The sequence below is a fragment of the Apostichopus japonicus genome, chromosome 8 (genome assembly GCF_037975245.1).
Source record: "Apostichopus japonicus isolate 1M-3 chromosome 8, ASM3797524v1, whole genome shotgun sequence".
Taxonomy (NCBI): domain Eukaryota; kingdom Metazoa; phylum Echinodermata; class Holothuroidea; order Aspidochirotida; family Stichopodidae; genus Apostichopus; species Apostichopus japonicus.
This window is the reverse complement of record NC_092568.1, coordinates 35,787,799-35,931,977: the sequence shown is the minus strand read 5'-3', so window position 1 is coordinate 35,931,977 and position 144,179 is coordinate 35,787,799. Positions and strand designations below refer to the sequence as shown.

At 35.9% G+C, this 144,179-nt stretch overlaps 2 protein-coding genes across 5 annotated transcripts in view; both read right to left on the bottom strand.

The window, feature by feature from the left end:
* The window catches only part of LOC139971873 (muscarinic acetylcholine receptor M1-like), an 82,763-nt gene extending 69,141 nt beyond the window's left edge, over window positions 1-13,622 (bottom strand). Inside the window, exon 1 of the mRNA XM_071978662.1 lies at window positions 12,794-13,622. The gene's annotated coding sequence lies outside the window, so the exon portion shown is untranslated. The remainder of the gene's footprint in view (window positions 1-12,793) is intronic.
* Window positions 13,623-50,113: 36,491 nt separating this feature from the next.
* Window positions 50,114-124,977, bottom strand: LOC139971798 (arginine-hydroxylase NDUFAF5, mitochondrial-like). 4 transcript variants are annotated; one of them, XM_071978536.1, is made up of 12 exons: window positions 124,843-124,977; window positions 120,197-120,635; window positions 116,868-116,908; window positions 114,859-114,922; window positions 114,175-114,222; window positions 108,766-108,872; window positions 104,364-104,403; window positions 100,453-100,563; window positions 94,676-94,762; window positions 65,854-65,995; window positions 60,641-60,723; window positions 50,114-51,653 (listed from the first exon to the last, which is right to left on the bottom strand). In XM_071978536.1, the coding sequence occupies exons 2-12, from the start codon at window positions 120,590-120,592 to the stop codon at window positions 51,567-51,569; spliced, it is 1,206 nt and encodes a 401-aa protein (XP_071834637.1). In that variant the 5' UTR covers window positions 120,593-120,635; window positions 124,843-124,977; the 3' UTR covers window positions 50,114-51,566. The 4 variants fall into 4 exon arrangements, with proteins under 4 accessions (XP_071834637.1, XP_071834639.1, XP_071834638.1 ...); XM_071978538.1 differs by having other exon boundaries at window positions 124,870-124,964; XM_071978537.1 differs by having other exon boundaries at window positions 124,702-124,943.
* Between the last annotated feature and the right edge of the window lie 19,202 nt (window positions 124,978-144,179).

The following is a 144,179-nucleotide window of genomic DNA, read 5'->3' as shown; positions in this document are numbered from 1 at the left end:
TTTCTTTTGGAGTACGCGTGGATTTTCTTCCTAATATATATACATGTGAACTTGTAGTTGAAACCTTTTATGTTTGATCTTATTAGGTCAGTATTAGACAGGTACAGACGTTCGGTCTAGTCGACATGATTCTCTGGTTGCTTCAGTCAGCCTTGTTCTCATTTTAACTAAACCAAGGAGACTCCATCCGAGATTAATTTCCTGATATCTGTACATGATGTGATCTGGTTTACATGAAGAACCGCCAAAATAGAGAAAAAAATATAGACTAATACATATATATGTACCAACGAAAAGTCATAAGCAAATATCTCATTTCAATTACATACAGAGCAATACCAAAACGCCTGACTAGCATGACCTGTTTGAAAAACGAAATATTAGGTAAACTAACACAAAATCGATCTTCTAGTTGAACTTGTTCTTGAAAACCAGTGGTGCTCTAATTGACAACATAAACAATGTGAGTCCCAGACTTATATCAACGACAAGAACGCTGCATTTCAAAATTAATTTAAAAATAAGTAAATATGATATGTGGATGCTAAATGTATATATAAAAGACATCTCACAATATCTGAGAAGTTTGTCTCGTTTTCGCAGACTGTTAAATTTTACTCCTGACATGAATTACTATTGAATTTCGGTTATGAAAAGCCAAGTATAAGAAAAAGTATATTAATTTTTGCAGTGCTGTTAGTGGTAGGCTATACGATTTGAGTCGGAGTGGGATGTAAACAGGGTCACTTGCAAACACGACAAGGTGAGGTGAGGAAGAGAAGGTGAGGTTTTCATTGAACTGTCAGTACAATGGTTTTATTATAGACATACGAAGTAAAATATGTGATCCTTGCAATAAAACTTTATCGTTTAGTACAACACTTCAGAGAGTACATATCACTTTCGTATGAATCATTTGTTAACATTTACAAAGTTTGGCATGACTTCATATAGCAGACCACACAATTGTTCACATCCTCGCTAGGCAATATCCATAGGAAATGTACGTAAGAATTGTGTTATTTTGTTCATAGAAATGTACTTTCTAGACGATGCCCTTTACAATTAAGCCTTAGCTGTGATAATAAGTTCAGCTGGCAAACACAAACACCAAACACATGGTAAACCAAAAAACTCACGCATGATAAACTGTACAGAATCATACCAACTATGTTTTTTCTTTTGTTTACAAAATTGTATGTAAAACTCGCATTTAAGTTTATAACTTAAGGATGCGGAAGTTCTGTTCCTCGGGATAACTTAACTTATTAGAATATTATAAGAATATTGACTGCAGTAAAACTTGGATAATCTAAACACGTTTAGAACCGGATGTGGATATGGATGTATTAGAATGTAGACGTGTATGTAGAAATATCCAACAACAACAAGTTATTCATCGTGCGCAACCCCCAAAAATGGTAATACTAATACTGTTGCAATAAATGAATTGAAGAGATTCGGTAATTTCTGGATTAATTACTTCACTCTATATGTAAAGCAGAATTGATATAGGAGAAGTTATCATTGGATTGCTCAAGTATGGAAACCGAAGGACAGTTTCCTGGTATCTTTTTACCAAGAATGTATCCGAGTAAACGCGAGAAATTGTTGAAGCTATCGCGTAATGTTTTTTAAACCTTTTTACCGTTATACATCTCAAGGGAACTTCGATGTATGAAACTCGACAATTCAAGCGTGTTCTTGTCTTTCGTCAATAAATAGAATAGTGATAGTCACCAGAACGAAAGTAATCCCGTGCCCTTGTGTTTTAAAGATTCACCCTTTTAGTCCCTTTCTTCAGATTAGGTCCGTCCAAAATAATAACTCCGTGTGACGAAAATAGGACTTGTTGGAGTGAAAGTAGACGTAGTGATTGCACATGAGGCACCGAAAAGGTGGGATTAAAACTGTTCATATTTTATGACTTTTTTTATCTATGCCTTTAGGGAAATCGGATTTTTTTATATTTTTTATATATTTGTTATAAGACGTATATCAAGGTGAAAATGACTTTATCAAATGTGACGTTTTATTCTGATTTGGTTATACTTGAATAGACATGTCGCGAATTTCTGCTTCATGATCCATCGTAATAGGATGTAAGATAAGGTGACCATATTTGCCTGACTGGAATCAGGGACATTTATTGCGTAACTGATATGGGGGAGGGGTCAAAGGGGAGGGGGTGTCCCCATCCCCTTTGGAAAATTTTCTAGTGCCTAAGGTGCTTAGATGTAAAATGGTGATACTTAGAAGCACTTTTTAAATCAATTTTATTTTCAAAAATGTAGCTTTTTCTTAGATGAAATTTATTTACTTTACGAAAGAGTGCTAGGCTAGATCGATCTAGCATATTTTACTTTACAATGGCCCACCTGAAATACTGTTTAGTTCCGTTCTGCGACTGCACACTTGAATAAATTGGTTTTTTACAATTATTTTACTAATAATGTGGGATATTTTCGAAATTCCTGAACATTTTGACGAATCGGGGACATTTTCGGGGACACTTGTTCATCGGGGACAGCACACTGTAATCGGGGACTGTCCCCGAAAATCGGGGACGTCTGGTCACCTTAAATTGTAGGACACCTTCAGGGTAAGGACACACACACACAAAGAATTCCTTAGAAAATTCAGCCATGCAAGGATAGACTTTTAAGGAAATTGGAAAAGTTTTGGCGACGTTAACACAAAAAAAAAATCCCAGACTATATAAGAAACGAAGAAGGGGTACCGTTCCGTTTCGATGCTAGTTTGAAAGATTTCTAATTAAGAGAAAAACGTTTTATTCCCAGAACGAGCATTATTTTACATTATTTTTTCTATGGGTGGATTTACTTGTGCGTCAAATAAAGCATTTAGTTGATTAAACTGTAATTACTTTTCAGCCCCCCCTCACTGCCCCGTCCAAACATATAGCAGGACAAAAAAGTCTTGACATTTTTTTAAATATTTATGAAGATTGGGTAACACTGTCATCGTTACACAAAGTAAGGTGATACAAAAAGTGCACCGAAATTTCGAACAAAAATTGCACGAAATAATGTAATCCGACCCATACCCCTTATTTTTAGGGCATGAGTGGGTGGGGGGGGGGGGTGAATTAGTACGTGTAAAAATGACATGTTGATGTTTAAGATGTTTACAGAATGTCATGTCATATTGACAAATATAACTAAGCTTCCGATGCTTTACATTTCCTTACCTTTCTCTGGTTTAAACAAGATCATTTTAAAGGGAAACTCAGATTTATTTCTCCGCCATTGGGGGGGGGGGGTTGAGGGTGGGGGAAGGTAAGGACAAGGTAAGAGGAGCCAGGAGGGGATCGAGGGGTCGGAAATACGAGTACCAGAATAATGAAGTTTGAAGAATTTACTCCATGGCGTAGTGATATGTGACTACAACTAAAGTAGGTAAGTGAAATCTTACATGAAAGGTACGTGATGTAATGTGTACAGCTTCACACTTTGTGTATGCTGCATTCTACATACGTGTTTGTGTGTGAGAGAGAGAGAGAGAGAAAGAGGTGTCATGTATATAAGATCATGTTATACGAAAAAATGTAGCAGCGATACACTTCATTATTCGGTGTTATGTTGCACGCTGTTTCATAGCCCATTACTTCAATACTTGTTGTGATTATTTCTTCATAATGGTTACGAGAGACAACATATATGCCTTTGCACTCATTGTCATAATACCTGAAACACGACCAAAAATGCTGGCACGTAAATTTGTTTTTTTTATTCAGAGTGTGTAACTCTGAGTATCGGTGATACTACCCACCTTAAAAACTGAAATATTTGGTGTAGAGGTCGCAAAATCTAAAACAAAGAAACTGGTAGATAGCATCTTCTCATTATCGAAAGATATGTTTGATTGACGTCTGTAAAGTGTCAACTTTCGTAGGAAACTATGCATTCCACATCTCAATTTAACACGCGATGGCTTATAGCTATGAATGGTTTCGTTTGAAACAAAGGTCTGTATGGGTTTTTTATTTTGTTTGATTTGTCTTAGCTTTCTAATGATACATATTTTGACAACTTTGTGAAACGTTTATTGCTTGGATACTTCTAGGTGATAATACAGAAAACCAAAATTAAATCCTTACATTATTGCCGTTTAACTAACCTGATGTATTGCTTCATGTAGAGATACTTAATTCCATCATCTTCAAAAGGATTATCGTATGATTATAAAAGTACGTTATATATCGGAAATCCGGATATCAGATATGCATTCAAGATCCCAACTTTACACAATGGCTATTCTAATCCTATTTCGGAATGAATTCTTAGCACTTGAAACCTTACAGCTGCCAATTAGCAAATACACTGTACAGCTTGCCAAAAGTTTCTTCTCACACGTAAACGTAGAATGCTTTAATCTATACGAATATTTTGCCCAACATATACAAATATCGTTTCAAATGCTCTTATTTTAAAAACATTAATTCACCAGGTATAGTTGGTGAGTTTATAAAGGTGCTTCCAATTTCTGCCTTGAAAGCAAATACATCTTTTTATTTACGAAAAAAAGTGTTGATGGTGAGAATCCTGCTTTGAAGGGGAAACGTAAAGGGAATTTAATAGTTGCATCTTTTCCCTCTTCTTTGGTCACGATTTACAACGCGGTTTACTACACACCAACAGGAACATTTTGAATGTATCTGTTGTGAATGCAACAGTTGTTAATGCAACAGTTGTGAATGCAACAGTTGTGGATGTTGTGAATGCAACTGGTTTCAGTTGCACCATTCAACTGGAAGTGCACTAGTCTTGTATTTCCGACATATGGGAAGCAACGAATCTACACAGGTTTTATTAATTCTTTTTATTATTTGACATGCAGGTCCCATGGTTAAAGAGTAAAACGACCCTTTTCAAACTCAACCGAAGTCGTTCGTTTCCCTTCCTTGACAAGACGCATCAAGCCTAAGACCTGATGACATTCTTATAAAACTGTCATTAGAGAAGATGAACATTAAAGTTCCTTTCAGCAAATCTTTATAAAGGCACACCGTTTTCAAGACTGAACCCCTGATAATGACATTTTAAAGCCCTTCTGGCATTACGGCAATATCTCCAAGAGCTGTCATGAGAACAATATAAAAATAAAATTTCATCCAGTTATTAAGTGTAGGAGGCATTAAAAGAATCAACGTTAAATGTACTCCTTTCAAGGATGAATGACATGGCATGCCTGTTGAAAATCATCCGACAAAGACCAGAGTAATAATTTGTCAGGGTTGTGGTATAAACACACGCTGCTTTGTCGCTGCGGGATTTTCAATCAAGTCTTGACCAGAGTAAATGGACAATATCGCTAACGGGATGGTGAAATAAAAAGACAAAAATGAAGGTAAGGTGGATGATAACATCCATGAGGTGGGTAATCATTGACAGCATATTTATTCTTTGGTTTTCTTCTTGTATTTTGAAACTTACGGCGTGAATATGAAACATTTTACATGTTACATTGTAATCAGAAAAGTTTTTTAGAGATAACTTTTACAGTTCTAAATGAAATGCAACTTTCTTCATGATAGTAACCTGTTAACAACTTCAACGTTTAATAGGTCGTACAAAAGAACATAATCTGTTTAAATATCATATTTCTAGGCAAACCTTACAAAGCCTGTACTTTCATTTATTTTCCCACCTTCTGTTCTGGTCGAGCAGTTTTGTAAGTCTTGAGAGGTATGACATACCAACGCACAGTTAATATTTCCTGTAATTTGTACATTTCGGTATTTTGCAATGTTTGGATACAAATTATGAATCACAATATTCTGCTATGAACCTCCCTTTTACCAATATCTGAAATAAGATCCATGCTAAGACTAGCGCTGGAAACAAGAAGAGATTTCCCCTGAGTGTGAAGCAGACTATCGATTTATCGCTACATCGTTTACTTTCTTAATCAGGACACATCAGGTCAAAGACACTTAGACTGCCTTTTTCTTTCTTTCTTTTTGTAATTTAAATATCTGCCTTTGATTCGACCACATAAAAAGTTTGAAAAGTTATAAGAAAAGAGGATGTACATATGGCTAATTTGTTATTCCCATAACTGCTTGGCGGCATGCCAAATGTGTCTTATGTACTCGTTTACATTGGCCCAGATAGAAAATGATCTGCCTCATCTGTTGCCGTGGATACTCTGATTGTGATACGGCGAGGTAAATGCCCTCTGTCTAAAAAAATTAAATAAATAAATAAACTTGTATAACAACCAGAAAATTACCAGAGACAAGTGAGTCACCTTTATATTTGATTAAAAATCAGCTACTTCTGACAGCAGGCAATTACTTGTATTTACACGATTCCTTTTTTTCTTCTTCACTCAGATGTAAATTCTGGACAAGGAAGTAACTAAAATATTGCAAAACGTGCATAAGTGACTCTGGCTGTATCGTATTGCTTTGATATGTGATAGACCTAATTTTCTATTGCAATATTATTTACTATAAGATCTCGGTTAGAAGATAACAAAAATATAAAAGTTGAAAAAACTTGCTACAGGCCTTCTCCTTTTCTCTCTTTTGTTTGAAAATAACTTTTCATCATTTTACGATATTACTTTTTCGGACATATTGACCAGTGAAGCAGTTCACAGGTTAACGTTAAGCTATATATACCATAACAATCATTTCTTTTTCTTGGCATTCAGTAAATGAAACTTGTACGTTTTTTTCAAAGGAAAAAAAAAGAAAGAAAAAAAGAGAAAGATACAAAAGTAGGACATTTTGATGGCAGAGATGGAAGATAGTATCACTAATCAAAATGTCAGCATCGCTAGTTTACTCAAGTTGCTTGTGAATTGGCAAGATGGAAGGATAAAGAAACGCCAAAAGGGTAGTATAAAAATAAGAAGACACATGATGTTTATTTAAAAAGGTCGAACTTATAAAATAGGTTATTTTCTTATTTGCGTTAATTCCAAGAGCAAAAAGTTTTAATAAAAAACATCAATGATTTTGGTAGTTGGTTACTTTGGTAGTTGGTTGGAAGCGTCTCAGAAGATATAACTCGCCAAATGTTGGCCTTATTCAATTGTTGTATGGAAATTGGAATCTACTGGGAAATGAACCCGTTTTTGCGAATTAAACTATGATATGAACCTAGTATCCTTTACAACGCTTTCGGGAGGAACGATCTATAGCTCGACAGACGAACGTTTTTTTTTTTGGTCTCTTCAGGTTTTTGACATTTTAATGCAATAATATATATTACATGGGGCATATGTGAGATATTGCCATGATGTGATTTGCTTGTAGTGGAGAGTAACTTTAAGAACGACAGTTCTCTCAGTATACCTTATACAATTGAAGTATATTAATATTTGTATGATTTAAATCACTCCAAAGAGTGCAACACTGCTGATGAAAGCGGCAACAACATGGTTAAACTACTCGCATACCTGTAACGCTTGGAATTCCCCTTCCTACACAGGGCAGCGGTAACCATTACACCCGTGATTACATTACTATAAACAATTGTCAAAGTTATTAAAAGAATGCAACTTTAACAAATGCAATGGTTCAAAAGTGTTTACGATAATGTAGTTCACTATGTTGAAACGTTACTATTGATTTCAGGACAACTTCAAGAGGGAGAAACAATACTCTTGAGTCGTTTGTTTAATCTTGGTATTGAAATGAAAATGTACAGCCTCCTGAGTCATCATCGCAAGAAAATGCTCGGCAGTTGACAAGTCATTAGTTATTTAGAGTGGTGTACAAGAAGTTTAAGTAAAAATTAAAGTTAGTATTTGAGCCTGCTCATACAGCAATATGTATCAGTTGACCTGAAGAACCATCTTGGATGTCATCAATGACATTTTTAAGAGATTATTTTATTATACCAAATGAGCGACAAAAGAACACGTCTTGTATAAATACTATATAAAAAACTTCGAATATCTCATTCAACATCCCTGTTGATGTAAATAAAATAAGTTGCCTCCTTTACAGGTCCCAGAATAGGGTTTATTGGGTGGGTTATACAGGTATATTGTAAATACGTAAATAGTCATTATTCATTCATAAGAGAGAGAGTTAACCTTCAAAATAATTTGGTTAACGAATATTAAGAGGGATGACCATGCGTGATTAAGCAATGTATGTTTCTAATTAACCCACAACCGTATTCATAGTTATGAACTTGACTAGTTTGTAGGCCTATGGGTGCTTTTTTGTTTATGTTTAAATTTAAGGAATTGTCATAAATACTTAAAGACTCTCAAAATATGAATGTTAAAATATTAGATTTAGAAGAAACTTTTAACGAATTTTCTTCTAAAGAATACTTTTATGAGCATCTGCGAGCAGTCTCGGTTCAATGGGACTGGAGTTGCGAGTGGGTCAAGTTGTTTTGGTCTTGAGAGTCCAGGCTCTACTCTGTTTTGGGTCAAGTTTCTTGGAAATAATAATCAGCAGTTATTTTTACGTCTCTTAAGCGACCACATGTGCGGTAGAAACCCGCAAAGGCTTATTGATTACAACTTACAGGTCGGGTGGCCTCCAAATTCAACAATGTAACTCATAATTTGGAATCTTTTCAATTTAGAAAGTCATTTCAGATGGGAAACCGTAGATTGCTCTTGGATAAAAAAAAACCCATCTTAGTGTGAACCGGCCGGGTATCGAACCAGGAACCTCCTGATTGCTAAGCCTCATTGCTTCAAGTGCCATCGCCTTTATCCACTCGGCCACAGCACCGGTTATTGTTTATTATAAATTATTGTTTCTGGATAAGATTATGTGTTCTATGTTAGATATGTTCTATGCAGATGCACAGTGCACTAGTAGATCGGTCGCCAACCATTTACCATGGTCAAGTGTAGTATTTATTCACTTTCGACGTAACATCGTTATTATAACATGGTTACAGTATGAATGTAGGCGACTGCAGGGGTTGAGAGTATAGATCAAGTTGTTAGGTTTTCCGTTCCCATGCTCGGCGGTTTGTTGGGTGACGTTCCTTAATTAAAAGTATTGTTTGGAGCTAAAATCAAATGACATGTGACAGTGCACAGTATAGGTCGCTCACCAGCTATTAGCCAGGGTCATGTGCAATATTTATGAACTTTCGAAGGGATACTGCACAGACGTAACACCGTCGTGATCACATGGTTACAATAAAAATGTAAAGGCATTGGGGTGTTTGAGAGTAAATCAAGGTGTTTGGTTTGTGCTCGGTGATTTTTTTATATATAAAAGGTTGTGTCTGTTGTGTGGCATTTGATTATGTTGTCCCAGCAATATGAGTCCTTACCAGGTACACGCTTAGAAACCTTATAGCCCTAAAGGACACAAACAGCCGCGAGATAGGCCTTCTGAAACCCTCAGTCAGAAATCTCTCCTGCAATCCCCACAGTCCAGAAGGGTGTTCAAAAGCAACGCAACGGTGTTTTGCAGTTTCTTTGCAATGTCTATATATAGCATATGATCAAGGGTGCGTACCACAAGTAAACTTGACAACTTAGAGACAAAGAAAGAGTGGAAGCAAGAGCAATAAGTCTTTTAAATAAAACTTATAACGACAAAGAAGACGATATAGAGAGTTCTAACCATTAACCTTTCTTCCTTAAAGATATTTGAAGCAATGTTTTTAGTTGCTACGAGTGACATTGGAGTTTGGGCATGTTCATAAAAGGGTGCAAAATTAATCCTTTATTTCAATTTTTAAGCCGACCAATACGACAAGAAACAGATTGGGTTTTTTCCCACTATTTTCCTTGCAAACCTTTCTAACATATATCTAAGATATATTAAAAACACTATAATGTTGATGATTTTGTGGAAGTTAATGAATTCCCTACGTAGGTACGTAATCAACTCTGATCAAGCTAAGACCAAAAAAAAAAAAATCGCATCTTTTAATGGATAATTAGTCACAAATATATTACCCACGTTTATTTATTTTTCATTCTTTAGGGTATCAATGAAACTATAACAAGAAAATAAAAACCATCTTCTTCTTATTTCTAGCGCTATCCTGTTCGTATGGTCTCTATTTCCGGTGTATCACGATATAGAATAAATAGATATGCACTATTACTGCATCGACCATACCCTGCCAATAAACTTAATAATACAAATATTCACAAGGGAGAGGTTAAGGATTCGAACGTAAAATTTGGGTATAGGCAGTAACCCAAAATCAACATTGGTGTTCAAATAAGCGTGGCATTTCGATATCTATAACGCATGCTATATATATATATGACGGACGTTGCAGGCATTCGTGTACGTTTACCATCTACAAATCAATTTTACGTGCAACGAACTATTACTCATATGGATATTTCATGGAAGTGTGAAATACTACATAAAAAAACCTTTAATTTGTCAGTACTTTGTTTCTCTACTTCTTTTAACGCTTTAACTAGATGTATACTATACCTTTACCACAAGTTAGAAGCGAATATTTTACCATCGTATTTGCAATTTGGAGACTATGTATAGAACTTGCAGTTTAATAACAACTGTCACGGGCGAGTGATATTATTATTTATTTTACGCCATTCTGTATTCTCCGCTTACTTAATTGTATTTTTACTTATGTGGGAAGGTTGTAGAATTTTTGAAAACAATATTGGCAAATTTAACATGCTATATATATAATATTAGCAAAATCGTCTCTCCGTTAACCCCAGGATATTGCACTTGACCTGCACGTGAAAAGGTGGTTGCATTGATTTCAAAAATTAACCAGAAAAAAAAACGCAACGTTAGTTGTATGGAATATCTGTTCAGAGTGTAAGAGGAAAAGTTTGGGGCATTTTTACCAGTTAAACATACACCTTAGCTATTATAACAAACTGTTGTTCTTTGTGGTGAAACAACACATGTTGGATAAAAATGGAGGATAATAATTAGACTTCAAATGGCTATGTAAACATGTAAATTCAAAGTTAGGATTTGACAGCATATTCCTGACATCTTGTCTATAAAAAAGCAAATAAAAACAAGATATGGAAATATACACAATTTGAAAGGGCAAAGAAGTTTTGGTCAGGTGCTCTACCAACTGAGCTATCCAGTACTGAATTGATAGCGATTTGTATATTGTCATTCATTGCTTGAGATGCCAGTCAGAGCCCAACAGTTACTTGTACACCGTGCAACCATGAGAAAACACCCCAAACGTTTTCATTACTAGCTTCAAGTCCTTATTTTAGGTTCCAATAATTATAGATTGCTAACCTATTAAAGTCATAAAAAAATTATACAAAGATAGTTTTGTATTCATATCTAATGATTTTGTTTTAATCTTCTGGTTTTCTGCAGTATACGTTTGTTCTTTGCACTTTCAAATTGTATAAATTTCCCGGTTCATGCTCTGTTTTGATGTACTATTTATAAACAAGATGTCAGGAATAAACTGTCAAATCCTAACATTGAATTTACATGTTTACATAGCCATTTACTCTACTTTTATATCCTTCATTGTTTCATCCAACATTCGTTGTTTCATACCGCACAAAAGTGACATTATGAGAATACACTCAAGAAATCAATGCTGTAGTTCTCCCTTTACAGAATGGCGTGTGTGGTCACCAACTCATCTGACGGGCAGCAGTAAACATTTGTACCCTATCATATACCGTGTCACTCAAAGATCTAACTATACTCTTGTGAGATAACTAGACGCTTGACATTAAAGGGATGGGGAAGGATAAACACACGTTTACATGTATATTGCCCATCTGGTTTGTTATGTTGAACCACTTATCACAATTCGGAGCTATAACTTAAACGCATACTTCATACGTGTGTTTCCCCCTTTTCTATAGGCTAAGGTTCTCTGGCCCGCATGAATATGGTTTTGAAAGCCTCGTCGCGTACTGGATACATTTGTTCGCAAGCTAAACTTTGGCCACCTTTTATGCTTTTCCGGTTCAGAGTTAATTCTATACGTGTTTGCTGAAGAAATTTGAATATCGTTAAGTATATGTAAACTGATATGTGGCGTCCTTCATTACCACGATGCAACAGGAATAATGTATAGGAGACAATATTATATTATATTTTGTCTGCCCTTTGTATGACAGTAGGAAATGGGAAGGTTGGCATCATTGACGGAGTGTAGTACACACACTAAGCACACGCAAACAGAAAAACACATATTACTTTGTAAAATACACTGTTATTGCAAAGTGTGTCGTTTGCGTAAATGTGGAAAAGCCAGTGTTCACAAGTATTAACTGAGAATAAATATAACGAAGTAGTTTAACGGCTAGATGTGGGGGGGGGGGGGAGCCCGAATGTTTGAACCACTTTAAAGGTATACTAGCGTAAAGGGTACATCGTCCTATATATTTTCCTATAAGCGAGTGCTGGTAGCAAGCTTTCCCGGAAAGCTAAGATAATAATGTAAACACGTGGGTGATCTAATATTGTTCTATGATACTCTTACAATTGATCATGTTTTATGAATACTCGAATGCACCATCAATTTACAACTGAAGATTCAATTGCCAATTGCGTATTTAGGATAGAGGGTCGGAGAGATTTGTTGTACCGTACATTAGCACTGAATGAAGCATACTCTACCTTACGTTGTCGAATGGTCTTCACCAACAAACACGTGTTACAACCCACCTACCTGAACAGAAAACATTAAGCAATCGTACGAGCGCAAAGGAAACATGATTACGAAAATAATCAGAACTTAGTAAGGTAAGAAGAAACATTGACGAGAGTGAAAAGAGTGATGGAGATAGACAAACAGAAATCGTTTTGCACAGAAAAGTTAAATAAAAGGTTCACACTTACATTATATTAAGCAGTGAAACGTCCAGTCTCGACAAATTCCGTTACGAACGAAGTATTATATTGGTGATTATAGTCCTGTTGTTTTAAGCCTCGGACTGTTTCAGGTTCAATGAAATAACTAAATCAGTTGTAGAAATGTAAAACGGGTAATGCTTTGTTTGAATCCATGCATGCAGATCTTCATTTTCATAGTCACTCAAATGCTGCATCAGCTACGAAGAACATCAGCCAAATTGTTAGGTTTCCATTTAACTACCTGAAATTTGTGTTCTTTGTGGTTGGATGAATCCGAAACCAAACAGAAATATAAAGTATTAGTTTTTCCATTTTCAGCTGTTATGCCATGACGACAGCGAGTATAGAAATGCTCCTATACATTGATTTACCCGCCACAGAAAAGAGTCAAACCTAGCGCAAGTGGGCCTTGAGTCCCGTCTTCAACGCGTAAAGGCCACGTTTGGAGGGGGGGGGGGGGGTACTTATACCATCGTATACCACAGACTTCAAAAAGAAAAAAGCGAAAACGAAAGATGAGTTTTCCTTCCTGAGAAAATCTTTCAGATATGGAAAGGTTGTTTTTCTTTCCCGTCTTAATTCAGAGAGGTCTGATCTTCTTTAAATCCAATAAGTCTTCTAATCTTCTCTTCTGATGCTTCGTTTTTTTTTCCTGACAGCATCGACTCGACCGCTCACTCCACTTCTCAATCATATATATGCAGCTTGTACGTTGAACGGCGTATGATTTTAATTCTCGTTCTTGCAGAATTTTGTCGCGTGAAATGAAGTGAAGGAGTCTCCACTCCTTTTAAATAATTGGCTATCGCCCGTTTCAAACCAGTCATCTGTGAGAGAATACAGTGTGAGAAGAGGACGCGCCAAATGAATGACGTCATAAAGACGAGATGCATCCTCAATGCTATAGCCAATAGCTCTTGCTTATATCTGGCTCAAATTAAAGTAAGACATTTCGAACAAAAGTAGAACCTGGATAGGTTAACGATCCAGAAAATTGTGGTAGGTTGACTATTGGCAATTTATGAGAGCTGACAAATTTTAAGAGCTTATCAGATAAGTGCTAAAACATTTTTGGAAAAGTGATGATGGAAGATTTTTTCCCATGGTCGTATCGATAAAGACAAATTGTTAAATGTATAAGATAAAAGACCGTTTGTCATTTGTACGGATGATGAATCTATATACTGTACGTTTAAGTGATTTAGACTTTAAAGAAATACAACAATAAATGTTGATTGGTTTTAAAGGCTACTCCTGCAGATATAAGACATTTACGATTTCACACTAACGAAATCTTAAATTGAAAGATTTACAGATAAATGTTATTTTGATATATTTTTGTACATGACACTTTAGCATCATAATTTAATTTTACACTCGTAATTGCTGTAAACGAGACATGAGGAACAAATATCGGGGAAGATGCGTTTCAAAACCTATTCAACTATTTATGTTTCGTATTAATGGGGTATGCATGAATTAGCATAATTAGGAATTCAACCAATCATTATTATGTTTGTAGTTAATACAATTAAAGGATTTTACACGAGGTTTTCAAAAGGTTGGAACAGCTTTAGGACGTGACTAATATTTAGTTTATTATCTTTTGCCTGTAGAATGAATGTACCAAATTTTCGAGAACAAATTCTCGTTGAATGTTTGTTGCATATATGAAAATTCTATCGGAATTTCTGACACGTTTAATTATGCCTCAATATCAAAAGAAATATATCTATATGAGTCAAATAGTCGGCACTGGTGCAACAGTGATAAAACTCATAATTTAACAACTATGTAGTATATAAAGTAACATGTAAAATTTTACATCGTTGCAAGAATGTGGTGGTCAGTTACTTGCTTCATTTTGCGTAGATCTTAGTCATCTTCATAAGACGATTTAATCCGGCCTACTTAGTACACGAGAACTTTATCTGTTTCTTTAGGAGATGTAACATAAAAATATGAATGGTACATAAACAAAAATATGACACGCCTTTGGAGATGCATTGATAATTTTTATTTCTTTTATTTTCATTATTTTTACGTGTAGTTTGCTCCCATTAACTTTTTTTCACCTGGCAGAGTTTCTCGTTACGGCAAAATCGACCGAAGTCTAGATCGAGCTACAGAAACAGTATCAATTCTAACCACTCAACCAATTTTGTCTCCACGTTCCTACAATGCCAATTGATATATTACATGATTGATTACATCAATGCTGAAAGCGAGAAAATCGATAGTAAGGTAATTAGACTGTATAACCTTCTCCTTGTAACGATTGATAAAGAAAATATATATGCTGCGTAGAGTTACGTTTATCGAATTCGACGTCATAGTAAACCAGGGTGGTAAGACCGGCAGACGGGAGGCGCAATTCAGTGTGGTTAAATAACGTCTTGACGAAAGTGTTCAACTTGAATAATGAACCTGTTTTCTCTTTAACATCACAATTTAATTTATCCAAATTTTGTTTTGTATTAATGACATGTTTGCTTGCTAATCAAGTGACAAGCTTAAGGTTAGAATACGCACATGAGAATGAATTGTTTACGGCGTTCAACTTTTTGAATGTTGTAATGCATGGATACGGTATCAATGTTTGTACAAAGATTGCAGATGTCCTGCATTGTATTGTCATATCTACGGTTAGCTTTTTAATAAGCCAGCCTAAGTTACCATATATTTCATATATATGAAAGACAATAGTTTTATGAGGGCGTTCCTAAGGATTTGAGAGAGAAAATAGAGAAAGAGAGAGAGACGTATTGCTCAGTCGACAATAATGGCTTTAAAATGGTCGATAAGTTGCAAAGAAAAATTGATTTTGCTGCAGGTATACTACGCCTGTCATTCAAAGATGATATAATTACCCGCATTTTACGTATCGACACTTGCAAACACATGATAATTTAAAACCGATATCATCTATCATAAGCGATCAGTAACCAATTGTCTGCCGGCACTGCATATCCATATATTGATTTCATCTCATCTAATAATAGCATCATTAATGACAGTCATGTGTGAAGACAAAAACATGTTGCATAGTAATATTTGTTCTTAACTGTGGAAATGTGGATGTTTTGGGGCTTTGCTATTTAGATTCCTCAAAAACACAGCAGATGGCTGCTGAATATTTATATACATTGTAGGCCTGCAGCCATTTGAGACATTGTTCAAATACTAATAACACTATTTCCTGTCCTTCCAGATAACGTTTGGAAGCAATCGTACTGCATACTGTGCACAATTCCTAACATTTACCTAATAGAAATATGACATTTGCATACTGCTCATACTGTCAGTAGGAGTGCTTTAAAGAGGGACATGAAGCGTACAATATAAAAATGTTTTCCCCAGCTGGATAAGTCCTGGGTTCCATTCTTCTATATATATGTAAACTAGTATTATTGTTTGTGACTGGGTCGTTAATTAATTTTACTTTATTGATTAATGTCATTATTGATTTGTTTCCTACAACAAAGTTGGTACTTTCCTTGACATTGTTACTCTTAATTGGATAAACTATTTAATACTGATAAATTAGAAAACCAAAGTTCTTTCTTCTATATAATTTCACTATTTTTGCCCGATAAAGTGTATAAATCTCATGTAGTCCCAAACAGATAATCAAATGTTTTAGTTTTAGTGGAAACTTCTATAATGTCGCTTTTCCCGTTGGTTCTTCTGTCGTGCATTTTTCTTTCGTCATCACTGAAGTGAAATACGTTTTGCAAGCAAATGTCTTACATTTTGCGCAGAATCATGTGCGTAACCACAGAAGTCTGAGAGAAATGACAGATATTTCCACAGAGAATGATTATATGTAGTTAGCAGCGGGCCCTTCCAACCATGGACAGAATAAACAGGGCGCTGTCATTCGGTTCTATCTAGTTCCGCGAAACCCGAAAAGTTGTAACTATTAGTTTTAGTATTATCTATTAGACTGTATAAATACATACTTATTCGTTCGCAGTTATCGAAGACTAAATCATTTAAAAGTTGCATCTGAAATTTCAAACCATACACACTATTTTAAACACCTCAACGTTTTTTTCTAAAACATGTTTCTCGTTACACGAAATAGCAAAAGTAGAACTAGTCATCACCCAGCGCGTCTGTATTAATGTTCAGCAGTCGTGTTCAAATTCTTTCACGCGTTGCTTAGATTCAGACTATGTGTATACACAGTAAAGATCACAGCCATAAGTTCATTTATGACAGCGCTCTTTCGTTGAAACGCTTGGAGAGCCCCACTGGTCATTTAATCAACATGTAGGCTAGCGTGTTGAGAAAAACCAATCCCACCTAACATGGCGTCAGTTGTGTCTATGTAACAACAAGGTTAAATCCAAAGCAATAACATCCTTTCGAAAACTAATAAAGGGTAAAACGAAATAATTGATGAACAACAGACAGCAATCAATCACCAGCAAAGGCGTATTAATGTTTGTCACTAATGTGTATGCAGTCTAGACAATGCGGGAAAAACCCCTTGGATGCCATAACCGCCAAATAATACTTATCCTTGAGTGGTAACCATTTATTTTGCAAAAGTTTATTGAGGAAATATATACCAGTGGCTGAAGATCATGTCTTAACAAGAGTCATTAGATTAAGGCCACATGAGTATAGCATTTGTATGGCGGATATATTCTTTAACCAAATTTGGTGGTATCTATTAATTAAGCACAAAACGTTGTTGCTTTCTACAGAGAAAGTTGCATTTCAAATAAATTCAGACAGTGAGTCAGAGAGCCACGAAGTTTCAAGCTACGGCAAAATACAGTGGTAAGCTATGAACCTGACTAAATCTCACCTAGCATAAACGGAGGGAAGTTGGAAGGGAGAAGTGAGATGAATGTCAAATCGATCTAATCTTCCATTATTCATTAACAATTCCGAATACTGGACATTATTTAGTTAGGTTAGGGTGATAGAAATGGGGTGCTGGTTCAAGGTTTATATTGTATCAGTGTACCATAACAGAACGCTGACGTACGAGTAAGTTTACATGTAACATAATCTGCTTCTAAATTCTCGGATCTGACTCACCTCATGAAAAAGAGAGTCGTTACCAATTGGTCGATGCATCGATTAAACCTAAAGTTTCTTTGGAAGTTGCACATATATTGTTTTCATACGGAAAAATCAATTCATGCAACAATGATCAAAATTACAATTAAAAATCTTCCCGATTTAGAAAGTAATAGGCCTCGTTGGCTTGTGCGAACAAAGGTCTGCAAAGGTGTTTCTGAATTCCAGTATTCCAGTCTAGAGTAATTACCACTTTCAGATCCGAATGCTCTATGTCGTGCACTTGAAAAGAACATATGTAGTATTTTCTGTCATTGTCCTTAACATAATCTCATTATAATATCAATACTGTTTTATGAAATTACCTAACTCAAACATTCCCCATGAGTCTACAATAACAAAACATAATGTTGTAAACGCTATGAGTCATGTTTGGAGATATAAATAGTGTACAGCCTTTCTGCCAACATCCTTAGTTAACACGACCCCATTCGAAAATCGTTTACTATCTTAATGAACAAATAACTCATGTAAAAATTCAAAGGAGAAAACTATAGAACCCCTCAAGTGTCTACATTCTCCCTATTTCTGTGACCTTTATAATTATATATTAACAACCCAAAGGGACGAGGTAGAGTTTATTTTAACACTAATTGAGGCCCAAAAGTAAACAAATGCAATATTTATCGTCACAAATGGAGGAAAAGTTATCTCTGTTCTATATAGTCTGCGATTTCCGTCAGTTAATTGTTAATCACGGGTAGATGCAAGGCTGAACGTCGAATGCGTTTGAAGGAGACAACATAAAGAATACGAGATTAAAGCAGCAGTTTGGATCGGCAAATTGTTCTCTACAAACGGTACCAACTATTTATTCAAATTAGCAACCTTAAAGTCAACATCAATTGATTAGTTTTTTTACGTATTCATTTGGACGGAGCCTTTACTACCATTAAAGATGATGTTTAAATGACATTACGTGGTAGAAATTTTAATAATAACATAATTTAGACATAAAATTAATTGAAAGTGAGCTCATTTTTGGACAGTTCGATTATCTTCGGCGTTATCATCACTATTTACCGACTGTTTCTTTACGATAACATCATCAAAACACGAATTATAAAGGCAGGAATATTATAAGGAAATCGAACCATGAAGGTCATCACATTTGATTAGTTAGATTCCTGAAATATATCAAAACCCTTTATCTTCTGTTAATATACGTTAATAATATGAAAGCAGGAATATGCAGGGCAATCACAATGGAAGCAGAAATATAGAATGCATACAGCATGACAGACGTGACAAGTATCTTTGGCCAGGTAGACTTCTTACGGTGATATCAATACTACTTTACTATACTGTTGCATTATGAAACACTGAATACTAAGGACAATCACCTTTGAAAGCGGGAATACTACAAGGGAATTGAATTTAAAACGGTTTTCTCACTTGGTAAGTTAGATTCCTTAAATGTTTCCTTCCGGCGATATCAAGAACCACTTATCTACTGATGCGTATTATAAATACAATGAAAGCAGGTGTTCTAACCTCAGACACACCTTGGAAGCAGAAATACTGAAGGGGAAATGAATCCTATAAAAGTCGATGAATGTTGAATGATAGAAATATGACATTGGACATAACTCTCAAAGAGCGACATCGTAAAAGCACTTTATTGGTTTTCTTCATTTGAGTACTGCTATATATGTGAGAATATTTGACGTAATTTGTATTACGGTACTTTATAAGTGAAATCCAATTATTATATTTTGAAATATTAATCTGTGTTCCCCCTTTTTGCATGCAATTGATACTAATGTGAATATGTATTTTGTAGAAATTTGTAGGAATCGAATAAATAAATGAGTTAATTAATTACACGCTAATTAACATTGATTTGGTGAGAAAAAAACTAGCTAGTTGTTAACGTGGAATCACATGTTTTGTATAGTACTTTGAAAATTTAAATTCAGGAAATTGATGACCAAAAACCCCGAATAGCTGGTTTACTAATATATTTTTTTTTTCATATATAATTATATGTAAAACAATACAATTACTAAAGACTAATTTTTTCAATGATTTAGCTTTCTTATCCCTGTCATGGCAGATAATGAAATATATATATATAAGTAAGGAGGCAAAAGGTCTACGAAATTCTAATTTTCTGCCGAAGAAAATGTTTTGCTAAAGAGAAAAAACCAATTTGTTTTCCGACCTTTTCCTATCCATAATGATATTGGCAAATGAGATAATTCCGAATGAATCAACAATCTGCAAGAAAGAAGAAGAAATTAATGTAGCTTGGCATGAGGACGAACAAATTTAGCTCTGACTTTTAATCGGTCTTTTCTTCTGCTCCAGAATTCGAAATGAATTCTAGCCTGTAATGCCAGTATAGATTAGTTTGATCCTATCAGCATTATAAGGATCAGTCAAAAGCTTTCACTATATTTTTATTCTACGACCTTTCGGCGCTTTCCCTATTCCGACGTGTTGTTTAATTAACTTGACAACTGGTTCTACATCGGTTTGATGTTGTGGTCGAAGCCTGATGATTTAATCAAATAGAACCTCTTCACTTTCTTCCTTTTCTTTGTAAGCACGGAGATTTTTGACCTACTGAGGAGTTCCAGGTATGAGACAATTGACTTTAAGAACATTTCTGGATTTATGCAAGAAATAAAGAAGTAAGCATTATACTTACTTAATTAAAACTTGACTTCTTTTAGGGAAATCGTCGTGAGGACATTCACCCGTCCTTATTAATCTATTTCTTGAATCTTATTAAAATGAACATGAATATCTGGTAAAATGTCTAAACCTGTATGCGCAATAATTCAGTACAACCTGATAACACTTGCGATTTATTTTCTGAAAATAACGTCTCGTAATTCGAATCGTCTCAATGCTGACCTCATGCATGAATTCAGAAGCAAAAGTGGTCCATTGGATCTCTCGAACAAACATCTGCCCAGATGTTCACCAATTTACACATGAAATGTTCAAAGAATGTTTTCATTCTTTATGCTGTCGCTTATACAGACTGATGGACAGTGCTTGTGCTGATGTGTACGTTCTGTGCCTGCGCCGAGGTATAGCTTGTGAAGAATATATTTTTAGATTTCACTCCTTTGTACGTAGTGGCGATGATTCTTTTTTTAGCAGTTATCACACAATTGAATGATATCTCTTTGTAATGTATACGGCTTTGTATCTAGATCGCTGTAACCATTCGTTGGACATACACTGCGTTATTATCACGGCTTCGGCGATAACGGCATGTACAAAATTGCCCACATATACGTGAGCAATATCACACTGACAACGTTTTCATATTTTTTTCTGTGCAATATATATATATATATATATATATATATATATATATATATATAATATGTAAATAGGGTAAGCCAGCTGTAATGAAAACAATAGACTATATTAGATACGAGTTAATATATTAACTTATTTGTTATTGTCACCCACCAAATGTTTTTTCTTGGTAACGCCTGTAGCACACATAATCATATTATTGTATTATTATGTTTGTCTATTCAATTAAGGATGTAGGAATTATGTTCGATATGACGCGATATTTCAGATTATTCTGCACGTTCATCAGAATCAGAATCTTGTGGGGAAATATCAATTTGGTCGATATAAGGGTAAACAATTGGCACATTTAACTTTCTGTCCATAAGTACCATAAACTGCTAACCTGTTACTATGTTAAGAGTTTCTACTGCCATGAAGAGTCATTGAACCGGTTTTGTCTGACCCAAGGAAATGTGTCATGAGATTCATTAAATGTAAATCATTTGTTAGTGTCATGTTTGCAAAGACTCGAGGTTGATTTCAAAACTATACCTCTTTTCATGCCGTTCACGAACGATCAGCAATTATGGCAAAATGATAATGACTGCTACGCAAGTAACTCCAATGTATTACCTAAAAAAAAGTTGGAATTATCTATTAGAGAGTGCCATGGTATGATGATGACTCTTTAAAGCAGTAAATTAAATCTTACAAGAGAGTGACGTCAAACCAACTCGTAAGGTTTGCACACTACAAGACTTTCAGTTGAAAGAAGTGCTCCGAGGAGAAATATTGAAATCACTCTTCGAACATATTGGCCAGTGTGGACACCCCAAAAATGTGATTTCGCACTGTTTAGAATTCAAAATGTGTAAGAAATAAGCTACATCTGACACAGTTGTTGCATTTCTTATGTGTTTCAAATGAACGGTAATATTTCATGATGAATTAAAGAGATAAGGTGAAAATATCGATGAATGGATACAAGTCTAAATGTGATGTTAAGTATTAATAAGTGAGATTGTTATTATGCACGCACAAGCGTGTACATCTTTATAACTTATAATCATATTTTAAAATACAATAGAATAATAGGATTTAAGTTTGATAATATATTTTATACATTCTAAGCAAAACAAAACTTTGGACATTTTGAATAGTTTTACTACATATGGTGTCAAAAGTCCGTTCCTCCTTCTGGAAATTATAAGCATAATAAGAATCATGAGCGTTGAAAAAGTGATGATCGAAAGATATTCTCAAGTTTCGATCTACCTCGAAGGTAAGAATGATTGGAATGGTTAAAAATCAGAAAAAGGGAAATTGACACTAGAACAAGAAATTACATAAATAAAGTGGTTGCACTTTGGCATGCTTCCTTATTTGCTTTCATCACGGCTTTATAAATAACGGAAGACCATTTGAAAATATCCACCATGATTTTTGTCGATTAAATTTTATGTTAAGCTAATTAAGTATAACACGAAGGCCATGTATAGATGCATCTGACTGATATTGTATCGTTGTGCCAAATGTATGAATCAGTATCATAACACAATTCAAATCAAATGCAGAGGACGTATTAATATATATATATATATATATAAATATATAAACATCTTAAAACACCTTATACTGACGCTGCATGGTTAATTCATCGAGTTCTTTCCGGCCCATTTGGCGGGCTTTTTTATGCCGCAGAAACTATGCTGAATCCCGTGGTCAATATTGGATTACTTTCTATAATTGGGCACAAGGCGATGAACAGCAGATTTGGTGGATTTTATCTGTTCGTATACTGACCTATGATCGATGGAAAGCATCATGTGACATTCATATCCTTCTAGATCACCCTCTGGCAACCACTTAAATTTTTGGATGCCAGTCAACCCGTCTAAAGTGGATGCATCTATCTATGTCAACCGGCGTTGCTATATTTACAAGAGTTTCGTAGTATCAATGCGGTAGTCATTTTTTCATAGCGTAAATCATAGACATCTCTCAATATATTTATTAAACCATTTAACTCTCTATTTGGAGATGCTAACCATCTCAAAAATCACGTAAAGTCATTTTTTCATGTTTATTTGTGATGCATAGTTCTGATTTTCAAAATTATGGTCCTTTATTTGGATGGCGGAGGAGTATTAACTCCAGCAAGTTATATTTACAAAAAAAAAAAACAGCTGCTTATTTTGTCACTACGTATCAATTACTATATTATATGATGTTATGATGTTTAATCAGTCTGATAATGTTTCAAATCGCTTCCAGAAAAACGTCTCAGGTTATGAAATATAGACCATTAAACATTGCATTAAAATTTCACAGGCATGTAAGTAAAACAGTTAAATGACTAAATAATTCAACTTACATATGGTTTACACATTATTCTGTTTCACACGAGATAATTCTAAAATGCAAAACTGCTATAAATTGGTACTATCGTCGAATTATAATATTGAGCAGGCTAACATATGTGTTAAGTTCTTGTTATGTAAAATAAGTGATGCGTGGATAACTCAAGATCATAATAAGCAATTATGCGCTTGCTTTACGTCGACGTCAAACATTCTATTCTTTAGTATGTAAGAAAGGAATTGTTTTTATATTGCGTTTTTCTCCGTTTAATATGCCACATGTTAGTATCATCATGTATAGTTGCTTAACGCTCATTACAATAATTATTCCATATCATGAAATAATTTACCTGTAAGTATGAGCCTAAACATCGTCAAAAGCTGTAAGCTTATATGATCGTCAACGTGATGGTTCACATGACAAACAAAAATAATTAGGTCACCCTGATTATAAATATAATTGACTCAGATATGATAATAAACATAACTCTATGAATGTAGACAAAAGTGCAGTATTATACTATACTAGTACTGCGTTGCAGTATAGTATAGTTACCCGGCGATTTTGAATACACCAAGTAAGGGCTAGGTAATGTTTTTCACGGTGACTACTAATAACACCACTAAATAATACTGTTATTTTGTTGCATTAGTGTAACAAAATATGTTAATCCTTTCAGGGGGTGTTAGCATTTATCTCCATGAGATATAGAGCATTCTTAAAATATATCCTTAGCTTGTTACGTTAGTGTTACAAAAACTGTTACTACATCTGGAAGTGTCAGAAAGCGCTGCTCTCCATGAAAACACAACATCTTTAAAATATATCATTGGCATATATCATAAGCTTGTTGACTTAGAGTGACAAAACATGTTGTTATTTTCTGGAAGTGTTTGCATCTAACTCCATGAGAATAGAGTATCCTTAAAGTATATCATAAGCTTGCTGCAGTAGTTTTTAGAACAAACCGTTACTACTTTCTCGAAGTGTCAGATCAGAGAGTTGTTATGGTCAGATCGCATCCCTCTCCATGAGAATAGAGAATCTCTAAAATATAATATTTGCTTCGTGCTTTAGTGTTTTTGAAAATATTTCACTACTTTCTGGAAGCCTATATCTATAGCCTCGAAAACACAAGTATGACTAAGAGCATCAAGGTTCATGGGAGTCTCTTCGATTTTGGTGCACTCTTTGCTTAAAAAAAGCAATCATTTCACATTCGTTTAAATAGTTAAAATGCCAAGGTCATAGGGCAAGTATTTCGTTTGTTCCTCAGCTAAAATCATTTTTTACCGACTCACTCAAATTTCATGCCATCGGACAGTTTTGCATTAAGTTCTGAATTTGTGATATCCTTAAGCTAGCCTGCTAGTTGATTTTCTGGTTTAATGACACCGAAGAAGGCTCTATATTAGCACACGATTCATCCCCAGGGATAAAGCTAATTAGGCGCATTTCACTCTGTGATATCAGCAGCATACCACATTTCTTCGGTGCACACAAATGTAAATGTTTGAGGAGACGGGTTTCTGTCCTTATGGAATAAACCCATCTTTGCAGGCATAAAGAGTTGAATAGACGAAAATAATCCATCTAGCTTCCGTGAAAAGAAAAAAGGGTTGACTGACCGAGATTAAATACATGCTACTTTAAGCTGCATATATGCCAATCCTTATCCGTTGTTTTTTTTTTTGGGGGGGGGGTTCTTTTTGGACGTTCGCAGGCTGGAGAGGGGGAATTGAAGGGGGAGGAAGAAATTGGTACATAGGAGAAACACATGCGTCTTATTTTGTCTATGTTTGATTCAACGAAGGAATGAATCAGTAAGTTATCGCTAGCTGTAAGAGAAGAAATCATGTCTTAAAGGTAGGTTTGAAACAAAACCAAGCGATCATTTACATCTAACCATGAAGAAATTAAATTTATTTTATGATTTTTAAATTCCATTTACACTGCACATTAACCGCATAAACTACACATAGGCTCACTTTAAATACAGAAAAGGAAATAAGGAAAGTTAAACATCATTTTATTTCTGTAACAATATATATAGTTCACGGTGAAAACGCTAAGCAAGGTCGGACTGATGCATAAATTGCTACTGGCTCAACAATCCAATCGGCGGCATTGGGGCTTTGAAGCAAACGGCACAAGTGGCGCCTCGCAAGAAGCTAGCACATTTCGCGACTTAGAGGAACTCCGACCTAGAGGCCCATTGGTTTCGAGCCGGTTAGCCGGAAGGCCAATTCTCCCCTAGCCTTAAATAAGGCTGCAAACACACCACCTACCTTTGGCACACATTAATAACGTAAAAGTAATAGTTCGTTGTTCCTCATTATCTCTGGTATAAAGCAACCTGCTGTTTGTTACAGGTGCTCAGCACAATTACTTCAGTTGTGATAGCATGTATGTAGCAAGGTGGCCCTCTGAACATTGACCATTGACACACAGTATACATAGTAACTGTCGGCAGGGAGTAGTTATGGAACAACTCCCAGCTGTAGGTAACAGTTCTCGTACCACATTCTCTCTGGTATACTTGCAACCAGTTGCATAAAGGAATGGTGACAACACATATAATTCAGTTGTAATAGCACGCAAACAGAAATGCGCGTATATCACCTGCTATTCCCCAAACAGTAAGAACTTAATAGTAAAAGTTCATGTGTTCTACGTTATATTGAATAACCTCGTAACCTGCTGTATGTAATGGTATTCAACACATACTTTTTAGTTTTGTCAGCACGCGTGCAGCAAGGCGTCAAAAATTCCATTTATAATTGACAAGCAGAAATAGCTGACAGTTATTAGATATACGTTCTACTTGTTGTATAAAGGACTGGAATGAAATGCATTCATATTGTTCGGAAACAATTATTCAGTTTTAAAAGCACCTGTTAAGTTGAACAATAACACATTAAAACGGAAAAAAAATCGCACAGATTTAGTGTCAGAATTTCAAAGAGGGTAAAGTATTTAAATATAACCAAAGTTTAAACGTATTGCCTTTAATACTGGTATACGTGGAAATTGCTGTATACCGAATGGAATGTATCCGATATATTTCAATTGTGTTAGAATGCAAAGATGCAACGCGGCACGTTCATCGTGTACCATTCACAAACAGTAATATCTAACATGTATCTAATATAGTCTTTCAACTTGTTGTATGACTGTTTAGAATTCAACACATACTTCCGGGAAATACAATATACTTTAGTAAGCCGTCGTGTAACTTCCACCTGGTTTAGTCATCAAGTATTCTAAGCTTTCCACTCCAAATGGTAAACATTAATGCAAACAAACGATAAACCGAATAGCGAATTGTTCGCAATTTTAAAGAGGATTTACTGTTTAACATATAACAGAATTGTAAAGCACTCTCTCTTTAATGTCAAAATCAAATAAAGGGGTCAAGTGATGAAAATGTCAAAGGTATTTGAGGGACCTATTCCATTTAAGCTTTACAGTGTGTATATGTCAAGAACTGGGCAGCTTTCGTCACTTCACGCAATTTGTCGCAAAAGTTCAAATAATATTTGCAGATGATTTCTCACTGATTTCGGACTGGTTGCCAATTTTTGGAGACACAAGTGCACAGATCACTGCAACTTTTACCTCTCAAGTAAAAGAGAGATATGTTTAGGAAGGTCATTTTTAAACAACCTTAAATGCGATGGATGTATTCTTTGGTGAACTAGTGTTTTATATGTTCTGGTGACCTAAGATAAATAGGAAAACTATTCTTTAAGATTTCATACAAGTATGACCATTTTCGTCAGAAAAGCATGCACAAATTTCAGATCTACTCTCAACGTGCTTTACGGTATGTCCGTGACACTGCGCCATTTTGCTACGAAAAATGTTGACACATATATATATGTTTCATACATGCATGCCGATGCAGATTCATCTTTGCCATATAATCTTGACGAATATAGACATGTGACAGACTCATTGTAACTCCCTATCCGTCTTAAGCTCACCACACACCTTTTCATCAGTCTAGCTGGTTTTTGCCTATAAAATGGTATACGGAGTATTATAAATAGTAACTTGTGTGAAATATCAGCTACACCAATTCCCGCACCGTGACATTTGAATGTGCGGATAGGGGAACTCATTTCCATACTTACGGCTGACAAGACGTATATTGCTCATATTTCGATCCTAGCTCTGCCCGATGGAGCGTGCCTAGACCATTTTCATGGAAGTTCTCATATTTCACAGAGAATATGATCTTCACCTTAGAAACATACAAAGTTAACGGTGTTCGTCAACATTTATATGATGTTATTTCTATGAATAAACGAAACACCCTCCCCCACTTCTTAGCATATCTGCCAAACTGATGAAAATGTTGACAGGAAATACAATATTTCGTCTCTTTTTGTAACGATTTGTGAGTCATTTTAGAACAAAGTGGAACAAATTTCATACTGATCTCTCCTGTTCGATATGAATGACAATGCACCGCCAAGAAACTTAATTGTCGTGAAAAACAACTTTGAGTCATACCTATATCACTAATGAAAGGGGTTTCGTTCTTTTAATTATAGGGATATGACGGTGACAGAAGTTGAAAGAGATAACTGTAATTTTGGAATGTTCGAAGTGCATGTGTAACTCAAAATCAGATTCGCATAGCATTTCATATAACGACAATAATAAATTTCGAAATTTGGTGGTACCTTTTCAATGCTCATCCAAAATTGTGCCCTCATTTTGCATTTAGGGTGTACATTTGATTTGTGACATGTTACGTCGTGTTTATGTTTTCTTTTAAAATTTATTATAATGTTTGTTAGATGGTAGATTCCGTTTCGAATAATTGTTTCACTTTTTGGTGCGGTAAACGATTCTGAAATTTCAACGCTTTTTGACAATTGTCAAGAAAAATATCTCTAAAATCCAACATTCATTTGTTGACATGGCTGAAACGCATTGTTTAAGAGTACCATTCTTCTCAGATCCTACAAAAACCTCAATCTTTTATATACAAATAATGGGAAGGGGGGGGGACGATACTGAAGCATAACTGGAGTGTTTCTCATATCATAAGGATTCTTGAGCACATGTGTTAAAGTGCACTTTCCTTACACATTAACTATATATGCACATTAACGCAAACGTGCCACCCTTTGACCGATTTAATGGCTGTATATATTTTACAGCGCAACACTAATTTGACACTCATATGTATTTGAAAAGATTGTAACTATGTGTCGTTCAACTGAATACAACAAGTGTCATCCATACCTTTAGAAGTGATGTCGAATATGACAACATTCTTATTATTCAATAGGATATATACAGCATCGGCGGATCTCTTAGTCGCTGCCACAGCATTTCCGTTTCTTTTTATATATTTGTTGGTATAATTGAAAACGAAGTAGAATGCTCTACCACCCTTCGCATTGTTGCAAATGATGCACCATCTTATCTTGCATTTGCCTCGTTAGTTCTATAGAGCAAATTCTCAATATCGCTTACGGGGGAATATATCAGTGTATTCCAAAGCTTACTCGGTGAGATGTATCAAGTTTATTCAACCACGCAATCCATTACACACTATCGACAATTCCTAGATTGCCAATCGTCTATGTCCTCAGGGCTTTCAAGGTGAATAAATAATTATACATGATGAATCTGAAACAAACAATAACAACCAAAAAGAAAAGAAAAAAACAATCAATCAAAAGTGACTTCAAAAGTTTCGAAAATTGTTTATTACTTTTCTAGGAGAAATTTCTCAACAACCATATAACCTGTAAGAGCTGGAGTTGAACAAGAAGCTGAAAAGTGCAATCAACTATACGGCAATGATGTTGATATCAGAAATATCCAGGTAAAGCCCCCACGGCAAGAATTAACTGTAAAATGGCTTAACATGGGTGAGGAAAGCTATATAGAAAACTTATCTTTGACGGTTGTAAGCTCCTGCGTGAATCAGCGGTCGAATTAAACTTGTATGAAAATCTTATCCCAAACTGTCGTCACGAAGATTAGCACTATGAAGACACGTGGGTAATTATACCAAGAAACAAACGACCTTTTGCTGTAAATACAAAACTGGGAGCTCAAAGAGGTTCATTCCCCTTTTCACGTCACGTGTATTCTATTAGATTCCGTATGTTCTATACGAGACTGTATTAAGTGTGCTAATTCAAGGAGCTACTGGATGATCGGAAACACTTATAGGCTACAGTCAAACTATATAATATTGCATAAAACTATGCCAATTGTCATTCGATATTTGACAACGTGTGCTGTGTGGCAGACTTGATATAAATAGGATTGTTAACGTGTAATAGAACTATAAGTGGAACAATCAGACGGATACTTAGATCGATTGACATGGGTAATACGTCAGGATCATTGGCCATGTCATTGATGTAAAAGTTTTTCATTGAACAACATTATATTCTGTTAATAGTATTATCTCTCCGGCTGGTACTGGAAAGTTCACACTGATGTTGTTTCCATTAAGGCCGATGAACTAACGAATTTCCGTCTTATCCATCGTCGTATTGTGTGGCTAGGTTGATAACTCTCAAGTACGGCTTTAATGGTATAGTTAAGTATAAGTTCCGTCACATTGCAAGTAAAAATATCGTAATGGTAAAAGGAAGTCAGTCTTGCAGTGTGGTTGGTTTACAACATGAAACATAGACCTACTGGTGAAGTTGATAAACGCACTAAGCTCGATTGTGGGTTCAACAGAGGGTTATCAACTTGTGGCATGGGATAGCTGGTTTAACAAACTGGCGAGAAATTGAAAATGTTACCCTTTTTCAAACTCTGATGAACTTATGGTAGCTCATCAGTAGCGGTTCAGTTTCAATGAAAGAAGAACCATTGCTCTACATGCAGTGTCGGATAATCAGATGAGGCAAGTGCCTATAGCATTCGCAACGGTCAACGGTTCCCATGGCCAAAGGCGCCCTTAGTGAACACTTAAAGGTCTGGCATACCAACTTTCATATTTGGGTTCTGCCTGCAAAACGTAAGGGGAAGTGTCATGGGCCTCCATTCATTGGATGCTAACTAGGCACTATAACTAAGTGACAACTGCTATATATGAATCTAAGATGCTAACATTCCAAGATTCCTACATTGGCTTCGATGTGTATCATCAGGACAAGTTTTCCAGAGGCACACACATATATTTCACAACCACTAGCATGAAACTAACGTGGGTAAGAACCCCAGTGTCACATAATGGACTTGCGACATGTCACGTGTATACATATATAAGAAAGTTGATGAGTGAGGACACTGATCCGTCATAATCTCAAGACTATGAAACTATCGCTGGTTACGTGTACAAAATTTTGGCATCGTGGGTTTGTTATCGATCTTTTTTGTTATCCGATATCTCATAAAATTCTCTCAAGGTATTGACAAATAGTAACTTGATCGGGTTACTTTTATAAAAGGCTGGGATCTCTTGGGAACCTTCTGACAAAGCTCATGTGTTTGTGAAGTATAGCCAACAATCAATTGTACATTAACATACATACGTTAAATCTAATACTTCTTATGTTCATTATATCAATTCAACATGTTCATACAGATAGAACTTACATTTCATCAGACACAGTCGAAATTCAAAACCCTGTCTTATAAGATAATGAACGTTCTAAGAAATACATAAAATGGTAGATTACATATGTCCTACAAACAATCAGGACATCGAGACAGGAAGCCTTTGGCCCTGATTAGAGAGCGAATTACAGTTTACGGCAGGAAATGGTAGAGTGTATCCGGTGCGTAAAATTCCTAAAACTATATATTTAAACCTGTTCATCTGAAATCAGATCTTTCCATTTCCTGAGATTAAAAGGGTTGGTCTCATTGTATAACATACTACCAAAGGATTCCAATGCACAATTTAGTGACCGTTGTATGAACTTTTATCGATTTTCGTTTTCCTAATGCTCTCTTATCAAGTTCGTTATCAAATTAAATTACAAGGAATTTACTACAGCAGGTTTGATAGACATTTTGTCTTTGAAGTGACCAGTTTTATACACATATATTCACGATGAGCAGTGAGAAAGTGGGTAATGTCATGATTTAAAATCTGCAGAAGAATTCGCTATTTACTCGGAAAACGTATGGCAATGTAGAACGAAAAATGATCAAATGTGAAAAACAGCAAGCAGTTCAAATTTAATTACCGATAGTTCGAAGCCCTGCATTAATTACCAGTGAAAGAGGTTCCAACGAATCATAAAATGCAAATTCAACGCACTTGCAATCACTTGGCACGATGAAGAGAAAGAAACTATACTGTTGTAACTTTATAAACAACAATATAAAAACAACAAAAATATAAAAATTAGCAGATGCCACCAATAGCCTCAGTTAACTGAGCATGATTTGATCTTCAGCTGAGTTATTTTAATATAAATAAACATGCAACTTCAACACAAAAATATCTTTCCCTAACAACTAATTTGCTTTGGCCACTTTTAGGAGATACAACTTAAATACATACTCAATAAGATATCGTTAATTTGATGTCCAACTGTATATTGTATATAGGATTTGAATAATACGCAGCAGGCGTGGTAAGTATTTCATGAACCCCTTCTTTGAGGACAGACTGTATTTCTTTTTACTTTTAAAGAAAGGATAAATTTACTTGGTAACTACTAACAAAATCAAAGAATTAAAAAAAAACAAAAAAAAAACATAAAAAATAGTATATACTGCTATACCTCTTTAAGATCAGTAAACTAATCACACGTGTACGTCATTGTTACTTGATAATTACAGGTAATACATAATACTTAATACTGAACTATTATTTCTCTTCGATTCCGGAACATTAACTTTGTTTTTAGCCATGCTCAGGCGTGACGGTTTGACCAAAATTCAGCTCATTTGATAATCAGAAAAGAGAAAGGTAATCTCGATCTCCTATCTTCTTATTGATCCCGATGACAGATTTTTCAGATATTGGTATAATACAACTTACGAGCTCAACGCACTCCCCCCCCCCCACCTAATCGTCTAGTTGAAAACACGGACAGGTCAAATATGACGTCATAAATGGATAATGTAGAGAATAATACTCTCTTATCTAGAATGCACAACCGAAGGAACTATATTTCCTTAAAAACAAGAAAAGGCTCAATACTTTGAAAAACCGCATAGAAATGAGACTGTTGATATACCAAACCAAACAATTTGTTTTATAAAAACAAGACGTAAGTTAATACGTCGGTCCATGAGGAAGTTTTATTGTGATTCTAGAGGAACTTCTAGAGTAAAAATTCTAGGGTTCATGACATTACACATCCTTAAGAGGATTGAATTACACTCTTACGACAGAGTGGCTTCATACAGAAGAAGCTCTAAATTCGAGAGGGCAATTTCTCTCTGTTTTGGAGCTATTAGTTAGTAGGATTAGTAGGAAGCAGAGGAATTCACCCCTCGAAGTAGTTATCCTTCTGGACACTCCCAAAGACTGAATTTTCACTGTTTGGAATGAGGACTGGAAAATGAAATAGAAACAGGAAGAAACTCGGACAAAAATGATGACTTTTGAATCGTAAAGAGAAGATAAAATATCCAAATTGGGTTATTAAAGTATATAGGACATAGCTCAGTGGGACGCCCACACAATGTTTCGCAGTTGCCTTCAAATGTTCCCATTTTGTTTTGGTCTTACGATCAATCGTCTTAGAATTATGGAGATGTATATGACTCAAGAGATGAAAGGAACTAAATTCTCTCCATGCCATGTTGGTCGGACGTGTTACTCTATTTTTGTCAGGAGTTAATTTCATTTTGTTCTATAAATTATACGGGAATGTTTTACATGAAGAAGAAAAACTCGGTACGGTACTATTTATATATTGTAAAGAATGAAAATCGAGGAGAGATGAACAGCTGAAAATAATTTTCCGAAGATATGTTTAGATTGGAACGTTAAGGTTGGACGAACTTGGCCCTTTTATAGGCAGTGTTGGAAGCCTAAAGGTAGTGCCTCATTATGCGGTTATCAATTTTCTAGCTCTTTTTTTTTTAGCGTGAACGCCTACGGAAGCGCCAGAGGCGAATGAATGATTTCCTAAAGGAGTGAGCGTACCCTTGTGTCATTGAAGCTGAATGCGGCGTATTGTGGTGTGGGGATCCTCCCTCCCTCCGTCGAAAACTTTGAATATTGCATTCCTTGGCATATTCTTGCATATTCCTAGACTATAACTTGGGTTAATGGTTAGCTCTAAAAGCCAGGTTATGATGACAAATTCACTTGTCTTTTTGTGTAAGGTTGTAAAGGAGATGCACACCCGTAGCAGTAGTCTAATTATTCACCGGCTGAATGTAAACATTCCCCACCGACTGACGATGGAAGGTACACGGGGACTATGAACCAACTTCTGCACATGCCACTGATTACAATGTTATCATAAAGATTGTTTATATTAAATATGACAATGGTTCTACATTCTCCCTCAGAACATGGAGGTAAAACAGAGTTTATAACTACCTCGGCCAGAAGCACAACACATGATGTCCGTATCATCGATACATATGACCACAAATGGTATTAGAGCGTTTGTTATGACAAAAGTGATTTTCTCTCAGCCTCTCGTAGTAGATAAGATATAAAAGCGTAAGGCAAAAAATTGAAGCAATTTGCATCTTATAAATGTATTCAATGTTTTGTTTTGGAGAGCTTCAGCTATATCCTGCGGATACGAAGACGTAGATAAAATTAACATCTCTTGGCGTTCATAAGCTAATGGTGACTATTTTCAGATTGCAATAAGAAATGAAAACACATTAAAATGGTTAAACTGATAGCAACATATGGCCGCGTAACCAAAGAAAAACTTCTCATAAAGAAGTGAAATACGTAATAATCATAATAATAAAAATAATAATCAGCAGTTATTTTTACGACGCTTAAGCGACCACAAATGTGGGGGAACCCACAAGGGCTTATGGATTACAACTTACACGTCGGGTAGCTTCAAATTCAACGTTTTTTACTCAAATTTGGAATCTTTTTAATATAGATGGGATGGAGAAACAGACGGGAAAACTTTACATTGCTCTCGGATGAAAAACCCCACCTTACTATGACCGGGCCGGGTACTGAACCCGAAACCTCCCGATTGCTAAGCCTCATTACTTCAAATGCCATCGCCCTTATCCACTCGGCCACAGCACCGGTATCCCTTAGACGGATCTTTCCCCTTTGACGGACATTGACTAGAAGATCCATCATCTCCCCTCCCCACTCCTTCAAAAAGAAGATATTTGGCTAACGGCAAACGTATATATATATAACTGACATTTGTAAAATAATAATAAAATAACAACATCCTATAGAGAAAAAAACTCTATATATACTTGACTATATATACGCACATCAAATAAAACAATAACATGTTCATTAATTGTTATATATAACTGACATTTGTAAAATAATAATAAAATAACAACATCCTATAGAGAAAAGAACTCTATAGGTACTTGACTATATATACGTACATCAAATAAAACAATAACATGTTTATTAATTGTTATCTATTGATATATTGAAATAAGAAAGTGTTGAAGCATTTTTTTCTGAAATGTTTACTCAAATATTTGCCAAAGCATGGTACGAAGTTCATTCCTGAATCGATTTATCCTCGTGACTATACTATATGAACTCATTCAAAAGATCAATCGGCTTTTTTTCTTGGCCCAATCACTTATGTAATTTGCCTTAGATTTATCTTTCTCATATTTTTTTTACAGCTGTTTTGGGATAAACAGGAAACCGATTTATTTGAACTTAAAAAATACGTTGATTTGATTACCACTGAGGGATCTATGAGGATCCATTAAGGCATCATGTTAACAGGAGATAAATTAAAGAGGCTCATTTCACGTCACACAGTTTCTTCGCTTCAAGTATGATCATGCATCTTAATTCATACTTTGAACTGGGCCGAAGGTGTAAATTCGTTTATGACCAAAACCGCATAAAGTACCGCAATTACCTCCAGGGTAAAGATGTAAGGTTTTCCAGTCGTGATTAAGCAAATATTATGCTTCTTATTCCAGGGATTTTTCTCGAGTCCCAGGTGGAAATGAAGAGTGCAGAGGTGTAAACCGCCCCCAGTAACTTAAGTAATGTGTTGATTCTCTTTTACTTGGCCTATCGTTACAGGAGTCACTCTTCAAAGGTCAAACCGTTTATGTCCGATCATCTCTTTCGGGGATAACCAACACACTTAACACTTCTGACAGATAGCATTTCCTATTTGGATGATCATGTATTTGAATTTCTAAATGAGAGCCTTACTCAGATAGGTGTAGTTTTTGACAGGTTGCCAGAATAGAAAATATAGATTTGTTTAAAAGAAAAAAAATCGAAGCAAGTTTTTCGACATCATGTGGATCTGTGTAGGTTTCTGTCCTTAAATTGTTCATACTAGTTGGCCAGATTATCCCCTTGCTGATAACGACATCGAGACAAACGTATAATGCCCAAAGGTTTGTTTTGCAACTGATGATGCAAAAAACTTTTTCAAAAGAAATTCCAATACGTCAGTAAACGTCCTACTTTAAGAAACATTTCCAGGTGCTAGTCGATTAAGAATACATAATGTTTAAGGGGAAGGTATGTTATTAGCTCATAAATTCCCCAGATGGGTACAGTCTGTGAATTTTGCAGTTGACTTCATAATTCTAAATTCTTCGTTATTTATAACTTAACCTAATTAACTTCACGTAATTGGGTTACTTTATTACAATTTAATGTCAAGCCACAGTGTAAAGAAATTTATCCTGGGAAGGGCTATAATTAATAGCAGCTTAAAATGACAAGTTTCTCATAGTGCTCCATAGGTTAGGTTGTATATTGCTGAACAAAGAATGGAAGAGTTTAACCGAAAGCAACTTTAAACGTGATTTAAACGATCAAAACTATCAACATGGAAATTGGTCGGTGTTTTTTTTCGGAGGAGGGGAAGGGGTAGGGAGGAGTTGGAAATCTAAAAAACCGGTCCCTTCTATATGAGAGCCTGAATGCTCTCGTGTAAAAACCTTAGCAACCAACAGCAAGAAAAACAACAACAACAACTAACACAAAGAGCCTATTCGATATTTTGCTCTAAAGATAGAAAAACAACAGCAATCACAGAAACGGATCTATTATAAAATCACTTTGTTGTTTCTTTAGGCTAGTTGATCAAATGAATTGATGCGTTTCATTACTTTCAATGTATTTGTCAAGACTGTTGCAGCATTGTGCTAGGCACAAAAAAAATACGTATCCGGGAATTCCTGTTGTTGCTAAAATGAATTGAACACATATCATCTTAATAAAATAGTCGCAACTATCTTTCCGTCCATCGAAGACGAGGATGAATTTCCATTGAGCATACACGAACGTTTACTGATCTGACATGCATGTGTTACCAAGAACGTGTCTTTGTGTCTGTCTAATATTGAGCAGTCGCACTCTACGTATGCACAACTACTTCCAAAATTCAATTCAATTATTAAAGGTCACCAGTCATTATGCAACAGATATAGATTAATTTCAAGTAGTGTTTAGGATCAATTTTTAAACGAAACATACAGTATTATGAAAGTTTACATCGACACACATATTCGCACAAACAGATACAAATATAGACCTACACGAACAGAGCGACGCACAAAGTAGCCGTTTCTAGTGCGGCCTTTAACTATAACTCGAGACATTATAAAAATTTTCCTTTTTCTTTTAGGTAACTGACGGAGCAGTTCCGTTCATGCCTTGACATTGACACGTAGCATTGTCCTCACGTACAAGTCCCTGGTTGACAAATTAGACTGTTGAATTGTACTATAACACGTCTTTTACATCAGCCAACACTATACAGTGTTCCAAATATTTAACATTTTTCTTGTTGTGGCAAGACCTCTTTCTTCTAAACTTGTTCCACTTGATTGGTAATAGAGATTTTTTGATCGACGAAGTGAACGGTCTGCTTCTTCGGTGAATGTTTCGCGCGAGAATGTTTACATTATCAGCGGTAGATTACAAGGAAATACTCACGTTGCGTGACGGTGAAGGAAAAGGTTATTTCAGTTCTTGAGTATAGCGACCTTTATATTTCACAAAGATCATTAACGATCAAGAAATGACGCAAAAACGAAGGTAACTATTCACCCGTAACACTGGACGAAATTATCAATAATGCAGTTCTTAACGTACACATCAGTAGTAATTACGACCATTAGTACCTACATGACCGCTAGAAAGTTCGTCAATTGATGGTTCATAAAACTTTAATTTGTTTTCAATAACATTTTTAATTTCCGGGGTGGTGGCTTGGATCTCTCTTCACAAAGCAATAGTGTGAAGTAATTGTCCTTCTTGAGTAAACAATTTAGACGCAAGTCACGGAGAAAGTAATGCTTGGAAGTCGCTGAGATGCAGGTCTCTTCATGGCATGGCCGTGAAGTTTTTGTTTTTGTTCGACATACCTGCTCTCTACACCTTTTGAAGCAAAACAAATTTTAACGAGGTGACGGCGGTAGGCCAGTTACTGAAAATACTTCTCCCAAATTTATAGTTATAGAAAATAGAAGATTCGATGGTTGGATCGATAAACTAAACCTCAATAAGTAAATAAATAAATAAATAAATAAAACGAATGCAAGGGGACTCTTGTTTTAACAAGACATGCAATCACCCTGACACGGTCTGAGTTCAGCATCAATAGCATATGTAAGCAAGCAATGACTTTTCTCTGAATAATCAAAAACAGAAGGGTTTTAATGAAGTGAATACAGTGAAGTGGATAAAATAGGACATGTCGCAAAATCCTTTCGGATTAATTCGGTCACATTGGGTATGAAGATGAGATTTGTGTCACTGGTTACCAATAAGACTCCGTATTGACTATAAAATCCTCATTCTAGTTTTCGTGTCAATAAAATTGGTACCCCAACCTACCTTAATGTTCTCTTACTTCAGCAAACTAAATGTAGATCAATATGTTCGCATTATCAAATTCAACTTCAGGTTCCAATGTCACGTACAAGATCTGTCGGTGACCGTAGCTTTCTAAATGCTGCACCACTTTTATGGAACTCCCTCCCAGTTGAAATTAGGTCTTCAGATTCTATTATTCAATTCAAGCGCTGTCTTAAAGCTTTTCATTTCTCTCACCTCTATCAGTTTTTGTACATTCAGCACCCGTTAAGCGCATTGAACAACTTTTGCTGGAGTCTGCGCTATATAAGACTAGTTATTACTAGTATTATTAATACTATTATAGGCTGAGCCCATTTATCAAACTCACGTTCCGTAAAAACTGAATCACAGGTTACAGTGCTGCTACCTTGTGTCACTTTGTAGAAACCTACATTGGAAAATGCTAAACGAAAGTACGATTTTCTGACAGGAATCAGACAATATGATGCTTTTATTTTCAGGTCGATGTCGTCTTCTCTACGTATTAGATACACTATCTAGGGGCGGATCTACGAAAGGGCCCTGGGACCCGGGTTTCCGCCTGTGACTTTTTTGGGGGCTAAAACTAACTGCTATCGTGTTTTGTTTTCTGAAAACAGGATAAATAAAGGGAAACCTTAGCCCGCTTTGCACACGGGCATTCCTCACTGCTTACAGATGGATTGGGACGCACAGCTATATCACGTGTTAATTTCCTTAACTACCGATGCTAGTCTCTCACCCTCCACCTTCCGAAATATCCTGGATCCACCATTGGCAACTACCTGTTGGTGTAGAGAAGCGTTTGTCTGCTTTTAATTCCAAGATTCTTTTTAAATTATATACACACAGGATACCAGTTCAATTGTTTATATGTGCAAAACATACGAAGCATTTCTTTTCAAAAACGTACAATTAACTAGTAATAATCCTCAGCACTTAATAAAGCCAACGTCTACAATCTACACTCTTGATTTTACACGATGCTGTAAGCTAGGCTAATTACGTCTACTATAAAATTGTGATAGGTCTATGTAATAACTGACATCTTTTTTTGCCTGGAGAGTAACCGAAACATAAAATGTCACACAAGATATATCAAACTACCAATTAACGTATTTTAGCGTTCTGGATGACAGGAAAGGTTACAATGTAAAAGGTACCAATATTTCTGTAGTTATAACTTTCATTTGAAAACGGGCACGTAAAGTAAATCCCATACGTCGAGTATTTTCCTCATTCAAGAGGGATTTGTTTGGCGAAAATGAGGGTTGGAAGAATACCAAACGAGAATCTGTTCGTGTTATCAGTAAACTCTTCGAGATCAATACAAAGAAACCTGGCGCAGCTCGTAACAAAACCTGAAAAAATTTACATCGGTGTTTCTCTAAACCAACTTCTACACGAAGTTTGAATAAGTTAAAACTATGCATCAGTCACTCTAGTGTATTTTAGTGTTGTAGGTACATTATCCAGCAAATATAAAGACAACGAAAACATATACATTTAAAACAATTTCGACATGAATAAATGCTCTGGGATTCTTTGTGGTTAGTCGTCATTGACCATTTATTGACTAACGTTTAGTTCTTCTTCAATAAGGCAATTCCACATTAGGTTTACAGCAAAGTTAACCAGACTCATAACTATACATCAGTCTTCCATTGATTGCTGTTTGACAGATTTCCAAGTTGCATTGACAGCATCCAACACATATAGAGACTGCGATAAGGATGTAAATTGCCTATCATGGTGACTGTTGATTTAATTACACTTCAGGGAGTTTCTTGTGTTTGGTCGGCACAGTCCCTGGTCGACTGGATTAGAGCATTTCTTTGGCTTTTAATTTCCACTATAGCATTGAAATGCAGCAGGTTTTGAGGTTTCAATAATTTCATAGACTGTTTTCTCGTATACTTAAGAAACGCTTGTGCAAACCTCTGGCTCGTTCATGCTGAGACTCTGTCTCTCTCTCTTTCTACAATAATTATTTCATAAATCCTTCAGGTATACTTCCCTTTTTATACTATCAAAATCAAAATTTCGTGTTCTATTTACTCTTTCAGCGCAAACCTTTGAATTCGTGCGTTTTTACTGGTTTAAGGGAAACGGAATAATATAGTTTGCCATGGTTTGGGTAAATGTAGTAAATGAAAAGCGTAAATGATAAGTTTGAAGGTTTTCTCATGAAGTAAGGTCATTGTCCGCGCGGTCATTAACCTTCCTTCCCCAAAAAATATGATAAACTTTCTCGAATACTTTTCTTTGAAATAAAGTGTGGAATGACCTGAAGCAATTCAAAAACATTTCGTCATATTTTAGCAGTGGAACAAAAAAATCCCTCCTTGAACTAGTCTGCTATCAAAGCACGCAACGAACCGCAAGTGAGACGTGCCTACATGGCTGTATTTCTACCATGAAACAATTCCACGCGAACACATTAGAACCAGACATGTTCAATTAGCTCGGTGCAAGCCGAAAGATAATATTTTCAGAGTGACAAACGAAACTAATCTACCCTAATTTCTATCTTCAAGGGTCTACAATATTAGAGTCTCTAATGGCGTTCACGTTAGGCAGAAGCTATGGTTGTCAACTGATTCAAGGGCTCTCATATTACTTGCTATCGCTTCAAAATGTCAACCTACTTTACTACACTTACATCTGTTATTAGGATCACTTAACTTCCATATCACTAGTGCGGCCAGAACAAGAAGATAAGCAAGTTTTCGTCTTTTATCCGTCAAAAGTAGAAAAAGAAATTGTTTCCGTTTGATAAGAGACAATTCTCTATAAATTAATGTGGTAAAACACGGAGGATCCTGCTGAAAATGTTCAGACTATTTTTTGTTCGAAGTAAAGGCGAGGTCAATTGCACAGACCATGAAGCACAGTATAACTGGAGAAGACACGGGGATACGAAATACTTCAATCCTTGGGATAAGATACTACAGTCTCCCGTTCTTGAGGGTAAGGGACAGGGGAGGGATGTATGAAGCTTATCTGGGTCACAGTTCGTGAGCCGTGCCTCTCAAAATGAGGATTTGGTTTGCCCTGATCAGACAAATTTTCTTCTATATTGTGATTTTAGTAACCGTAACTCTTTGCAACGTATCAGCTTGAGAGGGTTCATCATCATTTGTCAATTAAATGTCATTTTGAAGAGGAAAGGATTTGATTTCTAGTGCCTGGCTCAGACGAAAAGAAAAAGCGGAGAAATGACTTTCAAGAAATCAACCGCTAGCTCTTCTTTGAAGTTGTTTATGGTTGTAAGACTGACACTTCGTCTCATGTAATCTTACAATTCACTGACAGCTACTCCGTTTTTGTCGATATCATCTTTTGTTTTTAACAACGTCCGTCTCTGGCAATTCTGCCAAGGGCTCTATATGACCTTATGTAATGGAGAGGTCTATGCTGACGAAAGTGTTATAATTAAAGCACTTTGGCTTTTAGACGGTCTTTGAGGTACGCATCGAAAAGTCATGGATTGGTTTTTTTGGCAAACTTATCTTCGATTAAAGAAAACATTGAATTTTTTTGCAAACGGAAGTTACATAAATTGATACAAACGAGTGAAGCTGTGCAAATATCGGCAAGCCGCGATTCCTGGAAATTGGTTTTTACATAATTATTTCAAGATATTGTTAATTATATCACATGGATCCCCCCCCCCAGGAAAACCCTCAGCCTCTCTCTCTCTTTTAAGAGCAATCCATGAATTATCAGCCACAGAACTTCATTGCACTTCATATGATGTGATTGTTTGCCCCACAGTCTAATATAAAGAAAAAGTTAAGAAATTAATTTAATCATGTTCCACAATATCATGATGATCACTACTTGGACAAAAGGCTAGGTGTTATTAATAGATATGGAAGCTCATAAGCGCAGCTTAATTGGAGACGATTGTTGTTGAATCGTGATTTGTTCTCTGCTCCATTGATATTCATTAACGTAAATCATAATACAAATCACCTTATTGCCACAGTTTATATATGATAAGGATATCTCTAATAGAAAGTGAATATCCATTAACAGAAGAAGACTCTGCCTTAGCATATATCTTTCACTAGTGTAAAGAGCATTTCATGTGGACATTTTGTGCTTAGCGAGGGTGTAGATAATTCGGTGCTTTAAGAGTGTACTTCATACGATCTATACATGAACCTGCCATCATGATGGAAGTTTTCTGTCGGTCGGACATGCGGGTTTTGCGTGACCTCATATCCCAAACCGCAGGGAATAAAGTGTGAAACCATGTAGTACTTGTGCATGATATTATTAACGTTGAACTATATTAGTTATGTCTAAATATTTCGAATCAGTGATATTTGCTAACTATAAAGATAGCTTAGGCTTTCAGAACGAATGAAGATACGGGCAAATGCTCTACGGAAAGACCGCTAGGCATAAGAATGTCAGAAAAAGCGGAAGCACTTATGACGGGTGGGCTAGGTATTGCACTTTTAACGTTACGCAAGGTCCATTTTTGTATCGCTTTTTCTTGTTCGTTTATCAATGAATCATGCATGAATGGCATCTTCCAATTTTTAGACTATTTAAAAAAGATAGGACCAAATTTTGCATACAGAATGAAGGAAAGTCACGATCTATACGAAACCTTGTTGAACCATTTCGCATACACACACGTGCATCCAATCCACACTTCAAAGTGTTATCACTCCAGCCATATGACGGAATGCTAATTTTAACAGGAAGTGACGTGTGTGCAACCGACAGAATAGTTCGATTCCTAGTATACTAGAAAAGCATCAGATAAACCCATATACTGCTTGAAATTAGTAAATTGCACAGAGTTCGGAAACATCTACCAGGCGTCTTAGTGGTTGTTCGTATAGTATCGGCCGTTTTATGTTTCATTTGGCTGAAGTTTACTACTTAATGATTTTACTTGAAATTTATATATCCATATATTTATATATATATATATATATATATATATATATATATATATATATATATATATAAATATATATAAATAAACATGAAATGTTGTATTTAGAGGCATATTTAGGCTACAAATTAGGTTTACTATTAGGGCTACATGCAAGGTTGTGCTAATAAATGTTTTTTTTTCATCATATCGCTACTTGAGGTATAACAGTATATCATCATACGCGTTACGCAAACAACAGGACGTTTCTTGCCCCATATTTCAACACACCGGCAGTGGTGTATACAATTACAGCACGCACTGTTAGCACATGAGCAAATGGCTAATCATCCGTGGAGACAATTAAGTCAAAGATTAGCATCAGATAAATGGCTTGAATGAACACATTTTATTGATACATATGATAAGGAATGATTCGTGTCATTTTTAGTTTTAACGAGACGATATCAATATCTGTCAAGAATGATATCTGAGGTAAAAAAGTTGGAACTTTCAACGTATGTAAAATGGGTAAAGGTTGGTAGGTGTAACTTTACAAATTTGTATTCCGCTTTTCGTTCTAAAGATCTCTAACATATCGTTTGTGTATGTCGACCAAATTCCGAAAATAAATATTGACATTTTTGGTGAAATATCATTTGTAAATTCCTTACTGATCCCAGTAGACCTTAACGTTGCCTAATTTGATTTGCACAAATTGCCAATTCACTTAAACAAATCCATTTACTGAATGAACATTCTAACTTACTAACACATGTAAACAAAACTCTGAAAATAAGGAACCAGTCTTTGCGAGACACGTTTGAGTTTATTGCTATAGAAAATCAGAAGTTCAGAACATTTCAAAACGAATGTGTCATCGTAGTTAGTAAGTTAACCCGCTGATCTGCAGAATCTGTTCTGTGAAATCCGATTGTTCTACGATCTTCTAAGAACTCGCCGATGTTCTTCGCGGTATTGTTCACTTTCTCTGTGTTATCACATGTATATACATGGGAGATATTGAAGAGATTGAGGGGGGTGGGGAGAGAGATTAATGAGGGTTCGGGTGGTAATATATAATCGCATTAACGTACTCTTGATGTAAGCCAATGGGGATAAGGAAAATATTCTAAAGGGATTTTGCAAAGTCTATGCTGAATCAAGAGAAACTCTACTCAAACAACGTAACTTCTCTAAACAGTAACTCATTATGTGTGTGTGTGTTTGTGAGTGTTATCAACTTTACTGAGTAACACGTTAGGATATAATACAACATGGACTATAAGCACATTACTCTGGTACATCATAGCCTTGTGTTCTTGCAAACTCGATATTCAGCTTTACGATAGTACCTATGTGTTCACGTGTAGATCACATGTGTCGAGAGCAACTACTTCCATCTACTATCATTGCTTATAATTCATAAAGACGTTTGATGAAATCCTTGAACTATAATTACTTGAGTTTAGTCTAGATACTGTCACAATGAGATTCAACGGTTCATTACCTGCTACATATCGAATATTACATGTTTTTTCAAGGTTAACGAGACACATCATCAATATCGTTTGCAACCTGTTGGACTGACTTGAGTAATTTTGAATATCACGTGGTATGACGACATCGAAGACTCAAGCATCTTGGAGGATCTATGCAGAGTCCTACTCAGTAACTCTCTGGTGCATGTTATCGACTTTAAAGTGTCCACTTAACGACTGTTTGCATGTGGCTCCTTCTTTCGCACTAGATGGAACTCTAGCTAGAAATAACAATGTCAAGGACTGCAGGATTCCGAACCAAGAAAACATTCACAGGAGGAAATGTTACGCGAATGACCTTGCTATGGCGTCTGGTCTGACATGATAGCCCTACATCGACAACATCGGTTTGTCTTTCAAACCTAGATTTCAATGTAGAACCGTATTTTCTTTCGATAAAAGAAGTCTAGTCTTGCAAGAGGAGAAGGCGTGATGAGGGAGAGATCTTGCTAGCTAAAGTCAAAACGAAAAGAACAAGATAGTCGCACTCGCTATCTCTGATGGGTAAGAAATAGAACATGTTTGTTGTAAAAGTTTGCACGATGACAAATGACCTGTGACTTCGAAAGTATTCGCACTGCTTGGATTTGGGATTTAACCACTTGATATCACTTTAGAAAACAATATTCATATGCACCAGATATATATGTGTAACATATATATGTAAGCTAAATTCTATTGAATGATAAAATGCTCTTTATACAGTCACTTGTTATAATTAATACAAGATGGGCAACAAAATTTTTTTCAGTCAATATGTTTTGCAGTACAGATCAATAGATTGAGTAAAATAGTTAGAATATACAAACATTTATCATCTGTATACGGTACGTTAAAACATGTATGAGTTAGATATACATACAAGTTTACATCACACATCCATTGATATAAGGTATTCCCTCATCGTCGGGAATGGTGCCTATGGTACATGGCATCCGTTGACGTGAATTCTCTGTTTGAGGTTCGTCGTTACTGTGACATCACTGTCATTACAAAATGTAGGACAGAGGATGTCGCTAAAACCCTAGTCTAGACGTACTTCTGTATGGAAATGTTTTAGTGCCCTCCCATTGCATGAAAAGCTCAACCAAACTCTGAAAACAAGAGAATGATCGTTGTAGTCCCGAAACACGTTCTCAATTGAAATGCATCTCAAGCACGCACCAAAAAAACGAAGCCTGCAGTTATCGTAGCGGCGGCTGCAACATTCCCATTTTTTTCATTTCCATTTCGTGGATAATAAGCGAGGGAAAATTTTGCGTCTGCATGAACAGTCACCGATAAAGTATCGGGGGGTTTCAAATGTTATCATCTTAAATGACAAGTGAATCTCGAGCGAATTGAAGTAACATGCAATAGGCATGTACGATAGTAATGTTATAAGCCTTTTGCACCAGCCTCGCCCGAATAATGCGACTACTATATTACGAGATTATCCGTTGTTATTCTCTCAAGCTTAAGTGAAGGTCCCAGAATAATCTATGTTATAAAATCTCTATAGTCTATTTTTCCAAACTCTTTCATACTTTGGTTACATCTACAGCCGCTCTGTGACATAATTTGAACAACTCCCTTGACCAAAGAGACGTGACCAGAACGTCTATACCAACGATATACATGAATATGCCTATATGATAGGTTAAATATATTCTAGAGGATGTCCCTATTGCAATTCCTCGCATCAAAGCCTTTTAAATTAAACCTATACCAAACAAATTATCAGTAACGACCATATCTACATAGTGTTCAAAAATAATAGGCAAGCTTGTTTGAATAGCTGCTAGCGACCCTATTTCGTGAAAATACAAGACGAAAGAGATAGGTAAAATAAAAATCTTCATATCTGGTTGAAGTGATTAAGACAGGAAGTGGATTCACAGTTAATATATATAACGTCGGCCCGTCCAGGGAAGATATATGAAAATAACTTTAATAGTTCAGGAATTTAATTGAACGGTGATACATTCATCACGTAAGTTGTGAACTGTTGAATCCTACATGCACACCCCAACATACAAGAATGTAAGGGAACAATTTTGTTCCGTATATGAATTGACTTGATTTTACATCCACTACTAAATTTGAACATGCCAGGGAAGTTTTGCATTGGTCACTGACGACATCACTGGGGAAAAAGGAGATAATGAGGTCGGGGAGCATGGGACAATACATTTGCCGATTAAATACTTACAGGACTAATTTGCTAAGCCCATGTTAGTTGATATCACTTTACGCTCTGCGTCCCTGTAGGGCGAGCCCAACCTTCTCGTTTATCTGCTATAGAGGATCGAAATAAGGAAGATTGTAAGTGGACAATTTGTCTGTATATTTTCAAGGGTGACCAGGAAAGTTGACACCTTTCCTTTGTAAACAAGGGGCGGACACTGGCGCCGAAAGCGTCGGGAAAAAATATCACCCTGCCCCTTTATTGAATTCTTTATTTTGCTTTGACAGTAGATTATGAAAATGCTTGGAAGTATATTATGAAAATGAGAATAATCTTTTTTGGTCACATTTTCCTTTCGGTTCCTCTAAATGAGACGGGCCCCGGGCTGTAGCCCCTGACCGCCACGTTTATCATCGTTCCCCATTCCCCCTACTAGCATTCATCAGATCAAACTTAACAGCTTTTAGCGCTATGAAACACATTCGATCAAAGCAGTAGGCTTATATTTTGGGAAGCTTTTGGTCGTAGTATGGAGTTACAATCGGGATTGCACATGGGTAACCTATGCTAACCAATGAAATTGGTAAACCGGTCACGAACAAATGCTAAACTGAAATATGTCAGCAAGTGGAGCTGCAATACAGGAATCATATCGGTAGGCCCAAATGTCTGTTATCATGCATGTACTTCCAACAAACATGCATGTACCCTTACATTAACGTGGGTACCTGAATTAGTGATGCAAAGCCTCCCTTTGGCGTCAAGTTGATCCCAAAATGTTGACACAATGTAATACAGCCGACATTTGCAAGGAAACTTGCCATTAGCGTTAAATTAGAAAAATAACGAAACATGGCAGGGGCGCAATCACGTTTGTCTCTGGTGGAGGGGGTGGGGGGGGGGTTAGCTCCCGCAGAATCAAATCAGGGAATCACAAGCCGGGGCCCAAGGTCAATTAGCGGCCAAGGAAATATTGTCGTCCCACTTGATAAACTATTCAAGGGTTCAAAAAGGTGTTCCCCCCTTATGATACAATTGATCCCGGGAGTGACCCTGTTCTCGAAGCTCATCTAGAGACCCGTACATAAATAATCGGAATTGCAAACCTTTATTTACTTTATTCGGCATCAAATATATAGGCAGTGAAACAGCAACGATTGTAGAACCCCCCACCCCCACCCCCTCCCTTATTTTTATACTACTATAGTGGAAAGTAGGTGAAATTCTCCCTACTTTCTTGTCGTTTTTTTGTTAAAACTTTATAAGGAATGAAAAGCATTCAAAACAATTTACGCGGCTTGCCGCTCTGCAATCTCGCTGCTTGTTAGTGAGAAGACAAATTATCTTACTACACGAAATTTATCATATTTTTTAGTTTTGCGAGAACAGCATGTATCTCACATAATATAAGTGTAAACTGTTGGTACAAAGTAACATATTATGATCGCGCTTATAACACATACATACACTCTAACACAAATATACACATACAAATACAAAGTTGCCGTGAATATGTTTGAGGTACGTTGAATCTATTGAACATAATCATTGTATTAAATTAGCAATATATATGCAAGGCCTGCTTACTTGAAAATGAGAAACATTTCCTTGACTTTAAGGGGAATTTCTGTTACTAATGCATGAGGGGCATCCTAATGCTGTATGTATGAAATCTATCTAAGCTTAAGTTAAATATGTTAATGTCAAACCACTCAAACACCTCCGAACCAAGAACTGTATTGATTAGTAAATGTATATGTGAAAGCAAGTATTTAACACATGTATGCATTCAGATGTCACCACAAAGTGTCAAACTCCTATCACCATGTTACTACAATTATTCATCAATAACGTGGGGCGTTAAGCCGTTAACCAATTGAACTCAGACCTACTTAAATGGTTTCCGGACGTCTTGGGTGATGCATTCTGTTCATTTAATTCAAAAGTTACTGTCCCACTTTCTTGTATCGTTAAGGTGATACATTCCACTGATGTATCAAGATACATAGCAAATAGTTAATTGTTGCAAAGAAAGACTTAACAATGCGGTATACTTCTATCAGTTTGGACTTTAGTTCCCAGGGTAAATTTAGTTCCCAGGGTGAATTTAGTTCCCAGGGTGCTAGCATAGTGAATTAAGAAGTCTCATACGTCATATCTATAAACTTCTGTCAAAGGTTGCTGACTGATGTTGGTCATAACTCACTTCCACCACTCCCCCCCCCCCCAGATTTTCCTATAAAAGTACTATAAAAGTTATTATTAATATTTTTTTCTTTGGGGGGGGAGGGGAATCAGCCACAACATTTTCATTAACATTATTAAGCTTAATTGTATGACGTTGTTTTCCCTTTACAAAAGTAACACCTCACCCCCTCCCTACCCCATCACACCAAAAACCAAACCAAACACAGTTCAGTTTCAGTTGTCAACTACCCTGATACTACCATTTTCTAAAGAGCTGTGTTTTATATATTTTTTGATTTGTGAAAAATTTGATCAACTTCTCTGCAGCTATTAGTCAATATTGTATATAAAACTCAGTGATATGTGACCTTTAACCTTTACATATTTTGCATTTTCAGGATCTTCTGTACTTGCAAAGGTAAAAAAAAATAAAACTGTTTGAGTGATGCTCCACAGTACAAAAGATGACATGCTCATCTCTCAACAAAGTCGCTCCAGTCGAGTTTCTTCCCGTGTAATACGGCTTCCTCCAGATTTATCGGTGCATCACTCTCGAGGCCCCCTTCTGCGTAAACATCGGCATGGCACTAGGCGGTGTCATTAACGCATCATGAAGTCAAAATATTTGGCCTCCGGCACCTTAAATCACCTACCAGACACTGTCAGCCGGTGACATTGATTTTTTTACACCATCACCATCAATAGTCGTATAAGTTGGTAATGCGTAGGCTAATAACAAACACGGAATGCTATCATGTTACACCATGAACCCCAATCATCTTCGATAAATTAAGTACATCCGACATGTCTTTTCTTTTTTCTCATGAACAAACATGAACATACTCATTACTAATGTTCACTGACAAGAGGGTGTGACAGACGGAAACAAACTCATGCATCACTACAAACAGGAGCATAATATATGCATTTCAATTTCTTGTCATGGAGAACGATTTGTATTTTACTAATACAGTTCTCAACATCAACTGAGTACTAATTTACCCACTCCCCCCCCCCAAAAAAAAACTCTGCTTTGTTTCTTCAAACATGTTACCAAACATAAGTCTCAAAATATATCATTGCTACCTGGAAACGGAAAGTTATTGAAAACGCCAGGCTATTTTTAGAAATTGTTAAAGAATGGGTCTCAGGAAACATAAAACCTGCCATTCCGAAGAAAGCGTTTTTTATCCTCCCTTTTTCTTTCTATTGAACTAAAGATCTCCCAAAGTGGTTAAAATATTTACGGTGTATGGTCAGGATGCCACTACTTCAAGACTCCATCAAGTTCAAGAAAACCAGACGGACTTGTATTCAACAGACTGAGTCTAGTACACGCGCCATAGAAGACTATAGAAGACGCTTTAGAAGAACTGCGAAGTTAACACTTTTTTACCAGAATTATGCCTGCACAATCGAGACATGGACCAAGATACTGACAGTATACTTCAAGTATTAACAAATACGGATTTCAAAGCGAACTTTAACCAAATTAAAGAAGTATATATATATATATATATATATATATATATATATATCTTTTTACCATGTGAGTAATAACCCCAATAATCTGAGATATTTCCATTCAGTGCCAGGTTGTCATGAGAAGTATACTGAATCAGTATTAAAATCTACAAATAACAAAAAATGTCGCAATGTGTACTAGTTAGCATCATCCTCCACACACGACCCCTGTATCCAGTGAGAAAACAAAAACGACATTTCAACAAATTTGGCTTCATCTCCTGTAGCAATCTGAAGCCTCGGGAGCATACGAGTGATTGTCAAGGCATCAAAGAAATTGCATTAGAGTCAAATAAACATGCATCCCTGCTTTAGTGGAAGACTTCCGTTAGCTTACACGAATCTAATCTCTCAGAACCTTTGACAAATATGTAAATTGTACAAAGTCCCCATAGAGTTATGCAGCTTCGTTTATATAATGAAAGACAACACTTACATGAAACATGTTATCAGTGGTAGATGAATAAAGGTCACTGGAGACTGTACTTTTACTCACAGAGGTAACTATTATTATTTTAACACACCGCAGAAAATATCAACAACTCAACACATCAAGAAAGTAATCCAACTTGCACTAATATGATAGTTTATTGGTTTCTTATTCCCTTTCTATTATAGCATGACTAAGCTTTGATCACAGTTGTTTGGCTTTGCTTGTAAATTGTAGGATATATCAACAAACCAGTCTTTCAAATATAGTCTTATACTATTACGTCATACTAAAAGGTCTTCTGCGGTTTATAAATACAACAACTCTGTGATTATTTTGCTGTTTTTTCCACTGGGTTGTTGATGTTCTCCAAGTCTTTAAATGAGATTTCAGCAGATCCTCTTTTTGCTGGTTTAGCCTACCAGAAAGAAAAACAGAAGAAAGAAAACATAAGAAACATTGTATTTAGAATGAGGATTACAGTTTGACTTGAATACTTGGAGTTCTAAATCCAGCAGAAAAGGCAATTGGCAATTCGGAGGATTTCAGTTACTACAACATATAAATCGAGTATTATAGATTATTACTTATCCGAAAACAATATTAACTGTGACATTGTACTGCACTGTAAGTGATTTAATCACATTTAATCACAAAATGTAAACAATACCAATCACCATTTACATAATTATTTGCTCTCTTTCTCTTGTTACTCTGGTTACAAACAACAACACATGACTGTTTAGAACGAAAGAATGATTGTACCTACACAGGGTACAGTTCCAAGAAGAACTTTCCATGAATTAGAAACCTTCCTTTTTGTAACTTGCAATTTTGAGAAATAGGTACACTAATATCAATTTTATAAATGTCACATTTGTGTTTGGCAAAAAAGAACAACATTAATGCCACTTGTGCAGAACATTTGTAATACTTGCTATGAAAACTTGCAAAATTTCAATACTATAAGCTTGCATGAATGCCCTTTTGCACATTTTCTTGCAAGTTCTCTAATAATTGAAAGTTATTTCTGTATATATCTGGCAAACCCAGAATTATACAACAGAATTACGATATCAGTACGCTATTGCACCTCCCGTGTTGTTTGCTGTTCGTTCTCCTCAGATTCATAAACAGGAACACACAGAGAATCTTAGCTTACTTTCAAAATAATTACTACAGTGAAAATAATGATGTTCTGTAGCTGGCTTTCCATGGGAGAGTTTAGCACTATATCATTTTCCACGTGACTTGACTCAAGGATACTCTTTAATGTAGCTTACTTCAGTCCACTTTAAACTTCTCGTTCCTAACCTTGTCTCCGTTATTACATTTGAATTAAGTGAAATTACTGTATAGTACGTCATGAACAGGTACTTCACTATACTTTCATTGCAACATTGACATTAGCTGATTTTTATGTAGGACATAATTTTGTTGCTATCTCATTTTGTTGCTACCTCTTTTTTTGTTTGTAACATTTTTGCTAAAGTTTAGTTTACAAAACTTCAAAAAAGCCACTGGATCTTAATATACTTGTACATGAAAGTCAATGCTCGCCAAAACCTGCAAATTAGCATTTTTCTAGAGTCCTTTGTAATAACACATAATGATTACATTTAAGAAAAGAAAAACAATCACGTAAATAACTTGTTCACAAAATGAAGTATTTCTCTTCAATAGCTACAAGCATTTAATAAGAACAAATGACAAGAACACTAAATGAGACAAAATGCTTCAGTTTTACGATTTCTGTTCACATATTAAAATAGAATCTTGACTACAACTGTAAAATTAAAAGCAGTCTTGACCTCAGTTAACAAATAGTGCCTAAGGTTAGAATGTTAGCGCTGTTTTTTCAGCCAGCAACTTCCTCCTGAATTTCAATTTGTCTCTAGTCTCCAAGCAAACATTCTTTTGAAATAAAAAGGAGATGATCCTTTCGGATAATCAATATGCATATTTTTACAAGACAAAAACAGGTTACACCATTGGCTTGGAAGAAAACAAGCCAAAAGCAAGATAAAATCAAAGTGTAGTAACCACAAGCTTGAACATAAAAATCTTTCCAATTGACAATAAATTGTCAGGTCCCTTTTTCAAAAAATTTCCAGAAAATCGCCCATAGCAGTGGAATCATAAACCTTTGCTAATATACTTAGTTTAGTAGCTCTTGTTCTAAGGTAACATCTTCTCAGATAAGAGATTCACTCTTGCATTAAAATTAAGGATATAAATTGCCAATGAACTGTATTGAACCTTACAAGGGATATTAAACAAAAACGAAGCAAACGTGACTATAGAGTGAGTTAATTAATAAGGACTGTAAACTTCTCCAAATATAAATTAACATTCTTGCTGTGTTTCGCTTTTAACAGGCAGATGAATAGAAAAGGCATTTATGCAACAAGTGCCTTTGCAGAATATATCTTACTCTTTCAAAGGTAACCATTGAATAATTCTGTGTTAAACGGAATAGACAGCCAACATAATTACTCTCAATTCTACAGGCGGCTTTAAGGTGTGTAACTGTTCCGCTGAAATTATTTAAATAAGATTTCTGAAGCATGAATAAACTACACTGTAAGATTAACATTACATGTACTTGCAGCAACACACCAGGGTAATAACATACAACAAATAAAGATGATATGCATGGACCCGTGAAAAACTTTCTCAATGACCTTTTTCATTGCTTGAATGCGCTTATGACAAAAACCAGGTGCAGACCTTCACCGAAGAATTGATGAGCGGAACATTTTAAGCAATAGGTCAAATAAACTATATCATGTGAACTAGCTTTCAAGATAACAGGCTCCCATCTCTCATGGTTAATTTACATAGTGTCTTGGGTATCCGTTTGCAGGTTTATATCGAGCGACCAGAATCTATATTCATGCACTGATTTCTTACCTTCTATAAACAATGTTAAATGAACATGAAAGGAAGTACTAAACGGATAGAACATTAAAATAAATAGGAATGGTTTGATGAGCGTGCTAATGTGTTGACACTGTTTTGTTACTTTCAGTAAAGTGTAATGCTTTCTTCATTTATAAACACATTGAAAGTTATCATTTCGAGATGAACCCTGTTTGCATATGGGACTGTACACCGTAATGTGACTGAGATTGTGAGCTAAACAGATCACACAGCTCTGCATGTGAAGGTCAAGATATATTATCACACGTGAATCATAAGGAGTTATAAAAGTTATGATGAATTAGAGTTCAACAATGCATGCTCAGGAAATTCATATATACATTGCCTTTTTCAATCACTATAGAGGCAGGAAATCAAATGCATGGGCGGAAAGATTTGTCTTTGAAATATAATGCTGGTTAGGCCAACATTCTGAAATAGTACAATCTTTTCTCAATACGTTATTCTTCAAATTTCGGACATTCATTCAGTTAATCGCAATATATTTGCCTTTATCCTACCTCTGGTGTCAATATTGGCAGTTATCCAAACTGCTTGATACCTTTCAAGTGAAAATGAACTTAAACCAAAGGTCCGAAGTCATGCCTGATGAACTTGACAATTTCACAGAGTTTGCTTCTTCTTTTCGCCTGAGGTCATACCACAGTTTCATCCATCTTGCTGGTACAATTAGGTCTAGAACATCAGATGAGGTAACCGAATCAATATTGGGGCAGACTATATCATAGACATGTACTTGATTACAAGGGAGCTTGTTTCTTACTGACCTTGAAAACCAAACTCGGTAAAAATGACCACTGGCAAAACTGATCAACACTTTTTTCCCAAAGGGATTGACCAATCAAATTTCCTGCTGTTTTGCATTGTAAGCTGGATACTCACGCAATGATTGAAATGTTTACAAACCTTTAACATTGTACAGTCGTATTAATAGCCGACAATGTACCACTTTTTGTAATTTTTTTAACTCTACATACAAAAGATTTGTGTATACTCGCTCTTTATTTGACATGTATATAAAAAGATGTATGTATTTCTGTTGTTACTGTAAGCTGGATACTCACGCAAAAATTGAATTGTTTACAAACCTTTAACATTGTACAGTCGTATTAATAGCTGACATTGTACCACTTTTCGTCATTGTTTAACTCATTGCTATACAAAAGATGAGTTTATACTCGCTCTTTATTTGACATGTATATAAAGAGATGTTTGTATTTCTGTTGTTACTATCGCTTTGTATTTTAAAACAGCATTATTTGACTAGTTCGCAGCATTTTAAGTAACATTTGGACTGGTGCACAATTTCATCATGTGTGCACAGAATAATGAATATCATGAATTTCGCTTGAGTGCCTCATCAAGTTGCACAATATACTAGCAATCCATTAACATACAAGAGCATATTTGCAGGTAAGCTTTAAGTATCTCCTTTTTCTATGCACTTTCTTCTTTATATTCGACGTAAGATTATGAAATGAAAGAAAGGGAAATAAAAAAAAAGAAAGGCAAAAAAAGAAAGAAAAAAGGTTGTCTATATCCCTGCCAATTACTGGTTACTACTCGTCTTTTAAATTAGACAAGAATACAGCCTACAGCAAATACACATGGATGAATACTAGTTTGATTTACTTCAATTCTGGACAGGTGCAAAGATGTAGTCTTACAAGAGCTGTTTATCATTGTGAGATATTGTGTTATTAGTAAAGCCATAGCAACAGAGAATTAATGTTGCAACAAACCGTTTCCCCAAAAATCTAAGGAGCTATGATCGAAGGTTTTGAACACAAAATGTGAAAAATAAGAGGCAATGACAATAGCTCCCATTTGTTACTGTAATGGAAGGAAGTCATTATCACATCATCTTTGAAGCATTTCTCTGGCACAAAATCTAAAGGTGATAGCTTGAAAGAAAATTGAGTCACTGACATGAGCTATGATTGCACTTATGGTAGATCAGGCCTGCAAATGGATGTTTGCTTTTACTAGAATCCATGAGCACTTTATTTGTTTGCAACGTGTTACTCCTTTGAAAGGGATAATGTCAAATCACCAATGCTCGCTCTCTCTTTCCAGAGGTTCATTTTTGGGCTGCTCAGGGGCGAAATGCAAATAATATGAGACTCTTGTGTTACTTTCTTTCAAATGAAATACAATATTACACAAATGAAGAACAATGCCTTACAAGTGGTACAGGACAGGAATAAAATTGATAATTGAAACCGAACTCGTTTAAAACTAACAGAGAATCACAATTTTTTAGAAACCAGAATGTTTAGACCCTATGGAATTGAAAGATTGGGAAAGTTCAAGCATAGCTCTATGTATGGAACTCTTGTGAGCATTTTAAACTATGACCTAACATTTTTCAAGATGTCTCAACAAATTTTTCATTATGTATTTTTCCTATGTTGTAGCATGGTCTCTTCTGGTCAAATCCAAAATTCAATAAGGTACCAAATTTGGGACTACCTATACAAAAGTTTCCCACCATTACAAACAGCAAAACAATAATTTAATGCATACCTTATTCATCAAACTAAGTCACATGTTTTAAACTGCCATCCTGTAACACTTTGCATAAAATGTAAGTTCACAAGGACCCCATTGCAAACCATTCTGGAAAAATTCTTGCAAAGAGTGAACACTAACATGCAAACGGATTTTAAGGGACAACAACATCTCCTTTTTTGTCGTGCATATTGAGACTTCCAAACATTTATCAAAATTGAGTTCGAAGTACTGTACATCATCATCATCATTATCAAGTTTTCTTGATTCAACCTGTTTTCCACCTGCTAGCAATTTTGGCCATTTATTCAAAACACTTAAAGCTTTAGCCTTGTGAAATGTAAATATGAACTTCCAGTTAATATTTCCCATTGGAACAAAAACAACTGTAACAGGAGTTTGACATTTCTATCTTTAAAACAGCAAATATATTTTTAACATTTATTTGTCACAGAAATGATGGTACACAACTATAAACAAAATAAAACGCTGGCATTGTACAAACTTCTCTGAGTAAAGTTGACTTCAAGCAATTTCAAATTGTCCCCAACTGATAAGGACAAGACAAATCTGAACATAAAGGATCTCATATTTAATTATTGATAGAGATACAGCATAGGTCAAAGACTTTTCCATGGGTAAATATAAATAGCAACTTCAGGAGGTTTCAGAGGGAAATTGGTTTACCGTTCTCACCATATTTGGTCATCCACAGGATACCACAGTTTACTTGACAAATATTGGAAAGTATATTGAATTTAAAGGTGCATGCTATGCCAGTGGTTGCAAAGAGAAAGATGCTGTTTTTGTTTCATTCTTCTTCTGTTTTCTTGTAATCTCTTCATTCATCACTCCATTTCCATGCTATTGTAATGAAAGCTTTCATTAAAATTAGACTTGTCCTGTCAAACTAGAATATCAAACTTCTTTTCCAAAGAAGTCTGTAATTAAACATAATTGGCACTTGACATACTTTTCCTCCATGCATCTCCCATGAGAACCTCAAATTATGTGAAGCAAATCCAACCTGCCAAACATCAAGAAGTTGTACTATATGGACAAGGAGTAGTTATACTGCCTGCAGGGTATAACACTGTTCTAGATGAAGACTCCCAAAAATAGCTCTCTCTCTCTCTTCTGCCACAATGCTCTTAGCCTGACTCAAAGAGAGTACAAGTGTGGACTAACACCACAAGATTGAAGATATTACACAGCAATATTTGGAGGAATGGTATTGATTACAACTCACAATGAACAACAAAGCCCGAATAAAAGGATCTAAGGGGAGTTTATAAGTCAAGTTCTGGGGCGAGATGAATAATACAAAAAATATGACCATTTATGGCATTGAGCAGATACCAGGAGGGCATTGATGTAATTGTCAGGGGACAAAGCAAACTCTCATAGCTGTATGGTTACCAAAATAGGGTTATACTTCATTGGAAAAACAACAACAACAACTATGAAAGATTTAAGATTTAAAAAATATGCCTTATTCATAAAATTTAAAAACAAATTATGACACTTTTTCATCTTAATTGCTTATTGTTATTCTTTCTAAAGATGATCACACTGTTTAAAAGGTATCTCAAATTTACATAATAATCTGCCCGGTGTTCCAAAATGATTTAGTCATAAATCCAGTTAACACCTCTCATCTATATATGCTTTTAAAGGTGAAACATGTCCGAATCTATATGCTCAAAAGTTAAGTTGCAATGATCATCCAAGATCTTTTTCCATTTTACCTCTAATACTTTGTTCCATTCTTTAAAACAAAATCTCATTTTGAAGTAAAATCTAATTATGTCCACACAAATTAAGACAAAGTGAAGCGGGGATAAGACTGTTACGTTGTGACATTGCATCCCAACGTTCTATAAATCCTCATATGAATATTTAAAAAGGAATGAATAAATCATTTTTAATTTGGCTTCCAAATTGACCAAAGGAGACAGCTTCATGTCAATAAGGAAAAAAATTTCTAGGATCAACTTTGTGATGGTTGTATGATTGTGTACCTTCAGCAAAAACGTCTGCTTAAATTTTAAAAGAAACAAGGTTGTAATTAAATAAATGATATTAAATAAATGATAGTAACAGCACCTATATGCCAGTGTTGCCAATCTTCTCATTATCATTAAAAATGCAAGAGAAATAATAAATTAAAAAATGTTTAAAAATCTACTGCAAGGAAGCAGGTGTAGGAAAATACTCTATATAGCAGTCAGTTTATTCATATACAAGTTAGAGGGCCTGACATTTTGATCTGAGAAGGATCGGTTTGCCCCTCCAAGAAGATCCTGCTAGAATTTAAGGCCCTTTCAACTTTTCCATATTATGATAACTATTATGACAATTCAAACTATAATGACACTCTACTATAAACAAAAATCGTTAGATGAATTGGAACTTAAATTTGGAAGTTTTCAGCAACTCATGATTGCATACCAAAGCTAATCCAGAACGCTTTTCATGATAAATAAAAAATAATGTGTAAAGCCTTAATAACATATTCTCAAAATAATGACATATTTATTCACTACTTGATCCTATTAACATTCCCAATATGAGTTTTTGAGGCACTCTCCTTATTGAGTTGAATGATTTAAATAGTGGTAATAATTTACCCCAAAAAATGTTCAAAATGCTACTTTAAGTAATGAAATTGCCAAAACAGTTAGCTTCTGTGAGGTAAAAGCATGCAATATGTCATTTCATGTTAGTTTTCTCTGGTAAATATGAAGTTTATGGTGCAAACTTGACTAGATGAGCCGATGAGTGGTCATTGCTTATGGAGTTGAGAATAAATAAATACGTTAGACTAAATATAACATTTTCCCCAATATCAACTCAAAATGTAGTTTCAAGCAAATATTTTGTGAAGACAGTTTAGCCTGTATGACGTTTCACCACAAGCGCACTTTATTTCTCAATTTCTTTTCTCTGTTGCGAGTTATATATAATCCAGTGAAAGCAGTGAAATGTGCAAAACTCAAACAACAAATATTTAAAATTGTGTAAATGTTTATTCATTAATTGAAACAAACATTTAACTAGATGAGCTCTAATAAGATAGCCACCATTGCTAATTCAGTTGAATGAATTAACTATAGTGAAAAAATCATCTCAACCTCAAAATGCTACTTTAAGCAAGAACCAATTGTCAACAACAGTTAACTAATATAAAATACAGTAACATCATGGAATACATCATTTCTGGTTGAATATGATGTTACACTGAAAATAATTAATATCAATCATGTGCAAAACTCAAATAACAAATTTTAAAATTTCTTATTGTTTCTTCACAAATGGTATAAAAATGACTGTATGAGCTAATGAGGTACATTGCTAATTGATTTAAAAATGAATTAAATAGTACTGAAGAATATATCACAAGCATACCATCATTTATCATTACTTGTGCAGATAAACTCCATTGCATAAAGTTCAATGAAAATAAGCTAGGTCTATGCACCCTGCACTTAAGTTCTTTCAACACATCTGCTACAGTAGCTACAGAAGTACTTGTTATCATTGAAATCCTGAGTGCAACTCTCCCATATTCCCAAAAAGGCAAGGAAGTTTACAACAAATAAGGTTGCCAAAGAATTCTTTAGCAAAGAATGCAATCACTATTAAGTAGTGAAAACCTGACAATTTATACACAATCAAATATAAGTCCAAGAAAGCTTTCAGAGGATTAGCTAAGCAAACAATTTCAGCATGCCACTGTCCAAATATGAACATCCGGTTAAAAGATAGAACATTATTCTTTTAGTAACAGGTTATTCTTGGTTGCACTCTGCAGATGATTCATGCTAAGTCACATAGTCAGTAACGAATACCTATATTGTACCCACATTGCGAGTTTCATGATGGAAGGTTTTCAATTTGAAATTGGTTCAAGAACAGTTCATGGCAATTTCTGACTTCTTGTTAGCTTACCTGTGATATGTCTGGTTTCCATCCAATCATAAACAATATTTGGAAGGTAGCTGGTATAGAACCATCCTCATTACCATACATTTCTAGAAACGTGTTAAAAGAAAGGAGAAAAAGTAGATTTTATATGTGTGGATTTTTTTTGGCATTAAAATGGGGCATAAGGATTTTATAAGAAGGTGATTATATTAGACAGAAACCATATAACTTCTTCTTCGATATGTTGGCCTAATTGTTTTCGCTGAGTGATGTACCTGCTTTTAAATGCAAAGCACCATTAAAAGTAGCATGTATATATAAATAAATATATAAATAGATAAATATATATATATATATATGTATATCCTTTACAATTACGACGGAATCGGATTAAAATAATCCGACGAGGATTAAAATAATTCCAAATTTCTAAAACTTCTGCTCAATTCAGCAGAAATCAGTAAGTCGCTTTGCCTTTACAACCATGCAGACAATCTTCTCTATAAAATAGTTTCAATTCCTGCTACTCCTTATCACTTTTGGTGATCATGCACTGAAGAAGAGCTAGTTTTGCTCGAAAGCTCTGCAAAAACCAAACATTGGTTGTTTTACTTCCAATAACTTACCTAATTTAATTATTGTGTCTCACTCGAGATCCAGCCTTTCTCTAAATGCAGCATAGTTGTTTAACAGTTTTTCCGTTATTCCTATATATATATATATATATATATATATAAATATATATATATAATATATTCATATATATATATATATATATATATATTTATCTATTTATCTATTTATATATTTATTTATATATACATGCTACTTTTATATATGCTAATTCTATATATATATATATATATATATATATATATATAAACAGTATATTTATATATGTATTACATGTATACATGTATTACTGTTTTGAGAAAAAAAAATTGGGGTAATCTGTCTCCTATTTCAGTGCTATGTTCACATGTCATTGTACTTTATCCTATATCATAATCACCAACATGTCCGTTTCATAATTACTTAGCTGGTGAAGTATTCTTGAAACCTGAGAAGTAACAACTTGTTATCCCCTTAATATGCTCCCTGCATCATGAGTTTGTGTTTTGAAGATGCAAACATCTCCTTCCTGTATGCTAAAAATCTTGAAGAATATGAAGATTATTCAACAAAGAGTTAACGAGGCTGCTATGTTCAATGTTTTGTATCAATTTGGAATGACCTTGCCATCTATCACTCAGACAAAAAGAAAAAAACTGTTTTCCAATTCAAAACTTAATTACTAACAGAGTGAAAATGCTCCCAAAAGGCTTCTTTCTCTGTTTTTGAAAATTCAAAACAGGACAGAGAAAGCCATTTGACATGTCCTGAAAGCTCATTTAAAGTTCAAGTTATACTTCAGATGACTTGTTTCAATTACTGCTGTTGCATATAATTCATACACCAGTCTAGCCCGAGGGACGGTAATTTTCAAAAGGAAATGAATATATACAAGATATAATATATATATATATATATATATATATATATATATACATATACACACACTTCAGAGAGGGTACCATAATGAAAGCCACACAAACATGCAGGATTACTCACTTCATGATTCTGCATCACAAACTCTCCTTTAATGAGTTATTATCTTGCTCAAAACAGAAAAAAAAAATATCACACTGCAATTCTATACTCTTTGAAATGAATTCTCATGTGTATAACTGACTGATTGTAGAAAAAAAGGCCATATGTACACTCTACTACAGTGCTTGCATGGAAATTTACATGAAATGCAATCTATAAATAGAACGACTGCTGTCGTTTCGGCAATTGCAATGGCAATATTGTATCAGAGTTTATAGTGGGGGCCTCTACGCTTTTTGTTAGATGGGCTGTTTAATTGTGAAACACCCTTAATACATCGCAGGGTTAATGCATGAAGTATGAAAAATGCTCTGAACTCAAAAAGGTCATTGAAATATATGGCATACTAAATAATTCAAAAGAAGAGTTACACTAGCTGACTAGCACATTCATGAGGCAAAACTTAGGATACCTAAGAAATGTTGGCATGGAAGACAGTAAAAAAAAAAAAAAGGTCTGCAAAAGGTACTGTAAAGATTGCCTATGGTTATCAGCGAGGATAATGCTCTTATAAGCCATGCAATGCTTTTCGCAAACACACTTACACATTGTGGCATACTGTAAAGATACTTTACACCGTTTGTTTGATTAAGAGGATGTCATTTTCTCGCTCCATTCTACTGAGTTTTCATTCGGCAAATTATTTAATGTTTCACCTAACAAATTCTACAATGCTGCTTCATTATCATCAAGAACCTGACTGACTGACAGCATGCATAAATCAACTCGCTCAAGTCATTAAGGAACTTATGAATTAGAAAATGATAGTAAAGAAAATCACTGTTCTGTAGTGATATCAATTGATGTCTATTATTCATTTACTCAATTTGCTCATAGCGTTAGATTGAGGTCACTGACGTCACACACAAATAGACACCGTTGTTCGTTTATAGGCTTTGCCATTAGAGTTCACAACAAGAACTTCACGAGGTGGGGGGGGGGGGGGGAGTGTGACCGTTCCACTTAGTTGCGCTGTTGGAGCTAGTTAGTGCATATTTTGTTTTGACTGCATATAACTGTTGTATATTATCAATGTTTTTTTGTATTTTGTATCATTCATTGTATCAATGTTCTTTGTATTTTGTATCATTCATTGTATTGCTCACCGCAGATATGTAATTTCCTTCTGGGATTCAATAAAGTTGACTTACTTACTTAAAACCAGAACGACATTGACTGAGAATTTGATTGAACATGACGACAAACTTCACAACAAGAACTACCGGTTTCTTTATTCCAGCTAGACGAAGATCGCAAATGAAGGCCGCAGTCTTTGAAGTGAAGTAACATTGCCCTTGAATATGTACGATAGAGACCGAAAACGGTCGCCGGATCTAAAATCTTTTAAATCTCCTCTTTACGGCCGCGCAGTGACAGTTCCCGTCGAGACATTTCAAAGCGGATTATCGATGCATTTTCACTCTGTTTGAGAATACCGTTGAGATGTATACAGTCTACAGTAGGGTTACCGTCTGCACTTGGTCATTTAATACCCACTCAGACTATACACTGTGGATCAAGTTCTGCAAAGTATAGTATTTGCCCCCGATATGCTGCAGGCTGGACCAAAGATATAAACTCAATAAATCTGAAACTTCTATGTCTCCTTCACAATGTCCTTTTTGTGCCCCATCATCATGACAAATTCATGTAATCTTAACATGTATATTCTTCCACAATGGTTGTGAATTACTGTTCTAGTGAGAGTATATATACAACCCTCAGCTGAGCAATATGACTGTACCTGTTGATTGAAATCCAGTCTGTCTATGAAAAAGATCTTGCTAGGATTAAAACATCTGGCATCTTTTACTTTCATACAGGTATCTGGAATCCACTCAGACATTGAAATATGGCTATAGTGTTGCAATTTTAATATGCCACAGACAACCATGATGCATGCAAGATCCGAAACTAATTTCTACATGATCAACTTTAATACCAAACAGAACATTTTTAATATATCAGAATCTGAGAATACCGTACCTATGGACAGATACAACCTGTAGCAGCTACTGTAAATATTTTCCACCAGGTTTGAATATATCACCACTGGATCCATCCATGGGACATACTTTTACAATGACTAGTTGTTAGATTTATACACCAAATAGCGGCCTTTCATGACCATTGCCATTTCAAGGTTTAAACGTCTCTACTTTCACCATCTGCACCACCTAAAGGGATTACTAAATATACCATGTCAAATGTGGGATCCTGAGGGGGCTGCAGCCATGGCTCTTGTAGGACAAACTCTTTTGTGACCTGCAGTTCTACAGGCATTTTAAGGTTTAAACGTCTCAATTTTCACCATCTGCACCACCCAAAGGCTTGCAACCAACTGGATTACTAAATACCATGTCAAACATGGGATGCTTGTACAGTAGGAGAAACTCTTTTGTGCTCTGCAGTTACACAGGTACAAGATATATGCAGATCTGCATTCATAATCCCTATACAGTGTTATATTAGTTCATCCTAGCTGCAGGCCTTAGAGCAGCATCCTGCAGCTGCTGCAGCTCTTCTTGTTGAGACAGTGACTAAATCTATACAAACCGTATTATAACATAAGTGGTTTGGTTATCATGATGGACAATACTATACATATGCACTCCTATCAATATAGCTTATGAAAAACTGGTAACATCCTTGTACTGTGCCCAGACAACCCCTCTTAAGGTCACTGCCCTCTGATTTCTGAAACTACCCATTACACAAGATTCTGATACGGCATGACTTCCATTGTACATTTATATATTCGTTTCATGCCCTTCCTATACAAATTCCGAGTAAAACCTTCCCGACAATAGACATCTATGGCAAATATCACAGAGTTGCTTCACACCCATCACCAATATACTTTTCACCATCATTCTCCTACTCGCTCTCAGGTATGGAAAAGAGTAGACGACATTAAACTTACTAATTACTACATGTACCGACACTGCTTTTATGGAGATTGACACAAGACTAAGTAATCATTTGATGTCGATGCCTAGATTACCGTTAAGTGATCTTGTTTGACACTCTCGGGGTACCTCGAAACCGAAAGCAGTGGATGTCCAACTGTAAATAATTCCTACAGCTCAACATAAATAAACCATGATATCATGTCAATATATCGTGATATGTACATAGTGGAACAATAATGTGACATGTCCCTTGTTTCACAGCAGCAATTTATGGCCAAGCAACGTTCAGACACGAAAGTCAACAGGAGGATTAACTACTTTAAAGCTTCCAAGAGGAAATTGCTCTTGGTATTTTGTAGAGGTTGCTATGATGTGAGTCAACAAACTGCTTCCAAACAATAGAAATACTAAAATGACAGGCAAAGTGAGACCATCATGCATGGGAGGAACTATTGGGGATATATATCTTGAACGGATCGATGAAGGTGCTGGAAAGAATTTTAACATTTTATTATGTCTACAGAGTTGAATTATTGCTATTACAGAGTATCAAACAGTGACACTAGGAGCAGACTGAACTAATTTGGAGAAGCTGTTTCACATTAATTATAAACAACTGTTGCACTTTGCAATCCTATTTTGGCATTCATGACTAGGCAAAAAATTGGCCCAAACCTTTGTAGATGGCAGCAGCCGCCATGAGGGTGTCGCGATGAAGTATTTTTCGAGACCATGATGCGTTGTTCTCCGCCATTCCTTTCAAATCTATCAGGAGTTCAAACAGCGACGGATAGTTCACTGTAATTTCTTCAACATCCTGTTAACAGTAAAAAAAAAAAAAACTCTAAAAAAAAAATTTTTGGTTGTGTAAAGCAATCGTACAAAGTAGCAAATCATATAACCTAAAAGAAGAGATCCTTGCAGGAATCTTTATTCCAATTAAAAAACAAAACAAAGCAAGTGAATTATGCAATCAAAACAGACTTATGCAACTTAGATATAAGACCATCAGTGACATTTCAGATACATATTTTGCTTTCTGAAAATGAGAACCTCAAAGTATGTTTTTACTCATCCACTGACTGATTTCCAGATACAGATGACTCCATCAATGGCAACAGGAGTTAAGGCACCACCCCTAAACATACAACTCATCATCAGTTTATAACATACATTTACTTCAAATCATGACAGAATATGATATCCCTCCTGGGATGCAGTGTATAAATTGAAGAATAACAGTACCAAACCCTAGGGGACACCATTATCAAGACCCACTACAACTACACATTGGGTCCTTTCTTTAATAATGATTCAAACCACTTTTGGATTTGACTTTCCAAAATGCATTCAATTTCATAGCAAACTGGAAGTCAGCTATGATTGCCACAGGTTGAGATTATTGGCCATCAGCTGTATTTAGAGGCTATGGTTGCATTATACTCCAATGTTCTTCATGTTGTAGTTATGAAGTTTTTGGATTTCACCTCCAAAACACATACAATTTAATATCTTTATCTGCTAGTACTGCTAGGCTCCTGACAAAATGAGATTATGGGGATAATTCAGCTATATATAGAGGCTATATATGTTTGCACACTCCACTGTATGTAACAATGCAGCTCAGTGAAGAAAGTTGAACTTGTTTAGACAATTGTGTACAGTATCTCTGTCTCCTTAAAACAGTTCCATCGACCAAACAGATATCCCTGTTTTGCTGTTTAACTGTAAGATGCTATTTACATAAAATGCATTGAATGAGTGGATTCATGATGACGAACAAATCAATGACAATTTTTCCAACATTAACTCCAACAGCAAAAGCATCTCAGTCAAATGCCAAATGAACTAAATTGAAATGGGGATAAGAAGAGACAATGGGAAAAGGATTACATAATTAACTAATATAAGCATTCATTTTAGCATATTCCAGTAACAATAATAATGCAGTACAAAGAGAGGTCAAGAAAAACAAAGCAAGTAATATATACCAGTTTAAATTAACACAGTAAAATATCAAAGTTTATTATTATTATTACTATTACTATTATAAATTCTATTAACTCAACCAATGCATTGGTCCTTGTAATGTTTTGTAAAAGTGTTATTTGTGGCAACAAAAGTATCTGTTTTCCTATTGAGTTTTGTGACATAATTACATCAATTGGTCCATGTAATACATTGGTCCTTGTAATGCATTTTAAAAGTGTTATTTGAGGCAACAAAAGTATTTGTTTTTCTATTGAGTTTTGTGACATTACATCAATTGGTCCATGTAATACATTGGTCCTTGTAATGCATTGTAAAAATGTTATTTGAGGCAACAAAAGTATTGGTTTATCTATTGAGTTTTGTGACATTACATCAATTGGTCCATGTAATACATTGGTCCTTGTAATGCATTGCAAAAGTGTTATTTGAGGCAACAAAAGTACCTGTTTTCTATTCAGTTTTGGGACATCATATTGGTTCTTGTGCTGCATTGGTCCATGTAATACATTGGTCCTTGTAATACATTGTGAAAGTGTTATTTGAGGCAACAAAGGTATCTGTTTTCCTATTGAGTTTTGTGACATAACATCAATTGGTCCTTGTGATGCATTGGTACTTGAAATGCATTGTGAAAGTGTTATTTGAGACAACAAAAGTATTTGTTTTTCTATTGAGTTTTGTGTTAATTACATCAATTGGTCCATGTAATACATTGGTCCTTGTAATGCATTGCAAAAGTGTTATTTGAGGCAACAAAGGTGTCTGTTTTCCTATTGAGTTGTGTGACATTACATCAATTGGTCCTTGTGATGCATTGGTACTTGAAATGCATTGTGAAAGTGTTATTTGAGGCAACAAAAGTATTTGTTTTTCTATTGAGTTTTGTGACATTACATCAATTGGTCCATGTGATACATTGGTCCTTGTAATGCATTGCAAAAGTGTTATTTGAGGCAACAAAAGTACCTGTTTTCGATTCAGTTTTGGGACATCATATTAGTTCTTGTGCTGCATTGGTCCATGTAATACATTGGTCCTTGTAACACATTGTGAAAGTGTTATTTGTGGCAACAAAAGTACAGTATCTGTTTTCCTATTGAGTTTTGTGACATAATTACATCAATTGGTCCTTGTAATACATTGGTCATTGTAATGCATTTTAAAAGTGTTATTTGAGGCAACAAAAGTATGTTTTACTACTGAGTTTGTGACATAACATCTAAGAAACTGACCTGATAGTCTGTATGAATAGAATAAGCAGACCTGGCTGTTTAAATGATGTACTGTACCTCCGATGTTTAAAGGGTAATTTCTCAAAAATTAATATTGGTATATAGAATTACAACCTGAATTGATTATGCAGTGTTGCTTTGCAGTATGCAACATATGAAAATTAATATAGCGCCCAAAAATCATCTTTCAGAGAAGGCAATGTTGCATAATACAAACTAACTTAGGGAGAGTTAACGATCTATTGCCTTTTCATGGTTTTCACGGGACGGGGAGTTTGCTAATGATGAATAGCAATCAAAGCAAGGCTTCTGTTTAATTAAAGATATATGAAACCTCTTCCTCTCAACCCATCCAGATATCCTCTGGGAACGTAATAGACAACTTTCTTGTTTTGTGACCAACTCTTAGAAGAAGACAACAAAAAAAGAAGAGATGGATGGATTTGTGAGGATTAGGTATAATCTGACAAGTTACCACAGAAGTAATCACTTTGATTTATTTTGATTTTATATTTCTTTATACAATATGAAATTTTTGAATTAATTTCAAAAGATAAATAGAAAATAAGAAGAAAAGGCCACTGCTACGAAATAATGCAACAACAAAAACAATGAAATGGGTTTTGTTTTGTGTAAAAACCTGTGAGTTATTTTCGTCACAGGCACCTGTGGGGCCCTATGTCATATCGTATTCCTTGTCTCATTTGCATGATTGGAAAAGAAACATTTCCCAAGATGCAACTGAAATACAAATTTTGAGATTTATGGTTCTTTTGAGAAATGCCTTCCAGCAGTGTCTACTTTTTAAGCTTAATATTTTAGCTTTACAGTTTGGTTTTCCCTCTGTGTATGAAATTCTTTGCATTTCATGTCAACTTTTTGCATCACATATTAGGATATTGATGTAGTGGTTATGCTAGGTATATACAGCAATGCATGCAAAACACATTTGCTTTTTAACTATGTTATCAGTATTTAACAAGTCTTATTTAGAACATTGTATATAACAGGACATGCTCTCTTAAAAGGAAAATTCAGAAATTCATTGCTTCATAAAAAAAATATTCTAGAATTGAAAAAGTCTTCAGTTCACAAACTCAAAGCATTTGGTATGGTAAAGATATATATATTTTTTTTTCAAATTTATTGGCATTTTGTAAATTTTTGTATCTGGCAACACTATATAGTGAATGTTGTCATCGGGTCATTTCAGTTGGAATTTAGATTTGTTGGTTTCTCTCCACTTTGACTTACTTATTCACAGATGAATATAAGGTTAATTTCTACATAAAAAGTTAGAAATACAGATTATAGGGATGCACCGGATATCTGGTCCGGCCGGACTATCCGGCCGGATAGTGAGCAATTATCCGGTTCCGGACGGATCTTTCTCAAAATCCGGCCGGATCTTTTCAAAATCTGGCCTGAATTATTCCTTAAAAAGGTGTTGGTATTAACTTAAATCAATGTAAACTATTTCCAAAATTAATAAAAACATTCAAAGTAAGGAAAAATTAGGTTTAACATGTTTAATATAATTTTCTCAATGGTCTGACCCACTAAATGGGGTCTTAATTTCCCCTTCTTTATAATTTGCGTATACCTCACCTAACATTTACTCCTTGTTTCATACTTCTACTTCTTATTAATGATTTTCTTTTGTGTAATGAAAAACTCCGGTTTAAAATCTCCGGGATAAAATCCGGCCGGATTTCATGTACTATCCGGCAGAATCCGGTTCCGGCCGGATCCAAAAATTTGGATCCGGTGCATCCCTAATACAGAAAATACATTCACAGCTACTGTGAGCAAATATTCCAAATGTGTCAGATTTAAAGGCTAAATCAATAAGACGTTTATAATACAGAAGTTAGATGACTGTAGCAATGTCCCATGATGAAATGACAGCCCCCCAACCATGATACACTCCCTGTAAGAATTGAGGGTTTAGCCAGTCAAAGAAGGTTATATTCAAACAACCATATTTCAAGATAAGAACCAGATATTGACATGGGATTTTCAACGATGTGGTATCATACTTTTCTTTCTAAAATTTACATTAAAGAAAATGTCACATTTTCTGTCACCAGAATATCCCTTTAACTGATTTCTGTTAACATTCTTGATTTGGTTTAATACACATCCAGAATTCATGAAATATCAGATACTGAAGTAAAAAAAGTAGAAAAAAAAAGTTTGTATCAATCAGAGATTATTTTGATAAAATAAAAAAGTAAAATAATAAAAAACATGGAATATTTGTGAGTGTTCTTTGTAAACATCACACCTGTGTTGTAACTTTCAATCTTTGCTCTCTCTCTCTCTCACATTGAACTTGTTCACCTTTAGATCTGTGATTGCCTTCTATTTTTTGCATGAGTTTTACAAGAAATATATTTCCCCCTTTTCTGTTAAATAGTAAAAAACAAAAAGGTCCAGCACATGTCTCTTGATTCTGTTCACTGCCACACCACCCTTCTACATTCATCAACATGTTTTTGACAAATGGTTGTAAAACACTTTCCTTCCCTGAAAAGGAAACAAACAGTCTTGAAAGTTTTATAATCACAAAAACAGATTAGGTCAAGGCCAGTTGGACTGCTTGTTAGTCCGGGTTTCTCTAGAAGCTATTTATGGAACAGTGATCATGGGTTGCATCTGCCTGTATTCTAATTTGCATAATTATTATAAAAGCCCCCAAAAAGAGTCATTAGTAACCAATTCACAAAGATTAAATGATTGATTGGTATATAAATTTGCCATAAAATATTTATTTATAGTTTATTGAACTTTTTCCTGCATGCACAAACAAAACACCAGGAAGAAAAACTCTTTGCAGTATGATAATGGTTAAAACATAATTGGTTCATCATACTAAGATGTACATTGATCATGGATGTTACAATTAAACATTTCCATTCTCATATTTCCTTTGATTAAAAAAAATTCTTTGATATTAAAGCAGGTTTCTGCATAGATATTCATAAATGTGTGATATGTAATCAATATTGAATTCCCGAATGACAGTACAGATAATTAGCTTGACTATTAAACTTTGAATAATGCCAAAAAAGCCAAAGATTCCATGGCAACCTATATAGTAACAACATGGTTCATCATTCAGAGCTAAACAGCAAGCATGGATCTAGTAAAATTAAACATATTGAATTCTCATTTTCTTTGAATCATAAAGGCTTTGTGATATTTAAAGCAGCTTGTTTTACATTTGCATAATTCAGGACATTCAATTATTCATTGGATTATTATAGCTGGGCTTAAGAAGTTTTAATTTAAATGCATGATTTAGACTTATAGATATTTGTAGATTGTGATTGCTCTTATTATGTGATGGACAATTAAAGGAACAAAATGTCCATAAAACAACATTTTGAAAATCCAGTGAAATAATCACTCAATGTTTAAGGTACATTCTGGGGAAAATCTGGATGTGGGTCTTACTTTGCCCAACCTCATTTACAACAATATCTGGTACGTTTAGTAAACTTGGCAAATCAAAATGTTGCTCTACTCAGTACTCTAAGAGCTGATCAACCATGTTATGAAGATCTCTTTTAGTCTCAATCTCATAGGTACAATAACTTTCTCTTTTTTTTTCTTAAGAACTAAGCTTTGTTACTTTTACCATCAAATCATCTCAACGTTGAAAAAAATCGCTTGAGAAAGTATTAATTTGATTATAACATGGGTAAAGAGATTAATCTACTGCAAAAATGAATCATTAATCACAAAACAAGAAAAGGTTTCTCTGTTTGTACCACTAAACTATGACAAACAACCCAACCAAATACCCAACACACACACACACACATGTACAGACATCCACCAGCAATAGCTTTCCCTATACTAAAAATACTCACTATTGTTATTAGTATATATACCAGATGATGAAAGAAATTAATACCATGTAGTGAAAGTTCCAAAATCTTTTACAACTTAGAAATAGATACAAAATCATGTCCCTTGTAGAACTATTAAGGTATAATAATCTCTACCTATATAAGATCTACATTTATTTCAGCTATATCAGTGTCATTTTGTTTCAATTTCATAGGTGTATCGTATCACTTGACCATCTGTGCATGCACTTCTAATTATCTATGGCACTATTAAACAGTTGCTCCATGAGATTTTCATGGCTGTACGTCTTATCCATCCTGCTTAGAAAACAACTGAAGTAAATTAGACATGATAGATAAGCTGAGGATGGATATAAGCTGAGTATCACAGGTGGTGCTCTGTTGCTATCATCAATCTGATTGGATATATAAATTCTTTATGGTGGGAGATGAGATATTGAAGTAATTGTTGTGGTGGGAGATAAAGAATAAAGGCATTGTACAGTGGTGGGATAAGTGGTTGCCATGGAAACACTTGGGATGGGTCAGCTTGCTGCATTACTATAGTGTAAATGAAAAAATAAAAAAAATAAAAACTTTGACTGATGGTACTTACTTCAATAAGTAATTCATACATTAGAACCATTTCATGAAAATCTAGAGTATGGTTGGAAACTATCACTTTTTGGATAAACTGCAATTTTTCAGTTCAGTACAAAATTAAGAATATTTTAATACTGGATGCCATTTTTTTAAGAAGTTTGGGTGGTAACATCAGCTCCAAGTTTGCAAGACTTGTTCCTATTGACAAGGAACATATTAATAACCTTACAAAATATAATATTACAAAATGCATCTTTAAAGCTCAAAAAAGCATGGAAATTGAATTTCAAAGTTAAGAAAGGTGACTTAGATGACATTAGAATATCTTGCATTTTATAATAGTCAAAGTTTAGCTCTATCATGTATATTTTTCACAAGCTGAGCCTGTAAACGCAGGTCGCACATGGCACTGGTGTCTGCCGAAGTCAAACTTCTAGCCAGCCTTCTAAGTAATCCGATCAATACCTTTTACCTCTGTTGCAAATCATTAAAGTTGATTCTCATTTCATAAATGCACCAGTCTCTCTAAAGCCGGACACCGTAACGTTCCCATAAATGTGTTTTACTTCTTCCGCATACGGCGGCCATTTGTCTCAATTAGTAGACAAGATGGTAAAAAAAAAAAACAGGACAGAGCGAAACGCAAACATACACGTAAAAGTTAACAAATGAAATTACCAAGAGATGCTCTTCAGCCAGAATTAACCTGAGCACTTCCCTCCACAAACTGACATTTCAAAAAACCTAAAATAGCTCCTCAACTCTCCACAACGAGAATGGGTGACCTAGTGTATCCCTTAAATTGGATCAATTTATAAAACAGGTCAATAAGCCGGGATCTTACTACCTCTAATCAAAGATATGCCACTCTCGGCAAAGTGGTTTCTCTCTATTCGGCATTGATATAAACTGCCCAGATCAGGTGTATGATGTTCCCTTATTTGCAATGATACATTTTTTTTTTGCTCTTTTTTCTCTTTCTTTACTTTCTCTATTTTTTAAAATATTTTTTTATATTTTCCTTGACAACTGTTAAATTGCTGTCCTCTTCACTTCACACATGTGTCAATTTTCTCTCTCTGATAATTGTTTTGGCAAACAAATGCCAAAGATTGGCAACATTATGACCGGGAGACTATTAGTTGCTTCCGCAGATATAGCACAGGTGAAGTGGTTCACGTGTGAAGTTTAAACCGCTCTCCGGGTTCTGGCGTTGTGATCTCAAAACGGGGGAGGCAGGAGAAGAAAAAATTAAGGATTGGACTTCCTCATCTCACTCACTGGCTTAATGAACAGAACTTAGTAACATCAGAGACATTCCACCTATCCCTTTTTAAATGTAGAAAAGTTGAACACAGTTTGAAGTTTCCCTTTAATGTCAAAGGTAGGAACTTGTTCACAATCAACAACATGGTTTCCTCACTATATCCTAAAGGAATATTTTTGTTTGAAAAAACTATATACCTGATGAACTTACAAATATAGCAAGAATAAGAATATTAATCCAATTTTGAAGGCAGAAATTAATTTTACACATGACCAGTACATCTGTCTTCTCCGTGCAATTACATCCGTCGCGTAAGACTACCGATTACAATCATTTTATCTTTGCACCAAACATTTTCCAATACTTAAAGTGGGTGCTATTTTCATGACTGAGCTTAAATTTACTATGATATTTGGTAAAAAAATCACCTCATTCTGTGTTGCCATAACTACATTTGACACAACAAAAATCATCACATGCTGAAATAAAGAGCTGTTATGATATGTTGCTCATCCAGAAGGGGGCAGATCACTTTCAGAAAGTGCTGTCTTGATGTCGACATGGGGCGGTAACAAGAACATGCTGATCAATGAATGAGCAAGACGTATATATGTGCAACTATGGAAGTCAGTTCTTTCTTACAGTTATTGGGAATTCATATAGTGCAGTGTTTTATCTCTTCGCTCCCATGAGATGTTGTAGAACTTTCCTTTGCCAGTTGGACTATATACAGCTATGCCAGTTGCCAAAGCAACAGTTTCCATGGTGATGGTTAATTTTCCTGAGTAGCTCCTCTAGGGGGACTCGGGGAAATCACCCATGGTGGGGTACCCCTGAGTTACCTGAAGTCCATGACTGAGGGAGGGGTCAAATGGGTGTTTGTGTCCAATTTAGTGTCAAAACATCCTCCTAAACAGCTGGGCCGATTTGCTTCAAATTTGGTGGGAAGGTATCTCAGGGTAAATCCTTTTATATTGCAGGCCCCCCCCCATTGAAAAAAAGGTCAGAGGTTGAAGGTCAAATTTAGTAAAAATGTTTTTTTTTCTCCTATAACTCCAAGGTGAAACATTAAATTGGAAACCATCACATGTATAATGGAAATGTCAAGTACTATCAAAATATGTGGTTGCCATGGGAACCGAGGTCAAAGGTCACATGGTTCCAGTTCAAAAGTATACTTTTAGCGCAATAAAGTGTAAAACAATGTCCTCGGAAACAGCTGAGCCAATTTTCAGGGTTGTGTTGCTAAAAAATTTCTAAGAGACTATAATTTATTTAAGAGAGCATCCTTCAAGAAACATAATTCAATATACAAAACTGCATATCCTGGTAAATGGCTACTTGTAACACAATATGAGAAAATCGCATACTGTTCCTTATATATCTGATTTGATCAAACTTCCCTTGTTTACAGGGAAGGTGTCACGCATATACGCACCCACGTACGTCCTCATTCTTGTAAAGGTTACAATTTGTCATTTTAAACCAAATTTTCCCTCCTCCTAAAAAAATCAATTCACCCTGATGTAAACAAAACAGGCTGTTACACTGTGTTACATTGCTAGTTTTTTTTCATCTTTCTTCCTTTCTTGAATGATTGATAATTCTGATCGAAAAAAGAAAAAGGGAAAAAGAATCCTTTTGCTGACATTGATGGGTGTATATATAGTGTACAGTAGGTATAAATAATGTCAGTTTATGGTACACATGAGTTAAGCTAGGCGGAGAACCCAGTGATGTAGATCTGTTCAAATCAATGAACTTCTCATAACGAGAAACAAAAGCCGCATATTGCTCAGATCTCACGTTGACAATTCTTTCCATAATAAATAATGCTTCTGTCAGCTTTCTATTGCACTTCATCACAAATAATTATTCAAGCATCATGCACGTCTGAAGGCTTCATCCATATATTCTCTCTATCACTTCAAAAATTTCTTTTAATACTGATAGGGGAACACTTAAGGCGGTCTGTATAACCAGTTCCATGAACTAGATGAAAACACGTCCTGGAAATATCTTGCCTCGGTCATGTCGATGAGCCTAAATATCACCAGCTATATATATTTTGCTTAGGTTAAATGATATCCTTGAGAATAACATTAATGCTGCCGCCAAAAACGACTCTGTTAGACTTACCGAAAATAATTATACTTGCCTGGATAGAGCATCCTCTACATTGTGACTTGACTTCCCTACAGGTGCAGGTAAGACAAACTACGATTTCAGAAATCCTGAAATCACTCCAAGTTTTAGAATCACAAATTTTAGAAAATTTGCTTATTTATAGAGCTGCACTTTTAAGTCAAAATGGAGCTTTACATCCATTAAATTTTAATCCTTTGAAGTATTTTTAGATTCACACCTTCATATATCTTTCACTTTCTTTTCATCTCTGTTCTAATCACATGAATTATTTGTTTTTCATGTGTACATATAATTGGTTGTTTATAAATTTTAAATAATTAATACTAACATAAAGGAATTGATATTGAAATCCATTCCACATTTGTTTTGCTTTTCTGCTTTCTTTTTCTCGTTATGACCAAAGATGAAGACTCACATTTATTATTTCCATTTCCGGTCAGTTTGTTGTCTATCTTTAATGGCTGGTTGTGATTTGACCTGACTTGACCTAATCGTTTCTTTCTTCTAGACAATTTTTTTCTTCTTCAAATGATGTAAATTCTTCTTTTGAAAATCCATATATTCGCTATTCAGTCACTTTTTTTTGTTTTCATTTCTATTTTCTTGAGGACAAAATTGTCTTGCTAAATCAACAGACAAAATAGTGAATCTAAATTCACCCTTGCATGAATTTTTCCATTCCCCTCAAATTTTCAACATACACCACAGAGTGTACAGCAAAACTGTTTGGCACTATACTGTAGATAATTGTACATTACAAGTTAAAGCAGTAGCCACGAGTACTGTAACATATTCTTTTTGCAAATTATTTCACATCTTGGATTCAAGAATCCAAAGCAATGACGAAGTTATTTCAACTTTTTTAACTATGGTGACACTAAGGCAGATTGCTAATTAGTTAAACACACATGGCCAGTATACCTAAGGGACTCTATTTTGAGATCAGTGCACGTAGAATAAATATGTCTCCATATATTGACGCAGATGTTGAATAAACATGATTGGCAATTTGGCAATACCAGGCAGCAAAAGCAAGACTGGTTCTTGGCACCTGAACAGTGACAGTCCACGACAAATTGTTCACTCCTCCAAGGGATGAAGCCTCCCCCCCCCCTTCAACTGCCAGTCATGTGATATGAGGAACTGAAGTGGCAGAAGATATGCTAGAAAGTTCCTAATAATGGTCACTCCTGCTCAAGCAAACCAGGTCACAGTTTACTTTTATTCACATTGCATTTCATCTTGCTGGGGCAGTTACTGTATAAATCAACATAGGAAACATTCAGGCTCCTCAGAGTCTGGACTTAACTTAACTCATGCTGAAACATCAACAAGTGGTTTACTTTGTCACCTTTAAGGTCAGACCAAAAACTACTTCTGACAAAGTTCAACAATATTATCACCCAAATAATTAAGGGCAGTGTTACAACTCTGAAGATTTTGAACTGAGAATACATTTCTGATGAGAAACTTGATTAATTCAGAAGTGAAAGCACTCGTGACTGTGACTGGAAGCTTTCCCCTCATTGAATATTTGGAACATGGTTTAGTTGTTTAGGGGTTATCCACCCCCCCCCCCACCCACAAATCACCCCTACAACATTTCCCACATCAAAAGATAAAGACTGCCACCTAGATGCATTCTACACATACTAAAGTTGTCGAATTAGAGATAATGTTGTCAAATCAGGGAGAAATTTGAACCACCTCAGACGATATTGGCACACTCCATCCGGGACCCCACCCCTTCCACCCACCATTTCTTGTTCACTACTATGTAAAACAGATCCCTATTAGAAGCCAACACCATTTAATGGAAAGGCACTCAATATGTTCAAAGACATGATCCCTGTTTCAGTCAACTCTGCTTGAAGCATGCAGAAGTGTACAGTGAAAGTCTCAGAGAAAATATCCACATGTAGGTCTGTTATACAGATGCGATTGACCTCGCTGCAATCATAACCAGTTTTTTTTTCTTCATATTTCTAATGATCTGTGTACATTTTCACCAAAACCGGCGTTTTATACATCTTTGACCAAAACCAGTGCTAACGTCATTAAAGTTTGACTGCTGTTTCTCAAACATCACCAATTCTCATTATTTTGTACATGTATAAGTATGACCCACCCTCAGCTGATTTTGAACTTATATCTGGAACACTATAAACTTGCCACCTTCCATTTGTCACTCTCCCAAAGATATGACGTACTTGCAAAATTCCTTCATCCAAAATAAATGCAAAATATATTTAAAATGTAATTCTCATCAAAATCATGGCGGGACTGTCTTGCAGGCGGTGAGATCTGATGTGGAAAAGGCACAGTACTATATTTTCTATTTTCTTTTTCTTCTTTTTGAAAATGTCACCAAAAGTATTTCGTTACCTTTACCTACTTTTCGCTGCTGATGACGTTTGGAGAAACGCTGGTTATTAATATCTGGGGTGCAAAAAGTGCAACGGTCGACTACTTGCATCATTTTTGAGGCAGAAACAGGGGGTCAGTTTGGAGCACGTTTCTCATCCTCATACATTTCCGCTTGTCATTCTTAACCGAGACGTAAGAGCAAAATGCTCCATATCACTCTCAACTTTAACTCTAAAGTAAGAAAATAAACAACAACCTTCTCTTTTCTCTATGTATCCTTTGAGGTAAGGGGCATTTCTAGTAAAGATGTTAGCTAGAAAATTTGCTGTCAGATTTGTACCTGACTTGATAAGGTCAGCAAACTCTCTGAGGGACCCTGCACATTATGAACTACCGTAGAGTTGAGATAAACCATGTTAGAAATATATTTTACTCCAGGCATTGTCAAAAATGGGGAGAGAATGAAGAAGGATGACTTGAGTTTTCTTATTTCCCTCGTTCAAAAAATGTTTTTTTCTTTCTCTGAGCCAAAACATTTTTTGCAACATTTTATCATCAGCTGATACCATAATGCAAGTTGTAATTAATTTAATACTCTCAGAGAAGGGGAAAAAAGCAGTTGATTCTAGCTCGGTAAAAACGGCAGTCTTTGGGGGCCCGATTAGTCACTTACAATCTGAATAGGTTTAGCTCACTATAAAGGTCATTCCACTCCGAATGATCCGTTAGTCCGCAGGTGACCGATTCCAATTCTGCTGAAACTCCACCAGATTTTAAGTTAATATGTGGTAAATTTGTTATTGTAATTTCCCCCCCCCCCCCTAACATATATGTATATACATGATTGTTTTTGTGTTTGTGTTAGTAAGCATACATGTTTATATTAACATGGGTGTATATATATACAGTATATATATATATATGTACAGTATGTATATATGTGTATATGCATGTGTGTATTTGTATTCAATTGTATATGTATGCATATGTGTATATATATGTATTGTGGGTGGTGGAGGTGGGTTATAGCTGTTGGGTTGGTGTGGGTGGATATAAGTGTTACTGTTTTCTTGTATTGTTCTCTCTATGTACTTATGGGAGCGCTCTACTAGACAAGCCCTCTGGATTTTTTGGAGTGCTTCATTTCACAATTTTCCCTGTTGTTGATAAGTTTTGTCACTTAGTTAACTTCTCTGTATTTATATTGTGTAGAAACAAATAAATGAAATGAAATTGTGCTATATTTCTAAAAGGGCTGTTAAAGTTAACTACAAATCCATTTGGTTATCAGAGCTAAACATTTTTTGGACTGTCTTGCGTATAATGGCACAATTTGATGAAGCTTCATGCAACGGTGGAATCGGTCACCTGGCGATGACTTTTATGACAAAATTTGGTGATTTGACATGGAATGACCGTTACATCGGATTGAAGCTGAGCAGCCATCAGTCTCTCACAAGTATACACTTGTATTGACACCTATATCTCCACATTTAGTGTCCTTGCTTAGCTGCTTATCAACTCAAGGGATTAATCCTGCTTTCTATTCACATGGTACTGGCTTATAATGCCAGGGAAATGGAAAAGTAACTTTACACTTAGGATGATTAAAAAATCGCAGGAAACGTGGGACTCTGACTGAAACCAAATCTTCAGCGACTACACATATTTAGTAATGCGGAGACAATAGTCATACTTAAACATTTGACAGAGTATGGAAGGAAATGCTATGTTGACACTTATTTTCTTTCACATTTTCACATTGTAATGATTAGGTATTCAGTTTAAGCAGGGAGTTGTTATGGTTCCATAATGACTCCCTGGTTTAAGTAGGCAGCAATGGTTCCCAACCTGAGGCAAATTATTCCCAGAAAGGGAACGCACAGCTGCTTATAGAGAAAAAGTATAGCAGGAACTACAGGTAGATTAATGGGTTCAGGCCTGTGTGAAATGTTTAATAGCAGTTTACATACAGTAGATAAGACATATTAGGGGTTATGGGCAAGAGAGGATCTGGCAATTTGGGGGGGGGGGGGGACTCCCAGAGATTGGGTAACAATTTTACTACAGTACAAATGACTCTGATACTGTACAGTACCATCACCAAGGCTTATGAGATGTACTAACTTACAGTACGTTTATCGGATTACTATTTATGACAGCTTCACTGACATATTTCCACCTCATCAATATTATTTCCTTCTTAACTTGAAGTTTTCAAGACAATTTCAGAATGCTAAAATTGATATCTAAAGTGGTAAAAGTTGGTAAATCGAGGCATACAGGGAGACCACTGAAACCACCTTCAATCCATGAATACCTTCATACACAATGGAGTTGCCTTTACTGCAAATCTAAATAATTAACTGGTTACACCATTTTTGTGTACACGTTTGATTCCAAGATGCTATTTCCAGTTTGTATTTCGGTATTGTGTTACATTTCACGTCTAGCCGTTGAATGAGATCTGAAGTGTATTCGACAAATTCAATCCTTACGTGGACTTCACTACTTATGACTTAAAAGACTAGTGAACTTCCTAAATGTTAATAGATGAAGTAGGATTGATCAAATTTGACACTTAGTTTACAGCAGACGACATAGATCTGTTCTGTATGATCAGGTCTATACAATATGTAAAAGTATTTTGGCATGTATAGTACTTTCGAGGCCTCATACTGTATTCACTCACAAATGCCACAGAATATTTCTTGCAGGCTAGCTACCTTTATGCACAACACTTATAGCCAATACCGCATGTGAAACAGAGCATACGATTGGCGTTTGATATATTTATGGTATCTGAACTACTTTTACATGGATTTCTCTGTCACTTGTCAAGCTCAAAGTAAACAAAACATACTCATGTTGCAAATTTTTAATTACAATTGTTACGAAAAATGATTATGCTTGTTATTATGAGCGACACGCCCTATATCTCTTTCATAACGAATATAACCTGGTATGAAACAACTTTTGCAGTGTGTAATGTGTTCTAGGCGACTGTAGACATGTAACATGAAACATTACATGGACATATACATGTAACATGAAACATTACGTGGTCATATATATGTAGTCAAAATGATATAAACATCATTATGGTGAATGTAATTAATATATACACACATTCCTTGGATGTTTTATATAGAAAATGAAGTTTATAGTATATATATGTGAATAATGCTAAATTACTATATGAAAATCCCAAAATTTATAGGCAATATCACAGGAAGAGAAGAAATTCCATTCATGCTAATGTGTTTTACTTTATTATTATCATAATGATTAAGATTATGATCATTATTATTATCATTATTATTGTTATTGTTGTTGTTCTGGTCGTGGTCGTGGTTGTTGTTGTTACTGTTATTATTATTGTTGTACTTTTTGTTTTCATTATAAGTGATAAATTATCAATCTCCCGCAAAACCCACAGAAAAAATTTCACATCTGCTAAAAAAAAACGAAATAAGAAATGCATGGGAAAGGTTTGTATTAATTATGTTTAATCTAGTTAATACTTTTGAAGCTATTCTAGCATTGTCATCTAATACCTGTGACCAGGCTTGTAAGGTCAGCTGAATGTGTACACAAATGGTGACATTTGTATAGGATAACATTTTGAGAGTAAAAGAAGCAGAAAACAAGATAACACAAGTAACGGAAGATTTTTTGCCCGAAACATCAAATGATTTACTTACTGTAATACCTTGGTTCATCCTATCTCTTGATTTTAACTGTATTGATAATGAGGCCCTAGGTGGATATGCAGGGCAAAGAACCATGTCAAACATAAAACTCATGACAGGTCTTTATCTCAAGATGACAGCGAAGCCAAGTAACCATGTAACCTTCAACTTGATACCATGATTAAATTGAGTAATGGTACATAACCTGTAGATATATAATCCAAGACATCAAGCTACATCACAAATACTCTTTTGAAAATCAAGTCGGCATAAATCCAGTTCCTTTCACTCTATTTGATGGTGGGAGGTTTACTGCCAAAGGCGAAAAAGAACATTTACAGAATATATCAAGTTAAAAGTTGAGAAACAAAAATTGAGGAGAACAACAAGATAATCTCTTTCCTAAAAATGTACAACTGTGACTAAGCCACTTAAAACAATTAATGTTTGATTGAATCAACAGATTTATCTCAATCCTACAACATAATCATTAAATTAGGCAGAGAGCCCAAGGCTACAAAAGTCAGAAGGATATTTTGTTTTCTCCAAAACTGACATTCAAAACCCATTAGCAATATAAGCAACAATCATTCCACAGAGCTGGCAACAAATTTTAATGTAAAAAAGATGTGACACAGTTTTTTTTTTTCAATGAAACTGAAGTCAAACAGTAACCATGATTGGTTGTTGTTTCTGTGACTTACCATTTCTTAGTGGAAACTGTAGCCTCCTCAAATTAAAGATGTATAGGCTGTAAAGTGTTTCTGTAAACAAGTATTTCTGTCCTGCATGAGCTACTGTATATTAGGACAGGAAATTTCATAAAACTAATTTCAAAAGTGGCAGGGCCTCCTTGCCAAGCAGATTGTGAGTTACTCATTATTGTATTTCACAAAACTAATTTCAAAAGTGGCAGAGATTCCTTTCCAAGCAGATTGTGAGTTACTTATTGTGAGTTACTGTATGTCATAAAACTGACATAAACTGCCTGTTGGAATAATTGAATAAAGTTTACAAATAAAGAGTGAAAAAGCTTGAGACAGCTTACGGCCACTTTAAGTTAAACGTTCATTTCAAACTTTTTGGTAGTTCTATTTTCTCCTTGATCTATGTAAGAGTCAAAGCAATTACTCATTTTGGACATGAACAATTGTTCAGAAATTGTTCAATCTTATAAAAATGGAGATGCTGAGAGCCCACATCTTAAGGGTACACCGTAAAGTTCACTCAAGGTAACTTAGCAATGGCTGATACAATGTTTGGCTTCCAAAATCCCATAAATTCAGACTTCAAAGTATTTATTTACTTAACAAGGAAATTGAAAACCATCCCTTGATCTCCTTTTCTAATTTCTTATTCGGCTTTCTTCTTCCACAATTTTACTCTCTTAACATATAAAACCCCTGTATGCAATTTCTTTAAATTGAACATTGCTTAAAACAGTTATGTTACAGAAAGGCTGAAAAGAGGAATCCCATCATATCTTGGGGCAAACCGCTTTTCACAGGGGCCCATTTCCACCCTGACCAGGTTCAATATCATGGATAATACTGTAGCTGGAAGGTTAGGAGGATAATTCCCTTCACTTCAAGTAGGTTACAGGTTCACAGAGCATATTTACTGACAAATTTATCCTGAGGAAGTGGAAGCTCCCGTACTTTAAAAGAAAGTGACAAGCATTAATGGTGGCCAAACAAACCACCGCTTTTAAGTAAACATAGCTGGCCTCTAGTAACATCATCGAGATTGATTTGTAAGGTCTATCTTTGGATCGAGCGAAAACAAACATTTTTTGACCTCTTGAAGAATCTCCATAAGAGGTTAAAATATTATCCTTGAGAAAGTCCAGTTCTTTTATAAGACACCTTGTGGGTATAGAGCACTGATACAAACAAGAACTTTCAAATGAGACGGGAGAAAAAATGGTTATATACTATAACTGTTCTAGAAACATCCCCTCATAGGGCTTTTAATTTATTTTTTACCAAAAGTGTTTATACAGGACAGCAGACATCACCAAAGTTTCAAAGAGCAAGTATGCAACTTTTACTCTGAATGTCAATCAAAGCAAGCATTCAGAGATTGTGTTCATTTCCCTTTGTTCTCATATAAATGAATAAAGATAGTAAAATTAAGTGTTAGAACCAAAGCTCCGTAAAACTTTAATGGACGGTGAGCTCAAAATGATCGCCAAGCTTGTATAGTGACTCGTAAGCTGGGTAATGGAAGACAGAGATAGGAGTAGGCCTTTGAAATCTTTGGGTTACAATTTTCCAACCTTGGGAAATCACATACATACTGTACAGGCATCAATGGAAACAATTTGGTAACCAGAGTTAAGAGGAGTTAAGAGAAATTTATATGACTTTTAAATAAATAAGATTAACGTTTGATACAACGTTGTATAAAATCCATTTTGTCTTTCTAGAAAACAGCTTACATTCAATAGAGATTAAAATCGACCTAAATTGAAATGCATCTCCAATTTCTACTAACATTTATCCCTAATAATTTTTATACCCTCTGCGTGTTTTCAGCTATTTCATATATTGTTGTATTTACATTTCAACAGTCTTCATAACTGCTAACCATCTTAAAAGTCCACTACCTGTCTACTCGCAACCGACCGACAAGAGTTTCGTCCAAGCTTTTCCAGCGATTTGTGATCACTGTGCAATCACTTTGTTGATTATTCTACAAAAACAACTCCTTTGTCTATAATGTAAACACAAATCGCAGCGCAAGTGGTGTTTGCGATGACGAAAATTGCTCGACATTTGTAAGTTGTGTATGATTTACAACTTACTTGTCCTATAAATATCGCAAAAATACAAACTTGGCCACTTGCAATGGATGACTGATGTCCTTTGTTGCTTGTCGTTAAGGGATTTATGAATGATTTGTTTCAATGTGTACTTCTAGTTGCATGTTATGCAGTTTATACACAGTGTTCTTCAAACTATGGCAGTCATGTCTGAAACCACTGTGTGACTTTTACAAAAGCATCTCCATTTGCAAGAAAAAAAGGGATGGAATATTCATTCATCACATCCAATGTCAGAATAGATCATGGATTATATACAGTGGCATTCCATCTTTATACTAATAGTTTTGCCATAGCCGTGTAAAGTGAACAAATATTCTTAACATCTATGATTTGAACTATAGCTACCACAATTTTCAACCAGAATTGTGGCTTCCATGTCTACTGTGAAACTGATATTCAAGAATTTTTAAACATTTTAGAAATCAGAGAATAAATTGTTTTCTTTTTGTACATTCGTACCTACATTCTAATAAACATGAACCATAGACATTGTGATGGTACATAGCTACAGTATTACAGCAAGACCAATCACAACATCATATGCAGAGGCTCTATTGTGAAGAATTTGACAGGATCGAACCCCACTGCGTCAAATTGACTTGTAGAGTGTTGAAGGATATTTATGTTATTATCGGCATCTACAAGGGTCGAAGAAAATAGTACCAAGCTCCAATCAGGTTATCAGCTGTGAAGACAATACAGTAGATCTATATAAGTTGTCTGTAGAGAACATGCTGTCACCCTGACATTAAAAATCTGAACCATTTAACACCCCACCAGACAAAGAAATGGTAGAGCATTATTTAAAGAGAAGCTGAAACCAATCATCATCATGATTGATATTTGAAACGAGATGACTATGAAAAAACAATTTGCCCATACAGTAAGGAAACAGTTTATTCCATTTGCTTGTAAATTCCAAAATATCTGTTATTTAATTGGTTTCACACGAATATGTATCAAACTTAATGTTTCAAAAATGATCCTTTCATCATTTATAAATAGAAACTGTATAACCATATGGGAATGTTTACCTCTAAATCCCACATAGCAGGATTTTTCTCGGAATCGGTCTGTGAATTGGCGTAGTTGAGGTAATCGTGCGTAAACAAACATGTTCTTGTTTGCAACTCACTTAATAAAGATGTTGGACAATTCCATTTATAGTACAGGGAAGAATTATGGAAGTTTTCGTTCAAAATTTTCGTTATCAAATATTAACTGCCTTGCCAAATTTGTCCTAAACGAGTCACAAACTGGAGAACAATTTTGAGGTTTCCAACAAAACTTCATTCTGGCAAATGATATGTTTCACAAGTGTACGAGTCACCGGCTTCCAATTTTAAGTTCCCTGGACAAAAGTGACAGTGTTTGATATCAACTTTTTCCTCCTTTTAAAGGAGAGCTGAATTTGAATAAAAGTGATATAGTTAATGGAACAGCATTGAAAATGAAATTATAGATTGACACAATGGAGCAGAGTATTGGGGAAATTTATGCAGGTTACGTTTGTAGATTGCAAGGGTCATACTGTAGGCCGAAATCAACAGTTAGATCAAAAGGATAATCATAGTATCACTTCTTTTTTAAATGGAAATTGACAAGGTGTTTTCTCAAGATATTAGAATGAGACTTATAACAATTGAAAGAGAAAGGATTAACTTGTCCAATGATGAATGAAATGCGTTGATTTAGTTATATGCTTAGGCACAAGGGGCTCAGTGTCTGAGAAAATATACTATATATCTGATATCTATCAGAGTGAATCACACAGTTAAGGGGGTGAACCAAACACTTATGTACCAAACATTCCCATATGTTTTCAAGATTACATGATTTTGTACATTCCAACACATAAATTGCATGTAGGTAATCAATCTTACATTAATGTCGGCCATCGGTCACATAAGAATTCAGAAAATGAAGATGTCAAATATTCCTTCAACACTGCTTGCGCAAGACTCAAAACTGCAAAAAAACACTTCTCATTGCCACTTTCACCTTAGACTACTGTAAGTACTAAAGATATCCCCATAGGACAACCATAGAATGTCAAAAGGAATTAATGAACGGTTAGATGATTTCTGTTTTAAGTTCCACGATTCAATACTTACAACTTACGGGTCTGTCTTATTTAATTCTCAATTTATTCTACCATCTTACAAAATGTTAATTGCTCTCCCTCTCCTCCTCTACTTAATTTGATTGCAAAAAAAAAAAGAAAAAATCAAATTCTTAAAAAGAAAACTATGATTTGAAATTTCCCAGCCTAAATTGTCAACAAAAATTAGTTGTAACATTTGGCACCGTTGCCATTAGTAGTTAACTGCCAGGCCTTTTCTTCTTCCTTACAACAACTTTTTGCCTGATGATTCCAGAGATGTTAATACTGATAACAAGAGCAAAGTCACACACAACTCTCTGGTGTTTTATACTTGAAAGTCCATACCACTCACACATGATTACTTTCATAACCACATCAATTCATCCTCACAAGTTTCGGGGATGATGCGATATCACTTCACCTACTTCTTTCAGACGATATCAAATTTCGAGTATTCCAAACATAGATTGGGTACTATGGCGTATGATATATTATACTCGTTATTTCTTTTCCCGGTTGTCAAACCGACTTGTTCGTACCCAATGAATGAGAATTCTGATGCTGGTATTATAACATTTCTCATTTTCGATAAAAAAAATGGCGAGATTATTGGAAAGCTAGGAGGGACGCAAGTGGGATATTACGAGCATGAGAGAGAAGAAGAAAAAAACAAGAAGAAGGAAGAGGAAGAGAAGGAAGACGATGATTAAAGTTGGTAATACTTGAGTTGAATTTTAAGCACAGAATCTGGATTGTCATGGAGGCAATTTTATTGATACTTCAAACACTCAAACCTTCTTGGCTATGAGTAATGTAAACAACTGGATATTAATATACCCACGTAGAAGGTAGGAGAATACCATAATCGTGCCGTATCCAGGCATATACATATATCGAGTATCACGCTGACAGAATTTTTACACGACGATGCTCCAGGAATTTGAAACACGGGAATCGTCTTACAAAATACAGCACCTTCTTGCCGGGTAACTCCTTAAGATATACATAATATGCTATATATAATAGATGTCTTCATAGCTGCAGGTTCTGTTACAGATCAATATCAGATGAATGTATTTAATTGCCTTGAGACAAAGACGTAATCACAGTTTACCTAAGTACTAATTATTTATTCTTTTTTGTCTAGTAATAATTTTTAAACTTATGTCATATTTTTTTGTTGTCAGTACAAAACTTGAAGTTCTACTGTGTTTTAATTTTTTTTTTTTTTAATATCCTTTCATGTTGGAGAAAAGAAGGGTATTTCACACAGGCTTCCACAGTTATGGTAACCAAAGATCATAAAACAAAAAGATTTGCATAAAATGTGTGCATTTACATTTCACATAGATAAATAGTTACTGTACCTATTCAATATCACTGACAAGATGCTACTTTATAAAAGGTTCTAAGTAATTTTCAAACACAATAATTATTCATTTACTAGTGTTTTGTTTCTCCTTTCTTTTTCCATTCCAACAAAACAAATTTTGGAAGTCCTTTGTTAAAAACAAAAAATTCCAGCTCTCTCTCTCTCTCTTAAAAATATCCAATTTCCCTATGAACTAATATTCAATGAAACTGTACTTTTCCATTTCCCTCTATGTCATCTCTTCTTTGGCTTATACATAATGTGCCTCAGCATATGCATATGTGTCAGTCATATATGCTAGCATGCATACTTATACACATTATGCACAGTAAATATTATGACTTAATAGATTATACAGTACAAACTACACAGTGTGACTGCTCTCCTCTAAGGCTTCTCACATGCCAAAAGTAAAAAAAAAATAATATCTTCACATTCAATAAAAAATAAATAAATAAAAACAAAAATAAAAAAAAAGACAAAATAACTAACATTTCATGTGATACTGGATTCTCTTGTACAGAATTGTGGTGATAATTTATAATTTTGAAACTCCAAACTTGGATTGCCATTCTTTAGGCTTCTTCCCCTGTATGATAGTTGTCTTACAGTGATAACAATTGATTGATTCCTTCCCCCCAAAGAAACACTGTCAGTTAATTTGACATACCACAGCTTTAGCAGCTGCAATATAATTTAACAAGTAAATTGATAGATTCTTCCCAAATTATTGGTTTTTGATGGATTTGCCTGGACGCCAAAAAACCTGGGGTATCACAGAAGGAATGAATTAAATACAACACCATCAGGTACAAAAGTTTGCAGATGACTTTAACAGATGACCATGCCAACCCTTGCAAATTGCATTTTACAAGGAAAACTTGAAACTCAGAATGCACTGTTAATGAACCACTGCACTTCATATATATATATATATATATAAATATATATATATATATATAATAGTATATATAATATATATTTATATATATATATACTGTATATATATATATATATATATGGGTCTGTGAATATCGGTTATCAAAAGAAACTCAATGCATCGCTGCTAGATTAGTTTGGAGATCTATGACAGAAACCTGTCAGTTGTGAATATTAAATATTGCTAAACCCTAAAATTGGATATTTATATTAGTCATGCCTATAATTCATTCATAATCTATGATTAAATTTATAATTTATAGTTTAGAAAAAATCTTGATTCTTCTTCAATTCTCTTTTCAGAACTTGATGTTTAATAGTTAAAATGGTTTCTGGACATAAGATATTAGTGAAATTGAACGTTTCATAGATGATTAAACAATATATTGCACTACCAAAAACAGTCAGCTGTATCCAACAACTTCAACAAATGTAATGGACACTTTATAAGTAATGAAAAGTGCACATATGTTCATAAACGAGCTATTTAGGGTACGACCTTGGCTTGACTCCTCAACATTTCTCCACAAGTGTGTACAAAACTGTTTAATAATAATTCACTGGGGTCCAAAAATAGTATTGAAACTATCAAAACTACGGTTTATTAATTATGGATGAAACTATATGAGTATCATCAAACTATGGGTATGGAACAATTGTCATTAGCTATATCGGAACTTTAAAACCCTATGGTTATATGTTTAAACTACATGGGAATGGTCCAAACTTTGTGGGTATGGTCCAAAGTATGTGGGTATTGTCCAAACTATACAGGTATGGACCAAGCAATATGAATATGGACAAAACAATTTGGATATGGTCAAATTGATATAGGTTTTGTCAAACCTATGTGTACTGTCAAATTTATATGAACTGTCAAAACTATATTGCCAAGGGCTAAACTATATAGGGATGTCCTAACCAAAACAGTTATGGACCAAACTTTATGGGTATGGTTAAAACTATACCGCTATGGACCAGAATAAATGGATGTGGTTAACACTACAGGTATGGACCAAACTATATGGGTATAGACCAAATTTTATTGGTATGGACCAAACTACTGTATATTGGTATGATCAAAACTATACATGTATTGACCAAACTATATGGGTATGGTTAAAACTATACAGGTAAAGACCAAGCTTTACTAACAGGTATGGACCAAACAATATGCATATGGACCAAGCTTTATGGATATGGTCCAAACTATATAGGCATTGACCAATTTATATTGTTATTTACCAAGCTTTACAGATATGGTCCCAACTATACAGGACCAAACTACATAGGCATGGTCCAAACTATATGTTTAGAGTAGACATGTTGGAAAAAACTGTGCTGAAAGACTACCACATTGTACCTTTAAATTGTTGATGTTTTGTATCATTTGGTGAGACTGTTAATGTGTCACTAAGTCATCCCAATTAATGTACCATGACCACTCAGATTACAATCATGTCTATGTTCATTTCATGCATCGCATGTTTAGAAGAAACATAACATCCTCCTAGCAAAAGTCTGCCGATCGACACGAGAAGGAATTTCAAGAGACCAAGACGTTGACTGGAAATATTTCTTTGCATTGAATCGACAAAGACAGCTCTATTAAAAGCCATAGATGGAAAGATTAATTTTTTTTTTCAGTAATTATCCATAGTTTGATGGTTGTATCCCCAAATTAATCACAAATGTACCATGCAAGTCAACCAACATGTACAGCTGAACTTTACATGTCAGTGCATTTTACGTGTGTTGTATCTCTGTTTGATACATCATCAAAACACTTATCTAGTGCAGGTGAGAACTTACAGTCAAAGAGTCCAACCCCACCCCTTTCCACTCCCACCCATCTGGAAACATTTTTAAAATAGCTACATTGCTCTTAATTTCAAGTGCCTAACTTTAAAAAAAAAAAATTACTATTCATGATGTCAACATTCATGTCAAGAAATAAAATTATGTATCTAACAAAATACCTCACAAATCATTAAAAGTTTAAAAGGCTCAGCCTTTATTTCCAAGTATCATATTAAAGGCTCAACCTTTACGCCTCTCTATATTGAGCAGCAGACACGGGGTGACATCACAGACGATCAACTTCTGGGACTTTTCAAATAGATAAAAATTGATGAGACGGTGTCACTCGCTTCCTCTTAGTGACGAGCACACTCTCACGTGTCAGTGGGAGGTAACCACAGGTGTAAATTTTACAATTAATGAATATGACATGGATGGTGTAGAGAAAATAGTAACCCTATACATCACCATCATCATCATTATCATCATCATTAACAGCATGAAAAGATTCTCTGGTATTCCAAGAAAAAATCTGTGAATATTTTTGAAGGGGACGTTCTGCAGAAGCGATGCAGATAAGCAAAGGAATCTTTCTCGTAAATCCTCGGGATATTCACATAGGGTTATATTGGTCATCAATCCAAGTATCCAATCAAATTTGGCCCTTGAAGTTATCATCTATTTTTTTTTTCCCGATTGTGAATCTGGAAAGGAGGCTCCAACGATAAATCTAAGGAAATACTATGTACAGCTCAAATGGGATATTTGCCCCACATCTTAACAAGATAGAATAGTCAAAACTTTTCCCTAAATATACCTTCTCAAGGTCCCATTCTTCTGTTCTACAAAAATCATTTTCTTGAAGCCGAGAGGGATCAAATTATGCAAATTAAGTTCTTTACCAAGGAGAAAAAAAACCTTGAGACTGACAGTGACACTGAGCTTAACGTGTCTCTCTAAAGGATCGGTTTTTAGTGTTTTTAAGAAAGATACAAGTTTTGCTTGAAGATGCAAACCTCAGATTAGGCTGAGTGTCCTTGTATGCAGAAGGATATCAAACATTAAATAGTGGGTGTGCGGTAGCACCCCTCTGCCTTCTATGGCGCCCCTCTGCCTCCTATGGACACATGTGAAACGACAAAATTGATCCCAAAGATTTGATTTGAAAGAAAATTGGTAAGAAGGATTAAGAATTGTTATGAGGAAATGACTAAACCTCAAAACAATTCACTTGCCGCCTCTTCTAGTTTTATGGGGGGGGGGGAGTCTTTCAGAATTAAAGGCAACCTCATCCTCTCATGATATTATATGTCACTCTCCCAGCACAATGATTGATTTCTAGTGTTTTTTTTTTGTGTTGTTTTCTTTTGTAAATTGTGATCAGAACATGGGATACAAATATATTTTGTACCTGCATCAGGATGGAGGCAAAAATCCAATCTGTCTTTCAGGAAATAGTTGTATGAAATGCATGATTCCTTATTTCCATTCAAAGTATATACTGCAACAATTAAATCTACTCAGCCTATATTATCACTGATGTGACTTTAAATCCCCCAAATCCCTCTATTTTCTTTGAATACCAATATCTTCCTTTCAGTTGGACTTTCCCTGGCTCTCCCTAATTTTTCCTCAATCTTACAATATTTTGGGATGGAAACTTGTAAATCTCTGTTTTATTCTTTTTTTGTCTTAAGAGACATGTTGTCAGGTCTGTCACAGTTTTGACAGAATCAAAAGATGTAGTTGTTTAATAGTGCGCTTTGCTTTCAACAAACTGCATTACCTAACTTACTGGACTTAAACGTGTGCAAATCAATTATCACAGAGTTCCTGAATACCTATTCAGTAAATGCAGGGATTCAACTATCATTTCTGCCCTGGGGGAGGGGGAAGGTTACTTGAGATATTTCATCATCCAGGGCAGGGGTGCCCCTCTCCCATTAAATTGTTTTTGGTAAAATGGAAGCCTATTGATGAGAAATAGTGCTATATTTTGCAAATTTTGAAACAGTCTTGAAGAAGTTGTCAGTAATTACTACACACACATGTGTATTAGGACTTGGCACCTTGTCTTCCAAATAACAAATTTGTAATTCAATAGTATGTACTGATTACACTAGTTTCTTCTGTAATATCCTGTACGGAAAATTCTGTATTTACATTGCAAATTATGAAACAACTTCGAAGAAGTTTCAATTGTAACGTTGTACCACACATACATGTTGTATGTAAATTTACTGTAGGAGTTTTGCAATATTCTTTAAGCCATCCCCTCCCCTCCCCTTGATTTTGATTCTGGGATGGGCAAAAGTCTCTGCCCTCCCCCCTCATACCCCTAAGAAGAAGACATGGTCGTGCTCCCAAAGTTATGCTGCTTGTTTGAGAGAATAAATTATTTTGTCTCCCTGTACAATAGGAGCTAACTGCTACTTACATGCTGACACAAACTACCATTGAAACTCTGTACAAAAACACCTCAGAACACAGAACACAATGTTGGGGTATTAATGCTGTATAACCCATACTTTGCAACTTTTTTAGTACACCCCTTCAGTTTCTTCAAATCCCCAATTCCCCTTCCATTTCCCCCTCTGCACTCCCACCACAAATCATTCCATCCTCAGTCTGTTTTTTTTTTACCATGCTAATCCATTATTGATCTCCCTACTCCCCCCATTCATTCCATTCTCTACATCGAATTTTTTCACCCCTCTGAACATCTCCGGCAACCCTCTCATTCATCCTTCCTTTCATCTCACTTTCCCATTTGTTCAGTGCATTGACTATTAAGTGCACTCTTTCCACTATTTAATGTTCTAATTAAGCTGCCTAGTGTTAATCTGCCTATAAATTACATCATGTCCCATCTTTGTTGTCACTTCAGTTAATAGCCTCGGAAGCAGAAATCTGCTATTAGATCCAAAAATCAGGCCCTCTGAATAACCTCAGATCTATAAATATTTGATTTCAGTGGAACTTTATAAAAAGTGCATTAAGGCTGTGTTTCTGATAACATTAACAAATTTTCGGCCGTCTTTGTAGTGTTAACGAATAACAGCAAATATTTAGTAGTTATGGTCTAATCTGACAAAATCGTCCAGATGAAAGATTATTAACATGCAAGATCAGAGCAAGTGCCTTTCAATGAGGATGTTATCAATCACATTAAACTCATATGAGCACTTCATTCATTGGAGGAGTATATCATGGTCATGTGAACGACATACTGTACGTACTATGACCTTTCAAAATCTGGAAGTTTTAGAAAGCATGCATGAAAGCATTAATGCTTACCACAGTCAGCATATTAAAACCAGCCCGGCCGAGAAGATTCCCCAAATCTCTGACATCCGTGAAAGGTGATATGTGAGGTGAAAAACCCTTCATTATAAAGAAAGAACAAGACAAAGTGAAGGTCAACAAATCTATGTCATGTTGACCTTAAATAAAAAATTAAAAAATTCGAAAAAAAATTCTTAAAACTTTCTTAAAATTTGGGAAAGTAAGATTCTCAGAATTATAAAAATTTCATATAAAATTACGATGAAAATGAGAAGTGATATTTATAAACTAACTAACCATTACAATATGTTAAGTGATTAGAAAATGTTTTTTTTGGAAGCTGGATGAAAATGGTTCTCTGTGAGGTTCTATCTTAGTCGTCATCATGGTTGTCATTGCTGTCGTCTTCATCATCATAGGAAAGACACCAAACAAAGTACAGTATCAATGAAAACAGCCAAATTGAATTATTCAAACTTCCTTAATAGAATAGAATAGTGTACACTTGGTATTGCGCCAGTATCCGTCCGAAGACGCTCATGGCGCAGTGCCTATAACCAACCGTCTATTAAAATTCCATAACCGTTCTCAACTCACTGTGGACTATACACGATGAGCTGCCACAAAGGGCGCTAAAATGATAAAACTTACTGGTTTATATATTTACGAGTAACCCGCTTACCTGTCTCCCCACAACATTAGCACCTCATTCTACCGTGTCTAGTATGCCCTGGTAATCTTTTAACACTGTGCACCCTCAGTGACCGGTCCTATCCGGTCAATGCCCTTCCTTCTCATTCTACCATCCAAAGTGTTTATTCATGCGTTTTCGTAGTGGATTTTTATCTTACGGAAACTGCCCGGAATACCTTGGATTTTTACCTAGAGACTTCCGTATAGGATTTCTCGACGTTCCAACAGCCTATTACAACCTGATAAGTATCCTTTTCTTATAGGGAAGGGAGTTTGGGGCTGTTTTTAGTGTGCAACTCTCGCCCATGCGTTCGCTAAATCATATTTACCAGTCAGACACACATATTCCCACTCCATACTTATATGATGAGCACCAAGCAAGATGGTAGAAGGTCCCATTTTTATAAGTCTTTGGTATGACTCGGCCCAGAGTCGAACCCTGAACCTTCCGGCTGATAAGCGGATGCTCTAACCACTAGGCTAACCAGTCGGTATAATAACTCTTAACTGGGTTAGAACACTAACTAGTATATCTACGTTATATTTATATAAACCTTCATATTAATACATAGAAGAGGAACAAACTGCGAACTGCAATGAAAGCTAGCATGGTTAACTCAACACTGACTTACAACTATTATTGACACCTATTTTGCACTCTGAATTGCCCTTTAAGTCTTAAAACATACGATGCAGATCAGCTTTCATAGTTGTTTAATCTAAAAGTTAGTTTTTTTGGAAATGATTATACAAATATTCCTGGACTAGTGCAAAGAATAGTATTGATCAACATTGTTCATTGATTATCTCTCATGGAATCAATATTTAAAAATCTTCAACGATTAATATTGGATATTGGAATACACTTATTCCTTGGCTAATGTGATCAACAATTGTCCATTGCTATATTTATCTTACCTGGAAATCAATATTTGAAAACAATTCAACCTTAATATGAAATATTGGAATAAACTAATTCCATGACTCATGTAAAGAATAGTATTGATCAATAATTGCCAGTTGATATATTGATCTTACCTGGAGAATCAATACTTAAAGTCTCAATACATGTTTGCTGAGGAATTTAGGGGAAACAAACTTCCAAAGCAGATTCAATGTTTCTTATTCTAAATGCACTCTAACCAGGTGGGTTTAATAGAGAAAGGCTGTTGTAATCGAAAGAAAGAAATTTAATTATTTCTGAACGATTTACCGTAAAAATACTGCAACTGCCCATATCAGCATGTTCATTACACAAATGTAAACCTATGTATACTTGTATCGTCCACTGTTTTCACCCAATTTCATAGAGGAAACGTCTGAAAAGACCAGTTTATTCCTTGCAATGGAAGGAAATGACACAATTTTGAAAGCTACATCGGTAAGACCGAAAGAAAGATACTATTCAAGAGAATGGACCTAAGATAGGCTAGTACACCAGCCTAACGGTCATTAACGGTCATAACAGAGAGATTTGCTTGGCGCATGATCTGTTGGGTGGGGCTTGCAAAATTTGATCGAAGTTTGTAGAATCTACGGACTTGTTAAAAAATCTGGTGAATTTGATTCAGTTCAAAATGTTTAACGACAGATAACTCAATAAAAATAGTGATTATTGATATGAAAATTGCATAGAATGGCGTTATTTTCACTGTGCTCTTAGGGCAGTAAGCTGGAAAGGTCGAAGTTAAAAGTTTGGCAAACACACGTTGAGCCTTAAATGACATTCAACCTTACTATGAAACATTGGAATACACTTTATTCCTTGAATAATGAGATCAACAATTGTCTGTTGATATATTTAACTTTCCTGGAATTCAATCTTAATTGGAAAACACTTGTTCCTTGACTAATGTGGTCAACTATTGTCTGTTGATATATTTATCTAACCTGGAATTCAACCTTACTATTAAACATTGGAATAAACTTACTCCTTGACTAATGTAAAGAATAGTATTGACCAATAATTGTCTGATATATTTATCTTACCTGGAAATCATTACTTAAAAACATTCAATGTTACAGAGGAACTACTATCATTTTACAAGGATTTCACAAGATAAAATACTGTATACATTAAAGTCAACTGAGTATAAATCCAATGCTAACTAGCTACAATTCCTGATCTACATGTACACGTAAACAGCTTGCCACAAAAATGGAGAACACATAAATAACGAAATGATCCCCGAGAAAAGCAAGATGAACGTGATCATTGGTTGAAACTGAGAGTTGATTTACACTTGAATTATTTCTCAATCAACACAGAACGCAGCCAAGTAAAAACTCGAACTGTCGTGCACCATTTGTAATGCATTTTTCTTTGAAAACAGGTGGAGCATGTCTGAAATTTGAGACAGACCTTAATAACCACTGCCATTAACCCAGGTTTGACATCTAAATGACTGTTGAATCAAACTTAAAGGGATTGCCAAACAAATAGAGTTACAAAATTTTCTAAGCAAACACCGCCAAACTTAATGAACACCTTCTCTAGAATCATGAAATACAGTTATCCTACTGTAAGGCTCTTTAGCCAAACTGTAGGTGGTTGAATGAAATAGGTAGAATCAGAAGGGAGAAAAATGCATTCACTAGGTTGCTACCAGGCGCGTAGCGAGGAATTTGCCAAGAGAGGGGCGAATCCTGTAGGCAAAATATCTAAGCGTAGCGCCACCATGGGTTGGCGCGAAGCGTACACACAAATGTTGGCCGAAAATGCCTTCCAGATCGCTGGAAATGGCACTTCCCAGGCCTAGTACTGTAGGTTGCATCTAACCTTTTTTTATTTTGAAATTACTAATGATATAAACAAATTAATACAAAAATATGCTCAAGGGGGGGGAGGGCGGTCACCCCCTTCGTGCCCCCCCTTGACTACGTGCCTGGTTGTCACAAGATTGATCAAACTAAGAAAATAAGACAAGTAATCAACTTCATGTAAAGCTTGATTCTTGGTTGTTTTGTTGCAACAGTATAGTACCTGTGTACAGGAGTACCCAGTACCTGACTGAATTTGATCTCACTCAACTCCATTGCTATAATACAAAAAAATTGTGGATGAATCTGATCTGGCTGTATATACCCTAGGTCCATATTCGGAAAGCAGAAAAACCCAAATCAATGGGAGACTCCTCTTTAACAACACTGCAAAGAAGAAATTTTGAATAGGTCAAAAGAATCTGGTTCCTTGGGAGGTTTTGAACCTTGACCCCAAGATTGTCATGTGGACACTCTAATTGCTACACCATGAGGTCACCTTAGGTATGCAAATCTGCATAGGTTTTTTTTTCTCCAAATCTTTGATGTTGTTGCCTATGTATCTCTCCTTGAGCACGTTTGGACTAAAGTAAAAGGTCATTAATTCAGGCACCTTCATAGTTTCAACTGATTTTGTGGTTTCACCACAATTGAAACGCAAATTTGAACCTGGGCAAAACCTCTTTTTTTTTTATTAGGACAGGGAGGCTAAGCTATTCTGGTGGATTAATTTCCAAAGATCTCTTTCAATCTCTTGCAAGTTAAACAATATTTAGTCAACTTCATAGTATTGCTTCTGGCAAATAAGTTTAAGAGCAACCATTAAACACAATTAAACAACAATGAAATTTGATTTGGGAGTTGGGGGGGAGGGGGTTGGCTTATTACTTTTCAAGAAGACTAGTTGTACTGAACGTAACAGTATTACCAGTATTGTAGAAAATAACTAGGTATAAACAACAAGTATTAAATTTGTGGTGGGGTGGTGAGAGGGTTTATCACTTTTCACAGAAGCCTACTGGTGCTGAACGTATTATGGATCAGTACTGTATGTTAGACATAGTTAGAGGTATCTAACGATAATGAACTTTGGTGTGAGTAAGGCGGAAGGAATTATCACTTTTCAATGAGTTATTGGTGCTAAAATATTAGAAATTAGTATTGTTGAGGTATTTTAGAGATAATCAATTTAATTTTGGCTAAATTTTGGGAAATATATCCATTGCTGTATCACTGTTCATTTGAAGTTACCAAAAAAAGAGATTAAGATCATTTTTGAATTTGACTGAAACAATGATAATGTTGTGCTTTCAAACTTTTCATTATCAGCATAAAACAAAGCAAAAAAACCCATACATCGTCAATTGTTATGGTTTTATTTCAGATAAATTTGATCAGTTGTGTATAAGTTCCCAACTTCCATGATGAACTTAGCATGTAGAGAAGGTATAGAAATTTATTACTACGTCACAACGGTGAAAATCCTGATCTTTTTCTGAGAAACTTTCTGACAGTTTTATAAATTGTAGTATATGTTAAAAACTCTTACCTGCATGTCTGCGCACCTAATTTGCCAAAAAAACCCCCCCAAAAAACAAGAAAAAAAATTCTTTCCACACTTTCTAATATATACATTGTGACAAGTTACTCAGTATTGAATTTAATAAAAGTCAAAAATAGAAACTTTGCTGAAGCTTGAACTAAATTTTCCTTCTCTCTTTTTGTTTTGTTTTTTTGGTCGATACCCGGGAGAAACGGCAGAACTGGTAGAAATGACGTAATTGACAGATGATACCAGAAGATTACTCTTAATTACTTCATTAACATCACTCGTCAGGAAATATGAGAGACAATCTGGCACCTAATATTAAAAATACGATGAAAAACAAAAGGAAGTAGAACGAAACTTGAAAAAAGACGATACTGTCAGTACTTGAGATTACACTCTCGTAAAATATTTACAAGATATTATCGATGTTGAAGATTGTTCCATTTCTCCTTTCTTTAAGAGCTATGAGAATTAGCTTCTTCTTCGTTTCTCTCTGTTTATCTTTTATTGCAGTTTTTATGGAAAGAAACTAATCTTACAAATTATTCACACTTGTCGAACCGGCAGATTCGTATCATCTAATGCCTTATTTTGTTTAGAAAAAGGTTTAAAATTTTCCAGAAAAAAAAGAATTTCAACCCTCATTAATGGGTAAACAAATCTCATTTTAAACAATTCATGATAGGAAAATATATATATTTAATTTTTTTTAAATCGGTCATATCAAATGCTACTGAAATTAAAAAACAAAACATAAATATGTGGGAAAACTTGAACTAACTCTTACCCCTTCTCTCTCTATTTCTGCAAGCTGCAGAGAGCATCTTAATTCAAATAACGTATCACCTCCAAACACTGAACCGATAAATGGACCATCTCTCTTTAGGCAATTATGAATCTGAGAGGAGAGAGAAAATGAGGGACATGAATAAAACATGCCGAATATATTACCATTTTTGCTATAAACGATAAACAAGAAAGAAATGGAAGAGAGAGAGAGAGACAGAATAATAAAAAATAAAATATAAAACAAAAGAAGCATTTTATAAATGTCGTGGTGGTATTACATCTTATACTTGACAACTGGAAACGGATAGCAGCTGGAATTGAGGACATGGATTTATATCAAAAGGAATATTTATAATTTATGGCATATCTGGCATACATCTATGGATAGTCTTTCGAAAACAGAATCTTAAAACTGCAAAATTGCTTTTAACCTGTATTTTGTTGTTGTATTTTTGTGGGTTTTTATATTTTTTATGAAATGGCATTAATGCTTTAGTAATCAGATGCTTTGAGTAGATATCTATATCTTACTTGGAGATAAACAACAACGAATGCTATGATGTTACTTTATACAATGATACAATGCAAGATTTATGAATCCATTTAAAGATGTAAGGTTTTAATGAAAAAGATCACAATTTCAATCTCAGAAATGGTTGATACTTTGTCTAAATTTTTTTTCTTTTCGTAATTATATGAACAACCGAAAAAGTACTTGGAAATTATACACAAACTTATAAAGAGTGAAAGAAATGCAATGTACTGTGCTTTCCAATTCCCTTCTCCCAATTCCCCCTACCCATCTGTCCCTTCCCCCTCCCCTTTCCCTTCCCCTACCAAATAGCTTATAGATATCGCTATATTGGGATTGCCACCAACTTACGGCTGGATGGCTTAGTTGCTAGAGCAAAGAGATCGTAATCCAGAGGTCGATTGTTTAAGATCTCAATCTAGGCAGAGTTTTATCTGCCCTTTTTAACTACTTATTTTGACTATAATGGATTAACTCTTGTCCTAATAATTTGACTACTTTAGACTGATAAAGGTCCACTTTCTTACTGTAAACTGATCAAATTCCCCACCTTAATGTGTGCAACTTAATCTTGCTGCTTAAAAATCAACCTTATATGTTTTAAAAAAAAAACAAAAAAAAACAAAAAGCAGAAAAACTGCAACCAAAAAAAGTACATTTCCTTTAAAACATGTTCATTGAACTTCAAGCTTTTACTATTACATATTTTTTTTTTCCCCTTGTTTTCCTTTCTTTCTTTTTTTTTTTCGTTTTTTTTTTTTACAATCTAACATCCTTGAAAAAGATCTAGGGGAAGTGTTTATCCATAAAAGATTCAGAATGAGCCTTCTGAAATAGAAAAAAAAAGGGAAATTTCACACTCTTCCATCCTTGGAACCTATTTTACTCAGTGCCTTAATCATACATACAGTACATATTTCTCTCTCATACTTCTATTACGGAAGTTGCAGTCATTACAGATATGGATCAAAGAACGGTATGAATACAACCAATGACATTTAGCCTTGTTGTTCAGTCACTTTCATAGATGAGCCCAGAAATTTTAAGAGCATTGTGATCTTATTTAACGGTTATTATATCACTCATCCAAGGACTTCACAGGTCTTAATACACAATAACTTTCACACAGCCTTTACTATTTGACAAACATACAGCTTTTCTTTCTTTTTTGGGACTTGAAACATGTTTTGTTTTCTTGCATTAGCTTTGTAGCGGACTCTTTCTGTAAAGTGGATATAGAGGGAACGTTAGGGTTATTGATTGTGCCTATATGCTAACCGTTAGTCATCAAAAAAGTATATCAATCAAGAAATGGTAAAGTGATCAAATGAATTCGGTGTTTTTACCAATTTGTCCATGCAGCAAGCACATGATCAGTTAATGTGAACATTCTTAGGGTTGCACACTACTTTCTATTCTTTGACACAAGATTTGTTTAGCTTATTTTTTATTTTATTTTGCTCAATTAATATAAGTTTTACCCACCTTTAGTTTAATTAACATAAAAACATAAAAGAAAACCATATTTGGTCATAACTCCAATCAACAGCTTAATTTATTCATGAATAAATTGTATACTGAGCAACATCAAAATGAAGGGGGGGGACCTAGTGACTTTAACCAATAACCATCCCATCAGGTTAGGGAGAGAAAAGGAGAGAATCGCCCAATTATTTGCATAGTTTAAATTGTATGATTGAATGAATTAGGATATGAGATATATCATCACACAAACAGCTATAAAAAAATGTTACGATATGAGATATCTCATTACACAAGCAGCTACAAAAATGAGTCTAATCAAGAAAGCCATGGTCATTGACTTTCTATTAGTATCTTAATCACTTAATGTTATTAGTCTGTTTATTTTTTTTCCCTTGTTATATAGAAATGGTGCTTGCAATGCTATAGCTATGTTATGCTGTACACAACGCTGGAGCTACAGATGCTGTACACAGTGCTGTAGCTACGTTATGCTGTACACAAAGCTGTAGCTTTTAAAGTTAGCATTAAGCAAAGATTTCAGTTAGTAATGACAGTTAATTATTTCACCATGCCAAAATGAAACAAAATGAAACAAGTGGAAATAAAGATTCAAACATGTTTAATGCCCTCTGGCAAAAATCAGAAATCACACAGTGGCCAAGAAAGCATAAATGAAAAATGACATTCATGCGTATAGCTATCAAAAAAATGAGACATTCAGGCATTTTTTCCCCTTTTTCTTCTTTTTTAGGGGCGGAAGAGGGACAGGGGAGAGAGAAGGGACTCCTTCATCCTAATTGGCATCTACATAAAAATAACGATTGGGTTCAAGTGTCATTTAATTTCTTTACGACAAATGAATTTACCATGAGAGGATCCTGTATCTGCTGTGAAATCTCTCCCATGAACGTTTGACAAGGCAGTGTCCAACTAATGTAACACTATATATCTGCTCCTTCAGCGTCACACGTCGCACATGCATGAACACCAATGTCACGTTCCCCTTCGAAAATGATAGGACGTAAGATGTCCTACATTTCATTCGAAAAATCTTTGAAGTACTGAAATTAATACTGACCGCAGGAATTCTATTTGTACATGATTATATTTCAGGCATATTGGTGCTTACCTACTACACATTTAGAGGCTATGCTCAGGGCAAAACTCTAAAAAGGCACAGAGAGAGAGGAAATTTGCAACTTTATATTTCCCTTTTTTGTTATTATTTGATCTAAATTTCCATCTCTCTTAAATAACAGCAGAAAAAAAATAGCGGAAAAATTGAAATTGATCAATGGAACAGTCTAAATATGGATTTTATACCTTTGTTAATAGCTGAGTCAATAAACTCATCCTTATTTTGAATCATCATATCCGTACTACTACTGTATGTCACTGATTGTGAGGTTGGATAGAGGAATTTGAGGCCCCTTTTGGCCAAAGAATGGAAGGGGACTCGTAAGGCAAAGTATCTTCGTTCAGATCTTTTATCCGTCTAAAACGCTTAAGTCTTACCAATTTTTCTGAGAGGGGATCATAAATGTGATAATATATACTCATGAATTTGATGTAAACAACAAGTTGACCAAGGGATGACCTCCAAATTTTGGTCACAGACTTGTAACCAGTAAAAAATGTATCCTGTTCATAGTTAGATGTCAAGAAACGAGCAGCCTACGTATTCGATTCTAGTTAGCAGTTTGAAAGTCTCAAAAAAACTAACATAGATATAGACACACGACCTGTTCTAATTTGATGGAAATATCACATATCAACATTGAAATTTTGCCGGCAATCATTTATTAAGAATTATCATATCTCGCCGCCATGCATAATGCATAAATTGTAAACAGTTCATGAATGAGAGAGGATTATTTATTAAAAAATGATACCTGTTGCAGACACCCTGGTAGATCATTCACCCAGTGGAGGCTACAAAGGAAGAGGTGATAAAATAATGAATTAATTAAAGTTATTTACAATTTTGTAAGACAATCCAACCTGATTTACATATTACAATTTAAGTTAACACATGACAATCACTTCTTTCATGAACATATTTCATGTAATATCAAACTCAACATATCATAGTTTGCCAAGAGTATAATAATAAAGTTTTAATTATTGTAAAATATCAGATTTCACTCAGACAACATACCACACAGATGATGTTTACAGGCATCAGCCTCTCTGGAAGGCAATGTAAAACTAAAGGCAGACAAAAAATTCCAAATATAATGTATGAAAACATTAAAAATTAATCTTACTCCCTTCAGTTCAAATTTGGTACATTCAATTAACTCAACCCATCATTTCTGAGATTAATAATTTGTGCGAATGATCCGTCAATTTTGTTTGTTTTGTTTTGCTCAGAACTTGCTTCAAGTTTCATTACTTTCTTTTGGGGGTTTATCCGTGAAACATCACACATACATGACATTTTATTATCGTCAAATTCACTACATCTGCTCCAGGCCGGCAATGCAAATAATCCCAAAACCTTAACTGGTTTGGATAAATCACAAACAGAAATACTTACCTATATGCACTCAAATCTACCTAGCCTACAAAAGTTGGTAACATGTTAGCATTCCACTTTCTCTCCCTTCCAAATCTACAATCTAAAAAGGCTTACTCTAAATATTTCTAGCATGGTTTATATCCATTTGAATTTTGTTTGCTTTCAAGCTTTGTAAAGTTTTCTGAAGGCAGCAAGGACCTGAATTCAAGATAACTTTACAGTCCTAATATGAGTATTATTTGAAGCATAATTTACACTATCAAGATAACCAAAAGATTTGGTCAACTCATTTTCCACAACGATGTCAAGAAACCCTGCCTGCTGACAAAGTGCTAAAACATGTGCATACTCTTAACAAATTATACAGAGTCTCTTCAACTAAACATGTTTTTAAAAAAGGTGTGATATAGCTTTTCACTCTGGACAGAAAATTTAAAAATATTTTGTTGTTGTTGGAACTACCAATTCATACAATGTCACCTTTTTTAAATCTACCCAATTATTCTACAAATACTGCAGTAATAACTTGGGGAAATAGCAATTAAAAGTGCCATATTTTTGACAAAAGTGTCATGATTTATTAAGTTGTGAAACATCATACTTCAGTTCTTTTTGCAGCACTTAATGTTGATAATTATTCTTTTTCAGCTTCTAATGTAACCGAAGGAGAACACAAAAGTACAACTGATCAACCGAAGGTACACACCTCAGCAAGATGAACAGAGTGTTTGATAGAAAATTAAGAAATGACTTGATTTCCAGTTTGCTTTGTTTCTATTTGCTTGCTTGTTTGATTGCTTATTAGTTTGTTTGTCTTTGTTGTTTTTTTTCTTTTGTCTTGAAACGACAAAGGTTGACATTTTTCACATAATAATCAAAACAGATGGCATAACTCTCCTAGAATGTATGAAACCATACATTTCCAGTAGCCCAGCACCCCTTCCCCATCCCCCCAAAAAAACTATTCCCAAAGGAAACAAGGTAGAATATAGAACTCATGTGTTGCTGAAAGGTTAAATATCATCCAATCCGCAGTGCCATAATATCCCCCTTCCTTCTTGTATTTCACTTATCATATCCGATATCAATTGAGCCATCGGTCCCCTTTCAACTGAAAATGCTGGCTAATCTCTCGAACATCTCTAGCAAGAAACACAGAAATGAGAGAGAATGTTTGGGATTTCCCCAATCATTTCTAACAATGTACTAGATCTGATGAGGGTTCACCAGCTGTAAACACATCAAAGGTGTAAAATGTGTTATCACCCAGAATCTCAACAAAGAAGACTAGATACATTTATCAGCAAAACATATCATTACACCGAATGTAGTTGCCATATCTTGGATCATCTTTAACCTATTTTGTGAAGAATTCAACAAGATATGTTGAAACGATGTCTGGAGGATAGCAGATCGACTTTACGGCAAACATCGGAGGTTGAGAAATGTGACAAAATTTAGAGATACTATTTAACATACATATTCGTCCGGACCGCAGAATAAACTAGTTTGTGTTACGGATGTGCACATGCAGTGTGCATTTAGGTTCAGAAGTCTATGTCTATAAGTCTACAGAAGTGTATGTCTACAAGTCTCACATGATACCGAATCAGAGACTGTGCAACATGGATGTTTTTCATACACTCACCACTCACAAGGTCACGTTATCAATTTGTCCCAGTTTTCTTTTGCTCATCACCCTAGCATTCCATTATGCTTGAAAACATGTTCCATTACCTCTTGCTAAAGTTTCTGCCATAAATTAAAACAACTTCCCTCGCGCCGCAAAATATCGAGAAATTTTCTCCAGGAGGGGGTACCACTCTGCTCTACAGCTACTCATTAACAAGCATCTCGACAGAGCCAGCTCCCTCCGAATTCCCAAAAAATAAAGAATTTCCTTTCATAGAAGCAATTTCAAGTTGAGTACATCGGGCTCAGGCTGTTGACATTTTCTTCTCCCCCGAGGTAAATCCCGTAACTAGATTTATCTCCAATTCCTCCGAAGAACGAGTTACGATCTTAAGGAAGACTGCTTCGGGCTGTTGGCTGCCATTCATATATATATAACAAACTGAGAGTCTCTTAATCCCTTCTTATTTCCTCTGTTACTAAGAAATTCATAAAGTATCATTATAGAAAGAGTAGAATGCCATCCCTTGATGAAGGAACAAAACTCTTGATATGTCTGTAATCATAAACAACAAACTTACATCGAGAAATTTACACTCACACACATACACACACACACAGTGTTCTAGACTTATATTATAGATAATACCTTTAGCTAAAATGCAACCCAAATCTCAACTTCGAGGGGAAGACAGCCTTTCGAAACCAATACTTAATTATGTCTTTCATTTGAGTGTGGCTATTATGATAGAAAAGGTATTTACTGCAGCTACCAATAAATGCACAGTGGGAATATCAGTAAGGTCTTAGAGAAGTTAAAACAGCTTACTTTGTTGTTGGTGTTTGACTATTTCAATGAATTTATCAAATGTGAGTTTACATCTCACCAAAATCCATTTGCATGCCTGTAGGCATAGTATTTTAGCATATATAAATATATACATACTGCGTATATCTACCAGATTTGAGATCTTGAATGATAAAAAACAACTTTATTTCGAAGTATATGATTTTTTTCCGAACGCTACCAATTGGTTTGAATAACGCTACATAAAAGCTAACCATAAATTAACTTTATCATCTGTGCGGTGTAAATTTCACCAAGAGAGAAAAATACTTCCATGTTAACTGCAAACTGATAACATATATCACTATGGGGTTATTTTTAAAAGGTTTCAATTACAATAACAAATTCTAGATGAATGAACAATTAAAACTCATGGTTGAATAATTGACTGAAAATAAATGATATCTCTCGGAACCTCAGAAATTGCTAGACTGCCCTCAGCATCTCATTGTTCTGATTATATGAATCTCATAAAAGGGCTAAAATTGTTTAAAAAGTCGAGAATTTCTTGACCGATAGTGCATGAGAAGACAGTGTCAAAAATGATGATTTTTTAGCAGTTAAAATACCTTCCAAATGTGTTGCATGTTTATATTCCCGATAACATGTTCTTTGTTGGTACCTGGAGTAGTTAATATTATCATTTTTATCTATAATTGCAATATAGCTATCCCTTTTATTGTTTTATTTCTTCTATTTCATCTTAAAGTCATTAAACCACTCACAGAAATACTGTCAAGCAAATCATCCAACCTTTGAGAATGTCCACAGATGGAATGTTTTAGTTTCTTGAGTCTGTCTAAACATCTAAATCTAGTTCTTCCTGTTTATTTGTGTAGTATAAAGAAAATAATTAAAAGTTACTGTAGCTCTTTGCATAGTAGTTTTAAGCCTTCAGGTTTATGAAGTGGGTTGTCATGAAAAATATTTTTCAAAAAACCTACAAAATATGATTGCTCTGTAAATAATTTGTCTTTTTTTATATACATCTTCATCATTTTAGTAGCTGAAGTTTGATTGTTCTGTACATAAACAACCGCTATATAGATCATTATCAACTGTGTCTCGAAGCAGTTTTCACGTTTCGCACGACATTTTCATACCTGACACCGGATTATTCTTCCGTCCCCGAAGAGTATCGGGGGGGGGGGGATAAGCTCTTAAATAATACATGTCTCTTAATAGGGGTATTATATCCACAGGCAGTCATGCAGGGAATTTTCCATCAGCAGAGGATAACTGAATATGAAAGAGAAAGGGTAAAATACATCCAAAGCTATTGTTTCATACGCACCTCAAACTACTTAAAACTAGGTCAAAAACTTCTGGTTCGAAAGGCAGATCTTCCTCGTCTACTTGCATCTTGACAGACTCGATGCCCTCCGGGTCTGGAGACTGATCCTAAAAATGTGAAGTAGAAAAAAACTTAAGAGAAAGTTGTTTTCTTCTCTCTCTCTCCATCTCTTTGTTTTCTTCTTTCCATTTTTTGTTGTTGTTCTTTTAACAAAGAATCACCTCAAGAAAGAGGTCTATAACAAAGGGGGATGCACTCGCCCACAATACAGTGCGTCACATGACGGTTGAGATATCCCTAGGGTTTCGTGACGTGTTAGAAAGCACAAGATTTGTCACACATTTTCACTCTACGCTGACAAAAAAAGCTGCAGTATAGCAATTTTGTTTGCTTTACTTTTGACAGTTTGGATCAAGGATATGTCTCCCTGCTATTCAAAGATCATGTGACACTAGGAGAGACAGACAATGGCAGGATATTTAAAGGACAATTATATGGTACAATTTTTCTATATACATTAATAAGAAAATGACTTCAACTGTTGAATAGTGACTTGGGAACGGGAGCTTCACATACATTTTCCTGGCAAGCAACACTTTGACCCTGCTTGTATTGTAAATTAAAGCAAATAGAATTGTTATTAATCAAAGAAATAAGTTGGCTGAGAAAATGTCAATGAATAACATAATAAATTGCATCTCTGTACTAAAGCACGGTGCAACTTGCAAAGTGAATGGTAAACAATGTCTATGCTTAGCAAATCACATATCACATATCACATTCTTTTTATTTTGCAACAGTCATCGCCCCTCCCTCCCCCAGTGCCTCAATACGTTCGGCCAAACTTACTGAAAGACACTAACTGTAACACAAGGTGTCATGATAAACAGTTTGTTTCATTAATGTTACTTCCAGGATGAATGTTGCCTGACTTTACCCCACCAAAATTACTTAATGACACAAACTGCAACAGAAGGTGTCACGATAAACACTTTGTTTCATTAATGCTATTTCCAGAATGAATATTGCCCAACTTGCTGATTATGCCAAGCTATTTAAGTAACTAAGTTTTTTCTCTAATTATATCAATCTTAACAGATAATCTTTTGCTACATAATTTTTTTTTTTTTTTTTAAATTACAAGAAACAGAATGGCAGAGTGTGGTGGGATCTTCGTAAAATTATGCAATAATATCATAAACCACTACTGTACTAGCTCAATTAATGTACTCTTTTTTTCAAACTATTATTGAGAGGGGCCATCAATCACGAAAAAGCACACGAAGTGATCGATCCATCTTCGCTTTAAATTCTCAAGCAGTTTGTTCTCTCTCAATCTATACTTCTCTATAGGGTTCTCGGATCAGACCATAAAGTAAAAAATACGGGTGGGTAGCCTCGAGTAAATTTCTCGTTTCTTTTGTAACTTAAATAAGCTAGCATATATCACGTTATATATTTAGCCACAAATTAATGGTAGAATTTAGTCTTGCTGTATTTCTGTTGGCCTGGGAATGCCACGTCCTCTTCAGAAGAGGCCCAACTAATGAGTCATGACTGGACTTTTCCCTTCTCGGGCACCCCACTGTAAATCCGAGTCAAATAAAAACACACAAGTTCTTTCGGCCCTTATCTCATGAGAGCAGATCAAATCGCCGGTTGCTTTCAGAGCGAGCCTTTGTCCTACATTAACCTTTTCCCTTCCAACCTATATCTACTTTTTGATTTCTCTCTCTCTTTCCAAATTTATTATCTTTTTTTTTTTTTGTTCTCTCTCTCTCTCTATTCCTCTGCTTCATTGTTTGCTTTTGGAAAGCTACCTATTTTTATTTTAAAAGTTTTTCTAGCTTTGCCTATGACAATAAAGATAAGAAATTAAAGCTTTTTTACATATAAGAGAAGCCTCAAACTAGAAGTAATTAATCACTTACTTAAAAACCCGAACGATTCAAAAGTGAGAAACTGAATCAGAAAGGAGACATGAATAAGTTTTCATATTTATTCCGTTTGACATAGATAACCATCTCTTGGAAGAAACAAAAGAGTCTGCTTTTTGTTAAAAATTATCAGTAACTGGAGAAGGTGTCAGCATATCAGACTCTCAACCATTCAATGCCTCAAAAAACATGAATTAACAGCAATTTTAAGACGACCGGAATAGTTAAGAAGGTGATTGACGTCATCGAATTTGTTAAGAGAGAGGTAAAGGCAAACAAGGAAACCGAGTAACTGTCGTCGTAACTGAATTGTGGTTAAGAGAAATTCCATCTTCCAAGCAGTGGAATGATTTATTGTAATTTCATGAAGAAAAGATCTCCCGTACCGTTTTGAGAATTGCCAGATAAAGTACCGATGCTCTCATTTTCTGCCATAAATTTAAATAATATAAAATTCAAAAAAGAAAATTATATTCCGCCTTTTAAGGCATCAAAGTTAATAGCAATCGGCTTAAGAGTATGACAGAGATACAACATGAACATGATGACAACTTTTAATCCAAGTTGAAATTTTGAAAATGTCATCAAAGATTAATGGTGACATTTTAAAGCATCTAGAATCATGTAAAATTCATAAATTCATTCATTGAAATGACAAATTGTCCCTTGTCTACTTTACACTCATAAATCGATTGCACTGTTACTTTATTAGAGTGAATTATTTCTTCCCAAACTTCTTTGTGATGGCCAACGTATTCACGAATAAACAGTTACTGGACGATACATTGTAGTAGCTGGCAGCTAGGAAATTATTATATATATAGTTTCATGCTAGATTCAAACTCTTAATTAATTTATATGCTGATCCTAAATTATCAAAACTTTCAAATTTTACCTTTTTACTTGGTTAGGTTGCCCCACATTGCCTCCGACTAGCAACCTGTTCATCGCAGGCACAAATCTACCCTGACTGTTATATATCAAACATCACAGTTTGTAAAATAAGAAGGTTAATGGGTTGTACCACATTTCAATGGTTATATCATCACTAAGGATAAGAGGGTGAACCTGTTTAAATGCTACTCCTCAATCGTGACATATGTCCGTGAACTGTGCTACCAAACCTAACTTCCAACATAAGTGGGTCAAACTGCTATATTATGCACACTCTACTTGTGAGATCAGTGGGTAAACTACTGACCCACACCTCACTTGTAAGACAAGTGGGTGGACAATGATACCAAACCTCACTTCTAAGATAAGTGGGTCAACGGCTATACCATGCACACTTCACTTGTGAGATAAGTGGTTGAACTACTGTACTGAACCACACGGCACTTGTAAGACAAGTGGGTGGACAATGATACCGAACCTCATTCCAAGATAAGTGGGTCAACTGCTATACCATGCACACTACACTTGTGAGATAAGTGGTTGAACTACTGACCCCCACCGCACTTGTAAGACAAGTGGGTGGACAATGATACCGAACCTCATTCCAAGATAAGTGGGTCAACTGCTATACCATGCGCAGTTCACTTGTGAGATAAGTGGTTGAACTACTGACCCCCACCGCACTTGTAAGACATGTGGTGTACTGTAGCAGTGATAACAAACCTCACTTCTAAGATAAGTGGGTCAACTGCTATACCATGCACACTACACTTGTGAGATAAGTGGGTGAACTACTGACCCATACCGCACTTGTAAGATAAGTGGGTGGACAATGATACCAAACCTTATTCCAAGATAAGTGGGTCAACTGCTACACCATACACACCTCACTTGTAAGATAAGTGGGTGAACTGCTGACCCACACCTCACTTGTAAGACAAGTGGTGAGGCAGTGATAACAAACCTCACTTCTAAGATGAGTGGGTCAACTGCTGTACAACAGCTCACTTGTGAGATAAGTGGGTATTTACTGCTGCACCCACACCCCCCCCCCCCCACCTCACTTGACATAAGTGAGTAAACTGCAATCTACCACACCTCCATTATTAGGTAAGTCGTTGAATTGTGATGCAACACCTAACTTGCAAGCTAAGTGGGTGAACTGAACTGTTACACCAACTGCCACTCATGAGATCCTTTGGTGCTCTGCTGCACCACACCATACTTGTGAGATAAGTGAGTAAACTGCTAACATAACAGGTCACTTGTGAGATAAGTGAGTTAACTGCTCACATCACATCTCACTTGTGAGATAAGTGAGTTAACTGCTAACATCACATCTCACCTGTGAGATTAGTGAGTTAACTGCTAATATCACATCTCACTTGTGAGATAAGTTAGCAACTGCTAACATCACATCTCACTTGTGAGATAAGTGAGTTAAGTGCTAACATCACATCTCACTGTGAGATAAGTGAGTAAACTGCTCACATCACATCTCACTTGTGAGATAAGTTAGCAACTGCTAACATCACATCTCACTTGTGAGATAAGTGAGTTAACTGCTAACATCACATCTCACTGTGAGTTAAGAGAGTAAACTGCTCACATCACATGTCACTTGTGAGATACTTGAGTTAACTGCCAACATCACATCTCACTTGTGAGATAAGTGAGTTAACTGCTAACATCACATCTCACTGTGAGTTAAGAGAGTAAACTGCTCACATCACATGTCACTTGTGAGATACTTGAGTTAACTGCTAACATCACATCTCACTTGTGAGGTAAGTGAGTTAACTGCTAACATCACATCTCACTGTGAGTTAAGAGAGTAAACTGCTCACATCACATGTCACTTGTGAGATACTTGAGTTAACTGCTAACATCACATCTCACTTGTGAGATAAGTGAGTTAACTGCTAACACACATCTCACTTGTGAGATAATTGAGTAAACTGCTAACACACATCTCACTTCTGAGATACTGTAAGTGAGTTAACTGCTAGCATCACATCTCACTTGTGAGATAAGTGGGTAAACTGCTGAAACCCACCTCATAGTGAGATAACTGGGTGAACTGCTACATAACACCTCAATCATGAGATAACTGGTTGACTGCAATACCCACCTAACTTGTGAGGTAATTTAAAGTGAGCTGTTACATCAAACCTATCTTGTGAGATTAAGTGGGTGGATTGGGGGCACACCGCAATTCATTTGTAGGTCTGTAACACTACACCCCACCTAATCCTGTACATTCTGCACACTTTAAAATCATCATGATCTCATCCACAGCACTAAAACACTACACTGTAGGAGATGAAGGCAGATATAAATAATGATGTGGTTACAGCATTGAATTCCAGCACTATGATTTATAATCGGTTTTTATTGTTTTTCTTTCTTTTCTCCCCCTCCTTTTTTCTTCTTTTGTTTCAAAGATGTTTACAAAACTGTATACAATTTTGCAACTGTATAGCAAATTGGCCAATATCCAGTACATTTATCATTCTGAGCTATACTTTACTATATATAAGTACAAATTCTTGAGAGAATTGAAAGAAAATTCTCTTACCAGCATTAATGATGACATCTCACACTGATACAATTTCCCAACAAGGTCCTGGAAGAAGAATAGCAACAACAAAAAAACTGTCATTATGAATCATATTCCTTTTTTCATATTCATTGAGAAAAGCAACTTTTGTTGTCAGTATTAAATTACTATAAGATAAAAACAAACAAAATATTATGTACAGCACATTAACAATAATGCATGTTAATAATTATTAAATTAATGGAATCTTTTAATGAACAGAAAGGCATAGATCTTCCATTTACCTTTAATATCAAAGAACAAAAGCATACACAAAATTCTTGTAACTGCTTCCTAATCATCCACCCCTTACTACTCACCCTACTCTTCCTTAATTAGTTATCATGCAAATTAGTAGTCTGACCACTGGCATGCAAAAACAGGGGGGAGGGAGGTGGGGGTTATGGCTCAGTCAGGGGAATTTCATACCTTCAGCTGAGGTAGAGTTAGACCACTGCTATGAGTGGACACCTCCCTTTCAACCACACAAAAATTAGCACAACCTTGCACTGAGAGCTAATTGTAGACCTACCTGCATAGTTTAAATATACCTCAGAATGCACATTTGACTTCTTTATTCCCCATTTGGGGGGGGGAGGGGGGATGGTGGACACCAGCCCCGGTACATGGAGGTAATTTTTATCTACACCTATCTACACTTACATCAGTTAAATGTTTTGCAATGTGCCCTCTTCCAGATCCAATATCTGCAGCTACTGGAAATGTCCTAAAGGAAAAAGGATGAATTTGAAATAAATGGTGACATTGAAAAAGGAAACTAAAAATGAATGGTTTTCAAATATCATGTGGACAAAATATCTATAAAGAAGGAACCCATTTTATTTCTTTAATAGGAGAGTGTTAAAAATCGGTTTCTAGACTTTGCACTGTGATATGAGCTTTCTCTACAGTTGATGACACTAGAAGCATCAGGATGTAACCAGTAATTGGTTGGTAAAATCTGTCACACTCTATACGAGGTGGGGGTGGGGAGGGGGGAGAAACCATGAGTGTCATTTTGTTACTAACATCATGGACCTAAAGTAAAGGCCAGTTTGTATTTTTTCGGGTATAATAATATTATAAAATGTTACTTTTGAATTGAAACTAGCCAATAATACAAAGACTTTAAAATTTATTTTAGTTTTCATTCATTTAACCCGGTTAAAACTCATTCATTTCTTTCATCGATCCCAATACAATGGGTAAACGTACCTCACTACTGGAAACTTACAACTTTATTTCTAGTATTACCCAAAAAGACAAAGTCATCATGTCCTTACACTGTAGATTTGGTTTATGGTAACACAGCAGCTAAGTATATCATATCTTGAAAATTCAATAACATTTGCCAGATAAAATTACATGCTGATGGGAGTAATGTTCAATCTACAAAAATTTCACAGCTGTTACTTACCCATGCATTAATTTGCATAAATAAGATTCTAGGCAATTTTTTTGTCAACAAATTTTGTTTAAGCTGATTATTTAGCAATAATGTACTGCAACTCTTCTGGGAAGAGGAAAAAATTACATTCAAATGGACAATTGAGTGTTTTTGATCATTTTCCACTATCTGCATCCCTAGGCCATTGATTGAGGTTTTTCTTTTACTGTAAATCCCTTTACCAGCTGTGGAGGTATGACTTGCACATAAATTTGTGGTTTATTGCTATACTAACTTCACCCCTGCTCCCCCCCCCCCTCCACCTTGAATCTTGCCACACACCTCTGTGTGCACCCCAAGTTGAAAAACAATGAACAAGTTTATTAATACATTAGTGAAAACTGGGCAGTGGGAGAGATGGAGAGGGGTGGGTGGGTGGGGGGAAGGGGAGCAAGAGTTAAAAGAATCTTAGCAATTAAATATATCTAATAATAAATAATAATATTTAAAGAAAACATGTAAAAACTAAAATATTCAACACAGTGTTAATACTACCAGGGGATATAGTTTTGATTGTTACAACATTATTTGATGTAATTTTGAAAAAAAAACCTTGCAAAATCTGCAGAATAAGTCTGAAAGATATATTTCATAGACAAGTGTACTTTGTTGACAATTATTCTTGCAGATGTCACTCAGGAACTACTGTACTGTATCAGAACTGCACGTAACGGTTTCATCTCTGAATTTTGCTAATGTTTGAAAGCTGTGTCTCATTACAGATTGTGATGTAATGCTACTTTAATTTCAATGTTCCAAAATGCAGTGACGTCTTTTGAACACATACAGTACTCTGACTACAGGTCTATTTCAATGTTCCAAAAGGCACTGATGTCTCTTGAACACATACAGTGCTTTGAATGTACAGGTTAATTTCAATGTTCCAAAATGCAGTGACGTCTTTTGAACACACACAGTATATACTTTGAAAACAGGTTAATTACAATGTTCCAAAATGCAGTGATGTCTGTTAAACACGTACAGTATCTTGAACACAGGTTTACATTGAACACCTATTCTTTAATCTCAGAGCTGATATTTTGTTTGTTTGTAATATTTACATTCACAGTATTTTTTCGTGTGGTAAGTTAAAAGTTTGTCTCCTAATATGAGACATTTTGGTATGTAGACGTGACATATTAGGGATGCCAAAAACTGAGAAAATCAAAATGGTCAATTTTTAGGAATTAAATAACAAGTAGTCTGGTCCAAGGGAGAAACTTACCTTGTAACATCCCTTAATCTATCAACAAGTCTGTATGCAACCTGAAAGGGACACAAAAAAAAAAAAAATGAAACTGTCAAAAAGTATATGGAAGAAACAAGCCTTAGAATCTACTTTTTAACATCACACAGCAAAACATACATTCAATTACTGTATTTCCTTAAACCTCTTCTGACATACATATACTTCTGGTCAGCCATCTTGAGCAAGAGCGAGCATTCAAAGCCATCATATAAAATACCCTGATTAAAGAATATTAGAGCATTTTACTAATTATGTAGAAGAGTTCCATATTTTGCAATTTTAACGGGCGAAAGTTACAAACCTTCAACTGACACAATCATCGTAGTTAAATTGTGTCCTTAAAATTCACCACAATTATTTTATTACATAATTTTAAGTAAACTACCCCGGCAAAGCATATCACTGAAATATTTGTCCTCCACTTTCCTTCTTCTCTTTCCCATATTTTTGTATATTTCAGTTTTTATTTCCTTTTTCTTTCTTTGTCTTTTCTTCCTCCTCCTCCAAGATCAGTTTTGTTTTCACTTGACATACATATTGTGACCAAGTCACTGATAGAAGTAACTGAAAGCCGAAAACTTCATCACTATTCAAGATAAAATCATAATTTGCCTTGAAGAAGCTGTTTGTATTATATATTTCCTTAACATCATTAAAGGCCATCATATTGAAATTTAAGAAGAGGTCAACAACCACTTGAGGTGTCATATAAAACAACAAACCAAAAACTGATATATATTGCTTTTGGTTAAATTGAGTGTTTTCTGATGCATTCATATATACTGTTCGCTGGTCTTAGTTTTAAGTGTGATCTGATGCAGATGAAAGCTTTCACAGAGTCTTAACATTTAAAAGAAAACATGAGCTGTTAGTTAAATAACCTTGATCAACCGAGGCACACAGGATTTAGACAAAATCTATGCCTTCAGGTAATGTGAATGAAGTCCATAATATTTAAATATGGATGTAACTATATTTACTTCTACTTCTATATAAAAATCAAGAAAATCTTGGGCCCTCAATCACGAAATGTTCTTTAATATTATTTTGTTGGTTGCTTAGTTACATGACATGATTAACAAAATATTTTGTTTGCAATTATTGTCTCTTCCTCATTAGTATAGTATTCCTTGCAATTCCTATGAATATTTGTTTTTTCTGCATGTCTTCCTCCTAAGAAATGTTTTGTAAGCGAAGAAAGGGCGCATCAACAATCATTCCTAGTGTGACTGTTAAAGTGAATGAGGAATCTAGGATTCTCAAAGAAAGAAAATTCATTATCACACACATGCACACATACATGTGCACACAAACATATAAATTTGGTTAAATCTCTGAGCTTGGTTTCATGTAATATACAGAAGTTGAATTATACAGAAGTTGAAATACGTTTCTAGGAAGAAATATACAGAAGTTGAAAAGTAAAATATGTGCAGAATTATCCTGACCATGGCATTGTACTCAAACCAGGCAAACTGTCTGCATATATTGACTGAGATGATGTTTCAAATTACTAAATATCTATTTTTATTTTTCCAGTGTTTTTTTGTTGTTCTGGTTTAAAAATATATAAATATAAAAAATACATGGTAGAAACTAGAAACTAAATCTTGGTAGATTAATTGTTTTGGGTCTTCTGAAATGTTTTTCAACATTGCTTAGTGGGAAGGTGGTATTGAGCCAGGGAAGAGAGGGTATTTTGGGTAGCAGTTTCAATGTTGGGGACTGCTGCTTGAGAGGTTCAGTAATAAAAACTATGGCTGCAAAGCTACTGTATACCTCATTGTTGATTTTATATTTTTATTCTTCTTGATGTGGTGTTTTGGAATTGCCTTCATTTTCCTTCTGAGCTTCAGTCATTGATGACTTTACTTGTTCAAAATCTATGGGATTTTTCTACAAAACTTAATAATAGATTAATCAGATTTAAGTTCAAATGAAACACTGACTTAACAACAAAATCAAGATAATCCTACACTACAAATTTTAAAGGGGCCCCAAAGAGCTCCACTCAATACACACTCTTATAAGCAGTGACACAGTAGTTTTTTAAAGCAACAAAAAACCTTTCACATCTTCAATTTGTTTTTTTTTTCAATCACTTCTAAGTTAAATGCTTCTACCTTTTCAACAACCGAAAACAAAAAAAAAGTTTATGAGTTAACAAATACAGATGACATTGACGTTCAATTTTGAATTTGTTGTCAAGCAGCATCACTTCAAATTTTACAGAAGGATTGGTAAGACCATATGCAAAGTACAATCTGCTGTTGAAAATTCAAAAGTATATATTTGTGGAAAGAACTGACATGCCATTTATACATTTTAAAGGTTCCTATTATTTGTTGAAATTGTCAACATGCCAGATGCCTTGATTTTATTGTAGCTCTGTTAATGAGAAGGGGTGACACTAATACCCTATTGATATGAATTATGGTTTGAGAATATGTTGGAATAATAATGTGTTAAAAGACATTACAGGGTAATATGCAAAAACATTTCCTCTCTATCTCTGAATTTACCTTCATCTAGTACTATGTATACTCAATTTAGATTTCCTGTTAAATTTAAAGACTGAGAGCATTTTAACATAAAGCTAAAAGCTTATTAACACCTACTGCATGCTCCCTTTTAGCATTAGGCCTTCACTTGAAGGCCTCAGGAGTTTGTGCATATAAAATTCTTTGAAGAAAACTTTGAAACAATTTCCACAAGCTTTTGGCTATTTGGCTACATGTAATAAATGGGCGACAAATTGATGACGATGACGATGATTATGATGATGTCATCAATTTTCCAATTCCAAACAAACTTGACCAGACACCCATGTAGGTTTAACACTGTGCTGTATAGCAAGAAAACTTTTAACAAATACTACTTTACCTAGTGCATCTTTCTATGGGCTCATTGAAGTTACAAAGAAAACTGAGTTTTTAAGACAATGTATGTCGCCATGGAGAAAGATAATATATATGTATATGAATATATATATATATATATATATATATTTATTTGAATCAGGAGCATGTAATCTATGCATGGAAGAAAAGCTGGCCATTATACAGTCGAAGGACAGAAATATTAACAAAAGATCAGAGATGATATCGCGCTGTTTGCCATGGCAACCGTAAACACACACGCCTGAAGCGGAGATAGTCTGTGTTGATCAGATCAGTTGCCTGATAATCGGTGCGCGAGCCGTACCCGTGAAACTCTGAGTAGCATTATGATGGTATTTTAGTTAAGTATATTATGTGATATATTTATATATATATATATGTATATATGTATGCATACATACTAACCTCATCCTTGAGATAATCATAGATTTCTACATCTTCTGCTTTTGCTGCTCTATCTCTCTGCCTCCACTTGGCTTTCCTGTTGAAAACATTCATAACTGTTTCATCTTGTGGACACCGATCTAAGCTCGACGAATGAAAAGTTCTCTTCAATGAGCGAGCAACTCTGACCTGATGACATTTTTCAAACATTCTCTGAGATGTAGCTTTATTGCAAACGTTCAGAGGGTGTTGCAGACAGTTGTGTATGCTAGCTTTAGTAGGCCTAACGTGGAAATTACATTTCGAGGGTGCACAGTGCTGAGTGTTCCTCAATAGCTTGATGGACCATCTCTGATGGCTATTAAGGAGGATGGCAGATTGCACAATTCCGGGATACGCTTTGACCGTCCAGTGCATTTTCTTGGAAGTCAATGGTAAACTTCAAGATGAATGAGGAGATCTGTGGGTAAAAAAAAACTCACATTATCAACAAAACAAACATCAAACATTATAAACATGGAAAAGTCCACAAATGGTTTCTTAAAAGCCAGCCAAAAATTCAATAACTTACTTTAATCCTACATAATGTACTGTTACGTTAGAACTTAACAGTACATTATGTAGGATTAAAATATGTTATCAAATTTTTAATGTGGTATGTTTTTTTAACGAAAGTTCACTTATTGTGCTTTTAAATTCTTCAACATCTACTGTAACAATATGCATATTTAATCACTGTTTCTTCCTTTTTTTTTTGGGTGGGAGAGGACTTTAATGCATGGCAACGAATGTTTACATGGTTGCTAGGGTGCACCTCTATTCATCCAGTTTTGTCCATCATGTACATGAAATGCACTGTGAATCAGGAATATTTGACCTATTTGATTGCCAGTACTAACTAAATCTGGCATCTGTTGTGTGTGTTTTTGGTTTTTTTTTGCCTATGTATGTACCAATGTCAAAGAAGTCAAGCAGTCCCTGAGAAATTGAATAAAACCATCATAGCAATTTACAAAGGAAGAATTTCCAACCAACATCCATAGCTTGTATGGAAGTGATCATTGTGAAGACAACTACCCAAAACGTTTTGGAAAAAGTTTGGAATGCCGGCCATGAGAAATACCAAGAAATTGCATGATTTTCCTATCATGAGATATTTGTATAAGCTATATATTCAAGCTTCAGTGATCACGTTCTCCAAGAAGAGCAGACAAACATATAATTCAAATAATATCAGTTTTGCAAGAAAGTTTTTCATGAAGGAGAAATAATTTCTTTTTAGGGAGTGTTAGCTTTTAGGGAGTGTTAGCTCAGTGGTTAACGCTGGTGCCTTTCAATCATAAGGTCCCGAGTTACTCCAAGATTAATATATGTCGTAAAGATACAGAGTTGTTGACAATTGACAATTCATTATCATGGACGTTAAATATGAATCTAAAAGACTGACTTCAGTCAGCTTACGGCTTTGATAAACCAATGATGGCTTCTTCACAAGTTCCTGCTTGCAGGAGGATCTAAAATACATACTTTGAAGATGTCACATATTGTAGGGATTTTTTAAGAGCTTCATCGTGCCAGTCAGACTGAACTGTGCCAGTTGTAGTCACTCAGCAAGCAAGGCTGTACTAGCAAACTATGTTGAGCAGAATAAATGAAACGACAAACCTTCTAGAAGTCACTTGCACCTCTATGACTTTGTGACTTTACATAACTTAAAGGTAGACTACAATCTTCAGTTGCAGGAAACTACCAATTTGGAAAAACTGAAAATGATAACTGTGCCATTTAAAGCCTCAAATTGGGACATTGCAAGTTTATCCTGGCAATCAATCCACCCACCATTTATTGACAGAAATACATAAACTCAGTGCTGTTATTAGGATTTTGGGACGCAACCGCTTCAATATGTTTGCGTCTAATCAGAAGAACTTGCGTCCCTGCAGTCCTCCATGAAAAATACGCACATTAAGGTACCTTTAGCACAAGAAAAAATTCTGGAGTGGGAATTTTTGCCCCCTTCATAGCCTCTGTGAAAATGTTATAGACTGTGAATATGCTGTGATTGTCAGAAATCAATATCAAGTACAATGAGTGCCGAGACACAAATTACAAGCATACAAGTACTGCACTTTTCAACTGATTTTATCGAGCCGCTTAAAAGGCATAGTTGGTGGTCTTTTCGACATCCTCTAATCCCTTCAAATTGATATTACATTGAATATTTACACTTGTACCTTTCCATTGATGTATGGCACATTGTATGATTTTCTTTTGGGACTCAATAAAATTTGATCTAACCTAGCACTTTTGGAAAAGTAATTTGCTCTTTTCGCAAAAATTCCTAAGCACTCACGTGACTGCAGGTCAAATAAATTGTACTGAGACGGTTAAAGTTTTCCGCATTTTTTAATTCTTGAAGCTTGTATATGGAATATGGAATCTATCAGGTGTTTTTTTTTTACCGTGGTGTTCCCTTCGCTTGTGTATAGAGCTTAGTGTCCGTTGTGACTTTCTGAAAGCCTTACAATATGGCAGGGAGACTGAGATATACCCAACGCTTTATATTTTGTGGATTCGATTAATATTGCCACTACTCACTGTTAAACTAATTGCAAACGCGATTGAATGCAACAACAAATGAAGAAAAACCAGAGTTGTCGACATATTTCACAAGGTAGGCATTTCAATTGCCGTAAGACCTGGATAAAGTACGGCACATTATGTATACTGACCTATAATAGCAGCAAATCTTACAAAATATGACCAGAGGTTAAGGCAGTTTTATCAATCATAATTTACTTTTAATTGAAGAATTGCTACCCAAAATGAGTTAAAAAAAATTTGAAAAAATTCTAACAACCATTTCTTTCTTATGTAGCTGCATGTTTATTGGAATAAATAGTTCACTTCCTTACGAGAAATAAGTGGAAAAGTCCATTGTTACTGTTTTGAGTTTGCAGTGCACTCCACAGAATGACGTCACATGGTGACCTGTACGTTAATGAGCTTTTACCCTTCACGTTTCTGGTCAGTGAGAATCTGCTAACATGGACTTCAACTTTCCCTAAATGACTATCTCTTTCGACTAAACGGGAATTGTTTGTTTTCTAATTTGTTTTTGTACAAAAATACTTTAATATGAGCCCCCCCAAAAACTTTTTTTGCCTCCAGCTGTACATTTTTAATGATGTAGAAAATATTACGTATGGATCTCGATGACATGAGAACAAGCCCCTAAAAGGCTTCGTACTTGCTCACAACTTTTATGAACCCCTAAGTTACCATTAACATGAAGTCGGCCCAAGTCCTAAGTTACCATTAACATGAAGTCGGCCCAATCCCAGCCAGTTCCAACCCCTTTCCCATTATGTAAATAAGGTTTTAAACAATTTCGATAAATAAAAAGCAAGTTATAATGGCTACTTTTGATGATGCATGAAGTTGTTACCACACAAATGTTCCACCAAGAAATATTGACCCAAGCACTTGGTCAAAGGGACCACGAAAATTTATGCAAAGTAAGCAACAAAGAAATTACTGCGAGTGTGTGTACTTGGTGTTTGTTTCTCAAGTTTGGGCTTAAGCTGATATTTTAAGTATAGTAACAGTAATAGACACTGCAGTATATTGTTACAATCTTCATATAGCATGGTGGGCTCATAATTGACGCACTTATGGATTTGATCAAAGAAAAAATCCAAATCACTCAACTGCATGCACTTTCCATGTGTAGTTCCTCAGAAATGTAATGATCTCAAAATATACACACAAGTGAGCAAAATTTGACCACGATAGGTCTGTTGTGTCAAGTTCTTTCATACCCAGAAATTGACAAATTCATCGATAAGCTAACTGTAACTTTTGTGTAAGTATACATCTATTGATCTGGGTGCTGTTTGGAATGTTCTGTGACTCTAAGAACAGACAGGGCAGATCCCAGAGAGTAGTGGTATCAAGTTGAGGTAATTTTGGTTATTTTTAGGGAGGTAGATTTTCAAATGCCAAAAATACATGCAAAACTGGGGAGAGGGTGTTAAAAGCTTTCAAAAAAACATAATTTGATCAGCAAATACCTCAAATGGATTCAAACTCATGCACTACTGTATGTTACTCTGCTTCGCTGCAAAAAGTTTAGGTTGCCTGCTGTATCGTTGCTAGTAGTATTGGAAGGTGCGGCAATAACAAAGGTGCGTCAATTATGAAGCCTTTACTATACAAAGGTTGCAAAAGATAAATTATGCCTACAACTCTGTAGTATAAAAGGGGTAGGCCTAGAATAGCATTGTAAACTTGTCAGATTTAGGACTAAAGCATCGCTTAGTAGGGGCAAATTCACTTGTCAAGCTCAAGAAACATCTACCTGAGCATACCACTTGTAATGGTAATTGGCATTTAATTTATTACTGCATTTGTAACACTAGACCTAGGACGTAGTCCTCGCGATGCTTTAGCATGCCTACTGTACTTCTTGGCTATGACCTAGTTCCACGAAATCAGCCTAAGTAACAAAGTAACTGTACACTTACTTGGGCTCCTTAAGTCAGGTGTACGCATAGGCTAGGCCAATAATTAGGTCAACCTTGAACCTTAGAATCTGTGTAGAATCTATAGTTATACATTTAAAACAAAGCGGCAAAGTAAGCTTATACACCAAACACAAATCTCACATTTCAGCAGAAAAACGCGAGACAAACAAACAAAATACAGCGCTTTGACTGTGTTGATCGATCAAGTACTAAAGTAGCTTCGCAGTTGATGGACAAGCAGACGACAGATGATGGCGCTATTCAGTTACTGGCTGGGTGCAGAGCCGTATATACGGCTCTGACTGGGTGCAGAGTGCCTGAATCCAATTCGAAAAAGTCGATATATATATATATATATATATATATATATATATATATATATATATATATACAGGGGCGTATCCAGGATTTTCTAACCCGGGGGGGGGGGGGGCGCGAATTACTATCAGAGCCGTTCTCTATATACGCCTCTGATTACTATTTAAGCGGAGCGCCACCATCGGTTGGCGCGCAGCGTACAAGAAAATTTCTTGTTTTGATACCACCCAGATCACCGGAAATGGCACTTCTCGGGCTTGAAAATGACCAACCAGATGTACACTTTTTGCCTGAGAACCAAGTATTTCCCAATAGTTTTTTCCATCCATAACCTTTTTGAAGATTGTCACCAATCACAAATCATGTTCGAACTCATCGCATGTCCTGTGGATCATTGCTTTTGTAGGTGATTCTACGTCGCGGCCCACAATATCCGTCAGCCCCACTTTCAAGGTATTAAACCCATTATTCGTTCAGAATTTGAAATTCACATTTCTCGTGAATAAACTCACTTCAAAACATACCCATAATGTTGTACAAAATTTCATCTATGGACAACCAATATAGAAAAACCTCCTTGAACCCCTAACAGACCGGTCAACATTGCACGAGTAGAGGGAAGTGTGATGAAGAATGTTGGTCATAAATTTTCGAAAATTCAGACACAGTTAATTTCTTGGTGTAGAAATATTAAAACCTCCTATAACGGGTATTATAAAACTTGGTTGAAGGAAATGAAAAATAGCATATATTTCCGAAACCGAACACTATACACATAGGCGTAGGAGGCGGGGGGGGGGGGGTGCAGCCCCTAATTCGCCATTACTAATGTAAAAGAGAGTTTTGACATAATTGGACCTTCATGCTTTTCTCCATCTACATAAGACATTTCGTTGTTTACATTAGCATCCCGCGGTATACTGCGCAACTTTGACGGACCGTACGGTACACGATGGCATGCGATGTAATAACCGATGCTTGCTTAAATGATATTGACATTAAGTTGTCGAAAATTTTTGGTTATTTTTTTCGGGCAAGTCGGACAGTTTTGAGGCTTTTCATCCTGGAACGCCATTTTCATGCTCACTGATATGATGTGATATCTGCTGTTTGCTTTACAAATTCGAACAGGCGCGTAGCGCCACCATAAGTTGGCGCGAAGCGTACAAGCAAATTTTGGCCGAAAATGCCTCCCATATCGCTGGAAATGACACTTCCCAGGCCTTGTAAGTTGCATCTAAGCACTTTCTATTTTGAAATTACTAGCGATATCATAAACAAAATATGCTGAAGGGGGGGGGGGGCAGTCGCCCCCTTCCCGAAATGCGTTTTGTTCCCCGACGACACGGTCGAGTTCGAGACCAGCCACAGTTGGTTTCATAGCACAATTCTACAATTGTTTAAGGCGTATACACACACACGCGTTATGATAGACCATATATAGTATATATATATATAGATCATAAGTGAGAGAGGAAAAATGGAAACGTCAAAAATGGAGTTGTCGGTGTAAGGGGTAGGGTGAGGCACACGACCCTTCCGAAATCCTTGATCCGTCACTGGCTACCCTGTAGCCAGTGACGGATCAGTAAAAGGGATCAGCGCTGTAATGATGTCACTGTTCTTCTTTCTCTTCCCGGTGTCTTGGCGTTTTTCTTTTACTCCCTCCTTTTCTCCTTTTTCTCTCTTTCTTCTTTTTCTTTTCCCTTCCTTCCTCTCCTCCTCCTCTTTTTCCCCCTTTTTTTCCCCTTTTTCTACTCTTTTTTTTTTCTCTCCTCTTTTTCTTACCCGGGGGGCGCGCGCCCCCAACGCCCCCCTGGATACGCGCCTGATATATATATATATATATATATATATATATATATATAAATATATATATATATATATATATATATATATATATATATATATATATATATATATTTATTTATTTATATATGTGTGTGTGTGTGTGTTTGATGTATGTCTAATGATGTCGAAATCGGGATATGTCGAAGTAAATTGACATGTGTAAAATTGATAGATGTCAATACTAATTGTCGAATTCTCTTAAATATTGTAGCTCAGTCTAATGATCAATAGCGTAATGGGCATGTCACAGTTCTCTAATGAAATTGAGCGAAACAGACAGACATAATTTAATTCGACTTATGCTGATTTCTTCCACTGAAATCTTAGAGTTTGAATGAGTCGTATTCTTAATGATCGCCTTGGATTCTTCTATAACATTGCACTGACTATCTTAATACAATTAGAATTTCAACCTCCTAACCCCCCCCCCCCTACCCCCTCCCCTAACTGCGTGTTACGAGTCTGTATAACACTATAAACTTAAGGTTCTAGTTCATCTAAAATTCTTCGTGTACAAAGATACGGCGAGGTAATTTCACAATAATAAATAAGTAAATAGGCTAATTCAAAGTTGTCAGTATTAAGCCAGGTTTATGTTTAGTAATCTTTACAGTAATTCTATAATCCTACGTTTTCCTTTGATAAACCAGGTTTATTGGTCACATGACCTGCTGTATGGCCGACAAACCCGATTTTTTGTTTGGCTAATGCAAGTAAACATTTGTTTTTGTTCCGTACGAAAGCGTCATGCAAACTTGGCTACACAGGTGACTTTCGGTGGCAAAATTGAATAGTTTATGTATTTTTGTATCCATCAACTAGTACAAACCATATCCAGAAAGACACGGAGGTTTATTAGAAAGTTAGCTAAGAAATTACGCCTACTTTGAGTTTCAAATTTAATGAATGTTCCCGTCAGAATTGTCAATGTGTGACATGACCACAACAGATGTACACATATTAATTTAGTTTCTTGATTAAATACACTTCATGTATATACCGAAATAGAGAGAGATAAGTTCTTCACAAAATTGCTTTTTTTCGCAATTACCGGCCTGCGCACATTCCACTGAGATACCCTGCAGAGTTATGCAAATGTTTTTGTATGAAATATTTGTATGATTTTTTGGGGGGTGAACCTCACATGTATTGCCCCTAAATTACAGCGATTGTGAGTTACTAAAGGATTTTCAACGAATTTTAATATAAAAAGTAAACTATGTGAGAATTTATTACTATAAGTAGTTTAGAGTATAAGCGGAAGAAGCTGAAGACGGCACTCAAAGAGATGCATCATTTTCTATATATACGCCATGGTAACACAGTGATTTCAAAGGTGTGTGTGGGTGGTAGAAGTGTATGTGACACCTTGGCTCGTAAACACGATATCTCAAGAATTTAAACTTGGATGAACTTTAAACTTGGTGTATCTAACGACTGGATGCGTCATACTAACAAAAGGAACCGCATTCTGTAATTGGCCACCCGCCAGCGACCATCTGGGTAGCCCTGAGTGAGTAGATGATCGCTATTGTTTTCATGCAGTTCAAGTGTCATTTTAGGGCAACAGAGGTCCAAGTTTTTTTAACTTTTTTCAAACTTAGTATTTGGATAGCCCTTAGATGTTCTCTACTTTTTTTTGATGGAGGTCAAAGATCGTTTGAGATACTGATACCGATTATCATGGGCGGCGATCCGTACTTCCGAGTGGGGGGGGATATGACCTTGTTGACTATCTAAGCGTAGCGCCACCATGAGTTGGCGCGAAGCGTACAAGAAAATTTTGGGATTTACAAACCCTCTAGATGGCCGGAAACGGCACTTCCCGAGGTTTCCAAGCGGCATATACCCAACTTTAAAATAGGGATTTCATGTCCGAAATATCTCATAAGCAGGATCCAAAATACTTTTTTTTTAAATTTCGGGTGTTATTTTGGGAAAATTGCCCCTGTCAATCTTGTTTCAGGCGCTACGTTAGAATGTTCGAGAGCTATTTATATTATTCGATGAAGAAAATGGCCTCATGCAGGCTATTATAGGCCTATACACATGCAATACACAATTACACATAGTTACATTCCTAGGTACCGATTGCTAGGGCATCCAGGTGAAACGTACGTGTATTAACAGGGGCGTCGGAAGCTATTTGGGATTGGTACGGAAGATCAGAGTGTGGCCATCTACCATAATTATCGGGGGGGGGGGTGAGGAACGTTTGGAAGGTCAAACTACGCTACGCGCCACCATTGGTTGGCGCGTAGCGTAATGGAGAAAATTTTGAAAAAATGCCTCCCAGATTGCAGGAAATGGCACTTCCCGAGCTTTTCTTCTGTGCATTCTCCCTTGTCTGTTTTTGTACCCGATTAATCTTCTGAAACACATTTTGAAGTATGTTTTCATTTTGGTTCTTTATTTTTTGCCTTTTTTTCTTCTTAGTGCTACTTTTTTCTCCTTTTTTTTTGCGCCGTGAATATTGGTCCGGCGAACCGCTCCGACGCCCCTAATTAAGCATTACCCTGGTAACATGAGATTCTCAGCTGTTCGAGGGAACATGTACGTGTGTAGGCCTACTATAGGGCCTATATGAATACTATGAGGGTGCATATATGTACTATATCAATACCGTGGGCGCAATAATACATTTTGTTGTTATAGGGCCAAAATGAAGCCTACAGTCAACTATTCTTGCTTTATAAAGACGGTTTATTTGAAAAGATCGCACTGCGTTTATGGTATAGGCGAGAAATGAAGCTAAAAAGAGCCGTACATTCGCGATGATGCATAAATGAAGGCATGAAAATATTCTTATTCCTGGCATTTGGTGGGGGGGATATGGTGTATTACATCCCCTCCACCCATTTTCATGGGGGGGATATATCCCCCCATCCCCCCCAGGATCGCCGCCCATGCCGATTATGTGGAATCGATTATAACGTTACACATAAAGGATTGTATTTTTCAGCGCATTTCACCACAACGGGGAAAAATGTAGACCGTTCGATTCAACGCTATTCAAGGTAGCATACGCCCATTAAAAGCCCCATTGACTTACACACTAAATCAAAAAAGTAATGTGGCCTCTAAGTCTAGATAGAATTTTCACTAGCTAAACGTTACCCATCACCGGATAGCTGACAAGTTGGCCTTTAATGGCACCATCAATTTTCCGTACCATGACCGCGCAGATTTTTTTGCTATCCGAGCCGGAAGTTTTCGTCACTAGTAAACGAACCTCTTCATTCAGTGGTAAACAATTTGCCTACGTTGCTCCTGGGAGGCCTAAAGGGGGTCTAAAATTGCCTCAATTGACCCAATTTTCTCACCTGTACTTCCATTCATGCTCTTCAACATGCAAGCCACATAAAACTAGATCATGATTGATAACAGGTCAAAAAATATATTCTCCTGCTTTTTGGCACTTTTCTTGAAATAGGAGAACACTCGAGCGGATGGATATAGACTCTAATAGGAGTATGCCACCTTAAACCAGAATAGCACTGGTGAGAGCACACATCCTTGGGGGGCACCTGTACTAATGACACACTGGTCAGATCTGGAATCACCCATTCTAACCATCTGAGGTCTACAACGCATATAATTGAGGACCCAGAGTACGATGTTATAGTTGACTTGCATGTCTAACAGTTTTTGTACCGTACTAATTTATTAGGCTTAATAGTGTTAAATGCACTCGAGAAGTCAATGAAGATTGACCTCGCAGACGTTTTGGGTTGGTCTAAGTGCTTTAAGACCCCATTCAAGTAAAAAAGTATTGCGTCATCTACACCTCTTGTGCTTGGTAGGCAAACTGATTTTTATCTATAACAACACCTTTTCAGCTAGAAGAAGTTTTAGTACCACCCTTTCCAGATATTTCATGATATTTGACGTGAGTGATATCGGACGGTAACATGAGACCACTTTTGTTTTAGGAACCGGGATTATGATTGAGGTTTTCCATATCTCGGGAATAACGCCCTCATCAAGTGTTCTTTGGAAGATCGGAGTGAACACTGGCGCTAGCTGAGAGCTTCATGTTTTTATTAACATATTTTTGACCCCGTCTGGGCCTGCTTTATTTATCTTAACACTAGAAAAATGTTTCCTAACATCAGTCATTTACAACAACTCTGTCACTACCAGTGTTAGCACAATTAAGACTATTCTCAAGTTTTTATCAATTCCTGCATTAACCAATTCATCGCTACTCACATCAAACCTACAATAAAAATCATTCAAATCATCAACCAGTTTTTGTCCATTTCTAATCGGTCCACTTTTATGTTTCCCTTTATAACCATTTATACTTTCATCACTTTGCCAAGCTGCTTTCGAGTTACCCCCTTCAAATTTATCTTCCAATTTCGTTCCGCCTTTACAAGATCATAATCCCTGCTTGAGAATGCAGCTTTCTTTTCATACACTATAGAGGGATTTCAACTTATTTGATAGCCGCGGTTTACTATTTGGGAAAATGCGAAACGATTTCTTTGGGATTATCAGATCAGCACAGAAATTGATATAACACCCACGCAATTGGTCAACAGCTTCCTTGTTCCAGCTCAGTTGCGTCTTCACAATGGGTTTGGATCTTTCCAGTTCACGACGGTACTTAGGCGACATATAGATATTAGAGTGATCAGAACTATACCATCTGAGCCAAAGTTTTTACTTTGTAATTATTTCCATGTACCATAGCACATATCCAGTGTAGTGTTATTCTTTGTAGGCAGATCAATATATATTGTGTATAAGTAGGCAGTAGATCGTCAATCTTGCAGTGATTAATTTCCCGCATTATCATAATAACAGCATCGGGGTGGGAATTTTCAATGCGATTAATCGTTGCTTTCAACTGATTACGAGCATTGTCAGCATTCGCTTTCGGGTGGATATACACAGCCGTAACTAAGATCTGTGTAAATTCCCGTGATAGTTAAAATGGCCGAAGACCGATTGTCAAACTTTCAATGTCAGGAGTGCACATTTTCTGTTTTACAGACAAGTTGTTACACCAGCTATCATTAATGAAAAAACACAGACCCCTCCTCTTGATTTTCCTGATTCAGTAGTACGGTCTCCACGAACAAGTGTATAATTTGGGATGTCAACGATTCTGTCAGGCACGCTTTCTGAGAGCCATGTTTCTGTAAAACACATAGGCATTTTAGCATGTGAAAAACAAAAAAAGCGTCCTCAAATATTTCAAGGCGATTAATTTATTCTAAAGCCTTTTACTGGTGCCCTCATGATTGAAGTACTTAACCAAGATATGTTGAGATGATTTATTGAGAAAGCTAAGAATAGTTGGTTTATTGAAAGTACCATCAAATATTACAAATGGTTGGTATAAGGGTCGTCCCACAGTGGGACTCCCACTTAACTGTAATGATGGTCGAGTGTTTCACTCCGAACGTCTTCAATCTAAGCAATACAAATACATGACATCACTTCAAGGACAGTGGGTGGGGGGGGGGGGCAGAGACTCATACATAATTCACTTAACTGTTATGAAACAGTGAAGAAGTTGAAAGTAAATATCTGCCTTCATTTAATCATGCGTTCTTAAGTTAATCTATACAGTAGGGTCTCTACGTGTAAAAGCCATTGGTGATGGGCAAAGAAGCCGTCCATGGATATGTTTCTTTCTCGCTTGTAAATTACAATAATCATACACAAATGACTTCATAATATTAAGGAACACAACTTGGGTTGATCTATGTGCAAGTACAGTGATGTTGGGAAGGTATTCCCCCCCCCCCCTTTACTTCAGGGTAGAGACAGATGTTGGGAGTACAATTTCTTGATGTTTCTCGCAAGTTGCACAAACAAACTAGTTTGACTCAGAAGCCTTGCCAAACTGGGAGCAACAAAGCAACTTAATCAATAATTTCACTAAAAGGACAAGCAATTGTTACAGGTTTTAGTCTTCCTAAGCACATACCTGCATTCATGGAACCTGAAAAAATATTCCGATTATAACAGACGAAATGACTTCCCTGACTCGGGTGGGATAAGATCCGTCGTAGAAAGATAAAAACTGTTCGCGCGTTGTGAGATAGACTGGAGAAGAGCTGGTTTGTCTACAGGAATAGAAATAATAGTTTAAAAACAATTTTTAGTGCCCCATTTTCTGTAAATACTTTTTAAGAAAAAGTCGCCCAGGAAAGAACCTGGGCACGAAAACCAAACTACCGAAAGACTGATCCGCTCTCAATCCCAGTCCCCTTGCATCAGGACTGTAACTGTGTGATCATCGTCGGGTGTGCATCACCATTCCCCTCGAAAGGGAACAGATACTACCCACTTTCTTTAAATACTTTTTAAGAAAAAGTCGCCCAAGAAAGAACCTGGGCACGAAAACCAAACTACCAAACGACTGATCCGCTCTCAGCCCCAGTCCCCTTGCATCGGAACTGTGACTGTGTGATCATCGTCGGGTGTGCATCACCATTCCCCTCGAAAGGGAACATATACTACACATGATCTTAACCATGACAAAATCTTTCAATCTTTATTCCTGCTTTGATTAATTTGCATGTTTCATTGCCTTATTATTCAAGAAACTTTTTGCCTTTCAACTATGAATTCTGAATACCCTCAAGATATATCAATGTACTTAAAAAGAGATGTAATACTTCCATCGATATTTTATTCATAACTATCGTTTAAAGTACAATTCTAATTATTTGAGGGATTGGCATCTATTTTTTCTTGGTATACGCCAAGTGGTTCGTTTTCGTCACGGTACATCCGGGAACTGGCTCAATTCAAACAAAATGGCGCGCGACACACTACATTCAAATCGTTTTTTCATCTCAAAGAAGAGATTGTTATGCTTTTCTTTTGCTTTTACTGGAAACTTGATCATCTGTCAAAACGTAAGAATGGATGCAAAAAGATCTAGGGTTTATTTCTCCTTTAAATCATTTCATAAATTTGTCTCAAATCTCATGTTGGTGTACTTTGAATAGCATTGGGGATTTATATTACCACTCTAGTACATGCATTAGGAAGATGGAAAATTGGCTTCAGTTTATAAGATGACCCAGTGACATATTGCAAACATCAAACTTTCATATCATTAATTATAGTACTGTATTTGAGTCACGACTCAAGTGGAAACCCATAGAATCACTCGACTCATTGTTATTTCTACTTACGTACCGGTAGTCGCTTTTTCATAATTCTCGTACGCATATACATTCTTTTGCTCTTACTTGATGTGATGTATAGTGCTGTATGTATTATAAAGCATAGGTGAAGTTCCAACACTATAATTCCACCATGTATAGTTCACCACATGAAATTTGCCGTTGATATCGCATGTCTTATAATCTATACACATTCACGGAAAACGGAGAGAACATACCAAATTATGGAATCCAGTTTAAAAAGTGAAAGCGCGCCATCACTTTGTTGCATGATATTACGTTGTCACATGGATTTATGCCGTTGGATTAAAAGTTGTTGTTTGAAAAGCTGTCGTCGTAGCGATCTACTACGTCGATGTATCTCTTTATTATGTTAAGTGAAATAGCGCCGTTATCTTCTGTTCTCAGCTTGTTATCAGTGCAGTTTACGTAGGCTTCACGTGTGTTTATGTTGTTATCGTATGCGGTTTACCCGTAAATAAAATAATGAACTTTGACATTACAGAAAAAAATGACGTGTCGTCATGAAATACGATGTTTATGTATATTTTTTTCGTCGTTGTTGTACTATTTTACGTAGCTGCTGTATACATTTATGTTGTTGTTGCACATAAGTATAACATCATAACATCAAATCACGTCGTCGTCATTTGAATTTATATAGTCATCAATGTAATAATGACACACACATAGGCCTATATATATATATATATATATATATATATATATATATATATATATATATGCGTGTGTGTGTATGTGTGTGTGTGTGTGTGTCGAATAATGTCGAAATCGGGATATGTCGAAGTAAATTGACATATGTAAAGTTGATAGATGTCAATCCTAATTGTCGCTTTCTCTTAAATAATGGCATGTCACAGTCCTCCAATGAAATTGCGCGAACAGAGAGATGTCACTTTAATTCGACTTATGCTGATTTCTTCCACTGAAATCTTAGAGATTGAATGAGACAATGAGAACACGAGAAAACTGTCATTTGTGGGGAATTAGTTAGATGTCGATTTCTCGTAAACATAACGATTTTATCTAATACAGAACGAACGAGAAACTGAGATATACCAATTTAATTCGACATATGTCGATTTCAGGACTTGTGGCAGGCGCATCATAATTTTCAATGTGTGACATTACCACAACAGATGTACACATATTAATTTAGTTTCTTGATAAAATACACTTCATGTATATACCGAAATAGAGAGAGATAAGTTCTTTACAAAATTGCCTTTTCCCAATCACCGGCCTGCGCACATTCCACTGAGATACCCTGCAGAGTTATGCAAATGTTTTTGTATGAAATATTTGTATGATTTTTTGGGGGGTGAACCTCACATGTATTGCCCCTAAATTACAACGATTGTGAGTTACTAAAGGATTTTCAATGAATTGTCTATTTTAATATAAAAAGTAAAATATGTGAGAATTAATTCCTATAAATAGTTTAGAGTATATAAGCCGAGGAAGCTGAAGACGGCAGCCAAAGAGATGCATCAGTTTCTATATATACGCCCTGGTAACACAGTGATTTCAAAGGTGTGTGTGGGTGGTAGAAGAGGGTGTGTGTGTATGTGACATTTGGCTCGTAAACACAATATCTCAAGATTTTAAAATTGGATGAACTTTAAACTTGTTGTGTGGGTAGCCCTGAGCATGGGCGTCAACAGGTGGGGACGGGGGGACATGTCCCCCCACTTTCAAAAGTGGAGGGGATATCATATCATTTGTCCCACCCACTTTTCAGAGCAGTTATTAAAAAAATATCACATGCATATGCGCGATTTTCTATCACAATTGCTGAGCTGATTCAAGTAGAATCTAACTTAAGAATCATTATCAATAAATTGCACTGGAAATTAGAACAGAGCTTGGCCCTTTATCCCCCTTCCTCCGATATTCACCCTCCCCGCTTCGTCCGAGACCTCTGATAAAAGTTTGTGCGATGTTTGAACGATGTTTAAAGTGCCAGGAAGCACCCCTTCTCGCCAGAAATGGAATTCCCCTTGCCCTACACTGTGAATCAGAGAAAACAACGACGCATTTCAACTTGAAAACAAGGCGAAGACCCCACCAGGAAGGTAATATCATATATTTTAGGCCCTACAGATAGTATTCTGCCTGTATGCAGGATATTATATGATACGAAACTACCGAAAATATTTCGTTTGAGATGGACGCTGTGTAATTCGTCTCCCTTGGTGTCAGAACGGCATCTTTTTCTGTCGGAATTTAGTTTTGTGAGACAAAATTTCTCCTCACAGATCTGGTTCTGATGTAACTAAAAACGACTCAGGAAGGCCGTCTCCTGCGATCTAGGGGGTCTTATGTACCCAAAATTTCTGGTACGCTACGCGCCAACCAATGGTGGCGCTCCGCTTAGCTAGTATAGTGTCGCCCTCACTTTCTGAAACCTGCTGACGCCCATGGCCCTAAGTGAGTAGATGATCGCTATTGTTTTTTTTTCATGGAGTTCAAGTGTCATTTGAAGGCAACAGAGGTCAAAGTGTGAAAAACTTGTAAGCACAATATCTCAAGGAGTACAAGTTTTTTGAACTTCAAACTTAGTATTTGGATAGCCCTTAGTGAGTAGATGTTCTCTATTTTTTTTATGGAGGTCAAAGATCATTTGAGATACCGATACCAATTATGTGGAATCGATTATTACGTTCCACAAAGGATTGTATTTTTCAGCGCATTTCACCACAACGGGGAAAAAATGTATAGTTCGTTCGATTCAACGCTATTCAAAGCCGGGGAAGGTGCGCTAATCTACAGTGTAACTGCATCGCAAGTTCCTCGACCGAGATTGTATAAAATTCATACATGCTCTTCGATATACTATACAGCTTTGGCAGTTTACCCGCGATAAGCTTAAGGGGACGACGCAATTTTGCTTCTCACATCTAACAAAACCTCCTGTTATTAATGGTTAACGATTGATAAGAAAGATTTATTGTCTTGACTAAATATAAGCCAAAACAATTTACTTTTAACCACTTTGGCCGTTTCACCGTACGTGAAAACTGGAAAGCGAAAATGATAACACTATGGGATTTGCTCATTGTGAGTTCTACGTAGCCTACATTAGGCTAGTCTGACCAACGAACAGTTGAGCCTCATAACTTTTCAGTTTGCAAATGCGCCCAAGATTTTACAAATGCGCTAAAATGATGAAATCAGGGCACCAAATACTCCCTAAATATGTTTGGCGACAGTCCTCAGTAGTTCTACTGCATAACAGTTTTTTGTGATTAGGCAAACACACTTACGCATATTTGTAAGAAAAACACGAAGCAACTTTTTTCCCCTTACCGCATGTACCATACATGCTAACATAACCCCTTTCAGCAACTGAACGACCTCAAACGACTAAAGCAAGTCTGGTTTCCAGCGACACGCGCGACAAAGTCAATGGGAACTTTAGTATGTGCTTACTCCCACATGTAGTTAAGTCAATGGAGAACGTCCGGGATTGTTTTATTTTTTATATCAGATTATATATTTTGATATCAGCAGGGGCGTATTTAGGGGGGAGGCCATTGGGCCATGCCCCCCCCCCCCTTCACGGATGTCGGAAAATTTTTAAGTTTCTGCCAATGCGAGGTCATTAACTGGCAACAGTCAGCTGGCCAAGGTGCAGCCCACAGGCAAGGCACAGACCCGTGCCATAGCCCGGCCCTGGACCAGCAGATTCGATACACTCATTCATTAGGCTACCACACAGACGCTAACAATATTAGACTTCGTAGGATACACTCATATCACTAACGCTACTGTAAAGACTAGACAGGCACAGCACCGCGCGGCTGAACTGACGGTTTTGCAACGGAAGTCCCCCAGGTCTATTTGTAGGTTGGAGAGTTGGCAGCCCTCGGGTTAGTGTCCTCGGGAAGGGCTTAGCTGGACTTATCCCTTTCATGGTGGGATTAGCCTTGTTGCAATTTACAATTGTGGGTACCTGTGGAATAAATGATAAGAATTCGCCCCTGAAAACCCCCAAAACACATAATGATGATGATATTGACAGGGCTAACAAAGCCCTGGAAGTGCTATTTCCTGCCATCTGGGGACCTTGAAAACCCCAAATTTTCTTGTACGCTCCGCGCCAACTGATGGTGGCGCTCCGCTTAGATAGTCCGGCATATTGGCCCCCATACACAAAATCCTGGCTACGCCACTGGATATCAGATTACACAATTACGAATATTTTATTCCCATTCGGGTTACTTTTCAGTTTATTTACGTTGGAGTTGCAACACTGATAACGGTTATAATACCCGTTGTAAAAGCTGGCCCTAAACTTAACATTTCGTACTATTTCCCCCGTCGGTATAAAGGAACTATAGTAGGGACAGCTCCTTGTATTAAACTTGTGGGAGTGGTTTCAGACCTGGACCGACCGTTTAACGGGAGACCGTTTCTGGTCGGTAGGACAGGGCTTTGTTTTATATGGGTTAGATCCTCCAGTTTGTTCTGTTGCTGTGTTGCAGCGTATTATTTATGTTTGTTCTGTTGTAAAAAAAAACTTGTTTGGAGGAAAAGATGTGATGTTGTTTTCAGGGGGAAATTTGCCAGTTCGCAGGCAGTCCTGGAGGCGGCGAAGTCTGACATTCACCTCCAGGTTGAAGGCGATTTTCGCCGTTTATCTGGGGCTGCCTTTTTTGGACGGTGGTATGCTGGGGAGGGGTGTTTTGTTTCGCTGCTTGCTGGTCGTCCTTTTGTAGTTTTTTGAATGTTTAAAGTGGGTGGTTGGCCGTTTTGTCTCTGCAGGTCGGTGGGCGTAGGTACTTTTTTGGCTCGCTTGACCTGAGTTTCGTTTGTAAGAATGGGATTGTTCGGTAGTGCCGTTTGGCCGTGACGTTTTGTATCCCGCATGGCGGGTCACGTAAAAAGCACTATAGTAGGGACAGCACTGCCATTTATTGTGTTGTGGTCAGTTTGAAATATTGTGACTCATTGTTATAAACGTACAGCAACCCGTGTATGTATTACAGTGTTCTTTACTTGCTTTAATGTGAAACGTTGAGTCATTCATTACATCTTTGATTGTATTGGCCTAGAAGTTGGTAGTCATGCATAACACTTAATCATATATTAGGCCAGTTCCACGAAAACGATGAAATAATCGGTAATTGGCCTGATTGACCTTCGACCCTCTTTGCATAGGTACGCAGTACTCAATTCTGCAAGACTTGCCATTTCTGCTCAGCAATTCAGCTCGTTAGATAATCTTGTATCAAAAGTTTCTTCTCATATTAGCAGGAATCACTTAGTCATGTGACTTTCTGGTTCTTCTCCACTTACTTTTTTTCTTCTGAATCAATTTACTCAGCTCTGAGTTCTCTCTCTAAATAATGCAATGAATCTACTGTGTTCCAAGGGAGATTTAAATTAGCTTGAAATAACAAGTTTTTATAACTGCTGGAGCTTTACATTTAAAAGCAAGATATATTTTCCCGGCAGACGTTTTCACCTAATAGCGGAGTTGCGTGGATACAATATCCCGTTTTCAGGATTTTAAAGATCAATTTCTTTTGAGTATACTACTACTAACTAGGACCATGTATGACATATGTTTATTTAGTGGTGATAATATGAATATTCAGTGAAAAAGTGGAGAGACATCAAGGGAGGGGGGGGGGTGGATGTTTTCATAAACCCCTTGAAACTCTGCTGCTGAGTTTTCAGCTGTTGTCAGGGAAATCATATTAATGTGAGTTGTTACATTTTTTTTTTATTCTTTAGCTGAACTACGCCACAGAGAATGGACAGCGATGGTTCAAGGTTACGATTTCCTGGCGACGAGAGATGAACAATCAGATGATAATGACTGGGGAGAGGACAGAGAAACGAAGAAGGAGGAGGAGGGTAATGACTTCCAGTCTGGCGATGAGGAAATGGATCATCATTTACACAGAGAGCTTTGATTCAATGATTATTATCTGTGATTATTTCTCCTTAAACTAGATCTGTCAAATCATTTGCCAATTTGTTATGCCCGGTGTAGTGGAGAGGGACAACAAATGGCCAAGTAAGTTTGCATGTGTCCTGTAGATGAGCAAGGATTATGTGGCAGATTTGTTAGTGGGATTTCTTTGTTTCAAGTAGATGTGTTAGTAATCAAGAAACGTTTGGTTCTGGGCGGAGCCCTGGAACCATTGTAGTCGCTCAACTGTTGACCGAGTATTGACACCGACGTGAACCCCAGGTGTCCCCGACAGAGATATTTGAACCGTTGTTGTTAGAAGTACAACTTTGTCACAGGTTAGGAACAGAAAAGACATTTTTTGTACGATTGATAAAAGGATTGTCAAAGATTTGCTGAAGCAGAACTCGTTGCGTCCCACGGAAAGTTTGTGCTTGTTTTGCCTGTGTGGCAAAAAGTAATACGCAACGTAACGTTCGTGGTAGAGTAACCTTTAGGCCTAGGCTAGTCCCTGAAGAGTAGAACTACATCAGCACTAACGTTGTAGCCTGTTTAGATACTAAGCACAACCAGTATGAATGTTTGCATTCTGCTTTAAAAAGTAACGTTGTTGTTCACGTTCTTTGCACACCCTGCAGCCCCGTAAATCGCCTTTGTTAATACCTTTTTATATAACTGTCCCTAAAATTAAATTTAAATACATAATATCCTTCAGTAAGAATGTTTACATCCCTGTATACACAATTGCTGCATGTGATACTGTCCAGAGTTAATTATGGAACGCAAAAAGGGCAACATCAAACAATAACAACGTTTATTACATTGATAACTATATAAATTCAAATGACGACCACGTGATTTGATGTAATGATGTTATTCTTGTGTGCATCATAAACATAATAGTATACAGCAGCTACGTAAAATAGTATAACAACGACGCTAAAATATACATTAACATCATATTTCAGTACGACACGTCATTTTTTTTTGTAATGTCAAAGTTCATTATTTTATTGAAGGGTAAACCGCATAAGATAACAACATAAACACACGCGAAGCCTACGTCAACTGCACTGATAACAAGCTGTTTATAAACGTTTTAATTTAATAAACGTTGTTGTTGTTTGATTTTACCCTTTTTGCGTTCCATAGTTAATGGGATTGTATCACCGTCCTCAATCAAACATTTGTTTCTTCCAGAAGGGGTTAGAGAATAACTTGAAAGAAAAATGTACAGCTGTTTTGAATTTATGAAGCTTGTTCCTCATATGTTTGTGATAGTATTGAAGCTCTCTGTATGAGAAAAAAAACCTGCAAAAACGTACTTGTTATACTTGCAATACGGATAAATTATGACCTGTTTAGTTTGTCACAATAATATCTGTTTCTAAGGCAACCATTTAAGATTGAAAAAGAATGTATACATTCAATGTCTGACCGTGGGCTCCAAGAATGGGGAAACTGAAGGTACCCAATTAGGCATTAACACCGCAGGTAGCCAATTAAGCATTAACTCTGCAAGTAGCCAATTAAGCATTGACTCTGCAAGTAACCAATTAAGCATTAAAAATGCAGGTAGCCAATTAAGCATTGTTACTGCGGGTAGCCAATTAAGCATTATTACTGCAGGTTTAGCAACAAAAGAACTCTTTGCAAATTCCCAATGCACTCTGTCACTACATCGACAGAAACTGTGAAAACGAATCCTAATTTGAAGACACTCTGAGGTCCTCATTACATTACAAGTTCTTGAATAGGTGGCAAGCTTCAAGTTGTAGGTACCCTCACAGCTGTAACTCGGTTCTACAAGGCTAATCTCTGCATATTGACGGTATAGTCAAACTGTACAGATATACCAGGTAAAAAGAACACACTTCCTCCGTTATATCCTTCACAAAGAAGCTGAAGCACGTGTTGTTGCATTTTTTTTTTGCTACCGCCTACTCAGAAGAAGTGAAGACATTGACTGGGTCTGAGCATCTGCCACCTTTCTCAACTCACTGAGGAACATTGTTCAATTGCTCCCTCAGTGTTCATTACTAGTGTTCATTGAGAAATATAGCCACCGAGCAGGCGCGGCGGAACGGAAAAATTATTGGGGGGGCTAATGTGTGGAGACTATCTAAGCGGAGCGCCACCATCGGTTGGCGCGGAGCGTGCAAGAAATTTTGGGTTTTTTTCAAACCCCCAGATGGCCGGAAACGGCACTTCCCGAGTGTTTTATGCTGCGAATACCTGGCCCTAAAATATGGGTCTCAAGCCTGCAATTTCTCAGATTGCACGTAAAAGTCTGTAAAAACATTGTAATTTGTATATTCGATGGTGTTTTAAGAGAATAGCTATTACTCGTAGTGTACTCGCAAAGACGTTTTTGAGTGTAATAAGGGCAGTGGCGGAGCTAGGGGTATTGGTCAGAGGGGGCAAGAATGGTCTGTAGGGGCGCTTTCAACACTATCTAAGCGGAGCGCCACCACAGGTTGGCGCGGAGCGTACAGAAAATTTTTGAATAAAGTTACTCCCTAGATTGCAGGAAATGACCCTTTCCGGGCCTTGCTAATTTGCAGATAAACGGAGAACAAATAGGTGTCGTCGCCATTTTGTCGGAAAATTACACCAACAGAATATGACAAATGTCAATAGGTATATGAGAGCGCAATAAAATAGTCAATAATCGCGAATAAGTTAAAAGTAGTGAAAAGCTGAAAAGGGCGCCAGCAGTCCATTTGAGTCCGTCAGGAGGGGGGGGGGGGGATCCGCCCCTGACTGTATATATGGACGCTCCGCCACTAAGTAAGGGGATGTTGGAGAAATGGCTGAAATGAGGCAAGTCATTGGCCTAAGACGAAGTTGTGTTACGCTTACCGGTACTCACACTAACTGCTTCCACTTTTCACGGGGCGTGAAGACGCGGTTGGGGTGACAATGTGGTCTATAGCCAGGGGACGGGCCGAGGGACCAGCGTCCCCCAGCAATTACTAAAATTATTACACCTATATAGTATACGTGTGCATCGGACACATCGACAAGTATATGCATTGAAAAATGGGCAGATGCACGTTTCGGAGCCTTGGTAAATATTGGGGGGGCTTATCATGCATTTGCCCCCTCAACTTTTTCATTGGGGGGGCTGAGCCCCCCCAAGCCCCCCCGGTTCCGCCGCCACTGCCACCGAGGCATCAACTCATATTTAATCTTATTCCAAAACTCATAATGTTGTAATGACCATGAAATGTAGGGGGTGGGGTGCTGGAGTAATTGTGTGAGTCAAAACTAATACCTATATAGGGGCACAACTCGTGACAAGCTGTGTTTAATTGTGGATGTTTGTTCTTTTGGCTGTTAGGATGACAAGTCCTCCTGTTAACTAAAGTTGTAATTTAGGGAGTTGCAGAAATTAAACTGTTGCCAAAAATCTAACAGATATTGTTCGGCTAATTTCTTGGTGTTCATTGTATTAAATCCTCAGTGCATGGGCCAATCCAGGTTAATCATTCATACAGTATGGCCAGTTATGCAATTCTGGTCGATGGGTGGATGACGAGATGATAAGTAGTCCTTCAATATTGTGATTTAAAAGCAAACATCTTTTGGTGTAGAAAAACGACCAAAATTATAATCAAAACAAAAATATGATATTTTGATGATTTCAGTGGTATGCATTTCAGTCAGATGGTGGTAAACTATTTTTCTCTTTATCATGTACGTGGGTTGTGCTGCGTATATGCCAATTTCCACAGTTTCTTCCAGTTTCTTCCGGTTTCTTCCAGTTTATTCCACGTCCCCGGAAGAAACATGTTTCTTCCGAAGAAACCGAACCCTGCGGCAAACATAAACTTGCTCCAAACATCGATTATTTTGAAAAACTTAGCATGCGTTGCAAGGCTGGCATTGTTAAATTGTTATGGCTATTTTCTTATGTCCTGTCGCTATCTTGGTAGTAACTACGGTATATTCCGACACTTGTTCCCTAGGCCCCATTCTTTGAGAAACCTGGATGTGTCATTCATTTAAACTTGACATCAATTTGATTTTCCATTTTCACTAAAAACTTGGATTGACTTTTGACTCAGGAGTCAAAACTACTGCCTTAATATAATAGTAAGGTTTTGATTCTGTAATTATTCCTCTACCCCCACTGTCAACAAATGACAGGCATTGGAAGAAATTATGGTGCAATATTTTTGTTAGTTTTGTGATAGCTTAACTTCACT

Excerpts from the sequence above, each read along its gene's own strand:
- LOC139971798 (XM_071978536.1), bottom strand. The coding sequence starts at position 120,592 with ATGCACTGGACGGTCAAAGCGTATCCCGGAATTGTGCAATCTGCCATC. Across the intron at positions 108,873-114,174 it reads AGATGTCATCATTAATGCTG|GATCAGTCTCCAGACCCGGA; the intron begins GTAAGAGAATTT and ends TCACATTTTTAG. Across the intron at positions 60,724-65,853 it reads GGCTGCTGCCATCTACAAAG|AAATGTATGGTAATGAGGAT; the intron begins GTTTGGGCCAAT and ends ACACGTTTCTAG.